Below are 121,896 nucleotides of genomic sequence, written 5' to 3'. Positions count from 1 at the left end.
ACCGTCGAGAAGCCACACGGTCACAGATTTTTTTGGGTCACAGACTATGGTTCAACCCCAAAGTCACGCCTTTGTCCTTTAGACGCCTCTACAAATGGAAAAGAGCACTGTGATTGCCCAACTAATAGGCTTTGACTTCCTGTTTTTGAATCCGTCAATCAAAGTGAATGTGGAACTGTGCACGGAAAACAAGGCCACGCGTCACAACAGCAAACACGTAAATATGATTTTGGCTCTTACCTGACCCATAGACCTATATCAATGCGACTTTGTTATGTTCCACAATGCGCATGCAGAAAAATAGAGGCGTGGCTTCTGGTTGATTGGCAGAGGCAGTGAGAGGAAGTGGAGCTGTTTAGGGCGGGACATTGAGACGTTTTTTACACACTCCAGATATCAGCTTTAACCTTAACTTAATATTGTGTTGCACAATGTTGTTGTTGAGCCAATCACTGCAGTCAGGTGATTTAAGGGTACCATCATTTTTGTTCAGGCCAGTTTCATATTCATACAAAGTATTCTTCAACAGAAGAGTACTGTCCGTCTGGATACACACACATTCATTCCCTTGACCAGATTTTTTTTTCTTGTCTAAAATTCCCTCGAGGGCCAACTTGCTAAACCCATTGAGTCAGCAATAACAACTGAAAAAACAAGCATTGTGTTTAGAAGTTATCTTATCAGTTCGAAATATTTCTACTTTTTTTTTTTTTTTAAACTATTGCTACCATAAAGTGTTATTTTATTTATTATAATTTCAAGCTAATTGTAGTCCCAAGAATCAATCATAACAATGCTAAATATGGAAGGTGGATTCCTGAATTTTAGAAACATTACTGGTAACTATTTTCAAATTTAGTTTGAACAAATTATGACATTTGACAAATGATGTGGTCAATGTGAATAATTATTTATATTTATGTACAATGTGTAGGGCATGCACCTGTAAGCAAAAGTTGCACAGTGTGGCCACTGCTGACGGATACAGTTGTAGTTTCTATTAATTATTTTGATAACAAATCTGCTAAAATGCACTGAAAACTACTTTAAAAAACTAAAGAAACAACTATTAAAGTATCAGAAGCCTTTTACTTATCTTGAGTACTTTATTTTTTTTTTACCTGCAAATTATTTTATTCACTAATTTTCTTTTTTAAATCACATTTTTGCACCTAAGGCCTGATCTTTGATTCTGTTATGTGCATAATGACAATAGAGACATTCCATTCTAGAGTTTAAAACTTTGCACGACAACATTAATTAAAAATCAAGGCAAATATATTGATCTGACCATCATTTTTTTTCTTTATTGTGGAAAAAAAAAAAAAAAAGCGACATTGGAAAGAAAGTCTATCCTGGCACATTGTTCAGTTCTATTACAAAAAAGCAGAAAAGCTACAAATCCTGATAATTTATACAAATACCACAACTTTCAAAAATAAGTTTGACTTTAGTAAACACGATGTGAACAAGTGTCTGCAATAGCCCACTCCTTTAGATCCCTGCGCAGAGACACCGAGTGAAAAACCTTTTTACATTTTTACTCAAGTAACAACAAATATCAGTGTGCATTTTTATTATACCCTTCATATATATTTACATGTGATGTGTGCACATAGTGACCATGTTGTGTGGCATACGTAGGTTGGGAAGTTGGACTTCTTTATTGAACATTTATTGATCACCATCATATTCAGACGAGTCTTAACAACAATACGAGTGTGACCGAGTGACATAAATATGTGTGAAATTAAAGCTGCTGTTATTGCTATTAGAGTTTACCAATGGTTGGCCACACAGGTTACCACCTACATCATGATCACCGACAAAATCACACAACATCCTTCATTTGTTGCACTAAAACACAGTGCCAGCTGGTTCCATTGCCAGTAACAATAACTTACAAAGTAAAAAAAAAACAAAAAAAAACAAAACTAACAACACGGACGTCAGATGAGCTTTGTAGCCAATAACACAAACACTCACAAATACTGAACATTGACTTCTCGCGAGGTGCTGTTTCACATGTATATGTAAACGCATAAATACTAATCAAATATATCAAACTGAAACTGAAGTTTTGCATAATGGGGAATTTCTGATTTTATTTAGTTATATTTTTTGCAATGTAGCAATAAAAAAAAAAAGAAGACGAGAAAAAAAAAAGCCACAATTTCCAGTATTTGGGCTTTCACTTCACACCTGGCTACTTTTCGCTGCATGATTTCCATTTTATACACAATGTAGATATATATTAGAATCCATTTGTACAAAAAACAATGAAATCACTTTATTCTTTAAACGATTCCCTCAAACCTTCATCTGTGCTCTGCGCCTCTGTGAACGCTGTTATTAAAGGTACTTCCAAACTACCCGTGACAATGAAGGCAGCCTCTTATTTCTATTCTTAGATCTTTATGGCACTCGAAAACACAAGTTACCATGGTACCAGAAAAGGCCCTGTAGTAGGAAAAATGCTGCACAGCATGCTACGACGTTGATCCAAATTCTGCCATACTACATTTTGTTCTGAACAGACATACACACTATGTTCCCTTTTTAAGCTCTGACACATAAAAACTAAAAAAAAAAAAACCTGCTACATACATGTTAGCAACAATGTAGCTATGCGTGTGTAATCTCAAATAAAAGTGATCACTGTAATGTAGCTTTGCCAGTGAAGCCGTCGAACGAGTAGAAATGAAGATAAATGATTTATTGGAAAATGTGAATGGCATTCTTTCCTGAATATTATTCTTTTGTTGTGGTCCAATCACATTCATTCATTTTATATATCCAGCGTCTTCCTGTATTGTGCTGGAATCTGTTGGAACTTGTCAAAAATGACATTCAGCAGGTAAAAAAAGAAATAAAAAAGAAAACAAAAATGAAAGAAATAGGAAAGAAAACAAGTTGACATGGCGCACAAGGCTTGGCGTAGCAGGGCCAAACTACACATTTTAATCCTAAAAAATTTTGAAAAACACCCTAAAATGTTTTAATCACACTTTAAGGTTCCTTCCTTGCTTTCAGATATTGGCAAACTTTGTGGAGGAATTTTTGTCTTTTGAACAAAGCGGCTTATTTTCAAAGAAATAATTTCTCCCAAATGTTGGAGGGTTCACTTCCAGTTTAAGTGCTATTGTTATCAAAGAAAACAAAAAAACGAGTTTGTGTTAAAGTCCGATTAAAAAAAAAAAAAAAAAAATTAGAAAAAGATTGAAATCTTCCTCAAAGTTGTCCAAACTGTAAACCGTCGGCGATGGTTCTGATGAAAGCTTCTGTCCTGAGTTGCATGCAGAGCTCAGGAGTGTGTGTAGCACAGTCTGGAGCAAACATCCTCCCTGAGTCACTGGTTGGATGAGAAGAATGATCTGGTGTACAGATGGCAGGTAGATGGAGATCAGAGACCTGTGGTCCTCAGGCCTTGCTTCTCCATTATGTTCCACAGCTTACGCAAATTAGACTGAGTGATGGTGTCATCCGGTTTCAGTCGGAGCGCTTTGAGGTAATTCGCTTCAGCTTCCAGTAATTTTCCGTTGAGGTGGAGGATCGCGCCGAGGTTCATCAAGGCTGCTGGGTACTAAAAACAAACAGAGACAGACACGTTGGTATTTTTAGGATGAAATAGTGTTGAGATTCAGAAGACGTCAGACTAGCTTAATGCCCTTTTCTCTTATTATTGTTAACGTGGCGGAGGAGAAAAAAAAAGCAACCACAGTGTGGTTCCTTTGATATGTGTGTCACTTTGTCTTTACTGTACCCATAAATTACACTGGGTCCCTGCTGGTGCCAAGTGGTAAAGTCATCATCACTTGTGTGGCAGTCGAGAAATACTGTACAAGTCTTTATGTGCAAGATAAGTATCTTCTGGATAAAAGAGAGGCCACATCTGATCACATTTAATTCTAGAGTGTGGAAAACACGAGAAACCCTGCGGAGCAGCAAGACTTTCACAGTTTTCAACTATTGTAATTACAATATCTGAAAATGGAATAGTTTGGAATAACTTGGAAATATAATGGCCAATTGTGAGTTTTTATTGCTAGGTTTGTGGATTTTGCCAGTAGGCTGTTTTGTTCGTGGTATCTTGAGCTGAACCACGAATCTGACTTTTTGCTCCAGTGGCCTATAACCTAATAAAGTGCTGTAATTGTTAAAGCTCTCTTTGCTTGAAATAACACAACTCACAAGGAAACTAGTTGGATGGAAGTAGACATAAACTAGCCCAAACATTGTTTCATATATCTCATTAGTGAGGACGCAGGAGGCATCCTCACTATTGTTCTCTGTTTTTTCTTCCGTCGTAGCTAACTCATCCTCCTCCGATTTTGACAAATGAGCTTCCAAAAATTCAAAAGTTTCTAAGATTTATGCTTGTACTTTTATAATTTGTAAGTTTTAAACTTTTTACTTATGAAATGTTTTTTTTTTACCATTCATTTCTGTTGGAAATGTCAGCTTTTTCAACTTTTACGCCCTTCATCCTCTGATTTTGACCATTCAACCTTTAACATGTTTAGCTACTACCTTCAATGCATTTCAGCTTTTTTCCACTTTTTCAACTTTATTGCTAATGTTCCGCTAATGCTAGGTTAGTGCTAATACTAGGTTAATGCTTAGCTAATGCTAGGTTAGTGCTAATACTAGGTTAATGCTTAGCTAATGCTAGGTTAGTGCTAATACTAGGTTAATGCTTAGCTAATGCTAGGCTAGTGCTAATACTAGGTTAATGCTTAGCTAATGCTAGGTTGGTGCTAATACTAGGTTAATGCTTAGCTAATGTTAGGTTAGTGCTAATACTAGGTTAATGTTTAGCTAATGCTAGGTTAGTGCTAATACTAGGTTAATGCTTAGCTAATGCTAGGTTAGTGCTAATACTAGGTTAATGCTTAGCTAATGTTAGGTTAGTGCTAATACTAGGTTCATGTTTAGCTAATGCTAAGTTAGTGGTAATACTAGGTTAATGCTTAGCTAATGCTAAGTTAGTGCTAATACTAGGTTAATGCTTAGCTAATGCTAAGTTGGTGCTAATACTAGGTTAATGCATAGCTAATGCTAGGTTAGTGCTAATACTAGGTTAATGCTTAGCTAATGCTAGGTTAGTGCTAATACTAGGTTAATGCTTAGCTAATGCTAAGTTAGTGCTAATACTAGGTTAATGCTTAGCTAATGCTAAGTTGGTGCTAATACTAGGTTAATGCATAGCTAATGCTAGGTTAGTGCTAATACTAGGTTAGTGCTAATACTAGGTTAATGCTTAATTAATGCTAGGTTAGTGCTAATACTAGGTTAATGCTTAGTTAATGCTAGGTTCGTGCTAATACTAGGTTAATGCTTAGCTAATGCTAGGTTTGTGCTAATGCTAGGTTAATGGTAAAAATTGGCTAATGCTGATGTAATGCTAATGCTAGGCTAATGCTGAGACTAGGTTAATGCTAACGCTAGGCTAATGTTAAAACTCGGCTAATGAAAAAACTTGGCTAATGCTAATGCTATGTCAATGTCAATGTCAATGCTTATGCTAGCTAATGTTAATGCTAATGCAAATGTCAATGTCAATGCTTATGCTAGCTAATGTTAATGCTAATGCAAATGTTAATGTTAATGCGAGCTAACGCTAAGCTAATGCAGTGTGACGCGGGCCAGCACCTGCATCTCCACTTGTATTTTCTTCAGGAAATGCAAATATCCTAGTTGATTTAATTATTATTGTACATCAAATAACAGCTTCAGGTAACCAAAACTAAGCGAAGCACACACACACACACAACAATATATTAACGATACAGTAGGTACAAATATTTGTAATGATACTCAATCCAGATCCGATCCAGATGAATAACGATGGAGTAATTGAGGAAGCAACCCGACACTACTGAGTCACATTTCATGAAGATCAGTCCGTTATGAACCGAGATATGAATTTTGATGACAGATATTGATTTTTTCGATTTCTGAAACTGATCCAGAATCACTATATACATCCGAATCCCCTCCAGAATTTAATGGAACCTTCCATGGCATAAGGTCTATCTTTGGTTTCATTTTTTTCTAAAATCCATTAAGATATCAATCAGTACTTCTCTTTCCGAGAAATTTGAAATTTCGCCAGCTGTGACAGATAGGGATTTTTGAAACTGATCCAGAATCAGAATATAGATAAGGATCGCTTCCAGAATTGAATGGAATCTTTCATGGCGTACGGTCTACCTTTGGTTTGAATGTTTTCTAAAATCCATTTAGTACTTCTGACGTAATCTTGCTAATAGTAAAACAAAGAAATAAATGCAAGTGGAAACATTACCACCTTGGCAGAGGTAAAAACATGACAAAAAACCGTTGGTGTGATAGAAGAATCAGAAATGTGCAACACGATAGCGGTGTTTTTTGCTTTCCTCTGAACATACAGTATAAAACTTAAAACACTTCTTCTGTTTCCCATGCACTAAAGCATCCCGTTGACAACCATTACATTTTGAGCGATTACGCTAATGTCCTACTAAAACAAAAATGCTCTTTGTATTTCAAAAGCAGCCAACGTCGTTAAATTTAATGGCTGAGCTGATTCTAAAGCTGTTTGCTCTATAAAATACCTCCAGTCTGACCCCACCACTTGTGGGTCAAGCCACAAAATTACAAAAGGGGGGGATCAATTTGCAAGTAACAGATTTCTTTTTAAACTACTCTGAAAATCAATTTGCCAGAATTGTAACTCTTACTGACAAAAGTGACAAAAGCAAAGTGTGTTGCTCTCAATCCGTGTTGTGACATCAACCATGCAATAGAAAAAGAAAAGCACTGATAAAGTAATGCAAGGACAAATATAAACACGAGTAGATGAAAATAAGATGATCCTGAACATAATTAACTGTTACGACGGCGTATTAGGGCCAAATTAACGTAAAAAGAAATCCGAGCACTACGAGATTGAAATTGCAATATTTTGAGAATAGAGTTGCAATTTTTCGAGAATAAAGCTGTATCTTAAAAAAAACTTGTAATGGTTTGGTGCAACCAACACTGATGGCCCTGAAGTCAGCAAGTTCCTCCTCCACTAAAGAGGCTATTTGCTCCAATTCAGTCTGGTTCTTTAGTCGGAACAAACGCAAACTTCTGCAAAGTCGCTTTAAAGTCCTTACATTTATAACAGTGTGGCGATGATGGGCCATAAGGCTCACTATTTTGCCATGTGTGAAACCTAACCTAAGTATAATCTCACTAAATGTTCCACATTCTCCATAACTCACGAGTGACCACCACACAGACAAGATCCTGTTTGTATTTCAATTTTATTCTCATTAAATTACGACTTTATTCTAGAAATATTACAACTTTATTCTCAAAATATTACGACTTTAATCTTGAAATAGGATGACTTTAATCTAAAAAAATTACTTTTATTAAGATACAACTTCATTCTCATGAAAAAATAAAAACAACTTTAAATATTATGACTTTATTCTTGATTTTTTATTTTATTTTAATTTGGCCCAAAAAAGATGTTGTCAACTGTAGTGCATATATGGCAAGTAAAGCTCTATGTGCTTGGTCTATATTAGATTGTGTAAGAGAGAATAGGCCAGTACTCTGCTTTGGGCTCCTCATAGATCTAGTAAATAATTCTAATAATTCATATTTCTTCCAGTGCCATCTTCAAATTTTGATTGTAAAAATAGAAGACTTTACTTTAGAGATGAAACATCTTGTAGATTAGAGAACATGTAAATTAAAGCTGCCACCCCGGATGACTTTTTATTAGGTAAAATCATAGTGTAGGTCTCATAGATCCATTAATCAAACATCATTTACTACAAAAAGAAAGAAAAAAGGTTGAAATTGCTGCTTCAGGGTTTGTTTTCATCTCCATAGTAACCACTCAGTTTGTTAAAATTTTTAAATTCTAGAACAAAAATTGTTTCAAGAGAATCACTTCCTCCTTGTCTGGTGAAAAAACCCCCAAGAAATTACGGTAAGAACGAAAAAAAAAAACCTCACCCTTATATATGCGACTCCACATCCCACAATGCAATGCACTAAAATGTCAACAAAAGGAGTGTTTAGGTTGGGGATGAAAACCAACTTTTCCTTTCTTTTAAAATTAAATGATGTTTGATTCATTGATCAATGACGTATACACTATATGATTTTCTCTAATAACTACAAAAGGAAATTCCCAGCCATCAAAGAGGAGATTAAACAGCTCACATCTGTATTTCCTGTCTGACTATTGCCCACCGTACACTCCTTTATGTCTCACTGTCTAATTCTAGTCATTTATATCTTACACATTGCGGTTTTCTTCTCTCCTACCCTTGTGACGAATTGCAGAACTTTGTATTTTCCAAAAGCTTTCATCTATTACCTTATGTCCGGCGGCCCTGTAACCACACCTTTTGCCAAAACTTATATTTAGGAACACAAGCATAGCCAGATGTGGAAGCAAATTATCATAGACTATAAAACAACACATGGTACAACTGCTAAGTGTTCGACATTAACGTGGGCTCAACTTTGGCAAAAAAAAATAAAAAATCAAAGCGTAGGTGGCGACTTCTAAAGCACAGATGTTATTAGTTGCTGAGGGCATTTAATGCTAAACAAGCATCCCAAAAATGTTGGCTCATCTAGAAGAGGACAGTCTTGCAGGACTACGAAGGGTTTAAAAACCTTTAACTAAAAGGAAATTGAGAGTGGACATATATGTGTGATATAAAACAGCAGTGGCTTTGGAAAGTGAAGAGACAGACAGCAGCAAAGCATGAAATGACAGATGAAGACAGACAGGGTACAATGCTTAAACCGCAGGGAACGGACGGACGAAGACTAATGATGAAGAAGATGGATGAAGCCAAATAGTGATGGAACGCTCAGCTCGAGGCACCACAATCTAAGAGAAGTGACCAAATAGGGGCAAAAAATGAGGTCTCTGTGTTTGGATGTGGACAACAAATAGTGTTTGCACAACTTCGGATGCCAAGAAGCAAACAGGAGAAAATGACACAGATACAGCAATATAATGTTCATCATCGTGGGAAAACAGACTTTGCATTTGCAGTAGGAATTTGTACTGAAATGAAGCAAATGTGTTACTTATTTGTAGTGAATTTAGATTCTCAAAGTAGGAGAAATTGATATTAGTCTGCCTGACATTATGTTTACAAACCCCAAGCTCTGCCAAACCTAAATATTAGTCCGAGTATTACTGAAAACACATTTTTCTAAAGTTCACCATTACCTCCACAGTTCCTTGTTGCTTTTAGGGGAAATACTTTATGCAACTTTGCAGCAGATCTGTATTGCTTTAGTAAAACAACACTTTTGACAAACATTTTCCAAGTGGAGGAGACATTTGGAACAGTTTGATTAAATGCTGATGCAGTTGAGCACCTGCAAATCTCTGCAGCTACTTCTCCTTCCAGCCTGTCTTTCTTTCATCTGTCACAAGCTGTCAAAGATGTGACTGTTATTAAGTTGCTACCCATGAGCTCATGAATGATACAAGTTCATCTTGGTTGGGCATGGAATCAAAAACCGGTTCTTTCTGAGAACCAGTTCCCAGTAATCCAATTCTTAGGAATGGTTTGTTTGCTTGCCTGTCAACTCCGCTTATCGGTTCCTCTTATGTCGCAAATACGTAACAGTAAACTCTTCCAGGTCCTCTATATTGTGTTTATGCTAGCACCAAGTGAAGCTCCTTCCACCATATAGTTGTTTGCTGTCCACCACGGAGAATCCACCTCCTCCACCTGCAGCTGTGCTGTCCTCTGTGCTGTGTTTGTAGCGTCTCCCTTGCTACACTACTCACTTCCTGGTCCTGTACACTTGCGCTAAAGTTGCTTCTTGCACTGACTTTTCTCCTGAAAACAACAAACTTCCGCAAGAACACACACCTCGTCACCAGTTTATGTCCTCATAACAAGTAATCAGACACAGCAGATGGACTGGTTCTGATTATTGTATTTAGTTTGCTCTTTCACATGTTCACACATACACACGGCTGATGACGTCACATGCAACAACGGGGACGGCGTCTCCGAAGGTCCATTTATAGAAATGTAAACAAAGGCTAAACTAAAGCTTTACTGTTTAATACACAATAAGTGCAGCTGTACTTTTGGTTAATATGTTCTTTTTTACAGAATAATTATTTGTTTTATGTCTGAATCAGTTTGGGATCAAGTTGTTCAAGTTCAAAAGAAGCACTGTAAATATTCTCAAATGTTTGTAGCCAAATGTGTCATATGTTGTAACAGTAATAATAATAATCAATTTTATGTAGTGCTTTTGTATATATTATTATCCAGTGAAAAGAATCTATACCTGGTGTATTAAAAGAGAGCTGATATCCCTGCAGGAAATAAAGAGACAAAGATAAGATAATATGGAGTTAAAGTTAATAAATCCATTTGTATTACTTAATTCTCTCACCAAATGAGAATCGATTAGAGAATCGGTAAGGAATCAAATTGATAAGCAGCATCGATAACGGAATTGGAATCGCTAAATTCTTGTCAATTCCCATCCCTAATCTTTGTTATTAAAAGTATTTTCTAAGTATTTTTAATCCTTTTGGGCAGAAACACTACATGTCAACCCATACAATGATATTCGGTGTTCCATGGCAATGTGCTTTTAGGGAGAAAAAAAACAAAAAACTATGAAGTATTAGACATTGGCAGTTCTAAAGCATTATTATTTTTTAGCCATTTGCACCAACGTTCAACTGTTACCTGTGCACACTGTAGTAAAACACCTTTTTAGGTTAATTTCCTGCAAAACCTTGCATATTGTCTGTATCTAAATGGGACCTTGCGCAAAAAATACCAGTATGATTTTCAAATCTTGCAAGACATTGTAAGTGAACAAATGGTTGAATGGTTTTACCTCTCTCTGTCTTCGTCAGCCCACAAGAACCAATTTATTTTGCTGAACCATTGTTTACGATTAATTCGATCATAATTCTTTGTTCTGATTAGGACTCAAACAAACTTTGCTCCCTTTGTGGCTCAAACAACACTTAAACAACTTGACCCGTCCTGTAGCTCCAAAAATACTGGAGCCTCATTATTTCCAAGACATCAGAGTCCCCTGACAGTGTTATTATCATTATTCTTTCCAATCTGCTTACTCTGGCCTCAGCTTTGGAACGTGCTGACGGATGTTGCACAAGCAAACCTCTGAGCTCAGTAAAAAACGGAGACCTCATTTTTTTCTCCACCGCCAGCTCTGTTGACAGCGACCGCTGTTGTAAGGAGAGCCATCGTGACTTTGAGTGCACGTCACACTAAAGATTAGTCAGTTGTGGTTTTACTCACATTAGGTCTCAGGTTGGCTGCTTGTCCGTAATACTTCTCGGCTGCCTCGTTTAGGCTGGCTTGTCTGAAAGAGTAAAACAAAAGAGAGCCATTACTCATTTTTTCAAAGCTGAGGCTTTGTACCTTTGTTTACTGGTTTTCGTGAGCTTTTGAAAGAAAACCACAGAAACAAACAGCAGGAGGGATGAGAGGAAAACTGGTTCTGACAGTCTTTTCCGTTTCTCCTTCGATAGCATCTTCAATTCAAACACATCAGACACGAGTTGCAGACACTGGAATCTGTGGGATTTACTGTACAATCCAAATAGAATCTGAGGAAACATGGGCTTAACATCTCACATAGTTTTAGAGTTAATTATAGACAAAGACGGCAAAGATTAAGAAACCAAAGACGTTCAGTGAGTCAAAGCTTTATCTTCCCCTTTAAGACACAAAGAACAGACGGGTATGCGTGTCACACTGGGACATAAAGTATTTAAAGACGGACGGCGTGTCAGCATGAGTGGCCTGAACTGAGGTCATTAAATGTGCAGGTACCGTCCCTGCAAGGAGTTCTGCTTTTCATCTCCGTCAGTAATCCACAGCTCTACATACTGTCAGACACAGACCTGCAGCCCCCCTGTCACATAAACCCTTCCTGTTATTATTATTATTCTGGTATCAAAGCAATCACTTTTATGAGCCACAGCTGCAGGCCTTTCAATGTTGGTAACAATTGTCTAATTGAGGGCAATTTCATTTGACATAGTCAAGGACGGGTAGTGTGATAGCCGGCTGTGGAGTTCTTCAAGTGGCAATAATGAAAAAAGCAAAGCAAGGCCTTCACTTAGGCTGCCCCAGTGTATTAGGACAACACTGTTTGTAAGGTTTCAGATCAAACACTAGCATTAGCATACGGTGGGCGGGGAAAATGAGGGCTTTGTCTGGTGAAATGGTTGACAAGTTGTTCAATAAACATTAGAATTCAAATCTATCTATCTATAATTCAAGAAAGGTCTGTGTGTGCGTGTGTTTGTGGAGCGAATATCTCCCCGACGCAGTGTCTGTTCGACCTCAAACTTTGCCAACAGCTTCCAAATACCCCGAGTTTGTGCATCCATTATTTTGGAGTAATTTGGTAATTTCAAAATGTTTATTTTAATTTTATTTTGCCTGAACACAAGTTTGCCCAGAAGTGAAACCTATTCAGCTTTTGACCTCAGTGTGTGAGGGGGCGCTAGCACAGCACTGCACAGCTCCACACAGGGGCAAGCTAGAGTCACGTGTGCGGCCAGAGCCAGTCGCTGCGCATACAGCCAAGCAGACACGGACTGTAAACACACGAGTGAGAGAGAGGATAGTTTAGACCGGGAGGAGGGGCGTCTGAGCAGTCGCGCTAATATTGATATACTAGCAAATCTCTCAAGTCTCACTGATTGGGCCTGATGTGAGTCACTGATATGCGTCCAAGGGTGTGAGCCACGGAGTAGCCACACATATGCACGCACACACGCACACACACACACACACACACACAAAACAACAACAAAAATATGAAAATGACTCAAAATACACAAAACAAAGTATTTATACAAAAAATACACAAAATGACTCAAGAATCACACTACAATGGCAACAAAAAACAATAATTATACAAAAAATGCACAAAAAGACAAAAGAATGACACTAAAATACACAACGACTCCAAATAACATACGTTACAGAAAAAATACTGTACACCAAATGAAAAAAATACCAAAATAAGTAAAAAAAAAGAAACAACAAACACATTTATCATGCACATGTCCCATAGAATTAAACCAGGGAAATTGCACATGCTATTTTACTTTTCACCCGCACATATACCCCTTTATAACACTACAGAGTAGGGATGTAACGATTCACTCAATTCCCGATACGATTCGATTCACGATACTGGGTTCACGACGATACGATTCTCTCACGATTTATTTTACAAGATGGGACTGTACATAAATGACTCAAAAATATTCCTTTATTTTTTTGGGGAAAAAAACTGTACTATTTTCCTTGTCATTTTCATTGTCAAACGAATCCCTTAATAAGCTATTCAAAACAATGCAATTTAACTAAAAAGAAATCTTGAATGAAATAAATAAAGGAATAATAATAAATGAATAAGAAGCCTGTGAATTTAAATTCTGGTTCTATAGTAAACAATGCAAAACTGCATAATAGTTCTTTTTCTTTCTAAAAGTGCAACTGAAAATGTATTTGGTGCCTTAACAATTGGACTTAAAAAAAACAAAAAAAAAAAACATTCATTTCACTGTATTTGCGTCAGATATTTGTTTGGACCAGCAGAGGGCGCTGGTAACCCAGTGGTCGGTTGCCGTGCAGATATCTTGCAGTGAAGAAGAGATGCTATGCTAGCAGACAGAGCTAATAGAAAAACGTGACTTTTACAAATATTCACGTAATATTACAGATATTCTGTCGGTGCTAAAGGGGTAAGGAATTATTTATGAATATTTTTAAGATAGAAGGTGGCCAGGAAGAAAGTATTAGCAGATTTCGCCCGCCGCCAACACTTCTGGATTTAAAAAAAGTACTGCGATTCAATTTTCACAGCATAGATGTGAACCTTGATACCTATGAATCAATTTTTAACTGCCTTACGATTAATCGTTACATTCCTACTACAGAGTATGTACACCTCTTTGTACATCCAACCTTCAAACACATACTCATTTGGCCATAATTGATAACTCTACTTAAGCCCCCACTATATGAATACATACTTCCAATGGGCACTGTACTAGTAATGTCTACATTATAAGTTTGAACTGTGTTAAAGCTAAATCACCAATGCCCATTTGAAGAACTAACTACCGGTAGATTATAAACACTTGCTAACCTAAACACTAGTATGTTTCGAGGGGTTATTGTAGCCCAGAGCTTTTCAATCACTGTTCTGTGACCATGTGCTTTAATAATGGGCGATAATATCGACCTACTCATATTATTGGGCTACCGATATTATCGGGCGATATTTGCTATAAAATGCAACATCATTTGACATCGGGATCAGTTTTTCCACAGATATTGAAAAAAACAATAAGTGTTGCTCTGCCTCAAGCCTTGTTACTGAATTTACTTTGTTGATGGTGTTTCACTGCTAACTAGTGATGATAAAGATTATAGTTTGGGTTTCCCAACCTGACCTTTCAATACAGGTCATTTTCTGTGAAAACTGAAAACACTGGGTCATATGTTCTAGGATTGGTTTGTTAACCTCCACTCTGTGTGCAGAAGCAATGTCTCCAATTGTTTCCAGTTGGTAGACTGTGTTTATGATGTGTTTGTCATTGTATACAAATACGGTACTAAAAATCGTTGTTTCTGTTTCATACATGTTTACTATCTCACAGGCTAACCGCAGCTATCTTAATATGTCTACATCTCTTGTACAAGCTCTCTAAGAAATGTTATAGGCCTATGAGTCCTGTAACATTTCACCGTGATTGAATGGTAGAGTGGGTCGTCTAAAAACATTTTTTGGGTCTTTTCTTGCAATCCAAGCTATTATTATCGTGATATGTTTGTTGCACAATATTGGAGCGTTATTTTGTTCTGTATTGTCACAGTTTCACATTAAAAACATCATAGACGACTTGTTTGTTGTGGAGTTCTTAACTGCCTGGATAATTAGTCTGGACGACTACTGAGGCTGATACAACTGTTGTTATAGGCAACATGTTAAACACGAATATGGCAATTTTTCCCATTATCGAAGTATTGAAATTCTTATTTTGCACAGATGATGTATGTTTTTGGAGTATATGTAGTGGGGCATCACTTAAAAGTAGAATTACCTTGTTATTTTCATGGAGATATATATAATGTGACCTAAAATTAGGGTAAAAGGGAAGGTGGTTTTGAGTATATATTGGTATCGGTTAATATTGGAAATTTTGTGTTGGACAATATCAGCATATTGGATATCAGCAAAAGGCTAAAATTAAACATCTCGAGCCATATTGTACTCAGTCACAAACAGCACTAATGCAAAACTAGTTTTGCGAAAAAGGAAAAAGAAAGCAAGTAGAATGAGAGCCTTGATTATTACTAGACAGGATATCAGATGCCCCAATGCCAGTAGTAGTCAATGCAATAACTATATAAAGTGGTACTTCTCAAGTTGTTTGTTTCTTAAGTGTGCTATATCTCTCCTAAGTTTGAAAACACTGCTGTGTAGCCTGCCAAAGCTGATTCAGGGAAAGAAGCAGGGAACATTACTAACAAATGTCAGTCAGTACTACTCACACATCTGTAGACAAGGGGAGGAACATGAACCCAAAATCCTTGCACTTCGGGCAGTAAACCTAACTATTCCATCTGTTTGTCCCCTGCTTGATCCAATTATACAGCCTTGGAGTCATAGTATGATCTTATTAGCAAAAGTAGAATTTAATGTTATACTTCACATACAAAAAAACACTTTGTGGCTTTACTTATTTTAAACACAACAAACATTTTTCCAGCATTTTTTCCAAAGAAGTGTTTTACATTCCAGCAGTGATCCAAACCTCAGCTCGAGTGGCTGAATTTGTCCTGAATTAAAAACGTGGGTTTCACTTGCAACCGCAAGCATATGCGGGTTTGCCAGCAGAGCATTTTGAAGCACAGAAGAAAGAAAGAAATCCACACATCTCATTCTGTAATATCATTATCACATTTCTAAACACATTGTCAGAGTAGAACTGACCATGAGCAGTCAGGCAGCCGGACCACCGAGGGCAGAGGGTTGGATTGTGGGTTGTGTTGTGAGAGCTCTGATGACACATTGTTCGCCACTGTCTCAGATTCAAACTGAGCCGTCATTGCTAGGCAGCAGCAGTCCGACAGAATAGAAAGAAAAAGAACTCAGCGAGCCATTATTCGTTCGTCTGGTGTTTTCAGTCATTCTTCACAGCAGGGGTTGGCAACTACATTAGACTTAGGGTCTGAATTTCCTGGCAGTATAAAATAATGTTAGAAAATGAGTTGATACACTGAATTTTCAACATATTTTTAGCTTTTGTCAGTAGAAACATGAGTGATACAAACCCTGTTCAATCTAATAAACCAGTGTAGCCCTAGGGGTACGCGATGGCACTACACTTGAGAGAAAGGAAAATTAACGAATGAAAGCGTTAAAATATGGGGTTTTATAATGTTTATATATAGTTAAAAATAATAATCATACTAAATATTACCAGCAACTCAAAATGACAATAAAAACACACAAAATAAAACAAAAATATAACTGAATAATACAAAGAACAGACAAACAACAAAATACACCAAAGAGATACCAAAAAGAGCCTTACAGTGAAAACACACAAAATGACAACAAAGACACTAAATGAGAGAAAAATAGACAAGATCACTACAAAATACACAAAAAATAACAGAGGCAACAAACAAAATGACATAAGAAACAACTAAACGACAACAAAAACACACACTGAGAGAAATAATTTAAATAATTGCCAACAACACTCAAAAACACAACAAAAACACGCAAAATAAGAAATAAATATACTGAATAATAAAAAGAACAGACAAACAACAACAAAAAAAACACAAAATGACACTAAAAAGAGCCTAACAGAGAAAAATACTTACTATTACCAGCAACACACAAAACAAAAACAAAGACAACTAAATGAGAGAAAATTCACAAGATCACTACAAAATACACAAAAATTACTGAAAAACATACAAAATGACACCAAAAACACACACACTGAGAGGGAATAATTGAAATAATGCCAACAACACTCAAAAAATGACAACAAAAACACGTAAAATAAGAAAAAAATATACTGAATAATAAAATACACAAAATGAAACAAAAAACACACAAAATGATGACAGAAATGATCTTGATTATAAGTTTGTCTTGGTCCCACACCAGGAGAGAGATGACCAAAAATGATAAAAACTATAGAAATAACTCTATTCATGAGGCACTACATGTGTTATCACTCATTCATTCAATAAAAATCATTATGCTGTACAGTAGTTTTTTCACAGAATTCTGAGCAAAATGTGCTAGTCAGATAAAGGTGATACGAGCATTCAAAAGTTAGAGAAAGGGGGTACTTGAGCCACAGAAGTTTGAGAACCACTGTAATAAATCTTTAAATTCAGAATATTTTTTTCACGTGAAAGTGTTTACTTAACTCTGACAAGCTTAAAATCACAATGCTAACATCTCCAGCGATTGCTAATGACACATTTTCCTCTAAGCAGCATCCAGATTTTATGCTTCATCAAAAGCCGTTCCATCTGTTTGCAGCAGAGGATTCAGCAGGAGCGATCCTCCTAGTAGAAATGCTACAATGAACACTGACATTTCCCCAGGGGGGCGAGCTCTACGTGCTCTAAATCTATTGTCTTTTTCTCTTTGTTACTGGTACGGGCTCATCCAGAGTCAAGAAACCATCGCTACATACTATCAATCATAAAGTGTATAACATGACATATGGTTTAGATTGGAAGTCACGGGTGAACTTTCGGCCCGTAACCTACTTGTAAATGGGTTTCTTAAGCTTTAGCGTCCCACTAGATATCTACAATTATACCCGTTTCACTTTGATTTGACATACTACATAAATGTGGCCTTATTTTTTCACCAACGTTTCCCTGTCTTACAACCCCACTGTGAGGAAGGTGTAGTTTAAAAGATAACACAAAGACCGTTTAAAAATGACTAAAGTGGAAATTATACGTTTGGAAGCTAAAAAGTCAAAAACCAAAGACCCGCGAGGGCAATAAACAGCATTTGCGGGTTTAAGGAGCTTTCGCTTTTACCTATTCCTTTTCTAGGCTTAGATATACTCTCGACTCAGTGCCTTTCCATGTCCGCGTCCAAGACAAACACATAAAGGACATGAGTTGTGGAGGAGTGAGACCACATGCTAAGCAGGCGGAGATGAGTTCAACCAGAACACTGCTGGAAGCTCTATTTCGCTGCCAGAGGTCTGGACCCTGGAAGAGGCTTTCAATGCTGAAATCTGTTGGTGGTTTAGATCCTGAATGATCCCACTGATGGGATGAAGAGCAGCTGGATGAAAACGCTACAAAAGAACATCCAACCCGGATCCTTTCTAGGGTAGAGTAGGACTTTGACATCCTTTGTTGAGACGAGCATTTGTTTTGAAGAAAATTACGGACTCATTTTTTTTCTCTTCAACGGAAAATTACAATGTAAAAATGATAAGATTAAACAAGGAAACTTCTGCTTTGCTGTTCATTACTTTAGGGAACTTTAGTGAACATGCTACTGTATTTGCACATTTCACTCTTGGCTAAATAAATAAACGTGGGTGTTTCTAATGATTCGATCCTAGCCCAAGTCTTGACATTTCAGTCCAAGTATTTCAATTTGGCATATTTTGTTGTAAAAATCTAAGATTGACTGTCACTATGTGTTGAAACAAAGTTACAGGTCTATTACATCTATGGCCAGTCATGTTTTTATCATCGTATCTGTCAATTTATTACCATTGTTGGTATTTTGTATTGTATTCTTGTAAATCTTACAGATTATTAGTTAGTCAGTTTTCTGATTCTGCTTAGAATTTGTTAGTATAGTTCTAGAAGTCCAAACAGACTAGGAAGCAATATAATTATATGTGTACATGGATCGCATATATTATTTTGAAGATTTTGTTTGTTCATTGGTTTCCTTGTACACAAAGACTTTTTGTTCTTTTTGTTTTTCTTTTTTTGTCATTGCTCAAAACAAACAAATGAATCAAAATAAATGAAATCCGACAATTACAATCACATTTTACCAGAGGCTGAGGATGTTGGTTTGTGATGTTTTGGTGGCTTCTTACATCACAAACCACTACTGTTGGCCACGCCCCTCCTATAAAAACTACAACGTGTCGAATGCTCTTTTGTGATTTATTGTGTCAGGGTTCCAACAGCTTTAGTCAAATTAACTTCAAGACTTTTTATTGCCATTTTAAATTCAATTTAAACACCAACTTCACAGTAAACATAATTGGGGGAAAAAAAACGCCACACAAATTACATAGGGTTAGGGTCATTTTTGCTCTAGTGCAGACGTGCAGCTGGTGGCCCCCGAATTTAACACACAAAAATATGCAAAATTACAGTAAAATACACAAAGAAACAGACTAAAATAATCAAAATCACTCCAAAAAAACACAAGATGACTACAAAAATAGCCAGAAATCTTTAAAACAACAAAAAAAAACCAAAAAAACAAAAAAAAAAACAAAAAACATTAAGACAATTCTTTGTCGGACAGGCAATTTCCATTGTTTATAATTAAAAAAAAAAAAAAAATGAATGTTACAATTTATTTTGAATGGTGACACTAATTACAATCATAGAAATCATACTTCTGTCTTCAAATTTAAGACTTTTGAAACATTGATTTAAGACATTTTAATGGCAATTACGGCCTTATTTTTATATTCATGAATTTTTAAGCCTTTTTAAGACTTTTCAAAGGTCCACGCCCATCCAGTATAGACTGGGTGGGCGTGTATTAACTGCTCCAGGAGTTAAGACACCTGGAGCCATAATGCCCATAATCAAGGGATTTTTTTTTAATTTCCAGCCTAGACGTACGTCAGCCAAAACCTCAGGGTTTAGTTACTCTTTATGAATAATTTGTCTGTGTGTGTGTGTGTGTTGTGTGTGTGTGTGTGTGTGTGTGTGTGTGTGTGTGTTGTGTGTGTGTGTGTGTGCATTAGTAAAACTCCAAAAATGAGCTGGAGTTTGAGCGACAGTGCATGAAGATAAACAGCTGCACCATGCACCAGAGAAAGCAGGGCAGGCATTGCAGCACCAGAGGAGGATTACAAAGTGCTGCCAAGTAGCTCACACAGGCTGAGTGATATAAGCAAACTGATGAACAGTAACAATAGACCACCCTCTCCTCTATTAGATCATCTCTTCTTTTTTATCCTGCTAAGAATTAACTGAAGCACAACCATCTGATTATCAAACTTTGTATGCATTCAATTTCATTTGGTGTATAAATATCAGACGCACACACAACATGATAATTATTTAAATTAATGCCTTACCGTAGCATGTGGGCCGCACTGAAGACCACATCAAACTCCCCGCTGTCGAGGCGTGCGGCCTTCTTTGCCATCTCTGCTGCTTCCACAAGTCGGGACTCTTCCAACAAAAACTGACCTAGCAGGGCAGAGCAGAGCAGCACAGCTATTAAAACATGGATACATCCCCACAGAGGAAACAGAGCTACATGTTGCCTTTGGCCTGCACTGAGTCCAGTCTATAGTCTACCTCTGCCATCATTTGGTAAAGAAGAACCATAAATCCCATTTAATGTCCAGTTAAGTATTATATCAACTTTAAAGATCTGCTTCTGTGATGTAAAAATGCTTCTTGGTGCTTTAGAATGGGTGGGCCTGCCTTTCAGTGACCGCCTGTGGACTAAACCAGTGTGACCAGTAGTATGACAGGGCCATGAACTGAGAGGAAACCTCACTGTAAGGGTTGGGTTTACAGACGAAACAATTCCCCGTTGACTTGGTCAGGAGGACTCCGCACTCACAATAGATCTTCTGTACAATAAAGAAATGTTACACTTCAAAAATCATTCTGGAAGATTTTAGTAGATTAGATGAATACTAGAATAGAAAAGAGTTTAGTGCCATATGTACAAGTTCAAAAGAACAGGTACAACAGAATTCTTGTGCATGTTCCAGCATCAACAATTACAAACAACAACAAATTAGCCAAGACAGTATTAGTAAAGGTGCAAAACAAGGAAAGAACAGAAGTACTGTATGCAATAAATAATACAATAAATAAATAAATATAACCTAATTCATACTAAATTAAGACCCATGCACTTACTTTTATCTGATTAAGATTAAAAAAAGAAAAGTAGCACACCATAAAATAAAATTTAATCAATTGGGTTCTCTATCTATTCTTTCAAATAATCAATTTACAATCATATTAATTACTGCTACTTTCACATCATCAATACAATATATGTAATATTTCTCAATACATTCAGCTCCTATTTTTTCCCCAGCATGCACTTAATTTTTTTTGTCAGACTATTGTGTATTTATTCTGATATATATATATATAGTTTTTTTTTTTTTTTTTTTTTAAACAAATAAACAGTTTATAACATGTTCTTGATCACCTGTTGTAAAAAATTATCTAAAAAAAACTATTTCCATAGATTTCAGTTGTATTTTAAATTTCTATGCCCAACTGACTCACTGGGCTTCAGAAAGTCAGACAATAATAAAGCATAAATGGATTTATCAGTTCAGGGTTGTCAAGTAAACAACTATAATTTTGCATCTTAATGAAAAAGAGCGAACGATTTGAATACAAAGAGAGTTTTAATGATGATTCTACTAACAGTTTCTTGGTAACACTTGACATTTTATACATAAGGCTGACATTACGCTGTCGTTCTTATGACATGACACCTTATTCATTAGCATGAATAAGGTGTCATAAAGGCTGTCATTAAGGTTCATTACCCTAACCCAGGGGTGGGCAACTCCAACCCTCAAGGGCCGAATTCCTGAGACTTTTAGATATCTCCCTGCTGCTCCAACACACCTGGCTGAAACCAACGTGTTATCATCAAGCTCTGCAGAAGCATGATAGCGAGCCATTCGTTTGATTCAGGTGTGTTGGAGCAGGAACACATCTTAAGTCTGGGTATACACAATGAATTGTTATTCTCAGCTCCAGCTCAAACTGTGCGACTCAACTGCGGAGCCCGAATGTGCGCAGCTCACGATTCACGTTCTCACACTATACAGACACGATCTGACTGCTCACGCCGTACGTCCATACACGACACGTCGGGGTCTTGTTTCCGGAAATGCAACAAACAAATTGGAAGAAGAAGAAGAACTCTGAAGCGTCAACATTAAAACAGACGAAGAAGAAGAACCCGAAAGTGGAGAGACATTTGCAAATCTCAGCAAAAAGAGCTTTAAAAAAACAAAGACGGTGATGCGATGGACCAGGAACCGATTGGACAGACGTAAGCAGTTTGATTTCCTTACGACCATACGATTGCTGATCGGGAGCTGGTCGTGAGGTGTTATTCGCTTCTTGTGACCCCATGTATACTACACGATGCACGACACACGATTTAGCAGAAACTTGGCCCCAAAAATAGACGCACGAGTCAAAAATCAGCTCAAAATGGGCCAAAAATCGCACAGTGTATGCCCGCCATAAAAGTCTCAAGAATCCGGCCCTTGAGGACTCTACCTAACCCAAAAAATGCCAACATAGCTCCAAAGGTGCCATCATTTAGTGAACGACACTTAATGACAACCTGCATGACACTTTATTCATCCTAATGACAGCATAATGTCAGCCTTATGTATAAAACTTCAAATAAAGTCTGACCCACTTTAATTAACTACGACAACATCTAATATTTTTGATATTGAAAAACTGACTCGGGAACATGGGTTTAGTTCAATTGTTGCAACTGTACACTTCTTAAACATATAATTGCATACATGTTAATATCTTACAATGACATTCACAAAATGTAAAAGCTATCTGAAAATAAGGAGTGATAGAAGAGGTGACTAAACCACAATGTCTTATATCTCCATTAGAGTAAAAGAAAACGCCTGTCTGAGTCCATCCAATAACAACAAAGACTGACATTCAGAAATCATATTGTCAGTCAACACATCATTTGAGATGCAATCGAGCAAGTCAAATTGCCAAAACCCATATGAAATAAAAGAATGAGGGTAGGAAAGGTTAGAGAAGAAAGAGAAATAAATCTGGACGCGCGTGTACCATAATGCATGTAGCAGTTGCCTTTTGTGGGATCCAGTTGGATGGCCTTCAGGAAGTACCTCTCCGCTTCTGCTTTCTGCCCCTGAGAGAGGTGATGGAATACATCGTCATTAACAGTGAAAACACCGCACAAAGCTCAACAGACCCAATTTCTGGCTTTGCAGATAATGTCCGTCTTCCACGCGCAACCTCCGCAACTTTACCGATAAATCGAAACAAACAGTTATGAAACACATTGACCACACGATTCATGACGTGCAAAGTATACACCGTTTTGTAAAGCCGAGCCAATGGAGCAGCTTCATTTATTGGACACTACATCAGCCAATAACCCTTCAAGAGCATTATTATGTATTGCAGATGTGTGTGGTGTGTGTGTGTGTGTGTGTGTGTGTGTGTGTGCGTGTGTGGTCTGACAATGCTAAACACAGGAATGAGCCGCGTGTGGACCTGCAGCAGCAGAACCGCAGGAGGGTGAGATGGGCTGGAAAGCAAAGTAATGGAGTAGCTCAAAAAGGATTACATGGCTCACACTCACAAGTGTGTTTGAATAACAACACACCAGTTCATGAACCCATGACCAACCTTATACTGGAAAGCTACCAACTAACCACCCCTAACATTTCACACCAAAAACTATTATTAACAGAATTCAGTAACATTCAAACATTTTCTTTTAACTTACGTTACTTTCCACTGTTTCCTTTTTAACCTGTATTAATGTGACAGCATCCATTAAAAAATAACTGCTTACAGGCTTGATTTTATGTTGCAGCAATGAATCATGCATTCTAAGGTCTGACGGACACTGTATTTTTAAGAATAATACATGTTAAAATGGAAGTCTGCTTTATGAAAAGAATAAATCGAGTCTTCCAAGCATTAGAGACATGCAGATATCTTAGACTAAATAAAAGTGGAAAACAAATATAATTTCAGTTCAGTAAAATTGTCTAATTACTGAAAACCATATCAATTTTCGAACAAAAACGTGTGGTTTCCACTGATGCCACATAAAAAAAGTTTATTTCACATTTAAAACAGCTGATAACATTCAAAAAGGATTCATAGTTCTTGCATAAAAGCCCCACGCCATTTTATAACAAACTACTAAGTTAAAAAAATGTTGTGTATTTAAATTACATTAATTTCAAGGCATTAGTGATAAAAAGTTATATCAATGCATGTGCAAGTGTGAACTTCTCCATCAACAACACCGACCACTGCATTGCTAGTACAACGTCACCTTTAGTGAAAAATCTATGTAATGCTGTCACCATGGCAAAATTAATTTGGTATTGAATTGAGATGCACTTAAGAGGTTTAGATGAGTTAGATTCATAGTGATTGTGGGACTAGGACATTTGATATGAATAACAATGCATGCAATCAAAAAGGCTTGATAGCTCTTAAATGGAAATACTATATTTTGTGATTTATATTCAGCGTTAAAAACGTCCTTATGGACTGTGATGGACAGGTATGCACAGCTCTTTGTACATTTTCTAAAGAGGCAATTCTTTGTTTAACGCATGACACCATGAAGAATGGGGCTGGAGATATCAGAATGAGAAATATACCCACTTTATATTCTAGTCAGCCCGTTGTGCAAGTAGTATATAGTCTGCTTTGTCACGCGCGTGCTGAGCTTATTCGCGCATGTCTCTCACCTCAAACCCCCCTGATAACATCAGACAAACCACAGATGTAGCTCTGTGGGCGTCAAATGAAGCCTGCATCGTATTAGCTGAGAAAATGAGCGGATGGCTGAATCCAATATCGCTGTTCCGATAAGTAGGAGTACACATCTTAGAATAGCAGGGTTTCTATAAGCACATTGGCCTCCCCCTAGGGTATATGTGGATGTGTGTGTGTGGGGGGGGGGTCAGCCCTTCAGCCCAGCAGCCCTGCAGGGAGTCAAGTCTTATCTCTGCGATTGACATCATCCATGTTTTGTCTTCCTCTCATCCACAAATTACGATAACTTCTCCCCTTCTGCAGCTGAGCCCCGCCTCACCATCAACCCATTCACCCTGCTTTGACCTTCCCGTCAAGCTCAATATTGCAGTGTCTCTAAATCTCCCATTGGGAGGTGAACCTGAAAACCCCCTAACAACATCTGAAGTGTGTTCATCATTCACAGTAAGGTAGGGATTACAGACTCAAGGGCAGATAGGAGACAACCACAAAAAAGTTGTGGTGCTCATGTTTTTCTATACTTAACTTGATTAACTTTGGTACACTTGCAGTTGATGTTGGTTCATTAATGTTTCCATTTGCATTGCTAAACTCTTATTTCATTACAGTCTTAAAGGTGCAGTCTGCAACTCTTGTAAAAGTGACTTTTTGTCATTTGCTAAAGCTTTCACTATGTAAGGACAGCTTTACATCAAACTAGTAGTTTGTGTGAAAAAAAACAGGCTCATTGAGTCCCCCCTGCTGCTCCTGCAGCCTTGGGAGATTACCAGAATGCACCGCGACCGAGCAAAAACAACCAATCAGAGCCAGGATTGTTTGATGTGCTGACAGCTGTTGCTCACAGGCCCCGCCCCTTTCCCCGAGCTAGAGCGTCGTCTTCTTTACAGTGTATGGTCGGGAGGAGTAGAAGGTAATTACTGCTGCTGATTTACATTATGTTTGATTTGTTACTGTTACACTAGAACTCTGTAGTGCATGTGTTGTTCATGTGAGCGCAGCAGCCTCCATGTGGCTGCTATAAGTGACACTGAGTTGTTGCTGCTGCTGAGGTGTGTGCACATTGAGAGAGAGAAGCACTGCTGTAATATTCTTTTAACAGAGCATGTTATATTACTGTGATGTTGCTGTCGGACAAACGTTGGCTTGTTAGCTCCTCTGAGGGAAGTTTGAAGGCAGGGCAAGAGAGCGGTGGGGAGGGAGGGGGAGAGAGGGATCTGAGAGTTGCAGACTGCATTTTTAACTCATTAGAGCACATAGAATGTAGTAAATGTGTATTGAATATCTCACCTGACTAGGCTGTACTTTGTGCAGCTTGCCCACAGGCTGTCCTGCTATGGCCAAACGGGGAAATATTGCTACGCGCAACCTGCTTAACTTTTAAGGTTCGTGACCTTTGCACTTTGTTGTTTATGATATAATCAGCCAAATATGAATGTGTTGGTAAAAGACTTTAGTATAAAGGGTACCTGTAGCGGAAATGTATCTAAAATAAAATGTGTTCAATGGATTGCCAATAGAGAGATTATGTGCACAATTATTTAAAAACGAATAAACATTTGAAGTACTTTTTTGCACGAGTTACCTTAAAATAAAATCCATGGGGAGCAGCCATTTTTGGCCGGATTTTAAGTGAAGTTGTGTCTTCCTGTGCAGCGTATACATGAGCTCATACAGGATTTTTCAGATTTTCTTTTTTTTTATTTAGGTTTTTGTGGTGCTGGACTGAAAGTAATTTAAAGAAGAAAAATCCACGAGATAAATGCGCGTCGCAGAGACACCAACACAGTTAAACACAAAGGCCCGACGTCACTACCGGCTTCTGATGTGAGCAAAACCAAGTCGCACAGACAAGACGGTTTATTTATGGCTGCGTTACAAGAACATACAACAAGCAAATAACCTGACGAAATCTCTACTATTATATCTTTGACGGAGCTTGAAATTAAAATTACCTACTGGTTCCCTTTAAGTAGAGCCAGGGTAACTATTCCGATCTGACAGAGGTACTCTACTGTACAGATAATAGTCAATGGAAATTGCCTTTCAAAGTACATTTCCAAAGAATTTCTGCATATTCAATACATTCCAACGGGATACAATAATTCCTCTACTAATCAGTGTGCAAAACATGCAACATAATAATCCACAAAAGACCATTACATAAAGTAAGTGTAAGAATATATTTAATTTCCATCATGGAAATGAGAAGAGACAGAGCCAGAAGGAGTCTCCACTTTCAGTGGAAATCCAGACATTGGTCTAAGCTTTCCATCACACTTATGTCCTTTCATTGATAGCCCAGAAGGGAGAGAGAAAAGAGTTGTGTTAGCTCGGTAGACAAGGCATCCACCCGTATTTGTCCTCCTGAGCAACTCACATAATATTCTGGTTTCACTTTAATCACAGGCAGGCCTTTGCAGCTGTAATCTATCTAGAGGACCCATAATGCCCTTACATGACCAGCTCAACTTTTAAACTTTAAAAATGTATTTGCAAACCCTTTATAAGGACCGAAATAATTAGGTGCTAATTGGTGCGTTGTTGGCTCAAATAATAATTTAAAACAACCTTAATTTCCAGATAATTTCTAATGGCCATAGCAGATGTTCTACATGCAGAATGGTGGATGATCAAAAGAAGAGAACACCGTAGTTTTTCATTGCTACCATAATAGTTTCTGCTGTATGCATCAAGAAGGTTATTTTCACTGATCATGGATAAAGATCAATTTTGCAACAAAATAGGAATGAATTGGGGTCTGTTTTTTTTTTTTTTTTTAAAAACACCAGTCATTCATTATTTTTCAAGGTAGAGCAGACTGTTTTTTCTGGTCCGGAGCCAGTTTTTGTCCAAATTTAAACCGCGGCACAAATTTAGAAAGAGCAACTCCTCCGTCTTACCAAAAAGGCTTTTTAAGTTCCTTTAGTTCCTTTGTGAAATACCCAAAAGCTAAATGCAAATAAATGCAGCTCATGTGCAACGTGTTGTAATGTGCTAACTGCATTCACCGAAATTAACCAGCCAGAACAACCTTGTAAATACAAAATGATAATTTAAAGAACATCCTCTGTGAGAAATATGGCACGCTGTTCTCGTTTAATCATCTTAAATGGTTTCTGGCCACAAATGTAGTTTTCTTGTCTTATTCTGTTTATTAACACAGTTCAGGAGAGACTTGGTAAGAAACTCCAGCAGCAAATGGAAAGAATAGATAATAAAAAGGACGAAAGTGCAAACAATTAAGAGAGTACTCAAAGACATTAGGAAGCACTAGGTTTTATTTTCTACTCTATTACCCTAAATTTTGTAAAGAAAACTCCCAAGGCTGTATGACTTTAAAAGCATCACAATCAGGACTGGCTCCATCCATGTAAATGCAAGCTGCTGGTGACGATTACCAACATTTTAAATAAATACATAGCGTAGGCCTCATAGATCAATAAATGAAAGATATTTCTTTTTCAAAAAACTGGAATATTAATTAAAAAAAAATATATAATATATCTGATATTCAAAGTGTAAAGTGTAAAACCACTTTTCCTGCTGAATACATATATGATTATGTATGAAGTAATGTAGTTTATTGATCCTAATCCCACTCTTCACATTTAGCCCAAGTATTAATTTTTAGCGTTTTTAGGGCAATTACATTTAACAGTAACACTTTAGTTTAGGGAACACCTATTAACCATTAATTAGTTACTTATTAGTATTAGTAACATATTGGCTCTTAATTCGTTATCATTAAGTACTTATTAATTGCCTTATTATACACTTAATGGCAGAGGGTTTGGGTTATTTCTAGGATTAACATTAATGTGAACCCGTTGAGATCATAATCATATACAACAGCTTCCTTACTTATTACTAATAAGTTGGCCCCTGCCAAGAAGCAGAGAAGAAGAAGAAAGAAGAAGAAGAAGAAGAAGAAAAAGAAAAGAAAGAAGAAGAAGAAGAAGAAGAAAGAAAAGAAGAAGAAGAAGAAGAAGAAGAAGAAGAAGAAGAAGAAGAGAAGAAAAGAAGAAGAAGAAGAGAAGAAAGAAGGAAAGAAGAAAGAAGAAGAAAGAAGAAGAGAAGAAGAACAGAAGAAGAAGAAGAAGAAGAGAAAGAAGAAGAAGAAGAAGAAGAGAAGCCCTCTGTGAGCATTGATTGACAGCTCCATGCTGAATTGTGCAGCATGGTGGGGGCAGGGCAGCTGTGACTGGGCGTGTCTTAACTACTCTAGGAGCAACACCCATAATCAAGGCATTTTTTAAATTTCCAGATCAGCAAAAAACCTGGGCGTGTACTGCCACTTTAAGAAGTGTTTTTACTTCATTCTGACTGTGATTGCTTGTGTTTCTTTGCCAGACCAGGACGACAGTAATTTGCTTATGGCGTCATAAAATATGGCGTCAGCATCTGCTGTTGTTTTGGTGCCATTTTCAATACATGAAAACACTGCAAATGTCACTTTGGCTGTGTTTTTGGGGGAACACTGGAATCAGTGGTGGATGAGAACAACTTTAGGATAAAATACAGTTACAGTTGGATACTGTTCATAATGTTACGTATTGATTTAAAGTAGCGATAGACAGTATCAGTTCAAAAGCAAATTCTTACGGTCATGGACAGGAGTTTGCCATAGGTGAGGTGAGCAGGAATGTGGTCCGGCTTGGCTCGAAGAGACTCCCTGTACCAGTGTTCAGCTTCAGTTAACTTGTTCAGTCTCATGTAGGCCTCTCCTGGAAATAGGAAAAAGAAGTTAAGACAATCGGTCCAACTTTTGGAGTTAAAAACATAACAGAGCTTCCTGCTGCCCTGAGGAACCAAATCCGATTCATTCAGTTTATTTTACTGCAAATTCTTATGAAATTAATCCAATAAATGTTTCAAGAACTCTCAAAGCTTCTCAAATCACTGACGTTTGGGACCTTTACTGATCCTCTCCCTCCCTGAACTGTCAGACATCATCTGATACCTCCCCACCTCGACTGCTAACACCTGAAACAACAATGACCTTTCTGTAATAGCATCAGCTAATCCTCTGATTATTACAAAATATGACAAGATCCACTGATAAAACATGGCTTAAATCAACATTATCAAGAATTTTAAAGGTAATGGTGTCTCGACTCTCGACTGATAGGAGCATATTTCAATCTACATCAAGCTGTAGGAAATGTTAAAGTTGTTTAAACAACAGGAGACAGATTGCAGCGATTACATTTACATTAAAGGGACTGAGATAAGCAGGCCAAACAGACCCAATTAGAATTGAAATCATTCAGAGATAAGAAAACACCTTGTTAGACATGGAATTACATTGTGATCTCATGATAAACTTCACATTCTGTGTTTTGACAAAACATATATATATATATATATATATATATATATATATATATATATATATATATATATATATATATATATATATATATATATATAATGTCTCTAAGGATGGACAAATGTTTGATTAGCAGCAAATAAAGATTAGCAAATTTGATATATATATGGGTTATTTATAAAATAAACAAAGAGAAGTTATTATCTTAATTATTGAAGTCAAAGGGGAAAACTACTCATGACTTGTTGATGGTTTAAAAACAGCCAGGATAGTTAAATTCCCTTTGCTGGCAGAAAAAACCAACATTCAGAATCAGAATCAGAAAATAACTGTATTAATCCTTGTGGGGTAATTAGAACGGCAAAGAGTGGCATATGAAAAAAAAACAACCACCACAACACTAATAATAATAATAATTATACACACACACAGAGAAAAGCAGAAGACTAAACAAAGAAAGAAATGTGCAATGAAAGACAAGGTGCAAAAATATTAAAAATAAACTCATCATAATGAATACAAATAAATAACAGTAAAATACATACAGTATGTAAACAGATGTTTTTTATTTTTTATTTTTTAAGGTCCATGGCAGGCCAGCTGCCAGATAAGTGGAAAAAAAAAGGGTGGGTATAAAAACGTGTGCAAAGTCACTCCACGCAATAATAAGGGGTGCAAACCCCAAGAAATCAGGACTGCGCGTCTTCTGTGCGTCACAATGCGCCCTCAATCCATTTAGCGTGTTTCTCACTGATGAATAAGTAAAACAGGCAGATCTCATAAAAGGCATACATTTTTTTTAATTATTTGTTTATTTAGTTTTTTACTTTAGTAAATGTTTGTGCAGCAGACAGAGAAATCCACCTGCTTCCTCAAATGTCATTTTGTGCTTCTGTGCACTCACGACTCCACATTGAACGATCAAAACTCTCATTTAAATAGGGCGGTCTCCACCACTTCTGCACGTGCGCTAATCATTGCTGCAATTTTAGTGAATTCCTCGCAGCAGGTGAGGAAAGTGCGTCACCAAAGAATTTAGGGACCCAACTGGTTTACCACCCTTTATTTCAGATCTTAGTGAATCCGCCCCTTATTGTTCAGATTAGCACAAACATCAACACGCAAACAGAAGCGACATAGAATCCAAGGAGCTGAGAAAAAGACAGCTCCTCGGGATGGAACGTTCTGGAGCAGGAGCAGCAGGGTGCAGATTACCACCCGGATCTGCCCCTGATGAAAGCTTCTGCTCCACGACGGCTGACAAACAGCACGAGAGCGTGACAGTAAGTGGAAATGAACAAAGATATAGAGCAAGTGTGCCAAGTGTGCAGATGAGTTGGGTAAAAGAATCAACAGAATGAACAGCCTTCTGGCTCATTGCCTTTAATACACACATACAGTGTCCACTTAACAGCGTCACTTCATCTCAGGAGCGACGTTAAAATGCATTTCTGTGAGATGAAAGAAAGATCCGGGGGCTACCAGGTTTGGATGACAAATGTGCCAGGTTTCAGAATAAGCGCATGCAACAATAGAGAAGAGAGAAGCCAAAAAAGGCGATGATGAAAGCAGCTGTTCTACATCTGCACCCTAACGAATGAATCGTGGGGTCTCATGGGTACTTAGGTGTTCTCTCTCAGTTAAAAAACATGCTTCTAATCCAGTTGCTTGCGTAAAAGCCTGTTTCAATGATTCTGTACCTCTGTATGGGGTGTGATGTGCTTTCAAATAACCAAGGCCACCATCTTCTCTGTCCTGGTTTAACCTCATAGCAATGGTTACACAAAGCTCCCAGTCAGCCTTTTCTTGGTTCTTTTATTTATGAACCTGAAGCTTATAGATAATTATAACATTCTGTGTCTTTTTTAAAACACTGTACTGTCCTTCTATAACCTAAACTTTATCTTACAGATGTCAAGCTAAGATTTAGCAGGCATTTGGATTATCCTGCACTGTTACAGCCAACGTTTCAACTCAAATGTTTTATGATGTGTTTGGAAGGACAAAGAAATGCTCACACGAACGAGTCTTTTTCAGTTTTTGTTCCAGGAACTTGGTTTTTGTTCCAGTTTTGTTCACTTCTAATGGCGGTTAAAGGACCGATGTAAACTGAGCTGTAAACACTGGCTGCTACAGTTGCAGTCAGCTCAAAATGCTTGTTAAAAAAAAACTGGTGCATTTTATCCAAAGGAAAACTGTTGTATAGTCTTAAGCAGCTCCTAACACCACATACGGTAACAAGACATCATGAACAAACAAAGGGCAAATGTCTCTTTTAGTGTTAGTTTGCCGCCAAAAACTCTGTCAAAGTGACTTCCCAACACATTTCTGGTGTTTTTATTGGACTGAAATTTGCACCAAAAACAATGGTGAATGTTAATTTTGTGGTTTACACAAATCCGGCCAATAATAAATGTCTTGCACAGAGTGAGGTGATATCATGGGGAATATCAGGAACAAACCAGTAAAAACACTTCCATGCATTCGTCTTTGGAACTTTTCCGACAATGTCAATAAGAGTGTTTACGGTCAATGACGTGACAACTAAATATTCTGTCCAACTGCATTTATTTTAGTATATACTGTATGTTAAAAAAATAAAACATTAAAAATAAATGTCACTTACTATGGTAAATTACTTCTGTAATTTATTCTGTTATTGAAAGTGTCAAAATATCATGTGGCAATGACTGCTGTTTTGAAATTTTTTTTTAAAATTACTCTTATTTTCTGCCCTATTTTAGTTATATTATAGTCTTGCATGAGATTTAAAAGTATTTCTATTTTAATTTTCATCATAATATTCATGCAAACCTTGCACGATGATGCTCATTTTATGAAATATTGAGGTGAAATCCTTATATGTCATTGACCCTTACAGTAGACATAAAAACCAACTTTCAAGAAACAATTTGAATCTTTTACATCTTTTTTTCAGTTCCACTCCGTTACCTCCCTTAAAACAGAAGCTAAAAATGGTTCTTACCCATCATGTTGTAGAGACTCTGTGGTGCAAACTGTCTCGGCATTTTTTGTGTTGCCTCTTGAAAGACGGAGAGGGCTTCCTGTGAATGCAACAAATGGAAAAAAAAAAGAAGGTGGGGGTTGTTTGCATTAGTGAGCAGAGGGACCTCGCCAAAGAACCCAACTCTTGGCTAACTCGCCATTATCCCCTTGAAACTGAGGCCCTGACAATGTGAATACACAGCGTGGAATTGGGGGTCGTGAGGAGGCTGGTTCAAACAGAGCTGGACACAAAGAGTCTCTCCTCAACGTCTCGGCTGTTAGGACAACGAGTGCACAGTCGCTTATGAACACTAGCATGACTACTGCGCAGGTTCAGATCCTCGGGCTTTCATTGTTAGAAGGGCTTCACAGATCTTTACTGCAGTAGCAAATGATGTGGTCAAAAGAAGTGAGACTGCTTTGTTTCTTCTGGAACAATTTATCACAGCCTTTTTCAAATCTGCAGTATCTGCTTTAAGCCTGATTGAATCAGTTACAATAGTGCTTACAGTATAGTAAGAAAAAGAATGCAGTAATGAATAGCTCAGCATTGTTGGTCTTTAGAGGCATGAGGAGTTTATTTTGTCAGAAACAGACTAAAAATATTCATACTTACACTATGTTGCACAACAGAAGCTGTTTTTGAGATGTCCATGTCAATGTTAACAATCTCTTTGTGTTCCCAGAATGCATTTAGGTCTACTGATGGCTTTTTTTTCCTCGCTCATTGAGGTTTTAAAATAGTTCAGCATTCACTATACAAAGAAAACTGATCCTGGAAAGGTTTGTAGAACAAAACAATGCAGATATTTTATATCAGGGGTGTCAAACTCATTTTATTTGAGGGGCCAAATACGAATCTCATGTGGGCCGCAGAGGTGGGGAATTGGAAAATTTTCGAATTCTTTGTATTGCCATGTATAAATGGCATAAAGGTATGTGGAGTATATAAAGCACCGACAATATCCAAGCAATAGGTCACAGGTAGTGACTTTATTTATATTGAGTAGGATTTTGGAAAAATATGTTTTCTTTCAACAATTTGATACAAGCATGGGAAAATTACCGACCCCTGCAAATATTTTGCAGTTTCACTGAATTTGTGACAAATTCAATTAAACACTTGAATAATTGTTAAGTTCTACTTTCAAATAAAATGCAATCAATCAATCAATCAAAATGCATTGTTTTGCAAGGATGCCAATATTTATGTTTGGATATGATAGTGATTTAAAGTTGCTCCTAATTTTTGCTTAATTTCAATACATAATTCCCATGAAAAGTTTCCATTTTTTTTTTATATTGTCAAAATTCCCAAGCTTAAGTTCCCGTGGAAATTTTACGCCCCTTTGCAACTCCACTGAGATATCCACTACTAAATTATTTGGTAATTTATACCTGTTTTTACATTCCCCTGCAGTCCGATTTGGAGGTTTTAAAGGGCTAGATTTGGCGCCCGGGCCTTGAGTTTTTTTTTTGCTACCTATTATTGTCTACTGACATGGAGGAGTATCTGATAGAAATGCAATGCAGTAGCACCACAAAAGACATTGACATTGTTGCAGTAAATGTAATGAAATGTGGAAATTGGAGGATTTCAAACTACACTCTAGTGTGTCATACGTTGAAAAACACTGATCAATGAAACAATGGATTAGACTAATTTAAGAATCAATCTGAAGTCTAAACCATTACCATAATAACAGCCACAAGTACTGAGTGCTGATGAATAAGATAAATCCAAGTCCAAGAATTAACTTGTGTTTTACATGCTCTCAAACAGCTGTTCCTGTAATATCCCAGTTGTATTAGTGTGTGGTTTGCGGTGTTACCTCCTGATGTCCCTGCTCATGGAGAAGCTTGCCCAGGTTGTACAGGCAGCTGGCGACGGAGCTCTTGTGGGCATGTGGATCCTTCAGATTCTCGTCTGGGATGTCGGAACACGTGAGGAATGTCCGCTTGGCCTCATCTAATCGTCCCTGATTCATTAAAATGATTCCTGTGTTCAAATAGGCCGCTGTAGAAAGAGGTTTGAACAAAAGATTATTAAAATTCTCCAAACCTTTCCTTGATGATTATCAGATAATTTTTTTCATTTAAGCTTAAATTTGGCCTGTAAACACGTTGAAATAGATTCCAACAGTATGCAGATGGTACCTTTAACCTTTCCTCATATTTAAGCCTTTCATGTCCAACCATCCACATGGGATCAAATGGTATTTATTGTTTTTTTGTTAGGGGGCTTTAATTGGCTCAATGAATACAAGAATGAGTTGGTGTCACAAAGCCAAAGGTAACATAAAGTGCATCATTTATTCAAATGTGAATTTTAATTTTGGGTTTGACAATAAGCTGCTATTGAGCTTTACAGTGTCTTTGTCATTAGCACGGACCCTTGGGACACTTGTCTAACTTTTATTCACCAGTTGTGAAATATACTATCAATAATCGATATGTAGCTGGAGAGTAATTGGTCTCTGTGGAGCTTTTTTTTTTCTCTGAACAACTCCTAATCAAATCTGCCTGTGGGAATAAATTAACATGATAAAGCAGATCAAAATGAATGACTTTTAAAGAGCGCCTTGACATCTATTGACTCCTTTTTGCATTGTTTTGTTTTGTGACGTGTCGGCGAGGCTTTGTGTTCGACACATCTGAATGTTTATCTTTAGTATGGATTAAAAGAAAAACCAAAAGAAAAGGATAAAACTGCAAGAAATTGAATGAATATTGTCTCATTAAATATACCTATAAATTTGAAATAAAAATAATGAAGAAATAATGACTTATTTTGCACTGATTTCCTCCCACGTAGAAAGGGATCCAAGATGTAATCTGGGAAACTCATAACTGTCACATTCTGGCTCCAGCTTCAAAAACAGGCTTAGGATAATGAATTAAGAAAAAACGTCATTGCTTATCGCAGGTTGGGTAATTGCATTTGGAATGGGAAATGTCTTACCTAAGCAAGATCACGAATAAGGTGTTAAATTAATGTATCTATGTATCTGTCATTAGCAGACGCCTGGAACAATGGGGAGCTCATTTCCTGCATACTCAGAAAACGTTGTGAGTGCTCTGCATTAATGAGGCAAAACAGACGGAATATGTTGGTGTATTAAAAATGGAACAAGTGTCGAGTTTAGAAAAGACTGAATGTAGCAAACACGGGGACGGGAAGAGACGAGACTATTGGTGGCCTGGATTCATAATACATGACATCAGGCATTTGCTTGATGTGTTGACATAACTGGGCTCGGAAAAGGCAGCTGCACAGCTGTGCTGCCGAATGTTTCATTCAGCTGTATAACCAGTGCCCTTTGCCACCTTTTCTTTTCCCTTCACATAACCACAGCCTGTGTTCACTGTTGCCTGGACACAGCACAGCCACAACCACAATAGCTGGAGAACGTCAATATAAAAGAAGAGCTGTACTTACAGGCCAGAGTTGGACGGCTCCCAATAGCCAGTTTATAGAAGTGAAGGGCCTCTGAGAACTTGTTGCTCTCCTGTAGCAGCAAACCACTGGAATGGATAAAATAACAGAACATTTTTTTTTTTAGGGGGGGTTATAAAACTTAAAAGAAGAGGTGTTTCAAGGCATCCAATGGGACTCATGCATGCAGACGATAAGAAGATCTCACAAACACTGGAACACTGAGCACTGGCTGATGTATTGTAGTCTCCCCTCAGAATAAAACAGCATCATTAATAATGCTGTCAGAATTCACTTTGGGGATTAGAAGACAAGACAGCACTTCCTCTGACACAACAGCAATGATCAGAATGCACGTGTAGAAACAGCACTCTCCACAGTGTTTATACACAGATTAGGTACTTTATATCTGCTGGCTCACTCCATGTCATTTCAACAAAACATCCCACGCACTTCGGTCTAAAAAAAACTCAGATATTTTACCCGGTCGTCTCCGGACCGTGCCGTGGTAGCGGGGAGACTGGGGCGTGGAGGGCCCACGAGTGCACGCATGAAAGCTGAACAGGTGGAGCTGGAGAACGGGGAACATCCAGCTGGTTTACGGGAGAAGAGAGGAGCGGTCAGGTCGTTCTCTTCTTCTTTTTCGTCTGGGTGCGCTGAACGGGCTGTGACGGCGGAGCTGAAAGCTGGGCCACATGCGATTTGTTTTGGCCCACTACCCATATTTGAAATTGTTTGTTTGTTTTATTTATATATAAAAATGTATGCAGTACAATACAGGCCTCCACCGCAATTCATTTTTGGCCCTTCAGTGAAAATAATTTGGGCACCACTGCTTTTTACTATAAATTAAAACACGTGCAGTTATGGGCCAATAAAAATACTAAATACTATTTTTTTCAGATTACAACAGATTGTCACCCAAGAACCAATACATAGAATACATATCTGACTAATCATTAGTGATTTGAACAGTCTATGGACATAGCTCAAAGCTGATAATATTACAGGGAGCTGAGGCATACAGTAGGCCACGCTGTTTACTGAAGGCCCAAACATGTTCCAGCCCGAAACCCTGACAAACATTTTCCAGTTTTCAGGAGCTGGCATGTCCTTCAGAGAGGATGTATAGCAGATATTTTTGTATATCCTGAGAGAGTAGGTGGAGCTTTATAACTGTTTTAAATTTCAGTTTCCTATGTGGTGCAGTTCCTGAGATATTGGAAGAAAAATAAGGAGGCGCAAAAATCGACACATACCCCCCTCACTAAGTTGGCCATATCTGAAAAAGTATTCATCCAATCAAACAGAAAATGTACAGTTTGGCTATTGAATGACCACAAAATAATTGGTAAAAATTAGATTTTTTTTCTGCTTTGAAAGTAGGGGTGGGAACCTCTGGGTACGTCACGATGCGATATGCGATTCAAAGCTCAAAATAACGATTATCTCACAATATGGCGACACTGCGTTTATCGATATATTGGTCAGAAATCAATCTACGATAATCTATAACATAACAAGATAAATAAAGATTAAGTGAAAAAAGACAATTTTTATTTTATATCTCTGAAACACAATAAATTGAAAAGGCGTCCGATGAACAGTGACACTATTTTAGTGCAACATTTCTGTAAATAAGTGTCAACACACCAATGTTAACTAATAAGTATCTCCAATAGTGCTTTTTATAAACAAAAAATAGGGTCTTTCTTACCAGTGACACCATTATAGTGCAATATTCCAGTAAACAATATATTGGTTGCTTCACCAAACAGTGACAAGATTTCCGTGAAGACCTACCTGCACATTTTAGTGAAAAAGCAGAAAAGGTTTTGAAAAAATTAAATAATAATAATAATTAGGGAAAAAAAAAAAAAACGATACTTAGCGCGAGCATATCAATAAAATATCGCGATATATCGCCGTACCGAGATACTGTGACATTCCTATTTGAAAGCATAACATAAACCAGTAGGAAACACATTTGTTTGTAAATAAAGTTAGAGACAAACTCACAGGTTATACAGCATGTCTGCCATGTTGCTGCGGTAATAAAGGGCATTTCTGTAAGCTTGTTCAGCCTTCTCCATCTTCCCCTGGCTTTTTAGGACATTTCCGAGGTTGCCCCATGCTGGTGGATCACAAAAAGACAAAGTCAGAAAAAAGTTGGAAAAAAAAAAACCCTACATTTGTAGCAGCACACTCAAACACAACCATTGATAACTCTTTCTTTTTAGTAATTCAGGCTTTGTGCCGCTGCAGGTTTGGAGCTTTTGTGCCCTAGTGTACGTTTCCTGCTCCAGCTGGAACCTACCGGAACAGCATAAGAAGAGAGTGAGGAGGCACGCTGGGGAGCTTTGTGCATAACCACTAGACCTTCTAATGTGAATGCTTAAAAAAGACCACCACAGTGCTTTTGTATAGCTAATGGCATTAGAGTTTAACGGCACGGTGCAGACAGGTGTAATAAATAATGAGTTTTAGTACATTTTGTGCTGAGACTGATGACTGTAAGAACAAAGATTAGATGGATTAGAATTTACTGCTAATTTGGTTAAAAATAATCAAATTAAAACCCTTAAATGTACACACTTACACCAAAATAGAATGTGTGCGTGTGTGTGTATGTGTGTGCGTGCGTGTGTGTGTGTGTGTGTGTGTAGCCCTTTACTTCATCATGAGAAAGTGCAAAACAATGTGCTGCAAACATTCTACATATATCAGATTTAGACTAATCATTTCTTTGGAAGTGTGAGTAAATCTGTCAAAATTCACTTGCTTGTATTACTCCCTTTGTTCTGCATGTTCTTGCTATAAGCCCCTTAATCAAGTGATGGAAAGTCTGGATTTAGGAATGAACAAGGTTCTGTTAAATAGCAGATTTCAATAATGAGATAATTTAAAATTCCTCAAGAAACGATAAGTGCACATGGATTTAAATCTTTTGTAAATGGCATCATTTGGTTGCCTTAAAAGGGCGTCTTTAGTTCCCCAAAACATCGAGCGATCCTGCATTCGACAGAACGTTAGCATCGTTAGCTCTTATGTTTAAATGTCTCTGAAGAAGCCCAAACCCTATACCTACTTCCTCAGACAATATAAAGGAGAGTGTTGGTATATCACTTCTATCCAGCAGCTGACAGAACACAACCGTAATAAACTACTGAAGTGAACTGAAAAGTACAATTATTTTTTATTGGCTTTGAGGTTTTTTTCAGGGTCTTCTAATGCAGTGTTTCCCAACCAGGGGTACACGTACCCCTAGGGGTACGTGAGCACATAGCAGGGGGTACGTAGAAAAATTAGGAATTTAATTCCAAGATAATAAAAACCTTCTCAGTCATTTCATAAGTCCTTCAATAAAATGGTACGTGTGCGCTGACTTGTTTTTAAAGTTTAAATGCCTGTTTAAAGGGGACATATTCAAAGAAGCTCCTTTTGTTGTAAATGTCATAAAAGTTATAACACAGGCAGGTTCATTATTTGATTTTTATTATTTATTTATTGATAATACTTATTGTTTCTATTTATTCTTATTTTTTTCTAATTTCAACTTTATTATTTTTATAATAACAATGTAATCATAATACATCAGTATTAATCATACAGTATTAATAATACAAACGTTTACTATAATATTATTTCTTATATTTATCATTTTTATTGTCTTGAAGGCAGCATAATTTTATGTTTAATTTGAGTTAAATAAGAAGATAATGCCTCAATATTAATTGTTCAATTTAAGAAGATGAAATAAAATGACTTGCATTGAATATTCAGTTGTGCTATGTTCTACCTTTGGAGAATCATGAACACGTATGAGTCAGGGGGTACTCGTGGTATGACCAAAAGGCTCAAGGGGTACACAAGACAAGAAAGGTTGGGAACCACTGTTCTAATGTATAGATTTTTATTTATTCTATCCAATTGTAGAATATTTTTCTATTACTAGTTAAACGAGTGGTTATTTTCCACCTAAAAATATAGTTTTTGTTATTATTTGACTAATTTGTTATTTTTCAGGTTCTTCTCATTCATTTTTTTTTATTGACTATTGTTCTCTGTTTGAGGAGTATGACTTGATGAAGCCTTTTCTAACACTCCATACTACATATTAAGTAAGTGTGTATGATTCATGTTGATATTATTTGATTGATATTGGCATCGGCCAATACTCAGTGGCAATAATGGTATTGTATCGGAAGTGAAAAAGTTGGGAGACCCCTATTATAAAGAAAGGCTTTTAATCAATTTTGGTTTTTATGTTTACTCTGTTTACCTCATGTACTTTATGTTATTTAATGTGCCATATATTAACAAGCATTTCTCACTCATAAATGCACTATAAAATAAGCAGCGTTACTTTAGTGATATACTTTTAGTCCTGACAATTTTACCAAATGTAAATTTCCACGAGTGCTCACTGTAAATACAAACTGTTTAAATTACAATTTAAGCATTTTTCAATCAGTTGCAAACTTGCAGTCGTGCTTTCAGCTATAATTGCTCGTGTTGCAGATAATAACATTCTCTGCTCTCTCTGCTTTCAGAGTAAATACCAAGAAAAACTATATGTGCTGACCGTTGCAGTTCACTCAAATTTGATATTAGGATTACTGAACAGGAGTTGGGGACGTGGCTGTAAATGTGCTCGGCTGACTTTCTGCCAACACAAACAACTGCCATGCTTCAGTTCCACTGTAGTGTTTGAGGGGAAATTAGCTAACACAACGCGTCCTCCTGCTGCCCTGCCAGGCCTGGCCTGTTTTTTCTCTTCCCAGCAGCTTTTAAAACTTTGAACAGGGCTCTGGAGCTGATGACCTTGAGTGCTAAAGCTGTGGAACATTTTATCTCATATCAAAGGTGTCAAAAAGTGAGGGTGGGGGTGTCCTTCAAAGTGAGTCGGTGCATGTTGGCATCAAAACACGTGTGGGATCTCAGCTACAACTCAGTGAGAAAATGTGAAGCTGTTTTGTTTTTTACTTTTGAAATATTACGTTTAACTTTAAAAGGTCAATAAAAGATTTTTCTATTCTATTCATACCCAGAGTAAGTAAGAAAATATGCCATTTTTTTTGGTTTTATTTACTTGCAAAAAATATCATGAGACTATTATCATCTATCTTATCGTATCTAGTGCTGCTGCTATTAGACAAAATAGTCGTCGTACTTAAAAAACATTAAACATTTAGGTTGATTCTGAAGTGAAGGTTAAGGGGAAAATTCTCACAGGATATTATGGGCTCTATATAACTACACCAGTTGGCTAAATAACTAAATAAAATGTGGCGAAAAAAAAACATCCCACTTTGTAATTTTTTTGTTGTTTAAGTTAATTAATTATATTGTTTACATGGGTCATGGTGCAGGAGACATGTCATGTTTTGGCCCTTGAGTTGTATTCAATATAAAATGGACAACAACAAAATAAGCTCTTGACTTTTTCAATTAGTCGCATGGATTAGTTGTTAGAAAATTGGTCTTTAATTTTTTTTACATGTTACAATTTATATAATACTGAAGTTGCAATTAATGACACTTAAAAAACAAATCTATCACTGATCACAAAAACACTTGTTTTTGCAATTCACACATTCAAACTAAAACTGTGTATGAAAGTATCTGAGGACTGTTGCATCCTTAATGTGAGTGTATAGAGTATAGGATGCATGGTCTTACCTTTAGCAGGATTGACATAAATCCCTGATTGATACAGCATCTCTTCATTCTGCCAGTCCTGATTCCGTAAAACAGTCTTGATGCCAAAAAGTAGAAGCACAGCTGCACTGAGGTACAGTAAAACCGTCCTGGACGACTGCCGCCGCATCCTGATGTACAGCGACCTCATACCCACAGCAACAAGCAGGCAAAAGCCCATGCTGGGGATGTAAAGCACTCTCTCAGCTATAACAAACCCCACGTAGAAAAACAAGTTTGTGGCTGGTAGAAAAGGGATGGCCAACAGGCCTAAAGAAAACACCACCACATTCTCTGTCGTGGGCAGTTGAGTTCTGTTGTCGTAGGGCTTTTTGGTTCCATTCTGAGTACCGTTACTGTGAGTATCTATGGGTAAGTTGTTCATGTGCTCATCTTCATTGTGATGGTAGCTGTGTCCATTGCTGTTTCCATTTCTCCCATTTGTGTAATGATGTGATTTCCCATTGGTCTCCTTATGCTTGGTCATCTGTTTGTTTGTTCTCAGACTGAACCACGCCAACAACATCAGTCCAAGGTAGAAACCGACTGTGGGAAAATTCCTTAAGTTAGCAAAAGTCCGGATCAAAGGCAAGGCATCCATTGACCAATCAAAGCTGAGGGTGTCCGGGCACAGGAGGAGCCAAAAGTTCATTGCAGGCAGGTGAAAAAAGGTTAGGGTCCTGGTAAGAAACGAGGGGGAGTCTGCCGCTGGGTTGTCAGAGTTGGAGAAGTTTGGTGGTTTGTTGCCCATCCAGTAAAAGCGGCAAGCCAACAGGATGACACCCCAGGCTGCCAGGAAAAAGACATTCAGCAGCAAGGGGATGTTCTGTCTCTGAAAGGCGAAAAAGAAGAAGAAAAGCTCAATTCACTGCAAGAGAAAAAAAACACTCCACATTCTGCCAAACCTGCTTCCTGAATGTGTGTGATATTTATGAGTCGAGGTTTGTAAAATGAATCACATCCAAAGGAAAATACTAAAAATGAATCAATAAAACTATCTTTGACAAAGAAATGATTTTTACATGGCCACAAAAGTTACTTATTCATACAGCTTTTTCTGAGCCACAAACTTGAAAAGTGCAACAGGAAGGTAAAAATAGAATACAACCTGAACTTTTTAAAAATTGACGTTAAAATATTAAAACTTAAAAATGCAATTTGTGTAATTCTGATAAGTAGCAAATAATCTAGCAAAACCAGCTTTAACAACCATTGAATAATCTTTAATATGTGTATTTTATGTCAGCCATTACAAAATGTATAAAAATCTAAAAGAAAAACATAGAGATTTTGATATTTTAGATAAATATGAATAACGTATGAACAATATTATTAGTGTCTTTAATTGAAAACAAATTTCCTTTAGATCCCATCACAGCACAGAGACTGCTTTAGTAAAAGAAACCAATGATCTCCTCTTAGCCTCAGACAGAGGGTTGGTCTGAGTTCTGGTGCTCTTAGAGCTCAGTGCAGCTTTCAATACAGTGGATCATCATTTATTGCTGCAGAGACTGAAAAGTGTTTTTGGGATTAAAGAAACAGCTCTTTGTTGTTCATGTTAATAATCTCTCCTCAGCGCACGCCAGAGTTAATCATGGAGTTCCACAAGGTTCAGTTTTAGGACCAATACTCTTTACATTATACATGCTTCCACTAGGTAACGTTATCAGAAAACATAATATAAATTTCCATTGCTATGCGGATGATACACAGCTTTATCTCTCAATGAAATCAGATGAAACTCATAAGTTATTAAAACTCCAGGCTTGTCTTAAAGACGTCACATCCTGGATATGCTGTAACTTTCTCCTTCTTAACCAGGATAAAACCAAAGTGATTTTATTTGATCCAAAACACCTCAGAGAGAAATTATCAGAGCAAATAGTGTCTCTGGATGACATTACTCTGTCACCCAGCACCACAGTAAAAAAACTTGGGTGTTATCTCTGATACTGACTTATCCTTTAACTGACTTATCTGACTCACCCTTTAACTCATCAAATCTCAAGGACAGCCTTCTCCCACCTCCGTAATATCTTTAAAATCAGAAATATCTTGGCCCAGAGTGATGCTGAAAAATTAATCCATGCATTTGTTACATCTAGACTAGATTATTGTAACTCCCTACTGTCAGGATGTCCTAGTAACTCACTAAAAAGTCTCCAGTAAATTCAGAATGCTGCAGCTAGAATACTAACAGGTAGTAAAAGGAGAGAGCATATTTCTCCAGTATTGGCTTCCTGTAAAATCTAGAATAGAGTTTAAAATCCTCCTGTTAGCTCTACATGATAAAGCTCCTGTGTATCTTAGAGACTTGGTAGTGCCCTATCGTCCGGGCAGAACACTCCGTTCTCAGTTTGTTGGTGTTCTGCAAGTTCCTAAAGTGTCTAGAAGTAGAACAGGAGGCAGAGCATTCAGCTACCAGACCTTTGGAACCAGCTCCTAGTCTTAGTATGGGAGACTGCTACCCTCTTCACCTTTAAGGCTAAACTCAAAACCTACTTATTTTCTGAAGCGTATACCGTATAATAGCGTTAACCTAACCACTAGGAACAAAGCCTTAATTCTAAAAATAGGAGCTAAAAATGAAGATTATATAGTAGAACACCAACATTATATTCAAACACAATCCACACATAGCTCTAATGGGTTGCTATGGGTGATACAGTAGCCCATTAAGATGCAGTTGTGCTGGGTTGTAGCCAACCCTCCACTTCTGAACCTCGTTGTATACCCATCACACTGCTCACACACCATTTACACTAATGTCCACCCCATATTCATTCTCACTCCACTGTATTCCTGTATCATGTTTTTCTGCAGTCAGTGCCTTCTCCTCGTCCTTCTCTCTCTTTTTTGTTTCAGGTGTCTTGAAGCTGGAGTTGACAGTTCCTGATCTGTGGTTCACGGCTCAACCAGTCTGGGACCTAACCAGTCGAAGCAGATGGCTGCCACCGCTGAACCTGGTTCTGCTGGAGACTTCCTCCTGTTAAAAGGGAGTCATCTCTTCCCACTGTTGCTAAATTCTTGTTTATGTGGATCTTGTTAGGTTTGTCTTTCTTATTATGAATTTTATATTTTGATAGCGCTTTGAGATGACTTTGCTGTAATTTGCGCTATATAAATAAAGTTGAATTGAATTTAATTGAATTTCATACAGTAGTGGTAACACTTTCTCTAATTCACAGGATGTCATCTCCACTGCAGCTACAAAGCCTTAAAGGATTTCCCATGTCTCCTTTGTGATCATAAACATGACCCTCAGATTGCTTTGGGGGAGAACTATTGATTTCCAAGCCTGTTGGAAGTCATTTACAGACTGTACCCCGCAGGCAAGGCTTTATAACCCCTAGAGACAACGGTTGTCTGCTAATAATCCCTGAGCAAGGAGCTGCTGTCCAACACCTCAAAGAGAACAAGATAGAATGGAAACAATGGCCATTAATTTGCCAAACCAAAGAGAAACTGTGAAGAGGTTAAAAAAACAACAACAACAATACGCCAACCTGCAAAACCTAGAATTATACTGCTCATGTACAGGGTGAGAATCTAAACAGCCCAAAGGTGAAATCATTTGACAGTTTACAGTATATGAAGCTTGGTGAAAAACACCTGACAAACACCTGTTTGGCTAATCTGTGAATATTAATGCAACACTGAAACTCTTCAATTGGTTGGTAACAAAAGGGCACAGTTACAAACCAAGTGTTATTTACTACTTCATTTAGTCAACAATAAAGGAGAAAAAAGCACAAAACTTAGATTGTGAAATTGCATGTGGACGATAGCTCTCCGGAACTTAAAGCTGCAGGATTTTTTTTAAAAAATCAGATAAAGACATACTGTAGTGTAGGCCTCATAAATCAATAAATCAAAGCTAAAAACAAAAGGTATGAAAAGTTTAAATTGCTGCGCCAAAGTTCATTTTCTTCTCCACTGTAAACAAATTTCGTGCATTGCATTTTGGGATGTGGACTCCCATAAACAGACACATAGAAGTGTTTTTCTTTCATTCTTACTGTGATTTCTTGTGTTTCTTTGACAATCAATTGGAGGACAGTGATCGCTTAACACAATTATTGTTCTAGTTTGTCCCCGGTATTCCCTGTGACATCATCTCACTCTGCACGACATTCGATCCAGCCGGATTCGGATCTTTCCTCGTAAACCTGAAAAATAAACATCTGCCATTGTTTTGCCGCAGCTTTCAGTTTGGGAAAATGCCAAAAATGTGATGGGAAGTCACCTTGGAATTAACTTGTCTAGGTCAAACACAAGACATCACGGTAAGAATGAATTAAAAACACTTCTATGCATCCGTCTACAGGACTGCAACACACAAAACTTTTCACAACAATGTCAATAGTGTTCATGGTCGAGATCAAAACAAACTTTTAAGTCACAATTTCAACCTTTTTTGCATAAATAATCATCTCTTTATTCACCAATGACACCTACATTATGTCTTTACCTGATGAAACAGTTTCGTCTCCAGAAGCTTTAAAGGTGCTCGAACTATTGGTAGGTAAACAGCTTTATGGGATCATAAATGAATGTCCTTGTTCAGTCATCTAAAAATACAATGAGCCGCTCCCGTATACATGGAAGGTCAAAGCACTGAGGACACCTCTGAGACCAGGAATGATCACTTTAATCTAAAATCTCTCTGGCTGCTTTTTAATCACAGCACACAAGCAGACTCTTCAGAGTGATGAGGTAAACTGAACAGTTTCAGAGGCCCTGGTGTAACACTTTGTGCAGACATTGCTAAAGAGATCAGCCGAGCAGTGATAATACATTTAATTGCTACTTTAGGGAGATCCATTTTTGATTTATGAGGTTCTTTGACTGATTCTCAAGACTAGTCTCTTGTCTAAGCACAAGCTTATGAAATACTCCTCACATTTTACAGGAAGTACTCTTGAGATGCTGAGAAAAATGCTTTGTGTTTTTTGGAGATCATTACAGTTGTAAATGTTGGTGCCATATTTCTAAGCAGGCAACTCCCTAATCACCAATGAGTATGTTTTTTATTGTTGTTTATCTTTTCTTTTTTGGAAAAGTCTTGATTGGGTTCATTATTTCAGCTCCTGCTGCGTAAATCTTTCCAGACGTGTTGGTTTGTGTGTTTTTTTGTTAGTGTGTGTGTATGTGTGTGTGTAGCCGTGCTTGAAACTGCTCCCACACACACACACACACACACACACACACACACACACACACACACACACACACACACACACACACACACACACACACACACACACACACACACACACACACACACACACACAATCATACCTGGCTCCCTTGCAAAAAGATATGTCATTCTGACCCTTCCCAGATGCAGAGTACTCTCATATACCACAGAACCACAAGCACATGTCAGAGCTGCTGACTGACTTGGCTTTAGGTTTAGGTTTAGGGTTAGCTGTGTGTGTGTGCTTCAGGGTTCTTGGGAAGATTTTGTGCTGCATCAAAAGTGCAAAAAAAAAAGCTTTTATTATAACTTCTGTACAGATTTGTAAGGTCTGGGCTAAATTGTAGGGATGTCCGATAAAACTTTTTTACTTCCAATATGATACTGAAATTGCAGCGTTGCGTATCGGCCGATACCGATATTGATCCGATACAATATCACCACAAATCATACATGCAGGAGAGCTTATATCGACAATTTTAGATGCAGTCCGATAAAATCCGATATTCATTTTCTGGCTGATATCGGACCGATATCCGACATCAATATTGGATCGAGACACTCCTACTAAATTGACAAAGAAAAATCATGATAATGAAAAATATAAGAGCCCGACCGATCAATCGGTGCAAGAAGTGCACTAGAAAATTGTTAACAGTTGTTTTTTGCTTTTGGCTTTTTTGATTTATCCATATTTATAATTTTTGTTCATACACAGAATACATCCTGTGTATATAAGTGTTCTAACTATCGTCCAATATATTGGTTATCTGAAGATACATCGGATATTGGCTTTTTAAAACAACAAAGACGTATCAATATCGGCATCTGCCCTAAAAATCTCATATCGGTTGGGCTCTCGAATGAACTATAATGGCAAATCAGAAAGTGTGTCAATCATATTTGACACCTCTTGCTAAGATGTATATCTTAGTCATGAAATAAATAAATTACTATCCATCCAACAGCTTTATGTGTTTTACTTTGATCAGCAGCATGCTAGCTTTGTGACTTTTAGCTAATAATCCAGTGTTGGCAATGCCGAGTGCTTGGAATAAAGGAGTACGTGCCTTTTTCTTTGTTGTCTGAAACAAATAAGGCTTGAAGGCACAAGTATGTGAATGAAAATGCCCTAAGAGAATTGATGCAACATAGACAAATTACAATCTCTGTTTATGCCTTTGCTTGTTTCTCCCTTCTCGAGAACAAATTAGAGTACAAATTTAGGTGTAAATGGAAGTATATTGGGATAAATAAAGGTGAAGTAGCACAGAAAGAAATGGAATGAATTAGTGTAGGCACCACTGGAGTAACAAGCCCATCAAACAGCAAATTCAGGACTCAGTCTGAATCCACTCCAGTGAGCATCTGAGTAAAAAACAGTGAATGAAGTGACATGTCTGATCTGATGTCCTCTCAATCATTACTCAGATCAATTGTCTGCAGAGAGCCTTTCATCAACATTCTGCCTCCCATTGATACCCTTGTAATGGAAGTAAAAATGAGCTCAGGCTGCAAAATCAGACTGCATTACCAGCTTCAAAGCTTTCACACTCCTGTTCACAAAAACGTTGAATTTGGTAAAAACACCAAGCTCCTTTGGGAGACTTTCTAAATCCCTGTTCAGCTACAATGAATGACAGGTATGGGCTGCTTGCACCATTTCATCCTGATGGTTGGATCAGCTTATCAAGCCTGTGGTTTGTTTTCCAGGGATTCTTTATCTATCGCTTTTTCCTTATCAGCTGTAGCTGCTTTCATGCTTTTCTGCGAGAGAGTGAAGAACCTTGAGGTGTAAAACTTCATTGTTAACAAGTTTAACAATGGTTTGTAAAATGCCTACAGCTGGCTCTTGATAAAAATGTAAGTTTTTTCCATAGAAAGAGGATTACTGTGCAGTCTTTCATGGATTTAAACCATTTGTTTTTGCTAATTTTAGCGAATCAGAAATAGTACACATTTACTGGTTTAACAAAAGCTCTTTTGGTATCAGTTTACTGGGAAATCAAGTGGTTTGTTTTAAATAAATATTGTGCATTATCTAACATGGTATCTATTTATGTTCATATATACTGTATAATACAGTTTAAAGTTACAACAGTAAACACTGACGATCAAGGTTCAGTCCAACATAAGAGTGCCAAAAAACAGAACAAAAACAACCCTGCATTAGAAACATTAGTTATCGGTTTATCTTATCTAGATTAAGCACCAAGAGGATACAAGAGAGGTTAAGAGCTAACCCTAATATTCCTTCCTTGTAGTGTTGTTAATCAAAGCTTTTGTTCCATTAGAAACCAAAAAAAAAGCCTTTCGAGTCTTTCCATAGCAAAGTTAAACTGTACATAGAATTCACCAATAAACAGGATTTGGTAAAAGTAATCGTTTTCACATTTAGATACTAAAGTACTAACTATGTACAAAGTATTTCTGGGGAAAATTCAGTGTTGGAAGATTAATCTAAAGAGTAGGAACTTGAATACAAGAGAGAGTATCAAACCGAGATGATATAAAACAGGCCAACTCGTGTTCTCTTGCTCAGCTGCTTTTTAGCACAAGATCTATTTCTTTCACAACCTCCAAATTCCACATTCCAGCTCCCTTTGCTCTGGCTCAGTAAACCTCAACCTCTCTGAGCACAAAGATCTTAAGTGTCTCCATCAACCCTTGCCACATCAGGTCAACTTTTAAATTGGGATGTATGTGACTCCAACCCAGGGGTACAATGGGCTTCTCTTGTTGCAAAGCCATAACCAGCCAACATGTAGTTTGTCATCAGAAGTGATCAGCAATGTAATTTAAGGCACGGCCAAGAAACATCATGTCCACTCCAACCCAAGGGGGCCTCTGGAAAGTAATGAAACCTGAACATTGACATGAGAGTAAAACAAAGCATGTGTGATAGGTTGTCCAGAAGATGACTGAGGATCTGACAGTAAGAACATAAAAAAGATCATCAATGTAAAAAACACATTGCCAAATTCCCATTGGTTACTTGACTTGAGGCACAGAACTCTGATGTGAAAGACTTATCTCCACAGTTTTACAGCACTTACTGTGTGTGCTTCAGGTTCAACACTTACAACCTTCTCTTAATACTGATCATGGCACTATAATTGTTGGTACTCATAATAACTGTCAAATTCAGCTCTTTTTGGGTTGTTTCCTTTATTTATTTGTGGTGTAAGGTAGTGTTGTAGTACTCAAGACCGGTCATTTCGAAGGTCTTGGTCTAGTCAAGCATTTTTTACTCTGTCTTGTTTTGGTCTTGGACTGGCCAGACTTGAGATTTTCTATCAAAACCGGCCGAGACCAACATTGATCTGCTATTTTTAAAATTCAATATTGTGATAGTAAATAGCTTAAATGTATGTGTAATTCCCCTCCAAATAAAAAGACTATAAAAACTTCACTTGGTTTCGACACCCAAAAGTCCTGGTCTCGGGCAAGTCTTGTTCTCGGATAGTGTAGTCTTGAGTATAACACGACTGTAAGGGCTATCCAGTACATGTGACCATTATGACAAGATATGTTTAATCTTCTGCTTGATGGGGAAAGTAGTTTATGAAACTTTATACAGGAAGGAGCTTAAAATGAAAGAAAAATTAACTCTTTACACTTCAATTTGCTATTTGCACACAAATTAAATTTTTCGAGCAAAAAAAATTCAAAGTATTACTCGGTATTTGGGGAATAAGAACTACTGTGCTGCATGCACAAAGACAGCAAGCTTCTTTCGTGCGTGAAGAAAAGACTAAAAGTAAAAAAATAGGTATGTAGATTATGTAGAAAAATTGTTAAAGTAGCATTCTTGACAAGTTGGCTCATCCTTTTGGTGTTGGGATTAAGTTTATCAACTTCATCTCAGTGACACAGAGCAGTTAATACAGGATAGTTATTGCCATAAAAGGGGAATGATTACTGTAAAGTAAAAGAAGAGCTGTAGTATGAGATGATGATGATGAACAGCACTTGTGAGCAAAGAGCAGTCAAGGAAAAATAATAAATCCTGGCTCTGTTTTCTGATTCATTAAGTACCACAACAGGTGGAAGAGGAAGAAGTAATATTGTGAAAATATTTTAAATCTAATTTAGCACATCTTATAAAGTAGATGGAAAAAAAGTGGAAATATTTATCAAGCTATAAGATGATGGCGACATCTTCACCAAAAGATTAAAAAGCCTTCATAGTAAATAATGGCTTACACTCATAGTTTTTGTGGAAGACATTAAATCTAAAACCAATGAAAAATGGGGCTCAGGGAGGATTTATTTATAAAGCCTGGCCAAAGACACAAAATTAACTAATGTAAAATACAGAAGAAATTCCTGTGGAAACAGTTAAAAACTGCTCTGAAACTACACACCATTTATTACCTACAGTCAGCCCTTGTATAGCTTCACTTTCCTTTGTTCTTTGGCACTTTTGGGTGGTGTGTGTGCGTTTTCGTTTTTCCATTTTCGCAGACGGAATCATTAGATGTATTTGATAGTGCTTATAACAGCTTAAAAGAGTGTTTCATTAAGTCTACCCCAATTTATCACACTTTAATTTTGGATTTTATCCATTTTATTTCACACCTTGACGGTTTAAATAGGGTACTTAAAGTAATCCCTGCTGCTTGAACAACAAAATCTGCAGAATACAGTGCAGAACTACCCAAGCTGCTGCACACAAGACGATTCCATTTATTGTCAGCATAAATGATTAACACAGTGCTATTGTCTTGTGTGGCTTCAATTTTCTTCAGGGATAATAACTTCATTGTGTACCAGTGGAGAAGTTAGAACTGGGACCATAGCCAACGCCCATTAGTTTGCATGGTTGACTGAATTGTTAAGATTAAAAACTGCAAATCAGCGACTGAACAACAACTGAAAACATTTAGGCAGTGCTGCTGCAGCAAAAATCAGGGAGAAAACAGAGATAACAGATGAAGAGCACCAACAGAGTGCTTTCATAAAGCCTAGTACTCATGATTCCCGTCCTGAAAATGAACCACTATGTTTTAATATTACTACTGATAATTGCATTACTGAAAAATGAGGACAGTATCAATGCGATGCAAAAAATTCCTAATCCCAATCCTTGAGAGATATCTGCCATCACTCACTGACTCCTGTGCACAGGCCACTTGATGCAGTTGTCATTTTTGTTTTACTTCCAAACCATCCTTTGGCAGCAGAAAAAGTAAAACAGATGACTCGTCAAAGACAAGAGCGAGACAGGTCCGTGTAGTGGATTCCTTTGGGTGCAATAAATCCTTTATAAGTTTAATACATTTCAGATGCACCTAGTAAAGGTAAAACACTAAGCGTAACCAGAAAGTTCTGAAAAGATAATATACTGCAACATTTCGATATAAATATAAAGTGGGGCTACCTAAAGGGCATCGGCTACAAATGATGCCTCGGCGCTACATAGTTTTGGCAGCTGTCTTTCTCTGCAGAGTGTAATTGTTACTTAAAGCTGATATCCGGAGTTTCTGAGAAATCTATGTTTATGTATGATTCTTTTGAAATGCAAAAAAAACTAGTCTTTTACTATGGTCTACTGCTGGTGGTCATCCATATACATTAATGTATTTAAGACCCTCCTTCGTCCTATAGACCCCTATATAAATGGAAATGATCGCTGAGTGCGCCCAGCCAATAGGCTTCGACTTCCTGTTTTTGAGACTGTCAATCAAAGTGAATGCGGAACTGTGCACAGAAACAAGGCCGCGCGTTACAACAACAAACAGGTAAATATGATTTTGGCTCTTACCTGACCCATAGACCTATATCAATGCGACCCGATGGGACCTTGTTATGTTCCGCGACATTGAGACGTCCCTCCTATCTCTTTTCCTATCCACTTTTCCATAACCCCATGGATGATGTCACGACATTAAGGAAAGTTGTTAGGAAAAGCTGATCACGTTTGTTTTGACGATCAGACGCACTTCTACTAGGTGACAGGTAACAATCGTACGGCCACGCCTCCTTTCCTCAGAAAATTCTAACGCTCTTTTATCATGGCCACCACTTAAACACATCCGGGGGTTAAAGAACAGTGGATAAGAAAGGAGATAGGAGAGAATATCTGGACGCAACCATCCTCTCAGAAACTTTGGATATCAGCTTTAAGCTAAATGACAGTCTAAGAGGTTGGTGTGTGTCTGTGAGATTATCCATGCATACTGCAATTTTCTCCCATGTTCTAAAAATGTATGCTGTGTACATGTTGATTAAAAATAGCTACGTACTACTATTTAAGGATGATCTGATCAGATATTGCAGTGTTTTTCAACCACTGTGCCGCGGCACACTAGATCGTCAGGTGTGCCGTGGGAAATTATCCAATTTCACCTAATTGGTCTAAAAAAAAAATTTGAAAACATATTAATTATTATCTGCAAATAATATACCATTGTCGAGTGTCCGTGCTGCAGTAGTGACTAAAGGTGCGTGCACACCGAACGCGACGGAAGCGATGCCGTTGCCTTAAATCGTCCGTGATCGGTAGTTTGCACATAGTGGTGCTTTTTTGTCAGTCCATCATTTCATCGCTCCAGCGACGCGATCACTAGGGAGGTGTGTGTGTGTGTGTGTGTGTGTGTGTGTGTGTGTGTGTGTGTGTGTGTGTGTGTGTGTGTGTGTGTGTGTGTGTGTGTGTGCGTGTGTGTGTGTGTGTGTGTGTGTGTGTGTGTGTGTGTGTGTGTGTGTGTGTGTGTGTGTGTGTGTGTGCGTGCGTGTGTGTGTGTGTGTGCGTGTGTGTGTGGCCCCGGTAACAGGGTAGAGACAGAGAGAGAGAGAGAGTGTTGATGACGTCTTTTTTTTTCCCTTCTTGCTCCGCTTCTACGGTTAAATGATCAACTTAACGGAGATATTAAAGGATGACTTCACTCAGAATGTGTTTGATCAGTAGTTACTGTGGTTTTAAAGAAATTTACCGCTTTAATTTTGAACCTGATACTTGAGGAAGTAGAACAGCCTCCGCTGCAGCCGTCAGCACTGAAGCGGGAGCGGGAGGGAGGGGCTGCTGCCTCCGCTCTACAGACAGTGGAGGACGGGAGATATCGCTTCACGTCGCTTAAAAAGTTAAAATTTTTCAACTTTGATCATGCAAGTCGCGTCGCTGAGGGGGGGATAAATTGACGTTGCGTCATTTACATTGATTTTTAATGTAATCGCATCGCTTCAGTCCCTTTAAGACCACATTGTTGTTTCATTTGTTATGTTCAAGCTGTATTTTTGAAGTGGACATGATAAGTGCACTTTTTATTTGAAAGAAGAAATACAAATGATGATAAAGTCCTTTATTCTTTGTGTTTATTTGATTCCTATTCAAGACACTTTGATGAGAATGGCTATATTGTTAATATAGGCTACAGAGTATCATTTTTTAACATGTTTGGCTGGTGGTGTGCCTCGTGATTTTTTCAATGAAAAAATGTGCCTTGGCTCAAAAAGGTTGAAAAACACTGAGATATTGGTCCAATATCAGCAAAAAACGAGTATCGGATTATATCTGCCTGCATCTAAAATCTCCGATACATGTGTTGTTATTCTGAGGTTACTTTTGAGGTTAAGTTATTTATTTTATTTAATTGTAGAATATTACCATGTTCAAGGTTCAATGCGATGTAACCCATTGGTTAATAATCAATAGATCAGTTTTCCTCATACTACTGTTGCTGACTATTGTTCTCTGTTTGATCAATATCACTTTATTGAACCTTTTCTAACATTCCACACTACAAAATTAGGTAACAAAATTATGTGTGATCCGTGCTAATGTTGTACCAGTCCGATATCGACTAATTCTCAAGGTGGCAATATCGGTAATGTATCAGATTTGAAAAAGATTTATCGGAACACCCTTTGTTAGATTTGATTATTTCAGTTTTTAGGATAAACTTTGCCTCGTTTTTTATTGATGATAGTTTTAGTCATCCTGCTTAGTGTTTGCTCAGGAAAAGACCTTTGGAAAAAATAAATAAATATATATATATATCATCATTAGTCAGCAAATTTAACAGTCAATGTCCTATTGGAAAATGTAATGCTTATTTGAGGCCAGATGACCATCACATTGAAACGGAGGTATAGTGTATATGTTGTGGAACACGTTCTATACATTTTCAAGTTATTAAGAACATGAAATTACAACATTTCACAAAACACAAGATCTAAAAGTCAAATTATTCAGGGGGATGCATAACATATAAGTATTTGTCATTGGTGGGGCTGGGAACTGTTCATTCTTTATTTTGGTTTCTATTTCTTTTCACAATAGACAAAGTCGACAGCATTGGCTGTTGCTGGCATTGTGCCTGTCAGGTTTACTTATCTGTGATGAAGGGGATGCTGAAATGAACCCAGCCTCAGTCACTTTGTATCAGTGCGACTGCACTCGCCCTTATTTTACCCCAAAGTAAAAATGTTCAAAGGTTAAAAGACCTCTCTGGCTCTCTGCATGTATATTGGTTATTAGTTTTCTTGCCGTGAACAATTCTGCACTAGCAGTAATTATGAAGCAATAACTCAGTGTTGGGTTTATTAGAAAAGAGGAAGTAGTCTTGCACAACACACTAAACTCAGAGTCAATTGGATGTGCCAACAGGGACTATTACAACACAACATCTAATTTGGAGAACACTGAGGTAAGAATTAAGTGGTGAGCTATTTACAGTAACAATTTTTAGACCGGTAGATACCGGTAAGAAACATACTGTATTTGTTGCCTGGCAAATACTTGTAGCTCTGAAGTGAAATGGTAAAATAATTATAATAATTTAAGCTTTGTTTCATTTTCCAGTGTGTATTATATAATAGGGTGATTCACAAAATTAATTTTCACCAGATTTTGCCAGATCCCTTTTTGCCTTGTTCCAAATGATATTGTAAATATCTGTTACCAAAAATTGAGTCAATTGCTGAACATTTAGGGGTGACACGTTTTCACAATGTGGACATTTTTTCTATTTTCAGGGATATTGTTCGGACTGTTCTAATGTTCTTACTCATTTAATATAAATACAGGGAGAGACTATTAATGATTAGGGGTGTCTCAATCCGATATTGATATCGGATTTTATCGGACTGTATCTAAAATCACCAATATAACCTCTCCAATAAAATTTTCCGATCCAGCACTTCTATCCATAGGTGACTGTGGTTCACACTCCAACAAAGTAACCTACTGTTGCTGACAATTGTTCACTGTTTGAGTGACATCACTTGATCAAGCCTTTTCTAACATTCCACACTACAAAATAAGTAATAAAAATATGTATGATTCATGCTGATATCGTATTGGATCAATATCGGTATCAGCCGATACGCAAGGCTGCAATCTCGGTATCATATCGGAAGTGAGAAAGTTGTATCGGGACATCCCTATACTTAACTTTATATCGTTCAAGTTTCTGATATCTGTGAAAGTTACGCATTTTTCGGATGAGCGATAAAAATTGTGAAAAAGTGTGCCACGCTTTACTGACGTAATATTAGCTAAATTTTTTATGTACAAATGTTCAAAATGTCAATAGCAACAAGGCAAAATACGACCTGGTAAAATTTGAAAAACTTTTACATTTACCATCATATTGTGAACCATCCTAATATATATATATATATATATATATATATATATATATATATATATATATATATATATATATATATATATATATATATAAAGAAATTAGTGAGATATCCACATACATTTTATATAAATGCATACATTTTCAAAGTCATGCCTCAGTAATACAAATCTTTGTTTTTCTTCCGAGCTTTTCATATCATACAAATCTCTTACCCAGTACCCACCAGACTTAGTAGTCTGTATCTCCCAGTGGAAAGCAGGTGGGTGAGGGCAGGGGGCACTCGCCGAGTCCACCAGACTCCATTCATCACATGGTGACAGGAGGCATTAGAGCAGATAAGAGCATCTGTGGAGCCCCAGGTAAGACTGTATGGGTTGGGTTGTGTTACCCTTTACGCCATCTTCCTCAAATCAAAGTGTGTGATGCATTTTCTTTTGTATGTACTGACAAGGCAGTGGCTCAGTCTGTAGGGACATGGGTTGGGTCCCGGTGCGGACCAAAAAACAGTGGTTTTGGTCGCTGGAGAGGTGCCAGGGCACTTCTCGAGCACTGCCGAGGTGACCTTAAGCAAGTAACCAAACCCCAACACTGCTCCCTTCATTGTAAAGGGACTTTGGGTTGCCAGAAAAGCGCTATATAAAAATTGCTGATAATAATAAAATGAACTGTGTACATCCTACCTCACTTTTGGTGCCCGAGCTTTCCGTTCAGGTAAAATCTGAGCTTGACTATTCTAGACACACATGCTAAAACACAGGCCGGGAGCAAATACCCTGCACTATCAGTAAAAGTGCAAACAGAATATCAGAGGTGTGATATGTCACTTTGACATTTACTATGGGCTAGCTGGGTTTCATCCCAGTTCTGCAAATCACTGCTCACAGCTTACACTGTTTTCAAGCAGAGTGAGAACAAAAATTAATGTACGTCTCTAGGTTTTACCTAAACCTATATTTTACATAGTGGGGTGGTTGTGATGGATGTACAGCTTTGATGTGATATTAACAGGATAAGACATTTACTGTATTCTGTTTGCATTTATGAAACATAAGATTTTAATGCTTTGTCCCTAAACGATTGTTGTGGTTCATAATGATGTCATAAATGTTAACCCCACAGTGAGTTAAGCTCTATAGAAAATGGTAAGTGTTTTCCTTTCTCCAGAGGGTGTAAAAGACCAGACATGTAGACTTTTATGGGTTTTATATCGCCAAAAAAATCTTGTTTTTCTCCTTGTTAGTGGCCGCCGTCGGCCAACTTCACCAACTCCGTCGTCAAAACATCTATTTTATTGTCAACTCGCAAACACATGTCACCAAGTCTGAGAGAGTAAATAACTATGCTATGGGATACATTTTCCCACATTACCCATAAATCAGGCATCATCCCAACCCTAATTAGAGGAGTTTGTGTGTCTCTTTGTGTGTCTTTAAAAAAACCAAAAAAAACAACCCAATGAACACTGTGCAGAAAACTGGTCTCGTAAAAAAAGATTTTCCACATAAATTGTGGTTAGGCTAAACATGCAACTTTGTCAATTACGCGCGATTTAAATGCTTTAAACATTCAAGTAGCTCAACACACAACAAGGCATTGCCATGATCAGACATAATCAGACACATGGCAACTACTAAATAACAGCACAGTCAAATTTGGTTAAAGTAAACAATTTAATGATGCACTTTCATTTTACTTTTGCAAACAGCACATGGTTGGAAAAGGAGACATCAGATCATTGGCCAAGTAAAAGACTTACACTGATGGATTAAGCACCAAAAAACAAACTAATAAAAAGGTGGACAGAAGAATTCACAAGACTTAGATCAATAAATTTGACCTTTGTAATCTCTGTAGCCTATCACAAGACATGGGTGGGTCGAAAATAACCTACCAACCCTCTCTTGTCCCTAAAGCTAGGGCATTCTGGTATACTAGGATGTCAGATTTTCAGTGATCACAGAAAATTAATGGAATAAACAGAATTAATGTTCTGAGTTTGAAGCAATGTCATCAAGAAGGAAGAAAAACTCAACTTGGATTTTTAATATCTAAAGCTTCACCCTGAATCATCACGACAAGAAAACCTCATCAATGACATATTAAGGGATATAGCATCCCATGAATTAGTTTTAACTTCTCATTTACATGTAGAAAGGCCTCAGTATAAAGTCTTGAGGGAAGGTATCGACTTCCAGCGACGTGCCGTGAGCACTTGGGTTGGGTAGGCGGGGCGTTGCAAATTGAGACCACCAATGTCAACACCAATGACAATTCCATATGTTTCTGCTGGCAAGTGTTAATTCAATTCAATTCAACTTTATTTGTATAGCGCAATTTACAACAAAGTCATCACAATGCGCTCATCAAATATAAATTTCATATATAAAAAACCCAACAAGATTCACGTGAACAAATATTTAGCCATCTAACAAAATCAAGATTGTAAAACACCATTAAAGAAACATGAACAATTATTTAATATAGCCTCCATACTCTCCAACAAGATATATCTCATGACACGGCAGCACATCCGTTGTTTGTGTTGGAAACACAGAAACACGGAGAAAATGACAACAACAACAACTCGGAACAGCCTCAGTGAGGAGCCAATCCTTCCATTCACTGTGAAAAATACGAACAATTTTCTGACCTTACCTTTGCTGGAGGTCTGGTAACTCAGGTGTTGGTCTCCCATCTTTTAAAAGCTGTCGCTTTTACTCAAAAGAAGGTTTCTTTATCGTTTCTAGCATGTTCATCATGACTGTAGTGTTACCCCACCCACTAGCTAGAGAACATAGCAGCCACGCTCTATCAATTCATTAATGCACTGTGAACTTATGTATAGCATTTAGCATAGCGTGGTTATGTCCAAAGGCAGCGTAGAGAGCTGCCTTTTTACGTAAATGGTAACTAGTAAAATAGTAAATTGTGATATTTAGTCATTTGGGCTATGAAAAGAACAAAATGCTGACTCGTTCAAATGTATAGGTATTGTAGGCTATCGGAAATGGAAAAATAAATAATATATAATTATACTACAATTTAAACAAATAATCAAAATATCAATTCACCTTTGGATAGGCACTGCCTACCTTGCCCTACCCTGACTGCACGTACCAAGAATTGCAGTGGAGCTTTCAAATGCCTTTCTCCTTAAAACTGTGCACAACAGCTAAAATGACACCATGGAGATTTACAACAGATACAAAACTCTAATGTAATTGACCGTGAGCCACAATCAGATAAACAGGTCCATTTCACTATTACTAATGGTAAATGTCAAATGGCTTTGGCTGGGTGGAGAGCTTGGCGATAAAATGTAGTGGCAGGTCATTACACCCTGTCAGTCATCCACTGTGACAGAAACATTTGGTCTGTAACCAAACAAGAAAACAGCTGCGACGTGGCAATGGTTACTGTTTCGAGCCTTTATCAATACATACAGTGCTTCTTTAGTCGAGAAGAAGGAGACGAAACATCAGCTCTCAAGCCTTAAAGAGGACACTATGATAGCATATACAACATATAGGGCAGGGGTAAACAACACGGTCCCCACAGGCACCAGGCAGACCATGTGAGTGGCCCTCAGGAACACTAGTCGTCAGCAATGAGCGACATCTAAAATCTGATTAACTTTCCAAGTTTCAAACTCACAAAGATAAATACAGATAACATATGTATTTATTATGTAGTAAAGTTAAATACTGCTGCACGTGATAAAGTTTTAGTGTTAAATTAACCATCTATAAATGTTTACTTTCACGAAAACATTGCGACAAATATTTTTAAATGCTGCAGATTTGGTGTATGAGTTCTGGTATGGTATGTAATATGATATAAATAAAATGTATTTCTTTAAAACGCAAGGTGGATTTTACAAATTTTACATGTTTTACGATTAGTTAAAAGTTGTTTGTTTGTAGCTCATAAAATAGCAACATGGGGATTTTGTATGAAATGTAGAAAATGAAACAGTTCATTAAACTAGGAGAAATAAAGTGTTGCATGTTGAAACTTGAACAATCCCGACCTTTTTAAGAGCCTGCTACGCCTTCCTTATTACCTTAGCCTCTAATTAAAACATGAAAATGTAGTATTTAAGAAGCTCTTTTTAAACTGGTAGCCCTTGGACCCCTGATATAGGGCATCCAGAAGAACTCCCCTTTGTCAACAATCATTCAAAGTGACTGTTGAGTTCCATTGAGGCAAGGGAAAATAATCCTCTAATATTGTTTGCAGCCATGTTTTACCTAGAATTTTCCCATTCGTAATTTCTCAAATTCTGTATTAGGGTTTACCCATTTCCGCGTCACATCAAACTTTTCCATTTATTTCCATGTTTCCTTTCTGTTTCATCGTTTTTTCCCATTTAGATGACTTTACTGGCTAATAAACTTCCCGAAATCATATCAAACATACTAATAGAGGGGATAATAGAGTCAACTACTGTTATTCATTTTACATTTTATACGCTTCAGGTGATTTACAGAAACTGGGAGGATTACGCTGCAATCACACCAAATTAAATCGCAAGAGCAATGTTAACCCCACAGCTAGACCCTCAGCCATCTGTTCAACTTAACGGGAAAAATACCATGGAAACGCGTCATATGCTCGAATCCCCGTGCAGCTCTGTGATTATAGATGCTTCTGTTGCGATGTCACCATGTAAAATGACCACTAGTTTAATTAATACACCTTCAGCTCGACCTTTCTTTGTCTTTGTACCAGTACCTTTACAGATTTGAATGCAGTTATAATAATACAAACCACTTGTTCATCACAACACATTAAAAACAGACTTCAGATGAAGCTGTGCATTCCTCTTCAATCACAGGATGGATAACATTGTCATTAGACAAACACATAGCGCAAGATTTTGACAAGATTATGGGCGGAATTGGACATAATCGTCAGTTTGTCAACAGTTATCAATTTTCTGGTGAAAATTAAGATGCAAATGTGCAATATTGTCCCAAAACATACATGCAAGGCATTTCCGTGTTGTGTTGGGGCCCATTTTCAATAAAGGGAGAGAAAACAAAAACAGATCTGATTGCTTTTTCAAGTTCATATTCATGTTTTCCATTTCAGAATGTGATTGACCATTTTCTCCATCCGGTTTCCTCGATCACAGAAAACCGGAGGCCCTAATTACGTAGGGTGTAATGTGGCATATTGATTAAATAATCAGAATTAGGTTGAAGAAGAAATAATAGAAAACTCAACAAAAATGAGAGTAGATTTGAAAACACCCTGCTTGAAAAGCTGGCAGTAATAGACTATACAGCTGCTCCTGGGAGAATCTTGGCAATTTAGTTCACCACAATGGCAAATCATGAAAGCAACCACTGTAATCTGCAGCCAAAAATTATCCCAAAGACAATCGAATCAGCAGGATCTTTGGACATTCCATCCAAGAGCTAAAAACCGTCAAGCTTTGAGGCATGCTCTTCCTCTCGTCACTTTGGCCATGTTTCCTCTTTAGTCTAGTCCTGCCAGATGAATTATTAGAAGACTTGTCTACCACAATAATGGATAACAATATTCTGAAAGACATACAAACCAAGCAAGACTTTTATCATTTGAAGCAAGACCACTCTGTGCTGAGCATCAAAAGAGGTGATGGATTTTTACTCCAATTAAAATTGTTTTCTCTAAATCCTTGCCAAATGGCATTTCCTAATAGGTGGGGGGTTTCTTTTCAGCTATGAAGCCCGTTGGTCACAATTGTGCAGACATCTCATTAAATTTCTTATGATGGGTCGAGAGTCATGGATGTCGCGTCAGCTGGACAGCTAACAGTAAGTTCATCTGACAGGAGTACTTCAGGAAAAATGGCTTGTTAATGGCTGGGTAGCTCCAAAGCAGAGAGAAGATCTAAAGAGGCCATCACTTTTATGCTCTCAGTTTTTCCCCTTTAAAAGAAAAAAATCATTGCTGTTCTTGTGCAACTCAATTTAAAAGGTGCATTTGGTAGATGGACACCATAAAACCACCTGAACAAAGCCAATAGTGCATGTATTAGATGGTAAATGGACTTGATTTATTTAACGCTTTATCCCTACACTGAAGTAATCTCAAAGTGTTTTACAATATCAGCTCATTCACCCATTTACACACCAATGGGACTGAGCTGTCATGCAAGGCGCTAGTCGACCAATGGGAGCAACTTGGGGTTCAGTGTCTTGCCCAAGGACACTTCGATGCACAGACAGGTATAGACTCGAACCTCCAACCTCTTGATCAGAAGACGACCCCTCTGCCACCTAAGCCACAATGACTTAATTGTTAATTTAGTAGATTTTTTTCTAATACATTGTATTACCTGATCAAGAAAGAAATAATGCATGTTTCTCAACTTCGGCTTCCTGGAGGTGTGCAGTAGTTAAAATGTTAGCCTGAGGAAAATGAACCCCACTTTATTAAAACAAACCAATTACCTTGTATACGAGCATGATGATTTGCCGCAACTTGAGCCTGTGAAATACGCAGATGTCGTACAATGCTGACACGGCAAGGACGGTCACCCCAAGCTCCTTCCACAGCATGCTGCAAGCAGCACACCCCAAGCTGCCCAGGAACCAGGCCATGAGTCGGCAAAATCCAGCATGGCCCCTCAGTCTACAGTGGTTTATGTAACACAACAAAGAAAGCAAGAAAAAAAGGGCAGCCCCTTCATCGGCCCGGCCAACGATGCCTGCCACTGCCTCAGTGTGGATCGGATGGGAAGCAAACAGCAAGCCTGCCAGTAAACTCCAGAGTCCTTCTCCAATCAGCAGACAAGCTAAAGAGGTAAAGAGTCCAGTCACGGCACTGTGCAGGAGCACATTTACCAGGTGGTAACCCCAAGGATCCAGTCCATCCACAGCGTAGTTAAGGCGGAAGGAGAGCGTGCAGAGCGGTCTGTAAGACTTATGGCTTCCACTGTGCGTGAGTAAAGTTCCCCAGAAGTCATCGTAGAAGATGTTTGTCCAGGGAGTTTCTGGAAGCAGGTCCTGGTTAGTCTTGATTGCACGGCTGTGGAAAGAACAAAAAAAGTTAGTAAAGGAAAAGGACTTCTCCAAAGTATTTAGTGAATAGTTGGGCAATGCTTACTGTTGACATTTATGTCAGTTCAATTTAGCTTACATGCTTTGCTGCCTGGCTACTTTACCATCCAGCCCCATCAAATAAAACCACTACACGTAAACATAGTTCGCAGTGAAAGTCAAAATGAAGGTTTACATTTACTACCAGGTTTAGCTCAAGAGTGCGGCCAGATAGGATTTACAAACAAAAAAAATCACAGGGTGAGCTCTGGACAGTGTTGCCACCACAGCCACATCTTTAAAAGTTGCAGACAGGGATTAAGTGAAAGTGGCACACCCAGACCAAAAAACATAGGCATGCAATATGGAAACCATTGGCTATGTAAGGCGTAGTGAGAATGTAGTAAATGTATTTAGGGAATGAACTTGTTTATTAGCCATAAAAAAATGCCAAGTCCGTTACCGGCTTTAGAATAAACTAAAGGAACATTGCTATATTTGTCACGATTAATTATGTGTAATCCCTTTAAATGCTGGTAAATAAACCAGATTCTGTAGCTGTGGGGATAGCCTTTTAGGCGTTATGAATTGGACAGCAATCCCAACAGTCTTATTTAATTGTTGTGAAAAGAAAGAAGTGATGGAATGACAAGTAGTTACAACTGATGATGTCCTTAACAAGCTTCCCATGAGAGAAGATGATTACTGAAAGCAGAGAAGTTGGCAAAGGATGGTATGTGATGACAAGTGAGGTTCACCCGGCTGTAAGCTTTCCTCACAATAGTACTAATTAGCTTCCATACATAGCTCAAGGAGATGGATTGAGAAATGCAAAAATGGGACTAGATCAAGAGAAATGAACTGTTATCCATCTTGTTCTGAAGCTCTGATAGATAACACCTCATCCTGTCTTTATGATAAAAAACCAACAAAGTTCTGTGTGGTAGATCTGGCTCAACTCTCAGCACATAATGATAAGATTTCTTCATCTTCATTCTATAATAGAGGATCAAGTCATCCACCAACAGGATAAAGAGTGGCTAGCACTACTTTCTGATTCAGATACACCAGCTTATTTTCTCTGGCCCATTTGTCAAGTCAGATCTTCCTTCCACCACAAGACGTTCACATAACTGCATTTATGGTTCAATTACCTCTCAAAGCCATTTTGGAGACAAGCGTGTCCTTTTTCTGAGGCACAGGGTGGAGAAGCCACTGGAGCCAGACATATACTCCCTCAAAGCTACACAAAAATACTACTGTCAATGAAATTCAGGCCACCTTCCTTTTGAGTGTTAAACTCAAGGCCTGGGGACCAAATGTGACCCATTATAGCATCCACTTCAGCCCACAGATGAAAATAAAAGTGACAAAAAATGTATCATTGTGAAAACTACAAGCTAATTAAGTTGTAGATGTCTTTGTCCTTCCAAATACACAAATCAAGGTTCTACACAAACTTTTCCAGAGGTGGCACTGGTGCACAAAATGTGATCACACCCTTTTTTTTTTTTTAAAGCGGGGCGGGGAGGGGCACGCTCTTCCCCTGTCCCCGCTCCCCAGGTCAGATAAACGCGCGCCCCATGCGCTCTGTTGCTACGCGTGCCCGAACGCCTCAGCTTGCACTTCCTGTTTCCTCCTTTTGGATTTTCAAAATAAGGACACCCTACGCACTCGTACAGATGCGACCAGATGAAATTTTCACTCGCACACACCATTTTGGTCGCAGTCTCGAGCCCTGCAAATTCAACAAAACTCCACAGTATTTGCAGGGCTCACAGTTTTTCCATGCCAAGATCACATGATGGCAGTCATTTTTAATCTTAAAATATTGCAAAAAATTCTAATTATTTCAAAGTCCTGCAATTTTCCTTAATTTATTCTGAAAATCTTTTGTTTTCCCGCATATTATCTGAGGCCTTTTTGACCTCAACCTTTTGCGCCTGAACTAAAACACACCTGCTTTAGAGCTTTTACTTCCTGTGTCCCTCTTTGTATCTACAACATAGGCTATACAAATACTGATGAACAAACATGTAAAAGAGGGATGCAAAAAGGAGTGGAATGTCACTTCTCCAACAACTCCACAACAACTATTTTGCCTAGAGGAATGAGATAATTCATTCAATTTCATTTCAATCTTATTATTATTGCCCACACTCCCCAGTCCTAACTTAATCATTAAACTTTGACTGTCTTCACAATGAAGAAACCCCCACTCGTCTGTGAGCTAAGAAGCCAAGAGGAGGAAAATCGAGTTTCAGCTATTGGCAAGGTTCGTTTCTGGCAGCATGGCGGACGTATCTGTGTACAACAAGCTTTTTCCAGCCGGGAGCACATTCCTCCCCCAAACCACCGGCCGGCACAATGATTCCCTAAGGAACAATGTGGCCACTGACTGGAGAAGCCTTTCTCTAGTCAGTGTATATATATAAAAAACTCTACCTCTACTCTACTTTTTACACTTCATCTAATGCTGGCAGTCTTCTTGCCTTCTAGTTTTCATCTTTTTAGAGAGGGGATTGGGTATAGATTGAAATGCTGTTAAAACTATAAACCGATTGTCAGATTGCGACAAGCTTTTCCATTAAAAAGTGAAATAACCAAGAAGGTGTTAACCTGTTGATCTCCACAGCTGTACACTTGCAATGTAAATGAAGCCATAGATAGAGAACGATAGCGAGAACCAATAAGAAAAAGCTCCCATCCTCAGCCCCACAGGGGACTTTGAATTAAAATTGAAAATGGATTTGCTCTACAGTGCGGAGACCAAGCAGTGAGAGCAGATGAGAGATTAGGCTAGATTTTAAGGATATTGAACACATAGGACATGTCATCGGGCTTTTCCCTTAACACTTTCCAATGAATTGAATATGACGGCACGAGAAAAACGAGATGAAGGATGAATCTGTTTTGAAAACCCAAAGTCACAGAATAATTTAAGGCAATGGACTTACCACACTTAAAGCTGTTGGTGGCAATATATATACTGTATATATATATATATATATATATATTTTTTTTTTTTTCATCAGATAAAGACAGTGTAGGCCTCATAGATCAATAAATCGAAGATCATTTGCTTGAAATAGAAAAGATTTAAAAGGTTGAAATAGCCTCTCGAAAGTTTGTTTTTACTTTATTCTTACCAATATTTCATGGTCAAACGCTCGGGTGGCAGTGTTTGATCATGCAGTAAATTTTGAATTCAGATAATATACAGTTTTGCATTAGATACATGTTATTAAAGCCGATTATCTTAAAACTAAATATAAAAGTTTTAAACCACTGACAATGCAGAATAATTTCCATTGCAAAGGTAGAAAAAAGAAGTAATTGGTGACAGTATTCAAAATAGAATTAAGTCTAAACTTGTGGGGATATCGGAGAAGGGAGCAAGAGTCTGCCAACTTCATGTCATCACCCAGATTTATTGTCTAAAAGAAGCACAGCTGTATTTTTGGACTGCCCACAGAGACGTGAGGGTAGATCAGTCAGTCTTTCCGGATCTCTCTTTGTCTAATGTTTCCTCCCATGGGTATGCTACCATAGCCTACATTCAAAGGAGTCCAAATAAAATATGGAAAACTAAAATATTCAGAGCTAAAATAGGCTGAGGAGAGGACAATAAGATCATGCACTTAAGCATGAATTCAGAAATACATTCCAAACAGATCGATTTTGCACCAAAATAACCAAGAATAGCACATATAACCATAGAGCTGCAGAAAATGCTAAATAAATGGGTCTTTATCAGCTTTCCAGGCCCCTCCTCTGGGTTTCCCCACAATAGAGTACCAATGACTATTTGCTTTGCTCCACATTTAGATCCTCTCTCCATTTTATAACACCGTGAACCAGCAAACACTGCAGTGACTTGATCTGGAGGACACAACCTTGTCCACAATTGCAAAGATCCCAGAAAATACTGAAAGGCATGACATGAATGCTGATCACCAGTGCTAACCAACCGAACAGCACGACCAACCAAGCAATTAGCCACACTTCTTTTAAGCCAGCCAGAGCAGCTTTTGTAACAGACTACTTCTTCAATCCCAAAGAAGATCCAATGCCCTGGCTGATGAAACCAAACGTGCAATTGTATTTATTCCTGAACATCTTCACATTTTGATTCTGTTTTGAACAAATGTTGGAATACTTGACCAACGAATCCTAAATCACTCTCAGCAGAACAAACATTCCAAACTGAAGATCAAGCCGTGTGATGTTTATGGTTGAATCCAGGTTTAGAAGTCAATTACAGGAGCTACTCATGCAGAGCGGAGCAGAGTGATATATATGCTCCGATATTGTATCTAATAAATGTGTCATCGTGCAGGGCTGTGGTAGGACAGCAAAGACCTGCTGGTCACTCCTGTAGGCCTCGGCCTCACGCACATACTACTTTTACTCCGGCCCTAACTCTTACTTCACTGACTCTTGACGAAGAATCGATTTCATACTTTTAACTACGTTGAGCTTTAGTGGCGTGTCTTATTGGCAAAACAGTCCTACAAGCCCTCAATAAATTAAAACCCAATCAATACAAAGGTAAACGTCTCTTAAAAAAAATAATATTGATTTTTCACAAAAAAGGGAATCACAGCCCTCACACCCAGTAGGTGCCAGTAAGTACACAATAGGGCTATTTCTTACCCAATATTTCTTACTTTATTGCTACTTTAGTTTATTTTCTGAACTTGCTGTCTATGACAACTGGAAAATTCCATTTTACAAAAGTTTATTTTTGCATTGAAAACAAGTTAAAGACAGTGCTATATTATTTATGAAGTGATCTAACATTGGAATACCAACACAAACATGCTAATGTTTGACAATTAGCCAAAGTATACAATAAAAGTTTCATTTCCTTGTAGTAACGTGCAAAACTAAAGCTGTGAATATGAAAATGAATTGAAAAGTAAAAACTAATGACAATATAGACTAGAATTAAAATAATAGCTTGTTTGACATTGTTGACTTGCCAAGAAAATGCAAATGTGAAATTAATTCATGCTTTGGTAACATAAAGATATGTTAAATTTGAATAAATGAGCCATAATTAACACATAATTAATACTTTTTTTTGAAATAAAGGAAATTATTTCATAAATGTCTTGTGATTTATGACTCTTAAAAAAACCTGACTGGCATAAATTAGTTAGTGCAAACAAATTAATTCTATATAAAATATAGCCGTTTAATTTGTAATTAAATATATTATTTAATGTGTAAGAAATGGTTACATTCTCTCAGGATTTGAGTTTGCTCAACCATAAAATTGAAAACTAAAACAAATAGTTTGTTTTTCGTTAAATCAACACAGACAAACAACAGGAATGAAGAGGTTTTTGTTCTTAAACCAGTTCTGCTTCTGTCTTCCACCTCCAGACTGACCCATGTCTAATGCTGTGGAAGTTACCATGGCTCAGCAAGGAGGGGGCCACTCCACTGCACCCCTCCTCACAACAGGAGGCTTTTGTCGTGCTCTGACCTTTTCGGCCACACTGTAATAAATTAGTTTGATTTGTTCCTCCTCTTGTGTCAGAGTGTTTTTCCTTTCACATAGCGAAGGAGACCTACGTAGGAGTCTTTTCCAAGGCTTGTGGTCATGTTGTATGTGAGAATTATAAGGCCCGTGCTACTATTTGGCCAGTTAGACATTCTGGTTTGAGTTTGTGGGATTCTGACCCATAGAGGGGTTCAGTGAAACCCGCAACATATGAATAGCACCAGCAGAACAGGATGTAAACCAAAACCCAGGCCACCGTGGCAAAGTAGCTCATGAATGAAAAGCTCATCAATCCACTGTTTCCACCATCCAGACCCCTTTGCATGGGGCACTTTGGAAGACACAGCAACCCTGAAGGATGAGCCTAAATCATGGGCCATCACCACAAAGGCCTCTAGTCTGTACCCTGATGTTTATTGCAAGGAGACTTAAGTGCAGGAAGGGCCTTTAAGAATGCCAGTCGAGCAGAAAGAAAAGGACATCTTTAGTGGCTCTTAGACCTTAAAGCTTCAGCATTTTAACAGCTGTGTCTCATTTCAATTATTTTTGCAGATATCACAGCGTAGATATGAAATAGAGTAGGCAACATTTCAAGGAGCTTATACTCCTGCAGGCTAAGTGCTTAGTGGATATTTTGCAGAAGCTTTGTGCAATCAAAGATGAAAGAGCCATGAGGACCAATACGGCAAATTGGAAGGACATCTTTAGGAACACATCCAGAATGAATTGAGTTAGATGATAGTTTCAATAGAGCCTGACAGATATTGGATTTTTATGGCTGACACCGATATTTGAGGTTTTAAAAAAACAATATCCGATTTATCGGCGCCTGCGGACATCCGGTCTATCAGTCAATATATGAAATAATAACACTGTTACAGTATACAAAGGATATACTGTAAATGAACAGTAAAAATACTGTATATATATTATATAACACCCAAAATAAGATACTAACTAAGAAGCAAAGCACAAAGCCACAGAACACATCGGTATACATTAATACATCAGTTACATATTATAGCCCAAATCAGCCGGCTATTGATTAATGTTGATTAATTTGTTACAGAAAAAGGGCCCGATTAATCGGTCATGCTGTAAAGTTCAAACCATACATCAGTTGTGTATCTGTTTTCTACAAAGCAATGAGTGGAACACAATATGAAAGCATCTTCGCTTATCGAGCTATGGCTAATATTCACAAATAATTATCCAAATTACGAATGTCATTGTTCAAGGATGATCCTCTGGATGATCTCATTAGATACTCCAACAACAACAGGCCAGTGTTCTCACACTGCTCCTAACCAAGCTTCTAGGTTTAAAGACTCACCCATGTGGGGTTCCATTTCAGCCCATAATTGAAGGCACATGTAGCTGAGTACTTCAAGAGCCCCTGCCACGTGTGTGTTGAGGCTGTCAGTGGTTACGTGGAAAGACGGGGCTTTGGTGTTTCTGATCTTTCTATAAGAGACTAAACTTAAATACCGGATATAACGGGCTCATTTACTTTTCACTAATGCCAGATAATCAGGGCCAAGAGGAGCAATAGGAAATAAGGTAAAGCTTCAGCACTATCTTTTATGTGCCTCACGAAACTCATCTGCCATCAGCTTCCACTTGGTTTACAGTATTATAAAGTAACAGTGAGCTGGAAAATAAGATAATGGCATGAGAAAATATAACTCATTGTCATAAATCATTGTTTTGAATTGTAGTCCCCGAGCATGTCGTGATGTCCTTTACAAACACAGAACAATCGCAAAATAATCACCACTTCTCAAGGTTGCGTGACACTGCCCTACTTTGTGAACCAATAAACACGACCAAGAGTAACCCAAATAGCCTCTTATGTATTTAAAATGCTTTGTTTTTCACATGGTGTCAATTTGCATTCTGCAAAGGACCTCATTTATGTACTTAAAAGTTTACAGCTCCCAAATCACAGAAACCACAATGCAACAGTTAGAAAGGCTGTGTGTGTGTGTGTTTCTTTTTTTTTTTTTATATATACAGACTGAATGCAATGTAGTGAAAAGCTCCTTAGTGGCACTTTGAGCTCCTTAAAAGCTCCAAGCTTTTTAATTTAGGTCAAACTAAAAAATTAAAAGCTAAATTTAAAAAATTTCAAGTAAAAATTTCAAGTAAATAAACAGATTAAGTTTATCCAATAAAACATAAAAACCAAAGTTAATAATTTAATACCCTAAATAATTTGTAGAAAGATATATTGTAACTCAAATGTGGTTGTTTTTGCAAAATATATAATAATATAATGATGATATATTAATAGTATATAGTTATTGTTACTGTTTCAATTTGGCGTTTTACCTTGTTTTAACATGCAACATACAGCAACTAGAGCACAACACACATTGCATTAGAATATATAGAAGTTTATTGAAAAACACATGCTCCGTTAAAATCAACAACTAATAATTCAATTCAGTTCAATTTTATTTGTATAGCGCAATTTACAACAAAGTCATCTCAATGTGCTTATAAAAATATAAAATTCATAATAACAAAGAAAAAACCCAACAAGATCCACATGAACAAGCATTTAGTGACAATGAGAAGAAACAACTCCCTTTTAACAGGAAGAAATCGACCAATGTTTGTCCGTACAATGCAATATTGAGTTGTGAAAAAACCATCATAAACAACCATAACTTTCATGTTCCATGTTCAACCTGGAGTAATATACTTTCCCAAATAGAAAACACGTTCATTTTTAGGATACAGACTATGATATTCCTATTGATGTTAGACATGGAGCATTAAATTTCAAATAAATATGGATGGTAGAGCAAGAGTAATATCCTGTGTCAGGGTGGTACCATTACCACAGGCCTTGGCAGAAGTTTTTTGAATTAGCCAGGGGTCCACTACAAAAAAAAAAGAAATCTCAGTGAAGTAAAGTCAAAAGACCTCGCTCTAAAGATAAAAAACAGGAACCTAATAAGGCGTGAATTGTGAATTCAAAGTTTTATGGTTTTAAACTCAGCAATGTTATTGGATGTGGCGTCATAAAGACAGGATTGAGTTTTGGGACAACTACCATGGAACCGACTCATGTCTGGTTTTTGTTCTTTTAGGTCAAGCTTGATGGACTTCTGCAGTTCAAATTAAAACAAAAAACACATTCCACTATTCTGAAAAATGGTGAACAGCTCTCTGAGACTAAAAGAAGTTTGTTCAAAATGAGGGCATGGGCCACAAATCTACTTAGAATTATGTAAAACGGCATAATGTTAACAAATTGGTAAATTGACATTCAAAAAACAAGTACTTTATGTAAGGGTTCCTTTTAATTTGATTTTCCTCATTCAGGAGAGACAATAAAATTATTGTCTTGATAGGATGGTCCATATCACTATACCTTTGACTTTTTTTAAACAGTCACATTCTCACTGACAGTAAAAACAAGGCAATAATTGCATTACTGGGATACTTGTTGGTGGCATATTGTAGGTGGGGGGAACAAAGGAGAGCTGGTAAATGCAGAGGCTGTGGACCTCCATATAGACGGACAAAGACCCAAGCAGAGCTCAAGCTCGGTCAAAAGGCCTGAACAAAAGGCTGCTATGAAGAACGAGTGATGGGCTGCTTGACGGGACAGGAAGCAGAGCCTGGGCTTGTCCCCACAAACCAAGACTGTGTGTCTTGGTTTGTCCTGGTGGGGCTCCGAGGCACAACCGTGTGTGGTCTATAATGGCACCCAGCACGCACCACGCCTCTTTGAATGGGAAGACGGATGCCCCTTCGCTGATTGCTAAAAACCTGGCTAGAAACGCTCTGAGAAAGAACAAAGGCATTGGCCATGTTGGGAGAAGAGCATTAAAAAGGTCACAGGAGCATGCCTGCGTAGGTTTAGGATTTGACAGGTGTTGGAGAACGATAAACAAGAAGACAGGGCTAAAGAAGAGAGAAAGGCTGAGTATAAGTGTGGGGATGATTAACAAGACAAAAGGAAAAGAAGAAGATAACATAATGCTTTGGTGGCCTACATTTCAACAAAAGACCTAACTGCCTATGACTGCAGATAGAAAAGTCCCTAGTTACCCTTTAAGTCTGTGTTTATCTGTTTAGAGCAGTCCCTAACATTAGGATTCACTTGGAGTCAATATTTTAGTTTTGTTTCAACTCAAGCAGAAATCCTTGTCAAAACGTGAAAATATAGCTGTGACTCATCCTTCCGTTTATTCATTAGTCTTCAGTGCGAGAGTCCACGGCAGCAGGAAACAGATGGACTCGCGTCCTTCATCAGATCTAAATATTCTTCAGCGCCTCTGTCTACGTCAGCTGCTCCCAGCACTCTTTCCAGGTCAGCCATCCAAAAGGGAAAGGGAGCACGAGTGTGTCTTTCCCTAGGAAGGGTTTTCTTAAGGAATTAGGGTCGACGAAGCGGAGCAGCTGACCTTTAAAGCCTTAGAGATCTGACAATCAAGGGGGGGGAAGGAAGGCGAGGAGGAATACCTACGTCATTCCATATCCTCTCCTACCCTGATTTGGTGAGCAGGAATCTTATACCACAGGCTTTAGTGCTGCATTATCCACTATCGGCTCACACGATATACGGGATATGCTGTAGGGTTTAAATCAAAATGCCAGCACGGCGCATCAAATGAAGAAGACGAAATACTTAAAGTAGCACTGACAATGTAGTCAAGTGAGGGGGGTAGATACTAATAGTAGCATGAATGTGTTTATAGCGATATATACTAGCCGACCGTGGCGCAGGTGGTAAAGGGGTCGTCTTTTGATCAACCTGTGTTGACGTGTCCTTGGGAAAGACACTGAACCCTAAGTTGCTCCCAATGGTCGACTAACGCCTTGCAGCTCTGTCTTATTGATGTGTGAATGAGTGAATGAGCTGATATTGTGAAGAAATTAGAGACTACGTTGGTGGAGATAAAGCGCTATGTAAATCAAGTCCATTTACAAACTACCAGCTATAAAGAATATTTTTTATTTTTTTTAAATAAAACACGGATATTTGTCCAAAAAATAAATAAATAAATAATTACAACCTATGAAAACAAATGTAGAAATGGAAGGGGAAAAATGAATAACAAATATTGGTGAAAAAACAGATACCATCAACCAATATGACCTTTCATGACAAATACCGACCAATATCAGTGGGCCGATAATATTGCCCATCTATAACTATTTTACCAGGACCTGAGTCGACTCAGACAGTTTAAATTACACACCATCCAGTAACATTAGCATGTGTGTCTCTATTAAAGTAGTCAACAACACTAAAAAAGAAATGATGAGCCATTTGCTTGTGTACGCATCTATAACAATCATTATTTAATGGTAATTTATACTAAAATAGCTTAGGTGTTTAACATTTCCTATTTAATCCACGAAAAAAAACTAAAGAATTGGCAAAAGATTTATTTATAGTTTTAAACACACAACTCTTTTTTTTTTTTTTATCTTCTTTAATATCAGTTTTATTTTGCTTTAAAGTTGGTACGAAAGATAAATGTTTGAAGACCACTGGTTTGTTACAGGTTAATCTCTAAATTCCCACTAAAAACATACAACTATCAATGGGGTATGTTTTCCACACCTGGAGCAGAGTAAAAACAGACATTTTCCCACTTGTCAGAAAAACTAAAGGCTTGATCTGGCCACACCGCTGCTAATTATAAAGTCTGTTTTCACCTGCCTTTTGTTATTTGTACCCTCCATCATGGAAAAGAAAAAGGCCCAGTATGTCCTCACATTGGTGGCATTGGACCATTTTGCTCAGCTTGCGTAAAAGAACAGTCCATCTGGCTCTCATCGGGAGCACCTTGTAAAAAGCGAGGTGGTGAGAGCTGATGAGTGCATCATTAGGACATCTGGAGAGGAAATATTCTCCTGACATCTTTAGTATATTCAGTTACTAAACAGCGTGGGCAGTTAATTCAGTTTAAACACAAAACACTGTATTGGCCTGATAAAAAAAAAAAAAAAAAACGAAAGGAAAAAAAGTTCCTAAAACATTGTAAAGGGTGTGACCATCCGTGTACAGCATCTGTTAACCACAACACAGCAACACAAAAGTCAAAGAAGCTCTTTCCTCGAAGATAAACATCACCCACCGAAATTTCTCACAAGCCTTCATCATCCAGCCAAATGTGGAGGACGATCATTTTAAAGTTTGAACAAACAACATAGAGACTAATTATCCAAATGTCATGGGAAAGTCTAACAAAGAACAATAACGCGTACTTTGCCAGAAAGCTTTTACTGTGTCTGTTTTCACTCACTGTGAGTGCTATAACACTGTAGAAGATACTTTGGCCTTTTCCTCTCCAACACAAGAACATTTAAACAAGTGACACACAAGCCAACAAAGGAAAAGCTTCAACCCAATCAGTCTCTGTGACGACTGGGCGATAGGTTCATCTTCATTCTGCCCGCTTCACTCACCATCACTTCACTCCCACCTCCATGTCAAATAAACACACAGCATCTTGATTGAACGTGGAGCCAGGGATCAAAGCTGTTTCACAGGTGAAAGCTGCTCCACCAGTAATAAACTGTCATGTTTGGTATGTGCTACTGAATACAATGAGCTGGAACTCCTTTCAAAAATGGATATTATTTATCTTGCATCGCCTTCAGTTAGATTGTAGCCTTCATTTTCAGGCTCATTTAGAATAATATAAATTCATCCAGAGTGTGAGTTCCTACAGCAATGTGTTATTACAGATGGCCCCTTACAAGCCCAGGGATCCCTTCTCAAGTATCCTAAATAAAATGAACTGAAGAACAAAAGAAAACAAAGAACAAAAGTTGAATGAAATACAGAAGAAGAAGAAGAAGAAAAAAAAACTGCACATTTGGGCATTAATTAATATTTCTTCAATTTGCAGATTGTAGAACATTAGCTTTGTGCCAGGGTTTATGTGGCAAACACGTTGCAGAAGTACAGCAGCCACAGAAGGAGATTAGTCTGTTTCTCCCATAATCCCTCTGTTGGCAAGAGGAAAGGATTTGTGGGTCAAACATGAGGGGGTGGGTGAGTTCATGCCGTGTCCACGTATGGAGAGACAGACAGAGACGTTATGTAGCATTGACCAGACGAGAAACGAAGGCTCCGTTGTCTTTGGCTTGTTTACCCCTCCCCCCACATATACCGAGCTCATCTAGACGCACACACTCGCACACACACTTGCATTCATCATTGGTCAGACCAGGAACTCGCCTAAATGCCACCATGACCTACAAACTGCAACGGGGACGGAATTATTCACAAGCTCTCAAATGTTTTTCCTTTAAAGTTGTCTGCAGTAGTAAAAGCAAATGAAAGAGAAGGGTAACCCCACGCCACCCTGAGAACATGCATCTATTCCACCAACACCCTCGTCCAATGGGTCCATCACAGAATAAGACACAATGAAGAGGATCTGACACAAATTGGGGTTCTATTTGCGGAGTAGCACTTTATGCACTTTAAATAGGAGAAATTTGTCTTTTTTTATTTTATATATTAGACTCATATTGAGTTGAAAATGTTATACATGTAAGAATGCCCAGAGTTAAAGTCAAATAAACGAATGATTATTTTGCTTTTAATAACCATGCTTTTAAAAACTAAATTCCAAAAGCAATTTTTTTGTCTTTTTTCTATTTCCAAAATACCGTGCCGTATAATTATCATTATCGTCTATGGTCCCAACCCTACTAAATACATGAATATTTACTTGACTCCCTGACTTGTAATTATGAGGACTAAACTCAACCAAAGATACAGCAACAATGAAGACCATCAATGACAAGATAATGAAGAGACAAATTAGATCTAAAATTTAGTATGGAGGGAAAAACAAAAACAACTCTATTAAATAACAGCATCAACCTTGCAAATCAAGCAGTTTTGTGACAGAATATAAAAATACATTACACTTTTAAAGCCGGTTTTGAATGAATGATCGGAGACAGAGTCAAGGTTTGGGTTGTTTAACAACAAATTCTGCATCCACAACTGAACAAAGCATATTAATAAGGTGCATTATTGGACAATGTGTCCAAAAAGTGTCCAAATTGTATATGAAACAGTTTTTTTTTTTTTTTACATTACCCATAAACGAGAAGAAAATAAACTATCTTCAGCTTTTGATTCACTGGAGCTCGATGGAGCATATTGCGTTTTAGTAGCGCTATGCTGGAGTATTAAACAAAGTCATACACTGAACAAAAATACAAATGCAACACTTTTGTTTTTGCTCCCATTTTTCATGAGCTGAACTCAAAGATCTAAAACATTTTCTATAAACACAAAAGATCTATTTCTCACAAAAATTGTTGACAAATCAGTGTAAAACTGTGTTAGTGAGCACTTCTCCTTTGAAGAGATAATCCATCCCACCTCACAGGTGTGACATAGACATATCAAGATGCTGATTAGACAGCATGATTATTGCACAGGTGTGCCTTAGACTGGCCACAATAAAAGGCCACTCTAAAAATGTTCAGTTTAATCGCACAGCACAATGCCACAGATGTCGAAAGTTTTGAGGGAGCGTGTGCAATTAGCATGTTGACTGCAGGAATGTCCACCAGATCTGTTGCCCGTGAATTTAATGTTCATATCTCAACCATAAGTCGCCTCCAAAGGCGTTTCAGAGAATTTGGCAGTACATCCAACCGGTCTCACAACCGCAGACCACGTGTAACCACACCAGCCCAGAACCTCCACATCCAGTATGTTCATCTCCATGATCGTCTGAGACCAGCCTCACGGACAGCTGCAGCAACAATCGGTTTGAATAACAAACTCTCAGAAACCATCTCAGAGAAGCTCATCTGCATGCTTCTCGTCCTCATCGGAGTCTCAACCTAACTGCAGTTCGTTGTTGTAACCGACTTGAGTGGGAAAATGCTCACATTTAATGGCGTCTGACACGTTGTAGAGGTGTTCTCTTCACGGTTTTCACTGTTCAGGGCAGATGGCAGACAGCACGTGTGGTGTTGTGTGGGTGAGCGGTTTGCTGATGTCAACATTGTGGATGGAGTGGCCCATGGTGGCGGTGGGGTTATGGTATGGACAACGAACACAGGTGCAGTTCATTGATGGCTTTTTGAATGCACAGAGATACCGTGATGAGATCCTGAGGCCCATTGTTGTGCCATTCATCTGTGACCATCACCTCATGTTGCAGCATGATAATGCACGGCCGCATGTTGCAAGGATCGTTACACGATTCCTGGAAGCTGAAAATATCCCAGTTCTTGAATGGCCAGCATACTCACCAGACATGTCACCCATTGAGCACGTTTGGGATGCTCTGGATCAGCATGTATGACAGCGTGTTCCAGTTCCTGCCAATATCCAGCAACTTCACACAGCCATCAACAACCTGATCAACTCTATGAGAAAGAGATGTGTTGCACTGTGTGAGGCAAATGGTGGTCACACCAGATACTGATACCCCCCCCCCCCCTCAGACCCCCAATAAAGCAAAACTGCATATTTCAGGGAGGCCTTTTATTGTGGCCACCCTGAGACACACCTGTGCATTAATCATGTTGTCTAATCAGCATCTTGATATGCCACACCTGTGAGGTGGGATGGATTATCTCGTGAAGGAGTAGCGCTCATTAACAGATTTAGACACATTTGTGAACAATATTTGAGAGAAATAGGTCTTTTGTGTATATAGAAAATGTTTTAGATCTTTGAGTTCAGCTCATGAAAAAATGGGAGCAAAAACAAAAGCATATGGTGACCGGCCGTTTCATAAAAACATGTTTTTATGGGTCAATTTTCAGACTGAATTAATAAAGAGCGACTCTACTGCTGCTGCTGCTAAAAAAAACCCCCTCTCTTCATAATAAATAAGCATCATACATGTTGACAGCTGAATCCTGCTGCTCCTCCTCCAACTCTGATGGACCACCTGTTAGACGTGATGCTCATTAGGTGAATGGTCGGCCACCATGGGGCTGTTAAATCAAACACTCGCGCTCATCCTTTTGGAATCTAGCTGTAAGGCACACACTCATTGGAAAATCACTCATAAAAGGCACACACAAGCATTTACTAGCACAAGTGCACACACACACACACATAAAACATAAATATATGTCCAAACAACCACAATACAGCTTTGAAACATATCGGCATTCCCATATGTAATAGACACTTTGGCCCATTGTCAAGCTCGTCTTAAAATTTATAGATGCAAAATTATCACAAAAAGTGTTTTTACGTCATCAGTGCTGTTTTCAATTCACTCAAAGAATGTAAAAAAAAAAAGCAAGATTGCCTCCGCGAGGTTCTGGATTCATTTAAGTTGCACATAAACTACTCTTACATCAGGTTCCACTGTCTTACATGAACAAGGAAAGTTTATCCAGGGGTGATGAGAATCTGTGCCAGCCTAGGAAAGTGCTAAGCGCACTGAGCTGGGCCCAGGGGCAGAAAAAACAGCATTAAGTATTAAAGTTACCTAAATGGAAGAAATTCACTGTGTCAACCAAATTTCCTTGTGAAGGAACGAATATGCTATAATTTTAGAATATAACATACTGACAGAAAGTCTGGCTACTAAGTGTTATAATAACGTTCAAAACAATGACAGCAGGAAATTACTCCGCACCAGGTTTATAGATCTTAAAATCGCCGTCTCAGATTAATAGAAGGGAAACATTCATGAGCGCCGTGGGAATAAAAAAATCCACTTTCCCTTGTCACCTGATGCTGCATTACACAAACAGCATGACATAAGAGCCATGTTCATAAAACTGCTGTTTTACCACTAAAATTAGTATTTCATTGAAAGGAAATGTTTATTTTAAACTTCATGTGCAATTCAGATTTGATTTAAGCTTTTTCAAATTGGACATTTTTAACAAAACATCTTTGTCGCCATTTTATCGGGAGAATCCAATTGCTTGGACAATAAAATGTAATTTGTTTAAGACCTACTCGTAACGTCTTCACAAGCCATCTGTTTGTCAGCTGTGTTTTTAGAAAAGGCTGCCTGCTCGTTTGTATTTACATAGCACTTGGGACGCTACATATATAAATAACATCCACACGATCTGGGTTATAACGCATCAAAAACAAGCAGAATGATCAGATCTCCTGCTGTGGAATCAGCCTTAGATAAATACTCATATTTAACATATCAACAGACGAAATCAGATTATTTTACGGTGTCATGACGCATTCAGTTGAGAAGAAAGCAATGATGCACTATTAAAAATATGTGTCAGATCTGTCGTTAATCACAGTTAGAAACACAGCTTTTTTTGTTTTACTAGGTTTGTTTGACCTGACCGAAGTTCGAGAATCAGTCGTGAGAAGACTGATTGGTTTCAGATTGCTATCTAGTGAGCCATATACAATCCAGAATTTTCTGGTCAAACGGTTCTGGCAGCGTAGCGCATACTCTTGTCCTTTTTAAATCCTGACGTATGATGCAGGTGCAGAAAGGCCCAATCTATCCCATTACAGCAATTTTATCCGTGACAATCATGAATCCCAGACAAAAAACTACACTGATTTATATTCAGGCCAACTTGACCCTCAAAATGTCTCGTATTTTATACTTAGTTGATGTACGTATGGACTGGGCTTTTTCAATATCAGTTCTGCACTTGAAGTTCATTTTGTATTTTATTTACGATATCCTTGCCACTTGGGTGGTCAGGGTAGCATTAGCAGCAATAAGGCCGTGGTAGTGAAAAAGAAAAATTATACTTTGCACACAGAAAAAAGCACAAGTGGCAAAATACTTGTCATATGGCAAACGTGAAATAATTTCTAGCATATCAGGCAGGAATAAACATTTGAAGGATAAGTTGTGCAGAAACCGAAAATGAAGACTTTTTCCCCTGAAAAAAATACTTCCACTTCTTTTTTTTCCTTCTAGAGAAACACCTATAGGAAAAGTGAAACAGACCCGCCACTACTGCCGAGGATAAAACTGCCTCTGAACCACCTTCCGATTCCATTTTCGATCCGTTGGGATTGCTTTGAGGGCGCCAAGTGAGAAACCTTCAGCAAGAAGCCGTCAGCAGAAGCACCTGAGCTGTGTTCAGCAGGCTTTATGAGGTGTAAAATGAACTATTATTCACTCCAACCCTTCCGCTGCCTCTCCCCGGAGCAAAGACCTCTCCCTATACCTCAAAGAAAAATACTTGTATATGGCTTTTTATGGCTCAAAAGTACACTTGCAAATGGCCTTTCCACTTTCTTGGCTGTCTTGAAGGATGGTGTAGCCAAATTCTACATGTTGTGCTAAAACTGTGTACAGTAGATGAAAAGAACATCTTAAATGCTTTAAAAGCAAAGCTACAACACTGGACCGAGAAAAGCACTTTTACTATGTCTTCTAGCTTTGAATCATTCATGAAATACTGACAAATTATTTAAGACTTGCCTGAGGCGATTATTATACCGTAATAGTGTGTGGTATCAAACATTGGTTGTCTGTGATGAATACTCCTTTTCACATTATTGACAAATGTAATGCTGGAATAAAAATCGTTCCCTACATGTAATATGAACACACATAAAAATCATTGAATAATGCCCAAAGTCACTTTTTAAAAAAGACCGATTGAAAATTGAATGGGACCAAAGACCAGCAGCAGGATTTCAACACAATTCTCATGTAGTATTGATCCTCACATGGTGCTCTTCTAACTCGCTCACTCTATCTATTCATACAACCAAGCCTCAGGACTGAACTCAATAACCAACCACTCACCAGATAACCCTGATACGGACTGTTAGGGATAGATTACGCACTTCCCGACTGATCGCAGAACTTTACCCAGAACTGTCTGTGGACTGACCGGTGAAACCAAGGCCATAAATATTGCCCCAGGTAGTTCTTTCAGGGCTGCTAACAGATGACTACCCTATATTCCAAGCGCCAAGAAGAGTTGGTTGGTCAATGGCTGTAAATGGTAAATTGACTTGATTTAAATAGAGCTTTTTTGACTTCTGAAGATATACAATATCAGCTCATTCACCCATTCCCACCAATAGGTGCTACTTGACCATTGGGAGCAACTCAGGGTTCAGTGTATGCCCAAGGACAATTCAACACGTAGAGATGGGATGGAACCCCAAACCTCTCAATCAGAAGATGACCCCTCTACCACCTGAGCCATGTACAAGACACGCTACTAGGGGTGTTGAAAAAAATCGATTCGGCGATATATTGCGATATTACGTTTGCGATTCTCGGATCAATTCTAAATGCATCCATATCGATTTTTTTTTTTAACCTTTATTTAACCAGGAAAGTCTTTTCAACTGCAGGAGACATTGTAACTACACAAAGAAGTGCTGAAACCTGGGCATGTTGACCAGCTTGTGTTTTTTCAATAAAATCTAAAAATAAAGTACTAACGTTCTGCATTTATGTGTTGTTCTAGACATATACCTCAGTTAAGTTGCACTAAAGTGAAAGTTGGTTTAAAAGCCACAGGCAGAGTTGTTGGCACATGGCATGTTAAAGCTAATGTTTTGAGTGTAAAATATGTTTCATACATAGTGTTCTCATGAAGGTGTACACGTTACAGATTAGTTGTTTCTCAAGTCATATATTTAAAAAAAAAAAATCGGAAAAATTGCCTTATAGTTTAATATCGGGATATATCGTATCGTATCCTATGTATCAGGATATGAATCGTATCACCAGATGCCAGGTAATACACACCCCTACACGCTACTATATTTCAGTCGGTTTAACTGCTCTATGAGTGACTTCTCAAAACTCTGTGAAATCTTAGACAGGCAAGGAAAATAAGAGACTAAAAGCTTCAACCTGCATCCAAAATCCAACTGTGCACATGGCGATATGTTCAATCATAAAATACTATTCCCAAATATACACCGTTTTACCTGAAACTGCTCCCAGAATTAGTAAATAATATGCCTTCGCCCTTGACCTAAAATAGTCCAGACAGACACATTAGTTACTCAATGATTATCACTACATGTCAGCGGTTTTGGAGAATTACAAAGAATTAAAAAAAAAGGGCTGTATTTGCAGGCTGTCTTTATGAAGCAATTTCCCCCTGGGATTAATAAAGGAATTCTGATTCTGATGGTACCAAGCACCAAAAACACGGTGGGGATGATAGAAAGTATAGACTGCAGGAGAATAAGACTATCCTTGCTTTTAACATATGATGATTATAGCAGAACGGGAGGGATTGTGAATGTGTGATTTTAGATTGAAAACAGAAATCAGAGCGCTGTCTTACACACATGCACAAAGCTTTCAGGTAATTCACAGTTGCATACTTGAGGATTGTATGAATATCCATTTCTACTGTTAGGAAACAGAAACAGCACCCAAATAAAACACTCTGAAAGGTCATAAACAAAGCTTTTAAATGTGCCAGTGGGTTTTTTTAGCTGTTTATGAGGATATTTTTCTGTTTACTGAAGGATATATGATGTAATGGGGCTTTTTGTTTTAGATCATTTGATTCAATAGTTTCTGGTTAGCAGAGTGCTTTTATTTCTTCTTGTTTTTCTTTTAAACAGTCATTTAATTGGATGAAAGGACATTATGCTTGATTCAGGAATGATTTTAAAAAACTACAGTGGGACCATTGTTAATAACAATGATCTAAGCACTGGCTAATTAGCCACACATAAACTATTTCCTTATTATATCAGAAACAGATTTATTTGTCCATAATTGTGCATACTAAGAAGGAATGATTCTAGTTAAATTTTTGTAATTGACAAAATTGCAGGAAATTCCCAGTCGCATGATTGTGGTATGGGTGTTCATTTAAACTGTGAGACAACGGATTACACACCTTAAAATGTATTTATTTCAACATACTCAAAAGTCAAAACAACATGTAGGGGCTTTGACTCTTAATGATCGCAGGAAATGGATTGTAAAAAAGGAGAAATATGAAAATAATAACAATGGTTAACTCAGTTAGCCATAATAACTAGGGGTGTGTATTGGCGATAAGATTCGTATCCCGATACATAGGTCACACTACGATACGATACAATATATCCCGATATATATGGCTTAAGAAACAACTAATCTGTAAATGTGTACACCTTCATGAGAACATTATGTCTGAAATATATTTTATTGGCATTTTATTGCCATGTGTCAACAACTTAAAATAAAAAATAACATACAATCTGCCTGTGGCTTTTAAACCAACTTTGACTTTAGACCGTCCTAGAACAACACATAAATGCAGAAAGTTAGTACTTTCTTTTTAGATTTTATTGAAAAAACACAAGCTGGTCAATATGCCGAGGTTTCAGCACTTCTTTGAGCAGTTACAATGTCTCCTGCAGTAAAAAAGACTTTCCTGGATAAATAAAGGTTAATATACTGTATATATATATATATAATTTTTTTTTTTTGAAATTAAAAAAAACAAAAAAAAAAACAATGTGGATGCATTTAGAATTGATTCAAGTATCGCGCGATGTTATATATATATATATATATATATATTACAAATTTTCGCCAAATTTTCTTCAACACCCCTAACCCACAATCTTGGGAAATTTAAAAGCCAGTAATGACATCTGAGAGCCAGTGATCTGATCAGGGTAAACTAATCCGGATATCACACAAAAATAGAATTGGGGAAATTTTGAAATGGAAAATCTGACCCTCTAAACATGTGGGAAATTGTTTTACATAATAATAATGAAACATAATTTTAATTTGCGGAGAGATGCATCTAATTTTGTTTCATAAAAAATTAAGCTGAAATATCTTCTCACAACTCTTACTGAGCTGTAGGTTTTTGATGCTAGCTCTGGGTGTCAGAATGTGCTGTTTAGGCAATGACATAATAACGCCTATCAAGGTCTGTTCTCCCCAAAGAGCAGAGCCATTTCCTCCGGGAGTGGAAAAGCCTGCATAGAAATCACCAGGGGGGGCCAGCCTGCTTTACTTCAGCTGTCATGAGGGAAGCATCACCAGTTCCATCAATCAAGTGGAGTGATGGGCTTTCTGCATTAGCAAATGTTTCCGAGTCACAACAAATGAGCAACAGAGCAAGATAGAGAGCTGTGCAAGACATTAATCTACCGTTTCGAGCTGATAATTCTTTAAACAAGCACAAAAACATACCAGGAACAAGAGATAATTTTGCTACTTCCCAGACAGAAATTCCATGGAGAAGAATTCTTATACTTTCTCATGTACTCTATTGTGGAATTGTTCTCACTTTTAATAATAGTGGAACTTTAACAAAACATTATCATTAAAATTTTGGTTTTACAAAAGGGAACAATAAATTGAAGGGTTTTAAAGCTGTATGTTTGTCTGAAGTTTGGAGGTTTTCAACGGTTGCTACCACACATGAAAAAAAAAAAACAAAAAACCCAAAGCTTGCAATCCAGCAGTGCTGAGGATAGATTTCTGTTCAACTTCTGCCTAATTAAAACAGTGGTTGTAGATTTTACTGTGTGGTCCATGACGACGTGTCTACTGTAAATGCAAGACATGTTTGGAGGAGCTACTTGGGGATTCAGGCCCTCTTAACTTCTCATCAGTAATATGTTGTAGGGCACAGTGCAGCTGTAGTTCAGAGACGGGAAAACGCGCTCGGGTCAAAAACTAAGCCAGATGGCCCAATGCCTTCAAAATCATCATCAGTCTCCACTGAGACTCCCCTCGTTCTTTCTGCAGTTGCACCCTTTTCATGTAAGTAAGATATTTTTCTTTTTATTGCTTCTCTTGAGATCCTCATTTCTCTTCAGCCAGGAAAGAAAAGACAGTCACAAACTCTTTCTTGCAATCTAATCTTCCCTCTTGGATCAAAAATAAACTTTGGCCAATTGTCTGTATCCCCTCCCTGGTGAAGAGGAAGACCTCATTTGGCAGAAGCAACAGAAGGGGAAGCCACACATGTAAAAAGGTCAAAAATGAAGAGAAACCCAACAGCGGCAGACTCTAGCAAATCGGCAGTCAGCCAAAATAAACCCCCGAAATCCAGCCTGTAAACAACCGTTATCCCTTCAATCAGTCAACCGAGTTGATTTTACTCATGATGACAGAGAGGGAGGAAGAGCAGGCGAGAGAATGAGAATAAGAGCGAACAAGGGAGTTGGCACCATGTGTGAAATATAATACAACACAAGCTGATTTCCATCTGGACAGATGTCAGACTCACCGAGCCATGACAACACGCTTTAGAAGCTGTCAATTTACGCGCTGTTTGATTGGATTTTCTAATGCCACATGCACAGCTCTCCATACGGACAAGATATAGAGGACGCAAAAGGTGAACCGCGATATAGTGAGGGACTACTGTAATTCCCAAGGCTGGATTGGTTTTCCTCTTGCAATCCCTGGCTGTGCGTATCTGACAAAGGGTTTCTTAAGGGTCACAGCCGACATAAAGCTCCCCTGTTGGTTCGGTTCACCTAAATGAAAAAAATATGAAAACCAGGAGTGGAATGGTGATCTGGTTGTATATAATCTGTGGTGTCTCAGAGAGTGGAATGATGTAGGTGGTTGTGCTTTGCAGGCATTTTGCTGAGTACCAAAACCACGCTTTGGGCTCAGCTGGCTCAACAGTATCCATCGGAGGTTGGAAGGTTGTGAATAGATGTGTTTGCTCTGCTGTTGTGGTCGGTTAAAAGGTAGGAAAAAAAAGAGGAAAGAGTGAGGAGGGAAAAGGTGGCGCTCTATGTTGGAACAGTTCAGCAGCTTCTTTTCATCTGTCCACCATCAGAAAAAAAGCTGTGCATCACTACGCAAGTAGGGCGTAAAGGGAATGGAAAAAATAAAGAGTTCAGGTTCTGGAACGGAAAAATCAATCTGACTCATTTCTTTTTTTCTCTCTATCTTTATTTGAAATTGGGCCCCAAAATGACACAGAAATGCCTCACATGCATGTAGTGGAACAATATCACGCATGTGACTAACAGACCAATTCCACCCATAATTCCATTTGAAATGTCTCGCTGTGTGTTACGATGAGACTAGTAATCATGCTATCCTGTGATTAAAAATAAATGCAGAGCTTCATCTTAAGCGTGTTTTAAATTTGTTGTAGTTTACAGGTGGTTCAGATTATTATGACCACATTCAAATCTGATAAGGCGCTGCTACAAAAACAGGCTAAGCTGTTGGTATATTTGAATTTGTGACCATTTTACCTGGTGATACATCACATCAGAAGCATCTACAATCACACGGCAGTGTGCAAAACAGGAGGGTAATATGCCAGTAGGCGTAGTTTTCACAAATAATGTTTTAGGACCATATCACACTTTTCCATGGTATTGTGCCTGAGGGTTTAATAGCCTGGCGAATGTCGCTCTTGCAACGTAATCTCGGGTGTTTTTAGCTTAACCATACGGTTTTTATAAATCGTCTGAAGAATATAATAATACAGATGTTGACTCTATTAACCCTATTCAGCATGTTTGGTACAATTTTGGGAAGTTTAATAGCCTTTAAAGTTATCTAAATAGGGGAAAATGGTAATACGGAAAGAAACAAAAAAGTGTAACGTGATACGGAAATGGTTAAACCCTGAAACAGAATTAGGGTAATTCTGAAACAGAAAAGCTGAGGCCCTACACAAGGAAGCAGTTCCAGCAAACGTTCTCATCAGAAGTGTTGAATAATATCTTACTTAAACACTTATAGGAGAAGAGAGTCAACCATCATTTTACCCTTACAGACTTTCAGGGAGCTGCAGGTTACCCACAATGGCTGAACTAGGAAGACCACAGACACTTGTGTGTGCTCCGTCTGACACTTAAAAAACACAAGATACTGTAATTATACGTAAAAACCACCTGAACCACAATAACATCTCGAAAGTCTAACACTTGTTTTTGTAAAGTGATGAATGTGGTACGGTCAAGAATTTGGAACAGAAATCGGCTTTCTTTTCAGAGTGGCTCTTTACCGCATCCTAATATCAACAGCATTATATAAGCACTTGTCCCAGTTAACAAGATTTAGGCCTCTGAGGCCTGTTTCACCAAGATCTCATCCGTATTTAAATGCTTGTGTATTCAACAGTGAGAGATCATTCACATAATTCTGTTGCCCTTTGGCGCTACAGGAATCTGTCAACAGCAGTTATTTCCAAACCAGGAAATTGTCAAACAAACTAAGATAATTAGAAATGTAATATTGCTCAGATTTGATGGAAAACAGTGCGGTTGATCAACTTGATGGTGCGACTTTGCAGCAGATCACATTCACCACCAGCCATTAGAGTTTAAATGCAGCAACTCTGGTTATTTGCAACTGTCTAATCCACTAACAAATGCAATATATTACCCAGTTCTGTTTAAGCAAGCAAATTAAGTTAGCGTTTATTCAACAAAATATTCAATTTAAATTTTAAAAAAAATTATATTTTTCCTGTTTCATTTTTGAAAAATTGATCTACTACTGTGTTCAAGTGTAAATATTTGCAGGACCTCTAATTACCATATATTGGATTTAGTTACATATCCCAAATGAACTGAGTTGGCAAATGATATAACATTGCTGAGCTTCTGTGAGCTCACCAACTTTAAACCTTCTGGCCTAGTTTTTCTGCATCTGCTGAAAAGTGAAGCCAGTGCTCCTTGATCACCCACAAGAACAAGCACTACTAACGTAATCTGTTTGGCCAATTGGCTGTGACAGCTTTGGGCTGCGACGCTGGTGTAGTTTTTGTTTTTCGTTTTCTTTGCTCTCCTTCGAACAGGGAACACTGGAGTCTTGCGTTTTTGTCCCTCATAAACAACAGGGCAACACAACCCACGATTAAATCTTTCTATTAAGCAAACAAATGGCCTCTTTCACCAAGTCCCAGGAGAACAGAGAGACCACACAAAGCATTCTTCTCACAATGGACAAAGGCAGTGCTTTCCAACTGGCCAAGTTGTGTCATAACCTTAACGAAATGAGCCAATGCACTTCGACAGAGTATAATACCACTGAGATGGAGACTCACAGCCAAAGAGCAAACTATTGCTTTGCTTTTGGACATCGGGGACAGGAAAGTTTTTGTTTCTAATAGGTTTGGGTTCTCTGCTTACACGTTGTGCTCTCACCCATCCACCGTGCTGTTAATCCCATTAATATGAAGAGGGGCCAGGAGCCTGAGAATGCCCGAGGCTTAAGTACCATCAGTTAGCATTAGCCCTAGGAATCCAAACTCTTGTCTAGATCCATTAACAACTTAGTCCGACTGAGTCAAACTATTTAAGGCATGTGGCTAATTATGCCCTTAAGAAACAAATCCAACCTTCACTCATTGGTGCATTAAAAAAAATAAAAATGCCATCTCAGTTTGACCAATTCAACTCAATTTATTTATATAGCGCCAATTACAACAAAAGTAATCTCAAAGTGCTTCCACATGATCTTTTTATATTGATCTTGAGCAAGACATCAGAGATACAGATGGTACATCTTTTTTCACACAAATGATCTTTGATATACGTATCGATCAATGAGTCATACACTATGATTTATCTAATAAAACAATTATCAGGGCTAGTAGCTTTAGGAGTATTAGTCTGAGTCACCTGTGCTAATAGAAAATTTTGCGTGAAGGATTTGTCAGTTAGACTTATATTATACCGTGTTCTTATTAAAGGCGATCATCTCTAAGTGTTTGTGGCACACTGTCTGGGCACATGCTGCTTTTAATCACGATGCATTAAGGAAGATAATCTGTTGGATTTTAATGAAATTGCCCTGCATGTAGCGATGGATGCGAACATTTCAGAAACAAAGGTCAACACTCGGCGAAGACAATCAATAATACCCCAATCCACCAACACTGGGCAGTGACCCCGACAGCCACATATGGCCCCTTCCTTATCTCAGTGTGTACCTGGTGTTTGTTTGCAAAGTTAATCAAAGCCTGATTAACAGGGCTTTAGCAATGGCCTGGGTAGAATACAGCAAGGGCTTTTAAGAGAGATGGTACTATAGGGCTTTAAAACAAACGGCACAGCTGATGTCCAGCGGCTGCAACACTTTACAGATGGCAATGAGCCAGAGTGGTCACCTAAGTGACTCAGCTTTCTGTCAATTTCAAAGGCATCGCCCAAAATCGGAAGCCAATGTGTGATCAATCAGCACTCAAGTACATGGACAATCACATGTAATGAGGAATCATTTGTGTATCATGTTTCCTCTGGGTCTAGACACCATCTGGTATAAAGAAGCTGTGGGTGCCCAGTGGCGTGGAAGGAGCGAGCTCCCAGTAAAATGTCTGTAAGGATTACAGTGATTAAGTAAAAACGTCAACTATGGCTTCCTGGTACCACTATGACCAGCATTATAGCCTGCCACTGTCCAGACGATGTGTTTACTTTGCATTGTATACAGTGACTTGTGAAAGGCATTCCCGCTAACTAGCTTAAATCATAGAGATAAAATTGACTACAAATGTAAACAAAGGTTTCTTGTTACGCAGTTTCGTAAACATCATTGAAAGATCTGGTAAAGCTGCTACCAACGCACTTTGCATTGTGGGATGTGTAGTCCCGTAAACTGATGCTTTTACTTCATTCTGATTAGGGTGTCCCGATCTGATATTGATATCGGATATCGGTCCAATATCAGCCAGAAAACAAATATCGGATATTTTTGGACTGCATCTAAAATCTCCGATATATATTATATTATATTTATTCAATTGTAGAATACTGTAGATATTATGTGGAAGGTTAAAATTCTTGTAACCAATTGGTTAATAATAAATGGGTCAGTTTTTCTCATCCCTACTGTTGCTGACTATTGTTCTGTTTGAGTGACATCACTCGATCAAGCCTTTTGTAACATTCCACGCTACAAAATAAGTAATAAAAGTATGTATGATTCGTGCTGATATCATATCGTATCAATATCGGTACTGGCCAGTACGCAAGGCTACAATATTGGTATTGTATCGGGACATCCCTAATTCAGATATTATGGGGAATACAGGAAACCAACTCAAATGAAGAGTAGACCACCGACCCACTCTGCTGCACTGAAGACTTTATTAAGCCGATTTCAGGGTCCCAAAGGAAAGCTGTAATATGAGAGTCTCCACACTTTTTACATCAATGGACAAGCGCCAACAAAACACTTTTAAGTTCTCCTTTGCGATATTTCCAGATATGTGGGTTTTTCAGAGGTTTACTTCCTAAATGCAGCCCCAAGGCCAGGAGTTTTAACTTCAAGTGCGTGGAACTTTGTCACAAAGACGCAGTAAAAATGTGTTTTATTCAAGACCTGATGACTGTGAGCAGGTAAATGGGCCTCAAGTCTACTCAGCTGTTGTCTATTAGCCTGGATATGAACCCTTCATTTAAGATTCTCAAACATTTACAGTAGTTCTGTATGGCTTTGTAGTGTTTTGTGAGAAAAACATTAAGACAAAAACATTGACACCCCCATTATCATTACAGGTATTTTTTGTAACCAATTAAATACTATGACGTTCACTTATTAAGCAATCTGTGTGACAATTATTCTTTTTTAAATCAAAATTGAGAGCATGGGTAAATGGAAGCGTTATTACATATTGGAGGGGATTTTAGGGTTTTTCCAGCTTGGTGTGTTCTCAGGAGTGGTGTAAAGTTTAAGGGAGGACCATTTTACCGTACTCATATATTTTAAAAAGAATCAATAACTGTTCATCAGCAGCATTTATTTCCATGTGAATGGTAAATAAACCGCATGCAGTTATTAATCATCTGTATAATGCTAAAGCACTTTACGGTTCACTCATTATCTCACACACCAATATTCCACATATCCTTTAGTATATTCTTAAAGATCCCTTTAAACATTGTCACCATTTAATATCAGGATAGAAAAGAGCACAGTTTGGATGCTTCCAAAAAAAGATTGGACGACAACAAAAATACTTCACGCATTCACGACCAAAATTTTAACCAGAGAAAGACCTTACGTCGGGGAAGGTTCCGTTAAATTTGGAAAGGATCCAGATCAATATAGTGATTCTGATTAAAAAATCATTGAAAATAAAAAAAAAAAAATCATATCTTGGTTTATAACTGACATATCTTCATGAAATTTGACTCAGTTTTGTCTAGTTAGTTCCTCAATTACCCAACTGAGTTTCATCTGGATCGGATCTTAATTGCGCTTTTCATCAGGATTTTTAAAATTTTTTATTTGGTACCCACCCATACATTTGGACATACAGTTACATTTATCGATCGGTCTAGTAATTCCTTACAGACCATAAAAGTGTGAATATCTCTTGCAAAAATGGATGTTTGACGCTTGGCGGAGGTTTGCGCTCTCTGAGTGCTCTTTGTATTTATATTCCCTGCAGAAATCATATAGTTTTAACTTGCAAACACCTAACTTTTCACAGCATCAAACCAAATAAGCAAATATTACATGTATATGATGGATAAGAAGAAAAAAGTAGCATCGCTACTAGGGATGTAACGATTAATCGTAAGGCCGTTAAAAATCGATTCATTGGTATCACGATTCACATCGATACTGTGAAAATTGAATCGCAGTACTTTTTTAACCAGCAGAGGGCGCTATCCATAAGTGTTGGCGGCGGGCGGAATCTGGTAATACTTTCTTTCTGGCCGCCTTCTACTTTTAAACATGTTCATAAATGATTCCTTACCCCTTTAGCACCGAAAAAATATCTGTAATTTTACGTGAATATCTGTAAAAGTCACGTTTTTCTATTAGCTCTGTCTGCTAGCATAGCATCTCTTCTTCACTGCAAGACATCGTCATGCCAACCGACCACTGGGTTACCAGCGCCCTCTGCTGGTCCAAAGAAATATCTGACCTAAATACAGTGCAACGACTGTTTGGTTTTTTGTTCAATTGTCCAATTGTTCAGGCACAAAATACATTTTCAGTTGCACTTTTAAAAAGAACTATGATGCAGTTTTGCATTGTTTACTATAGAACTAGAATTTAAATTAATAGGCTTCTTCTTCATTTGTATTATTCCTTTATTTATTTCATTCAAGATTTATTTTTAGTTAAATTGCATTGTTTTGAATAGTTTATCAAGGAATTCTTTTGATAATGAAAAATAAAAGGAAAACAGTATAGTTTTTTTTTATAGTTTTTTCCCCCCAAAAAATAAAGGAATATTTTTCAGTCATCATTTTTCTACAGTCTCATTTTGTAAAATAAATCGTGAGAGAACCGTATCTTGAACCCAGTAATATGAATCCAATCGCATCGGGAGTTGAGTGAATCGTCAAATCCCTAATGTCTACTATTAATTTACCCCACAAGCAATCTTCTGATTTCCATTTCCCTCATCAATCCACTTCTATTAGCAAGCATCTAATCTGATCTAATGCCATTAGGTATTAAAATATAGATCATACAGATTAGAACAGTACATGCCAAAAGAGGGACACACAATATGAAAACAAGAAACCACACAGCCAAGAATCAGTTAGAGAGATGATACAAAGCTCCATAAATTAATGTCAAACTGCAGAAGTGAGTAATAAGTCTTTGAGTGTTTTTCACTTCATCTCATCACCCATTCAAGAAAGAAATACGTTGTACAGCCAGTTGAAATGAAAAATAAGAGTTTTTGAGTCTGTGCCACTTTGTCACAAAGCCATTTCCGCAGACTCATTATCCACCGTCTCTGCCATTGGGAACTTCGGTGTCTCCATCCTGGCAACTGAAGGCAAACACCACATCCTCCGTTTGAATCCACTTCAAAAGCTTTTCCGTTAAACTGGTGAAGAGAGGAAAAAAAACAAAAAAACCCTTAACTGCTCACCAAATGGGACCATCTGGATGATGGGAGCTGGAGGCCGACAAGAATTTGGGGTTAGTTAAAGAGAAATCATACAGAGAAGAGAGAAGGGGTTAGAGCAAAGATGCAACATCCAAAGAACCATGTTGCATCCCATCTGCAGAGAGGAGGGTAATTATAGGGCAGAGACAGAGAAAACCCAACAGGGAGAAAGAGGGAAATTCAGACTGCTAGGTTACCGCCCATGAGCTCTCGACATAACCACAGTGCTACCCAGTCAAGCAGAAAAGCCTATGGAAGAATACTTCCAGAACACTGCACAGACACGCAATGCCAAAGAAGAGACTAAGATATTTAAGAAAAGATGATAAAGCCAACAGGAAACGGAAAAACGTAACGTGAGGTGAACACAGGTGAAACCCTACAATTCAATTCAATTACGAACCATGTTTTTTTTTTTTTTTTTTTTGCCAATGATGAGAGGTGGGAATTTTTAGATTTTTTAAAACTGTTCAGAATCAGTTTATTGATCTGGATCCCCTCGGAAATGTAATGGAATCTTCCATGGTGTAAGGCAGACATAGGCAACTGGCAACCCGGGGGCCACATTCGGCCCTCAGTCTAATTTAATGCGGCCCCCAAAGTAAATGTGCAAAATGACAGAAAAATACACAAAACAAGAGCAAGAATACATACACAAAGAATCACAACACTGCAGGAAAATAAAGTAAAAGACGAGAGAAAAACACACAAAATTACTACAAAAATGACAACAGTAATACACACAAAATACTCCAAAAAAACTCAAAATTACTACAAAAATGACAACAATAATACACAAAACTACTCAGAAAAATATGCAAAATTACAGAAAATTACAACAAAAGTTCACCAAGACAAGAAAAACACAGAAAATGACTCAGCAAACCCACAGTACTAACAAACAAGCAAAATGACAGCACAAATACACAACATGACTCATAAAAACTCATATTTTACAGGAAAAATACACAAAAGGACGACAGAAATGCACAAAATGCCTCAGATTGAGCAAGACAACAATAAACATACACAGAATGAGAGAAAAACACTTATTATAAAAACTATCTGTTCTATATTGTATTAATGCTCAGATCGCTCAGTATTCTAAATGCTGACATGAATGTTGATCATGTGGCCCTCTGAACAAACAAACACAGTTTTGTGGCCCCTACTGTGATAAAAGTTGGTGTATCTTTGGTCTGCCTAACAAATAAATGCTGGTGAAGGTGGAGGTATCGTAATAATGCTTTAATAATAAACTGTTTCAGCAAAACTCTACCTTATTAAACCTTTGGCTTGTGATCTTTCAGGGGGGTTTTTTGGTCAGAACCCTAATACTCAACGACTGGATCTCAAGCTAATAATCGTTTCAGTACACTTTACTTTACTACTACGTTGCAACTTTTCTAACATGCCAGCTGACTGGAAATCACAGAGTATTGAAGCAGTATTTCAAGTTCCTCCAACTCGTGCACTCAGCTCTAATAGAGGAGCGATATGAACTGTCTGATGTATGACTCCCATTTGGCGCTGCTCGTGTCAAAGCTGTGTACACATGAATGATGAGTGTGCCCGGGGGAGGGACAGGAAAAGCCCCCCCTGGGATGATTTGGCAACGCTGAGCAGGTCACTCACTCATTCAGCTTGTCGTTTTTTATCAAAGGAGGGGCTCTGATTCAGAGCGAGGTCAGAAATCTGCTGCAGAATGAAAACCGGGTTTTTTTGGAGTCTGGAGGGTAGGAATTCAATCATGTGTAACCATTTTCTCACCACATTGGTAGCTTTGTATGTACAATTCAGTCTCACATGCTTGAATACAGTATGTTAACACTGAGAACAGCACATTTCATAAGGCAAAGATGGGCAACTTTTATCACTGCATGGGCCACAAAAATACGTGATTTTCTGATCCAAGGGCCACATGATCAACATTCATGTCAGCAGTTAGAACAATGAGCAATCTGAGCGCTGGTACAGGAAAGAACAAATGGTTTGACGCATTTTTTGTGTAAATTAGTGTGTTTTTTGGAATCTTTTTGAGTATTGCAGAAACCATTTATTGTGTTTTTCAACTCATTTTGTGTGATATTGTTGTTATTTAGTGTATTTTTGGAGAAATTTGGGGTGTTTTGTCATTTTGTATGTTGGATGCATATTTTTCAGTCATGTGTCAAATGTACTGAGCCACACAAAATCCGACCGAGGGCCGCATGTGGCCCCCAGGCTGCCAGTTGCCAATGTCTAAGAAGCTAAAACGCAAATTCTCACAGTTTTCTAACATTCCCAAGGAGAAAATCAATAAGTATTCCGTTACTACACCAACACATTCAACCAATCAATTGTAAATCCCTCCACAGTATGTTTAAATCTTGCCCTAAGCCCAAACACACCACAATCTATTATTTTACACTAAATCAGAAGGTGAGAAGCATTTCTCTTGCAGCCAGAAGCTAAATTTAAGCCCGATCGCTCTCCGGATAGCAAGGAATCAATGCTTCCCCTGGCTGAATATTTATCATTTTTATATTCCACAACTATAACTCATTAACAATCAATAAAGGACTAAGAATTAGTGCTTTGAATGTGAATCCTGTTTGCAAGTGAGAATATAACATCATGTTCTACCAGTCAGAGCTTCCAAAGATTGCAATTTCATTACTTTAACAATGGCCACGGTTACATGATGTTTTTTAATTCGGAATTAGTTATTCCGAATTAAATGATTCCGAATTAAAGTGTTCTGCTTCGTGTTTACATGGAATTAGTAATTACCGAACTGAGGTTTACATGGAAACCGGTTTATTCCGCTCTAGTTAATTCCGCTTTAGGTGTGGGGGTTGGGAAGGCTCTGATTGGACAGTGGGAGAACATGACGTATCACGTCTATCGGGAGAAACACACAACAAACGGCTGTAACACAGAACACCAGACGAGAACTGTTTTCACCTCTATTTTTTTAGTGTCACCCGTCCGATGAAGCCTGTTCCGTTTGCTGATCTCCATGTGTGTGATAAGTCCATGTGTCCGTGTTAATGTCTGCACGTTTATGCCTCTGTTCATCCCCTTTTTTCATTATATCCATGTCTTTTAAAGTTCTTATTAAATGGAGTCGGCTCTATTCTGGGCCGCCATGTTGGATTATGTCGTCACCCAGCGCGTCGCACATGCACAGAACAATCGGAATTAACTTAAAGTGGAATTAAGTGTTGTTAACTGTTTACAAGAAAGAGGAATTATTTAATTCGGAATTAAAAACAGAATAAACCAGTCACCTAATTCGGAATTATGTTTAATTTGGAATTAAATTAGCATTAGGAAATAAGTGTTTACATTGTCAGGTTAAAGAGGAATTAACTTTTATTCCGCTTTAAGAAGGAATTAAAGCTCCCATGTAAACGTGGCCAGTGTCACATCAGCTTATTTCACATCAGTACCAGTTCCATCAGTCAGTCTTTGTTTCCCTACGCTTTAACAATATGATCTGAGTCGCACGCGTCCTTCCTCTGCCTCCCCCCGTGTCCTCTCCCCGGTGGGAAGAACCCGAGGGGACGGGAGACGCCTGCTAATTGCGAGCCTGAGCACATGGTGTTAAACAGATACGGCTGGGTGACAAATCGCCTGCAATCAACAACCAAAATGTAGACAAGAGGAATGTGTCAGAGGAAACCTTTTAAAGCTCACATCTAACAGATCAATTCTAGCTCTCATTGGCTTCTTTGGACCTAAACTGAAGACACGGAAGCATGAAGACAAATAAGACGCAACTTATCATTCTTGTGCTAAATCACCTGACCTTAGTGGGAAGTGGAAACCTACTCAGGCACAAGGAGGTGGAGGAGGAGGAGGAGAAGGAGGAGGAGGAGGAGGAGGAGGAGGAGGAGGAGGAGGAGGAGGAGGAGGAGAGAAGCAGAAGAAGAAGAAGAACAGAAGAAGAAGAAGAAGAAGAAGAAGAGAAGAAGAAGAAGAAAGAAGAAGAAGAAGAAAGAAGAAGAAGAAGAAGAAGAAGAAGAAGAAGAAGAAGAAGAAGAAGAGAAGAAGAAGAAGAAGAAAGAAGAAGAAGAAGAAGAAGAACGTGCCTGAGGGGAATGTGCTGAGCAGGAAGCCTTGTGTAAACAAAGATGGAAGCAAAGTCGTACAGGAAGTAAAAACAGTGGTTGATTTGTGGGGTGTTAATGTACCACTTGTTCACTCGTTTCCTCGGGATGTGTTTAAAAAAAAAAACATGTGCACATCATCTGTAATCACCATGAGGACAACTGCGATCACACAGAAACATGAAGTAACTGATGTGTTCTCAACTTCTTTTATTTGCCTACTTGATGAAAAATAGCAGAGAAAATGTTGACCCACATTGAGCCGTAGATGGCGAATAAAGAGCTGGAGGCACCAATAACCATTCATTCCAGCTGTGAGTAATGCATGACTCTGCTTTATAGCACCACAGGTCTGATATAGTCATGGATTTCAGCAGACAACTTCTCCCTATTTCAATTGAAATTTAGAACGTCAACACATTTCTCAAAAGTAGCACCAGTGCCACACGTTTTCACTTCCAGACATCAATTCACTGCTCAGCACAAAACTGGACTGAGTTGTCATCGTTCCACAAGCAAGCGCTAAATGCATTGGTGTTAATACATGGATATGTTGAATTAAATGGGAATTGCACTACAGGTGTTGGAGTGCCCAGATCCTATATTGTATTGGTGTTGGTCCAATATCACCTGGCACCTAAAACATCACATACAACCAGTTCATTCCAGACTCTGTTCCAGCATTTCTATCTGCAGCTGACAGAACTAAATACTGACAGTAAAAAAAATATTAATTATAATAATTGAAGTGGTTTTAAAATGTTATTTTGCACTTTGAAAGTATTTTATTTTATTTATTTTTTTGTTATTTCTTTTGCTTTTATTGGCTTCGTGGTTATTTTTTCAGGGTGTTCTGATCCATTTCCTACATGTCTTTTTATTTTCTTGTCGAATATTCTTATGTTTATGGTTGAAATGTAAAAACAATATATGTTCTCGAAGTATAGAGCTGAGGAAGAGCGATAAGATCTAACATTGTTTGTTGTCATCACAGATGTTGTGGAAGTGTGCATGTATATGTATATAATATATTAATTGATTTATGTAGTGATGGAAATGTCTGGAAAACTGAATGAAAAATGAAGGGTGGGAGATAATAAGAGCTACTTTATCCTTTTTGAGCAGTGTATTTATGTTAATACATAAAATACATGCTCACGTATATCTGCCCCAGGGCAGCTGTGGCTACAATAGTAGCTTACCACCAGTAAGACAGTAGATCAGGTGGATGGGTCGTCCTCTGATCAAGAGGTTGGGGGTTCGATCCAGGTCTATAGCGGTCTATGTGTTGAAGTGTCCTTGTGGTTGACTAGCTCTGGGTCAGTTTTTCTCATAGCTACTCTTGCTGACTAATGGTCTTTGTTTGAGTAACATCACTCTATCAAATCTTTTCTACTATTCCACACTACAAAATACGTGATAAAAGTATGTACTAGGCCTGGGTGATTTGATTTATTTATTTTTCTTATGCACTTAAAAATGACTGCAGACATCAGATATATTGTCAAAAGTGCAACTTTATTGCTGTGATTGTCCTCATTGGTTAAAATGCATAGAACAATCCCAAAATAAAAAGTAAATGAGGCTCTGTCATTCAACAATTTCAAACTTTAACCCAGGTTTAAGCAAAAGTGTAACAGCTACTTCACAGTAGCTTCAATTTTATGATTAAGAAATCAAATAATTACATATTTTATAACATTACAAATAAAAAAAATAAACTCTTCCCTTAGCATCTCAGCATAGTATGAATAAAAAATGAAACATGCCTGTGGCACACATATAGTCTACTCAAAGGGTAAACACATGTAAACAAAGAGGGGGTGGGCTCACAAGGACGGAACGCGCAAAAGTCCGAAAAAACTGCGGTGGAAAAAAAATAAATGAAAAATGTAAACTCGAATTTGTAAAATAAAATTTGTTTTTATCTGCAAATTCAATAAATTGCTTTTTTTTTTTTTTGCCCAGCCCTAGTATGTATGATGTATGCTGACATCGGATCGGATTGAGGTTGCAATATCGTATCAGAAGTGGAAAAGTTAGATCGGGACTCCCTTGTAGGTGAAGCTTGTGATGCACTACATTAAAATGAAAGAAGTCACATGTGCTGCTGTGTAATGACACACTGGTGTGTGTGTGTGTGTGTGTGTGTGTGTGTGAGCTGGAGGCTATAGTGATCATTCATTCATTCCTACCTGTCATCGTAGCAGAAATCTGCTCCCAGAGTGTTGACGTAGAGCAGCAGAGCCACGGCGCTGCTCAGCACCTCAGCGAACATCTCTGTGCACAGGAGACAACCAGAGGGAATCAAACTACAGCAAGGACGCACGGACGGACGCACGCCCGATCCCCGTCTGTGTCAGGATTGCTCCGCAAACACCAGTCCATCATCATCATCCCGTCCCTCCATCAGCACCGTCCAAGTGCACAAAGTGGATAATCCGGAGGTGGTTTGTGCTCTAACCCATGTTGGATCTGAGGCTGGGAGGAGCGCACACACTACACACACTGTACACACACACACACTACACACACTGTACACACACACACACTGTCTCACAAAGTGGGTGACAACACGCCGCACGCACACACAAGACCTCGAGCGCAGATCTAGTCAGTGCATTACAGCCGAGGTTCAGACCAATAACAAGCTCAGTGGGTGAGCCATGTCACATCCGGGTGGACCCTTCAAAGTAAATCTCGAACGAAGCGCCCCGTTATCAGGATCAGAAATGTTTTTTTTCTGTTTTTTTTTTTAAAGTTTAAAAACATTACAAGGAATTTGACTTGGTCATGAAACTCAGATGGTGTGAAATTTATTTTTAGTTTATTTATTTTTTCTTAGAAGTGTCACTAATGTTTGAATGTATTATTGTTGTAGCATGTATTTTTAAATTTTAAATTTTTTGCATTTTTACATTACGTGTGCGTGTGTGTGTGTGTGTGTGTGTGTGTGTGTGTGTGTGTGTGTGTGTGTGTGTGTGTGTGTGTGTGCGTGTGTGTGTGTGTGTGTGTGTGTGTGTGTGTGTGTGTGTGTGTGTGTGTGTGTGTGTGTGTGTGAATGTAATTTATAAATGCAAAAAAAAAAAAAAAAAAAAATGCTAAAAAAATAAATAATAAAGTGCAATAGTTAATATTGGACTGGATGCAAAATTTCAATTTGCCTTCACATAACAAAGTCTGAATAAAATAGAATCCTTTTATTGTCATTGCACAAGTACAATGAAATGAAATTGCACACGCCCCTTCCAACAACATTTAACTACAAGATTCAAGCCAAACAGACACAATCATCATAAAAACAAAAGGTACAGTAAAAGAATGTTGAAATAAAAAGTCCATCAGTATAAAAGTGCATGGCTATAAAAAAGAATAAAAAAAGAGACAGTATTTTGTTGTCCATAAATCAGTTGTGATGCTGGTGTCTATGGTGTGTGTTTGTCTGCAGTAATGATAAAAAACAAACAAACATTGAATCAACCAATCAGACCTGACTTTAAACTATTTGGGCCCTGCTCAAAAAGAGTACCCAAATAGAATATTATATTAATAATAATCGCTATGTTACTTTAGGTCAGTTTTTGTTAAAGTACAAAAATGTAATCTACTTTTCTGTTTTTATATAAACAGGAAAGTTTATTGAATTTTTCAGCTGGTTCAACTTCCCAACCATCTATTCTTCATCTATCCATAAAACTTTACTGTGATACAGGTTGAATAGCATATAGTAAAATTAATCGCAATATATAACAAAAGGTGTTATATGTTGTTTTACTGTAAATAGGCCTTGAAACTAAAACTTTACGCACACTTAATATTCATCACTAGTCTATCACAGCTAAGCCTAAACTATTGCATTTACATTAAGTTATTTAAGGTTATTTATTATTCATTGCATTGGACTATAAAATACTGGTGAAGTCAACAGCAGTCATAATAGATAAGTTATTCCATTATTCTTCAATCTGTGTTTTATAACAGAGATTATGATGTCTGATTTATGTTAAAAAAAAAAAATAAAAAAAAAAGTGGGAGGCATAGATACTACTAGATGTGAAGCGGATTTTTGAAATGGTTTAAGCGATAATATTAAAGCATATAAAAATTTGGTACAGTTAAAAATACTGAGAAAAAGAAAGTGGTTAATTACTCACTAATGCTTTTTAACCTTACGTGCTCAACCCTAAATGATAACATACCTTGTTTCTTTTGCTTTTTGCTTTTATTTTGCCTTTTGTTTTTGTTGTTGTTTTGTTTTTTTTTAATCTTGGATTGTACAACCATAAACACTAATACGTTATTCTCTCGTTCTCCAGTTTCCTTTATTTTATTTTGTAAAGACCACAAACACTATATTTATGTGTTATGCTTCTCAGTTGTTTGTTTGTTTTTTTGTGGATATGAATTGTGTAAATACAGCACTATAAAAATGAAGAAAGAGAGATAGGATTTCTTATAAGTTCTTTGAACTTCCACCTACTCCTTTTGAGTGACAACTTTGTATTCTTTTCCTTCTGTAATATTTGTTTTATTGATATGCTTCTCAAATGGTTTAAATAAATCAAATAAATAAATATAATAACATCTATGCTTTATATAATACTATATAATACATAGTAATCTGCATATTCTTTGTAATTTAATGTGTCATTTTATTTCATAATTTAAACTACATTGTTATTTACTTTTTTGTATTGCACTGTTTTTTCATTATTCTGTTTTTAGTGTAAAGTGCCCTTGGGTGGCCTGAAAGGAGCTTTGAAATAAAGCATATTATTATTATTATTATTATTATTATTATTATTATTATTATTATTATTATTATTATTATTATTATAAATAGTAGTAAGAAGTCAGACTTTTAGACTACATCAAATCCCTGTTTCCGGTTGCTTTCTTGCATCCTGTGTTTGTCATTCAGCTTTACACTTACGCACGTAGGGAGGACAGCTGAAGCGCATGCGCAGTGCCGGCTTCTCCATAAATCACGCTCCATGATTGTGGGACCTTTCGCTAAGGGTCACTACCTACCCAACAAACATCAGTCCGTATCATGAGAGCTCTCCGTCAGTGAGCAGCACCGTCATGCTGCAGGGACTCCCTGGATAGTGAACCATTATTACCGCTACTGCTACTACTGCTGCTGCTGTGATAAAAGCCACTTTGCTCTATCATACTGTTTGTTGGCTTTCTCACCACTTTCAGCTCCAAATAAAATAGCCATTCCCTCAGGGTGTTTTTTTAATTTTTTATTTCATTTTATTTATTTATTTTTTTGGTTGAATTTCTTGGAAAAATGAATAATTGCACAGCTTCGAGTCTAGCATCAAGTTTCCTACAGTGATTGTTTAGCACAGAAATGTGGATATAATAAAACGAAAAGGTCACAGAGGCGCTGCTGTGTTTATTCTCACTACTGATGGTTTACTGACAGAACAGCCACACAGGCTCCCTGCTCGAGTCTTAAATAACACAATTCTATAAAATGTTTTTTAATCAATAACTGTTAGTATATTAACTCCTGTAAAACAACCTGGTGGCTGTTTATGTGACACCACAGTCACTACTAGACTACCTAAACCTAATGGTTATTGACTGACATGTGTAGGATAACATGTCCCAAGACACATGTCCTAAAGTAGGTCAGTGTATGTTTTGGTCATTGGGTTTTTATGTTCAGAAAACGATATTAAGAAACAAAACAAAAAAAATAGTGTTTTTTTGTTTTTTTTATTATTAAAAAAATAAGATTGGAATTCAATTTTTATTTATTTATTTTTTTTTTTAATGAGGGTCAAGAAGAGATAAATAAAACTTTTAAAGTGGTTGATTATCATTTTGTGTTTCCAAAAATTTAAAAAAACATTTTTTTTTTACATTGTGTGACTGGAAAAATGTGTTTGAGGAAGGTGCTTGAATTTCCATGTTATTTTTTAAAATTTAAAATGAAAATCAAATAACTAATAATTAAAAAAACAAAAAAAAAACACTGTGTTTTTTTAATATCCTATCTAATAATCTCAACATACACTGTCCTTATAGTGAAATACATGATTTCCTAATGATTATGTTGGTGGTAAAGAAGGTTTATGTGTCTTTTATCCTGGTATTAAAAAGTTACGTTATAATATTTTTTTTTTTTCTCTACTGCATATGATTGAGAAGGAGATTTTTGGTCATGTTGTTGATGTAATGTGTTTGTTGATTAATTGATTTTACTGATAATTTTAAATGTTCTTATTGATTTTAAACAGTTGAAGGTTTTATCATGTACAGCACACTGAGTTGCCTTGTGTATGAAATGCGCTATACAAATAAATTTGCCTTGCCTTGCCTATAATTTGTTTATACATTTAAACAGTCTAATTATTAGAAACAGGCCTATTTATTACTCAATGTTTTAATTATCATCTTTTTATCTATTTTTGTATCCAATTCTGACTAACTTCAGTTCATATGATTGTAACTATGGGCGTGTATTGCCTGGGATCTGGTGATATGATTCGTATCCTGATGCGTTGGTCACAATATGATACGATATATCACGATATTAAAGTATAAGGCGATTTTTGCAATTCTTAAAATAAATATATGACTTAAGAAACAACTAATCTGTAAATGTGTACACCTTCATGAGAACATTAATTATGAAATATATTTTATTGGCATATTTTACACTCAAAACATTGGCTTTAACATGCCATGTGCCAACAACTTCAAATAAAAAAATAACACAATCTGCCTGTGAATTTTAAACCAACTTTGACTTTAGTGCAACTTAACTGAGGTATATGCCTAGAACAACACATAAATGCAGAAAGTTAATTCTTTCTTTTTAGATTTTATTGAAAAAACACAAGCTGGTCAACATGCCGAGGTTTCAGCCCTTCTTTGTGCAGCTACAATGTCTCCTGCAGTGGAAAAGACTTTCCTGGTTAAATAAAGGTTAATTTTTATTTATTTTTTTCATAGATATGGATGCATTTAGATTTGATACGAAAATCGCGCGACGTAATATTGCGATATATCGCAGAATCGATTTTTTTCAACAACCCTAGTTGTAACCATTTCATGTTACATTATTTATTTTTTATTTATTTATTTATTTATTTATTCAGTTTATTTCAGACATGGTTACATTCACTTTTTTTTTTTTTTTACATTTTTTTTTGTACATGCCGAAAAAGGAGACGAGAGAAGCAGTTTGCTTATCTGAGTCCCGTCTCCTGTTTTACCATCGCAAATTTACATGGGTTTACATGTCTCTCTGGTCAAACATTCTTGAGTTGTTCTGAACAGTCCTTTTTTGTGTATTCTCATCTGTAGTCAGTGTTGTCTTGTTTTTATTCCTCCTCCTCTCTATCGTTGTTCGTGTTGGCCTTGTTCCCTGCCAGACGTTGTTAGCATTCCTCCAGTTCAAGAATAGTTCCTTTTTCGAAGGTGTTTGGAAGGTTTTTTCCCTTTTCATCCATAATGTCACCACTCGGGAATGTCTCTTTTGGACACACAAGTTTGCAGCTTGTTTTGTCTCTAAATCAAGGTTAATCCAGCTGTTGTTAGTTCTATTGGCAGTGTTGTATTTTCCACTGTTAGATTTAACTTGTATAAACACATTATTATATCTTAGTTCATAAGCAAGGTAGTAATTTCATTGTATTATATCTTAGTTCATAAGCAAGGTAGTAATTTCATTGTACAGGAAAACGTGTTTCTAACTGCACATATGACAATAAACACTTTGAATTTAAATTTAATGTAATCCTTAATTACCCCACCACCTAGCAATTGAAATGAATAAATGACAGACCTTTTTTACTCTTGGTTTCCACATTTAATTCAGTCTCCGTAAAATAATCACAGTCTGAGTTTTGTTTCCAGTGTTATATATATATAGATCTGGGTCCATATCTATGATTACCATCAGTAATGTTGTTGTTTAGGTGGATCCTTCGTATTTTCCCAAGTCTTCCATCGTTTTGATGAGGATTGGTTTTCCGTCCTCTTCTCCCAGTGGTATGATGTAAATCCTGCAGTTTCTTGTCCAAGTCTTCACAATTTTTCCTCCTTTTTTTATTTGGCGTGCCTTCCATGCAATGCTTGCATTTTGTTTCGTCAGGTTTTCATTGATGTACGCCTTCGTTCCCTTGAGTTTATTTCCTTGCTTCAGTAGTTGTCCTTTGGAATTTCATATTCGTGAAGGTTATTTTTACAGCTCTGTTATCATTTTTCTTTGGCAGGAGATGGCAGGAGTTGATGTTGTCAGGGTTCAGGACAATGTCCTTCGACTCCAGGTAGTCAATGACCTGTTGTTCAATCGATTTTGTTTCTTCGTCACTCGCATAGCTCCTGGGTTTTATCTTTAGGCCTGTGATGATGACATCTTTCTCTCTTTCCTTTTCTTCCAGCTGTTCAACCCTGGCGTTCAACAATTTTATCTCTTCAGCATTTCTTTCATTCTTTTCTTTCAGTACCTTTGCTTCGCTTTGTAGGTTTTTCCAGTGAGTTTTCCAGCGTCTTTTCCAACGACTTTATCTCGGCAGATAGGTTTCGTAGACCCTCGCGTATCATCTCCTTGACCTCTTCCAAACCCGAATTGGGTTCTGAAGGGCCTCCCTGCGGTTTTTTCACCATTTTCCTTCAGTCTTGGGCCCAATTGTTCAGGCTGTTCAGCTGTAGCCAGCTGTAGCCAAGCTTGTGTTATCGGAGCGAATGAAAACACGTCTGCTCTCTCCAAAGACCAGAGACAAATGTAGGTTGTGTGTATTGTGTGGTCTTGGCAATGGTGTAGCTGTTCTTAGTCTTTTTGTGGGAAGTTTTCAATTTTCTCCTGATTGTAATTTGATTTTTGGTGCAACACTTTCTTTAACAGTATATTAAAATTATAGAACCATATTCTCTAAATTGATGGCTGAATGGATAAATGAATGGATGGATGGATGGATGGATGGATGGATGGATGGATGGAGAAGGCCTTTGTCTTGCTCTTGTTTTGTTCCTCATTTATCTCACTGTTTTTGATTTTACATTGACATGCACAGACGGTTCATTAAAGCATATTTCAAAAAATGTAATTTAAAGTTTTGGGGTTTTTTTTGTTGCATTTATGTTTATCTGTTTTTTTTTTATTTTTTTTTTTAGGGAAAATGCATGTCAACCTGTTTTTAGTTTAATAAATAAAATCTGGCCTAAAATCACATATTTGCCCCCAAAGGAAAGGTGTGTGACTGTAAAATGCTGAGGAACCATAAACACAGCGTACATTAATGGCTCACACATTTCCTCCATCTTTGTGTGAGGAAACCACAACTCAGCTTTTAGCAATCAGAAGAAAACATGAGATCATTAGCGTGAGACATTACCTTTCAATATATACTGCTTAGTCAGCAGTGAAACTACCATCAGCAAATTGCTTTTTACCCAGAGTTGATGGTCCAGCGGATGAAAGAGGGATGCTGACAGATGGACTGAGAGGAGATGGTTGTATCCATCAAATAAGTAATGGTGGCACTTCCATTAATATAATTTGCTGCTCTCTTCTTCAATGGAAAGGTTGCTTGGTAATGCACATGGCAGCTTAACCGTAGCAGCGAGAACAGAGCGATGGGTTTAATGGAGCTTGTGGTTGAGGGAGTTGAATGAATCAAAGGCTGTATGAAAATGTATTATTTCCCTATCTGTGTGTTATGGAGATGACATTAAACCAGTCACTTTATGGTTCGAGACAACATATTCAGAATATAATGTTGTTACCAGTCAAAAATACAACTATATATATATATATATAGTATTTTATAATTTTTTGGTATATTGCTTGATGGCATGGAATACCTTGGTTTCTATGACAACATTTGGAGATATTCTGATTCAGACGTGCAAAAAATAAATAAACAAATGCTTACAATAGCTAAGCGCCAAATATTCTTTTTGCCAGATATTAGCAGGAATCTGGATCATTGATCCTGTTCACGTTACCATGATCATTCACACTATAAGGGGGAGCAAGGTTCCTTGGAGAGCTCTTCTTCTCTGCTTCATGCGGTCTACAAAAGGGCAGAGTTGGAACTGTCGCCCCCTGCGGTCGCAGATTTTTTCGGGTTACGGATTTTGTTTAAAGCTGATACCAGGAGTTCCTGAGAGGACATCTTGATGTCCCGCCCTAAACAGCCTCACTTCCTCCCCCTGCCTCTGCAAACTACCAGAAGCCACGCCTCTACTTTTCTGCATGCGCACTGCGTGACATAACAAGGTCGCATCGGGTCACATTGATATAGGTCTATGGGTCAGGTAAGAGCCAAAATCATATTTACGTGTTTGCTGTTGTGAATCGCGGCCTTGTTTCCGTGCACAGTTCCGCATTCACTTTGATTGACAGACTCAAAAACAGGAAGTTGAAGCCTATTGGCTGGGCACAGTCGGCGATTGTTTTCAAGACGAAGGCGGGACTTACTGTATATACATCAATGTATATGAATGACCACAAGCAGTAGACCATGGTGAAAGACTAGTTAGGTATTTTTTCGCATTTCAAAAGAATCATACATAAATATAGATTTCTCGGAAACTCCGGATATCAGCTTTAACTTCTTTAACTTTTACTGATTTTTTTAGAGCAACTAAAACTGGCAAAAGTTGTCATTTTGACTGAAAAAGCTGCTAAACTATTCAAAAGCAGGCTGAATGTTTCACTCCTATAAAAAAACAATGAACCAAAAGGAGCTGCACACGTCATTGTAGGAAGATGAGATGAGTTATTATTAATGGGTTATATAACTAAGAATATTAATTATGATTATTAATATTACTTCAAATTTGCGGGGTGCCACTCCTTTTAACAGGAGAAATATGTCTAAGTTTTTAGACTAAACTCATCAATGTGAAACCAGGGAAAAGTGAATTCTACCAGACATCTACACCATAGTCACAGCTTTAATGAATCAGAGGAATCAAATATTATGTTTAACCTTTTATTCAAAAGTCAACAATTAACAGTCAAAATATCAATTTAAATGGGATAATTAAATCATGATAAAATGCATTTCTAGGCTAATAAAAGTGAGGATTATATGTAATAAAGTGAAATCACTAATCTAGGAGGATGCTAATCTACTAAATATTGAATAAAAATGCAGGATACATATTCAATAATAAAATCATAAAATCACAGAATAAAATAAAGAGAGCTCATAACAAAGAGAGGAGGACGGACAAGGGGGAGACGAACAAACATGAATGAGATGTACTGTGTGTGTAGCATGTTGTTAATGCGTGTAAGTTTGTAGTTATGGAAATATGTATGTGATCTATTGTAGATGAAAGTTGCTGATGAGAGTTCATTCTTGTACCTTGAAGATGTCAGGGTTGGACCTGGAGGTGCTGTTTGAGCAATGCAGCAGGACGTGCCACCGTTGGTTCTGTTTCGGTTCCACAGAATTTAGCCCCTTCAGCCGATCCGGGCGGTTAGGCCTTCGCAGCTGGCTTCGATAATGGCTCTTGGCTAACCCCAAGGGTCGCGGGCCGGGCTTCCTTACGGCTGTTACGCACGTCACTGGGTGCGGAATTCGTCCGAACCAAGCAGCTGTTGATTACAAAATCTAACTGTTTCAACTAAAAATAAAAATGAAATGAAAGACTGGAAACATGAGGGAAGACGGGTGAGCATGAACGCCCGCGTCCAAAACTGTTGTTTCTGGTCGCGCGTCTTTTTTTTAAAGGGCGTTTGGTGACGCCTTTTGGAGGAGGCGTCTTCGTTGATTATTCTGTGATCATGTCGGTGATTGGTCAATGTCTCTGCTTTCAGCTTGTGGGTGTGTCTTGGGTGTGTGTGAGTGTGAGACAGAGACAGACGACAAGGGATGATTCTAAACATAAAAAAATGCCTAATAATTAATTCCACATATTTCAAAACATCTTTTCAACATCATATCCTGAAATATCATGTATTACGAAAGAGTTTGATACCAAACACGACTAGGAAATAGCCTCGAATCACTTTAGGAACTAATTAATGCATTTTACCTGTAATTACTCATAACATAAATGTCAAAAATCATGTTATGCCTCCTCTTAACTATACGGTCGCAGTAAATACCTCAAACTAACTTTTGTGATGTTTTTCTGGTAATTTTAAGCACTTTTAAATGATAAACACTTTAAAATAGCATTCTGTTGGTTATTGTCTTGCATGAAACGAGTGTGATTGAACAGCAATATTTGTAATTCCAATTTCTGGAGAAATCATTCCACAACAATGTTTTCATTTGTAATTTTTCAGTCAAACACATGTTCGTTGTTCTCATTTCTAACTTTTCAAACATAATACAATTTCTTTGTTCTCCTTTCTTCACTAGGAGACCTCTCAGTGAAGGTCTGGTAAGCGTCTTCCTGTGATATCTCACCACAGGGGGTCAAAGGGCATTGGGACCGTTCTTTGAACTTATAGCATCCCACAGTATCTGTTTGATAAGGGGGAGAAGAGGGATGTTCTTCTTTTGATCATAAATGTCGCAGGGAGGTAATATAGGGAAAAACTGTCCTTGGATTCTCTGGTCCTTTTGTTTGGCCGGAAGGGGAGTCGTAAAAGAAGGGTTCATACTACGTACTTCAAATAGCTGGTTCAGTCTTAGCGGCTCCGGTATTGCGTTCACAGACCACATAGTGGGGTTAGTCCTGCATCTCAGAGTTACGGGGGCAGTTGTGTTTACACAGTTCGTGATAACACAATAACAGGCTCCTTGGTTAATTCTTGCTAGCAAAGGGGGAGGCTTTATGCTTGATGTGGTTTGTTTCCTACATAATCCCCCTGTTGATAAGGTTTCAAAGCTTTGAAGCTCTTATCAAATAGTTCTTTTGAGGAAACAAAAAGGGAACGAACCTTCAAGTTGACAACAACTAGAAACAGGTAAAGGTGTGTTGAGGTCCTCACACACCCTGACGAAAGTTCAGGAGTGACAAAAGTCCAACGTCCTTGTTGGAACTTGGAGGTGTTTCCCCCTGTAGGGTAGGGAAATCACTCTCACCTTGACGTTGAGATGAGCAGCATTGCCAGGAGGTCAATACTGGAGGCAAAGCTGGGAGGTTGAAGCTAGAGCCCTTGGTGGTTGGGGCTGGAACCCTGGAGGTTGAAGACTGGAGCCCTGGCGGTTGAAGACTGGAGCCCCTGGAGGTTGAAGGCTGGAGCCCTGGCGGTTGAAGACTGGAGCCCCTGGAGGTTGAAGGCTGGAGCCCCTGGAGGTTGAAGGCTGGAGCCCCGGAGGTTGGAGACTGGAGCCCTGGCGGTTGAAGACTGGAGCCCCTGGAGGTTGAAGACTGGAGCCCCTGGTGGCTGGCGTTGGAGCATTGTCTGGTGTTAATGCCCGTGGGCCATGGAGGTAGGAGTTGGGCGACCATGGAGTCGATTCTGAGGTGCCGCTTGGCAGTGGGCACCCGTAGACCAGGAGGCAGACTAGGTGTGTGTACTATATGTTGCTATGTGTCCCTCAACAATGCTCGGTGCGAACATGTAATTTGGGATCAGCAGGATGGGGTAACATAAAAGTGTACACATAAACATAAAAGACAGCGTGGTATCAGTCAGTTACTCTTGGTGCATATCAATAAGACAAAGACAAAGCATGCAGGGTATAAAAGAATCAAATCTAAACGCACAAAAGAAGTCCCTAAGGGATCTTAAGCTAAATAAGAGGAAAGGAAGACAAGCTTTCTTTTGCTCTGGCTAAATTTGGCCTGTGCCTATCTAATGAGACGCGTTGTGGTCTCGGTAGCAGGGTGTTGGATATGCTAATGTTTGGGGTCTGATCAATGAGAAGGCTGATTGGAAGTTTACGGATCAACCAGCACGGTTAAGTCCTGACCCTCGGGTGTGTCCTCGGTGGGACCAGATAGCGTAGTGGATTCTAGTTCCTAGGTCTGAGTTTATGTCGTCCTTGAGGTGGTAGATGTTATTGAACGTGACGACTGGTAGGTTAATTAGGAATGCTATCTCTCGGCTCGTAGGGTTTATTCAGCTCGCGGTTGATGGCTTGTCTGTTGATTTTGGTGTTCTGTATAGCTTAATTTGGTTTCGGTGGACCCATTTGAGCTTTGGTTCGGTTTTTGTGCTCGGAATCTTTATTTGGTACACCACTGGAGACAGTTTATCGGTGACCAGGTAGGGTCCTGTTCATTTGGGAAGAAATTTCTTCTATTTATTTATTTATTTTTTCAATTTGGTTGCATGATGATTGGTTTTGCCGGCGGGCGGAGCAACGCTATAATACCAGACGCGATCTCCCACCTGTAGTTCCTCTTGTGAGGCTTTTTGGTCGTAGTAGGTTTTACGGCCCTTCGCGCTCTCTTTGAGGTGTTTTTGAGCAAACGCGAACGTAGCTCGGAGGTGGTTCTCAAGATCGGTCGTGTATTGGTGGGTGGTGTAAGCGGTAGCGGTGTTAGCTTGGTTTTGGTTTTGACTCCTCTGTGTCTGGCGTAGGGCATGTCATGGGCATGTGCCAATATCACCCCCCTTTGGTTCTGTGGGACAACGAACGCATGCGTTTGGGAGTCTGCAGAAACATGGACCAAGGTGCCCTTGACTGTCTGTAATGAGCGACGGGCAGCGAACAGATGGCTGGGTGTGGAGGCAAAGTCCGAGGAGACTTTTAACGTTATTGGGTCATTGTCGGTGAAAGCGGGTTTTACCGGTGCGATGACCCGCGAAGACGATGGGGCGTCGGTCTCGGCAGCCGCACGAGAGCGCGTAATAGCATTCACTGACAACGGGTGGGGCTCAGCGAGCTGGGTGGGGTCAAAGGACCAGGGTGTTCCTGATAGCGCCCTTTCTTTGGCGAGAGCATCGTTGATGTGTCGGTTCTGAAACGCAAGACCATCGGTAGCGAGGGGGTTGTTGGTTACGCGCACAGGGAGGTACTTTTGGTCGTTAGAGTACGGTCTACGGTTTTAGTAGCCGGACGCATTTGGGCCGGAGACCGGCTGGGGGTCTCCTTTAGAGCCCGAGAGTGGTTCAGTTGGTAGCACTGAACTCCGTCGAGTGAGTCATGCTGCAGCGGCAGTGGTTGCCTGACTTGTGCCCAGATTTTCAGGTTTTGAAAGTCGATCAGGGGCTCAAATCGGTTGAGCAGATCGATACCTATGAGAAGAGGAATCTGGTTGTGGTCTGAGATGTAAAACGGGTGCACCAGGGTCAGGTGCCCTATGGTGACTTGTACGAGAGCCTTCTTCGTGATAACGGTGGCGTTGTCGCCATAAGGTTCAATGTCCATGTGGCAGTCTTGGAGTATCAAACTTAGGTTGGTCTCCTTGGCTAGGCTGCGCAGCTCATTGAACAGTTGGGCGGACATGAGGGATATGTCTGCTCCAGTGTCAAGTAAGGCTTCATTGGTAAGCACACCTTCAAAAGTGGCTGATATATAAAACTTTCGGGCGATTCCTCTTTCGTAGAGGTCACACAAGAATTGGTGAATTGGTGGTTCACCCTCAATGGACTGATGTCCATTGGAAAAACGGTGGTTTGGTGCATGTGTTTGCACCAGCAAGACAGCACTAGGCGAATTATCGTCATCTTTGCATTTTGATCGTTTTTTGCTTTCTATTGATTTTGTCATCTATCATTTGTTCGAACATTTTCTTGATGGATGCCATTTCTTTAGTGATTTGGTTAGATAACCTAATTTCTAAACTTTCTATTTCATTAGATTCATCATCTGATCTTGATCTGTTTGGCTGCTGGTCGTATGACCTTTGAATATTTTTGTGATACCAAGGTTTTGAGTGTTTGTTTCTGAGTGGAGGTGTTCGGCGGTCGTTGTTGTGTCTTTTCCACTGGTCAGAACGGTCGTAATCATACCACGGTGGTCGCGGTCGGCGATCTTGGTGGTGTGAGTTAGGGCGAGAATTTTGGTGCCGAAAGTTTTGTTTTGGCGCATAATCTCGATAATCGGTGTTATCTTGGTATTGTTTTGGCTTTATTCCATGGTACGGTTGCTGGTTGTACCGCGGAGAGGTCTGTGGTGCTTGCGGTGGAGGCATTTGAGGACTGTCGGGTGTCTTTTTTGTGCCTTCCAATTGCAGCGAGTGAGAGTTATTCTTTATCGTGAACATTTCGCGAGGTGTGGATTTTGCCGAATTTTGTTTGTACAAGAGGAAGCCTCTGATTGCAAGATCGCGAAGTTTCTTACTGGACATGGTATAGGGATCTGCCGCGACGCCGAGATGGGTGCTCGTGCTGTGGTGAAGGTTTCTGAGGAACAGTTTTTTGAACTGCTCTTCTTCTTCCATACCTGGGTCGTTGCGATTACCAAAGTATGCCTGTAGCAAGGTGTGGTAATATTGTTGGGGTGATTCGTTTTTCCCCTGTTTAACGGTGTGGGCATAGTCGAAACCTGTTTGATGAAGTGCGTCAGAAAATTCATCCACCATGAGGCGGCACAGTGTTGTGTAATCATTTCTGATCTGAGGTAGTTGACGTTCAATGAAATCATTGACAAGCCTGCTCGAGGTTGCTTTGATTAGGTAGATTTTATCTTCAACATTAGCCATTGGATAACTTTTTAGATAAAAATCAATGTCTCTCAAAAATGCTCTAGCATTTTGGGGTTCGTCGAACTTTGGTTCGAATCTCGGAATGTTTCTGGCGATTTTATCCAGGTCGCGGTTGGACGGTCGATTGCTATTCGGGGGCCTGGCGGGCGTCGGTCCGCCGTCAATAGGAGGGTCCGCGGAGGCATCCCGGGGCCTCCTTAAGCGATGCGGACGTACCGTTGGGTCGGTGGTGCGCAGGACTTGTCGAGTTGCGTCTTCACCGTCGGAGTCAGGATCGCCATCGGCCTCCGACATTGACAATGATGAGAGAGCGTGCCCGAGCTCACGTCTTGCGTCTAGGAGCTCTCTCCTGGTGAGGTTCAATTGTCGTTGAACCTTAGCAGTAGCTACTTTACCGTCAGCTACTTGTTGTAATAAGTCATTAACCCTCTCTCGTTCTGCGTCTAATTCTTTAGAAAGCAGTTTAGTTTTGGCTTTTGAGGCTTTGATCGCTCCTTCTGCCTCAAGGAGGAGTTTCTTCCCATCATTTGACTCGTGTATTTGGGCGTCTAATTCCCGGGTTGTGGTGTCGAACTCATGTTCGAGAACGCGTATTTTGTCTCCGAGTAGCACTTTGGATTTTTCTAATTCTTTATTCTCAGTGATTAATTGATTAACTTGATCTTCCGCTTCTTCTAGGTAACTCACACGCATTTGGAGCAGTCCATTTTCTTCACGTGTCTCTTCATACTGGGCCGTGAGGTTCGCGCAGCGGGCTTCGCGTTCCTCGATGGCTTTGAGTTGAGCGTCGCGTTCGCTCTCGAGGGTTTTAACCCGATTCTGTTCGTATTTTAACTGGGCGGAGAATGCTGATATTACACAGCCAAGCTGTTTAACCAGCTCTTTATCCTTCAGTTTTTTGTAAACGGCTGCAGTGACGCAATCGGCCACAAGGTCTCCTAATTCTTGAGGGGGAGATTCTCGGATTTTGGCATCAATTGTGGATTTTCCGTCCCCTAAGATTTCTGTGAGGAGAAATTCTAAGTTCTCGGCTGGATGGTCTTCTGAGGAGACAGACATGTTGATTTGTTGTGGGTCAAAATCGTACGAAGAAATCTAAAGAATTTCAAAATTTCAACTCATTTTTCAAATAAAATTCAAAAGTTACAATGGTAGTGAATTGTTTTATCTCATTTTGTTTGTTCTTAGCAATTCACTGTTTGGTAAATAAAAACTGAGTGGTAAACTTGAAAAGTTTGGTGTGGTTTGTTTAATTTAAACAATTGTTCTTACTCATCCAAGATTTGTTCTTACTGAATTAAGACTTTTGTTTAAATTAACTTTACTTTAATTCAACTTCGTTGAATTAATCAACAGGTATTTTTAATCAATTAAAAAAAATGTTTTTATTGAAATTAAATTCAAATCTTATTGAATTTATTTTAATCAATAAATGTTTTTCCTCAATTAATTTAAACTTTCGTTTAAATTAGCTTTACCTTGATTCAGTTTCCTTAGATTAATCAGGTGTTTTTAATCAATTGGAAAAAATGTTTTTATTGAAATTAAATTCAAATCCTATTGAATTTATTTTAATCAATAAATGTTTTTCCTCAATTAATTTAAACTTTAGTTTAAATTAGCTTTACCTTGATTCAGTTTCCTTAGATTAATCAGGTGATTAATCAATTGGAAAAAGAAGAGAAAAAAAAAAAAAAAAAAAAAAAAAAAAAAAAAAAATATATTATTTTTTTTTTTTTTTTGGAAATTTAATCCAAATCCTATTGAATTTATTGTAATCAATAAATGTTAATTTTAATTAATTAAATTCTGTTTTAATTTATCAGTTTTTATTTCAGTTGTAATTTCCTTTAGGTTGATTTTTAAGAATGGTTTGTGTTTAAATTCGGTTGTGTTGAATTTAATTACCTTAATTAAAACTGGTTTAACTTTATTAAACTTATTTTAATTAATAAATCCTTCTTAAATTAGTTGCTTTCATTTAATTAACTTCCTATTCAATTTAATTGTTTTTAATCAAATTGATTTGATTTTAATCACACTGGATTAATCATTTAGTAAAATGTGTATTTTACTTTAATCATTAGTTTATTTATTTAAACTGTTTTAGTTTAATTATTTTTCAAATTGGTTTAAATCTTGTTAAACCTTGATTTTAGTGCGTCACTTGTATTTAAATGAGTTACCTTAGTTTTAATAAGATTACCCTTTTAATGGCTTAACTTCCGTTTAGTTATGGGCCTTGTGTGTGCGTGCGCGTGCGTGCTTTTCTGAGAGATGACAAAATCAAATCGAGCACATTTAAAACCACACGATTTCAGCAAAGTGACGGTAAAGACAGCTGTATTGATGCACAGTTGTCAAGCAAAACGTGTCTAAAGACACGCTGTAACTTAGATGTGTTTAAAGTCTCACTGGGCACGATAGGTTAGCTTGATGCTAACCGCTTAGTAGCAGGCTGCTGCTGCTAGGCTGAGGCTCTCGTTAGCCTGTTATTCGCGAGCTCGCCACGAGGGGCAGTCGCGTCTCAAAAAGGGACAGGAAGGCCTGTCTTTGTGTGTGCACGGTGGCTTGACACACTTGCTTCCGGTTTCTGGAGCGTTACACACATGTGTCCCAACCACAATGAGCTAACATGAGCTAATACAACGATAGCTTGTCCGTTTTAAGGAACGGAAGATTCAGACGACTTACTCTTTGTTTGCGTCGGTAGATACCAGAGTTTCAGAGCTCTTCGGGGTAGCAAAGTCCTAGTTTGCACTGTCTGCGTATCTTTTCCTTTTATACGGGATTTTCCCGGTTCTGGCAACTTACTGTTTACCTCTGACGTCACAGTCACTGACGGCGCAGTGATTAATTTTTACTTTTTCTTTTGGCGCGGCGGCCTTTCATAACATTAGCGCTTTAAACACAGAGACACGGCGGTCTTATTTATTCAGTTTCTAAGCATTAGCGCGGCGGCTTTGCTTAGAATAAAACATTGGTCGGGGCACGGCGGCTTCCGAACCAATCTGGCAACACGAGTGTTCAGTTTTTAGACCGGCTTTTGATTCCAATGATTATTCATTAACGCTGTGTTTATGGCTTCAGCTGGTCCCATCTGGGGTGCCAGAAATTATGTAGGAAGATGAGATGAGTTATTATTAATGGGTTATATAACTAAGAATATTAATTATGATTATTAATATTACTTCAAATTTGCGGGGTGCCACTCCTTTTAACAGGAGAAATATGTCTAAGTTTTTAGACTAAACTCATCAATGTGAAACCAGGGAAAAGTGAATTCTACCAGACATCTACACCATAGTCACAGCTTTAATGAATCAGAGGAATCAAATATTATGTTTAACCTTTTATTCAAAAGTCAACAATTAACAGTCAAAATATCAATTTAAATGGGATAATTAAATCATGATAAAATGCATTTCTAGGCTAATAAAAGTGAGGATTATATGTAATAAAGTGAAATCACTAATCTAGGAGGATGCTAATCTACTAAATATTGAATAAAAATGCAGGATACATATTCAATAATAAAATCATAAAATCACAGAATAAAATAAAGAGAGCTCATAACAAAGAGAGGAGGACGGACAAGGGGGAGACGAACAAACATGAATGAGATGTACTGTGTGTGTAGCATGTTGTTAATGCGTGTAAGTTTGTAGTTATGGAAATATGTATGTGATCTATTGTAGATGAAAGTTGCTGATGAGAGTTCATTCTTGTACCTTGAAGATGTCAGGGTTGGACCTGGAGGTGCTGTTTGAGCAATGCAGCAGGACGTGCCACCGTTGGTTCTGTTTCGGTTCCACAGAATTTAGCCCCTTCAGCCGATCCGGGCGGTTAGGCCTTCGCAGCTGGCTTCGATAATGGCTCTTGGCTAACCCCAAGGGTCGCGGGCCGGGCTTCCTTACGGCTGTTACGCACGTCACTGGGTGCGGAATTCGTCCGAACCAAGCAGCTGTTGATTACAAAATCTAACTGTTTCAACTAAAAATAAAAATGAAATGAAAGACTGGAAACATGAGGGAAGACGGGTGAGCATGAACGCCCGCGTCCAAAACTGTTGTTTCTGGTCGCGCGTCTTTTTTTTAAAGGGCGTTTGGTGACGCCTTTTGGAGGAGGCGTCTTCGTTGATTATTCTGTGATCATGTCGGTGATTGGTCAATGTCTCTGCTTTCAGCTTGTGGGTGTGTCTTGGGTGTGTGTGAGTGTGAGACAGAGACAGACGACAAGGGATGATTCTAAACATAAAAAAATGCCTAATAATTAATTCCACATATTTCAAAACATCTTTTCAACATCATATCCTGAAATATCATGTATTACGAAAGAGTTTGATACCAAACACGACTAGGAAATAGCCTCGAATCACTTTAGGAACTAATTAATGCATTTTACCTGTAATTACTCATAACATAAATGTCAAAAATCATGTTATGCCTCCTCTTAACTATACGGTCGCAGTAAATACCTCAAACTAACTTTTGTGATGTTTTTCTGGTAATTTTAAGCACTTTTAAATGATAAACACTTTAAAATAGCATTCTGTTGGTTATTGTCTTGCATGAAACGAGTGTGATTGAACAGCAATATTTGTAATTCCAATTTCTGGAGAAATCATTCCACAACAATGTTTTCATTTGTAATTTTTCAGTCAAACACATGTTCGTTGTTCTCATTTCTAACTTTTCAAACATAATACAATTTCTTTGTTCTCCTTTCTTCACTAGGAGACCTCTCAGTGAAGGTCTGGTAAGCGTCTTCCTGTGATATCTCACCACAGGGGGTCAAAGGGCATTGGGACCGTTCTTTGAACTTATAGCATCCCACAGTATCTGTTTGATAAGGGGGAGAAGAGGGATGTTCTTCTTTTGATCATAAATGTCGCAGGGAGGTAATATAGGGAAAAACTGTCCTTGGATTCTCTGGTCCTTTTGTTTGGCCGGAAGGGGAGTCGTAAAAGAAGGGTTCATACTACGTACTTCAAATAGCTGGTTCAGTCTTAGCGGCTCCGGTATTGCGTTCACAGACCACATAGTGGGGTTAGTCCTGCATCTCAGAGTTACGGGGGCAGTTGTGTTTACACAGTTCGTGATAACACAATAACAGGCTCCTTGGTTAATTCTTGCTAGCAAAGGGGGAGGCTTTATGCTTGATGTGGTTTGTTTCCTACATCATCAATCATGTCATTTCAAGATGGCGGCGCACAGGTCCTAAAACGGTAAAGTAGTCCCATTCTTAAAAGTTGATAAAACAAATATGATACAAAAATAATGTTTGGCATAATTCTTCTATTAAGGACAATTCAAAGGTTTTAGGCCACATTTGTAAAAACAGTGGGGGATCCCTTTAAAGGCTTTTAAGGAAATGTCTATCTCCATTAATAACTATACAGTAGCTCCACATGTATGGGCACCCACATTTTTTTGGTTTTTTAAATCTCAATGAAATGCGCAATCTGGATCTGAAACTGGTAGGGTGATTGAAGAGCCAACCCGACATCCATGGCGTAAGGTCTGTCTTTTGTTAAAATGTTGTTAAAATCTGTTAACTACAGACAAACAGATAAATGCAACACCAGCGAAAATATGAGGTAATCAATAAAAGCTTTTACACCAATTAAAAACCCTAAAGAGTTTTATAAAACAGTATGCATTCTGCCACTTTGTGCACTAAGGATCTAATACTCACCTGAACAACTATCAAAGTTTGAACAGTCAGCAATAAAACAAGGGGTTAAACAAAAATGACAAAAAGACAACGAGGAAAGAAAAGCATATGTTGTACAAACAAAAAAAAGACAAAGAAAAATCCCCATTAAAAGAAAATAAGTTTTACAAAGGATTTTAATGTACATTTGTTGCCGATAAATGTCGACTTCAATATTGGTTATTAATTTGATGCTGGTTTAGTGACTGGAAAGCTTTTATTTGATGAGCAGGGCACTAAATTCTGAAACGAATGAAAATCTCAACACAGCAGCGTCACATAAAAATAATAAGAAACTTGACCATGAAATGCAGTTTGGAGGAGTTTGTGCAAAGCCAAGAACTCCCCATCTGTTAATACTTTGCAGACTGAAACATCGTCGAAATTTCTCAAAAGGATCTGATCAAGGGATCAATAAATCCAGATATGAAGTCCACATCTGTCCGGCGAGCAGCACGATACTACCTGCGTTTGGGCACGGACACGCTCACACAATCCCTCACGTGAGGGTCTGACATGAAGAAATGAGTGATGAAGACACTCAGAGGGAAGTTACAACGTGGAAGTGGATACCGGAAACTATACAAACTTCATATTTATACTGCAAAAACTTAAAATTTCATGATTTGGTAGAATTCAACATTTTAAAAACCATGTTTAAAGCTCATTTAAAAATCTTACCCATGCACAAATCTGCAAAATAATAAATAAATAATTAGAGAGAAAGTAATTGAGAACAGTGACAAAAGAATTGTGCATTTCAGTTCAGGGGAACAATTAAATGATGACATCAAATTATCACGATCACTTAATATGTTTAAAACAAATGTGAAATGTATTGCTAAAGAAATATGAGACAGAAGCGTAACTGTATTTTTTGTTTCAAATGAGATGTGACATTTTACAAAGCTGCTTTGCAGTTTGTCTTTGTTTAATGTAAATATAAGTTTTACTTTTTTCTGCTCCTTTGCATTCAAATGATCTTTTTTTCAACGTGGAGGCAGGAGTGGACTGGCCATCTGGCATACCAGGCATCGTCCTGGTGGGCTGTCGACCTGAAGTGGGCTGTTCCAGTCCGCTATGTGTTTTTTTTTTTTTAGCAAGCTAGTGGAGGCAGACAAGGTAACAGGTGACCAAAAATGG

General features: G+C 38.1%; 1 protein-coding gene across 1 annotated transcript; it reads right to left on the bottom strand.

Annotated features, from left to right (window-relative positions):
• Positions 1-1,342: 1,342 nt before the first annotated feature.
• On the bottom strand, positions 1,343-100,875 carry tmtc2b (transmembrane O-mannosyltransferase targeting cadherins 2b). The gene is made up of 12 exons (XM_028451168.1): positions 100,701-100,875; positions 63,550-64,126; positions 42,296-43,145; positions 38,633-38,747; positions 36,617-36,702; positions 35,010-35,194; positions 33,158-33,236; positions 29,445-29,566; positions 23,145-23,226; positions 20,396-20,510; positions 11,319-11,382; positions 1,343-3,583 (listed from the first exon to the last, which is right to left on the bottom strand). Exons 1-12 carry the CDS (start codon positions 100,781-100,783, stop codon positions 3,404-3,406), a joined length of 2,538 nt encoding a protein of 845 aa, XP_028306969.1. The 5' UTR covers positions 100,784-100,875; the 3' UTR covers positions 1,343-3,403.
• Positions 100,876-121,896: the final 21,021 nt, after the last annotated feature.

The sequence above is a fragment of the Gouania willdenowi genome, chromosome 6, assembly GCF_900634775.1.
Source record: "Gouania willdenowi chromosome 6, fGouWil2.1, whole genome shotgun sequence".
Classification (NCBI taxonomy): Eukaryota; Metazoa; Chordata; class Actinopteri; order Blenniiformes; family Gobiesocidae; genus Gouania; species Gouania willdenowi.
Note: the sequence above shows the minus strand (reverse complement) of the source record. Positions and strands in the feature narration are given on the sequence as shown.

Bases quoted from the DNA above. Each gene is read 5' to 3' on its own strand.
- tmtc2b (XM_028451168.1), bottom strand. From the start codon at position 100,783: ATGTTCGCTGAGGTGCTGAGCAGCGCCGTGGCTCTGCTGCTCTACGTC. The intron at 35,195-36,616 runs GTAAGTACAGCT...CTCTTTCTACAG, and splicing joins GAGCCGTCCAACTCTGGCCT to CGGCCTATTTGAACACAGGA. The intron at 29,567-33,157 runs GTAAGAACCATT...TCCTATTTCCAG, and splicing joins GAGTCTCTACAACATGATGG to GAGAGGCCTACATGAGACTG.